The following is a 143,257-nucleotide window of genomic DNA, read 5'->3' on the forward strand; positions in this document are numbered from 1 at the left end:
CTTGTGTAGATCTTCGTTTTTATGGCTGTTGGACTCTCAGACAGACAGACAGAATGACAGGACTAATACAGGCACGAGTGCCTCATCCTTCTAAAAAAGCATGCCTATCAGGAAAAGAGGACTTAATAGTACTGTAGAAGACTAGTTAGTTAGTATTCATGCTTCTAAGACAATAGTCCTGACTTTTCACTGGCAAGTCTGTGGAGAGTTACTACCAAAGCAGTCTGTCAGTCTTTCCTGACAATCCATGCCTGGATCTCTCACAGAAATCTGGAAGCAGAGCTTCACCTTTATCCCTTCTGTTCCAATTGACATTAGACCTTTCAATGATGATGCTTCTTTCCTGCAAAGACCTGGTGCAGCTGCTGCTGCAGAGATCTCTCTTGCACATGCATTTTGTACTGGGGGTACCTTTATTTCCTCTTAGATCTAACCTGTAATTCCTGGGGACTGGTGCAGAAGAGCTTGAGCCTTGAAGGTGTGGGTCTTCCTATTCTCTTTGACCCAGCTTCTTTCACCTTGTCAGTCTATTCCCCACTGTTCATAAAACTGCCTTGGCAGTCAGTTACTTTTCCATAAATGGGACTGTGTCATCTGAGGTTTTCATATTTTTTTTTCAATGCTCAGTCCTCACTTTCTACAGAATAAACCAAGTGGACTTGCACTGACAGCTCTACTGTTTCAGACAAAGAGCCCATTCTGCCCAAGGCAGTGGCCTGTGCAGGTTCCTAGACAAAAGTGTAGAACAGGGCAAGCATGGAATGAATATGCTTCAGATGCCAACAACTTACAGGTAAGGGTTTTCCTAAATTAGAGGCTGTGTCAATCCATGCACCAGTAGCTAAACCCTCTGTTTCTGGGGCGTCGTGCAGCACTGGACTTGGTGAATTTCTCATCCCTTCTGGGATGCAGGTTCCACTGAAGCAGTTCAGGGTGGCTGTTGTCAGAGCCCTTTGTACACAGCTCAGTTTCTCCCACTTTCTTTAACCCTCCTTCAGTTGGCTAGGAAGCTAAAGTACTTGGGGCTTCTTAGAAAAGATGTTTTTTTTCCTCCAGGCCTGTTTCAGTGAACTTCCCACTGAAGCTGTTCTAGGTGCCTCTATGGGTGATAGATCTTGTAACGTTCTAGGGGGGTTCTGAGGCTGCAGGAAGAGAGTACCAGCAAAACCAGCTCATGCAGGGCAGCAGTCTGCCACAGAAAGAGCTGCTTGGCTATTTTTCAGGATGTGTTCTAGGTCCAAGCTTCCCAATGAACCTGCATGACAGATAGGGTGCAGTTTTCCAGCAAAACCAGAAAAATGAGTGGCTTGAATTTTCAAGTGCCGTAGGGCAGAGGAACGGTGCTCTTATACACAGTGTCTGCTCTGCAGCAGCCAAGCATTTAAGTATAATGAGGTATGGTCACAGAAAACTGGTTGTCTCAGAAACTTAGTCCTGCAAATTAAGACAGCACCACACAGGGATGGGGACAAGGTTGGGATGGGACTTTTCCAGTAATCTTTGATAAGCTTTATCCTCAGTTTGGTTTGCAAGTCAGTGTGAGTGTTAGCACTGATTCAGCATCAGAGCCTTCCTGTGGCGGGATGATAAAACCCTGGCAGCAGTTCAGCATCTAGGAGGCAGAGCTGGCTTTGTGCTGCACCTTTAACAGCTGCATAGAGAAGAGAAGCTTAAACAGAAAATAGAGTTTCCTTCTTTACCCATTAGGGAAGATAGGCTTCCAGAGAAAAGCACATCAAATCCCTGACTTGTTGAGAATCAGTCAGGTTCAGTGGCATCTCCATCTCTGAATGGTTTGAAAGATGAGCAATGTTAGGTGCCTTCAGAGCTTCCGTAACTATGGGCTTACAAACGCTATCCTGTTGGGGCAGCTGCTGTTAAATGGCTTCCATTGCTCAAAGGTGTTACAGAACTTTTGTTCTACCTTGAAGATTTTAAGTCTTTAGTAAAACCATTTTCTTCCCACTTAGCCATTGAGAATAGTATCAAAAGCAAGTTAGCACTGGGAAGATGTGCAGAGTTCATGATCTTAAACACTAAGATTTATATAGGTTTCCAACTTCAGCAAGTTGGGAAAAATCTAACATTGGCAACCAGTTTCATACCTGCTCTTGTATTAACATCTTCATTTAGCTTAGATGGGTCTTTTTTTGGTTTTACCCTTGTTCGTGTACTTTCATAGAATATAATTTCTTCCTATTATTAGTGTTTTAGTAGGCTAGATGAATCAAACTTATAAAATCTCCTTCCTTAAGAGTTTTCAGTTATTCTGATGGCTCTAGAAGCTAGTTTGAACAGGGACACAATTTGTAAGCCCATTTTTTCTTGAACTCTAAGTGACTAGAACCTAGACATCTCAGATGTCTACAAGTACCTGTGTGATCACTTGCTTACCTGTCTATTGTCATTGGATACATCCAAACAGTCCTCATAGTTTCAGCTCCCTCCCGGGCACCCTTTTGGGGTTGTTTACTATTCTGGGTGAATTGCTTCTGTTTCTCCTACATCATATCTAACCTGTGAGCTTATGCATAACAATTTTTTGTTCTTTGTCTCTGACATAACCTTGCACTTGTGGTGAAATTTAGGCAGACCTATTAATGAAACCATCTTCAAAACATCACTGGTTCTGCTTTGCTGTGCTGCCCCTCCATTTGCTAGAAAACATAGCTGGGACATTTCCTCATTTTGGTACAAATGCTAAGAGCTGATCCTAAAATTTAAATTTAATCTTTCTATTTCCTGATGGCTGATTCATCATCTTTCTTACTGTTCCTGTTGTCATCCCCATTTTTTTCCTACCTTCCTGATTTCTTGTCCCTCTAGTCTGCTCTTGTGAGATCCCACCTGGAGTACTGTGTCCAGCTCTGGGAGCCCCAGTACAGGAGAGACATGGAGTTGTTGGAGCGAGTCCAGAGGAGGCCACGAAACTGATCAGAGGGCTGGAACACCTCTCCTATGAGGACAGGCTGAGAGAGTTGGGACTGTTCAGCCTGGAGAAAAGGCGGCTCTGGGGAGATCTAATTGTGACCTTCCAGTACCTGAAGGGGCCTACAGGAAAGATGGGGAGGGCCTGTTTATCAGGGAGTGTAGTGACAGGACAAGGGGTAATGGGTTTAAGCTGAAGGAGGGTGGATTTAGATTAGATGTTCGAAAGAAATTCTTTCCTGTTAGAGTGGTGAGGCACTGGCACAGGTTGCCCAGAGAGGTTGTGGAGGCCCCACCCCTGGAAGTGTTTAAGGCCAGGTTGGATGAGGCTTTGGGGCAACGTGGTCTAGCGGAGGGTGTCCCTGCCCGTGGCAGGGGGGTTTAAGTCCCTTCCAACCCAAACCATTCTGATTTCTGGGGATACTACACCAACTGATGCATTACTCTAGTGCTTTTGCCCAGAAGAAAAAAAAAAGTGTTAAGTCATAGGTTAACGTGGCATGATTATAGAATACACTGCAATTGAGGCAAATGAAAGATCAGTAAACCCAAATGTTTAAAAACTCTTTCCTTCAGAATTTAACAGCCATTGCCCATCACTAACAGTGAGGCTGAAAGACCCTGCAGTTGCTTGGGTAACTCGCCTCCTCCTGCTTTGCACAAGTGCCAGCGCCTCACTCTTTTGTTGGTGCAGAAATCTCTCTGACAGCAGTATGAGGAAAGCCAAGTATATAGAAGGAGCCTGTGTGCTGTCTTGGGTTGGTTGGTGTCTGAGGCTGTTCCTGGGGTGCTGGGCTCTGCCCAGTGTCACACAAGTGTGTGTATGAGGAGGTGCCACATCCAGTGGAACAATTATCTCTTGAAGTTTTCCAGTGAGTTAGATATCCACTGTAAGAACTGGTGCGGAGGTGGAGACCTGTGTGCAAGGCACAAATAGCTTGGGCAAAGAATCTTGTTTGTAGAGGAGATGAGTGTAATGACTGGGTGATACAGCTGGGCTGGAGGTGGGAAGTTAAAGAGGTGATAAACTTAAATGAGCAGCAATAACTGGGCAAGAAAGATAAAGAGCGATAAGGAGGCCAGGAAACTGTGAAAGCAATACAGGATAAGAACAAGGAGGATCGCATTGTCCTGCGGACGACTTAAGGTATCAACTTACTTTGCATAAGATGTTGCTTTGGAACAAAAGCATAAAGTCCAATGTGTCCCAGAACTGATTTTAAATCTACTCTGTCATGATTGTCCCTTGCTGTGTGTGGAAGGAGATGGAGATGGTAGTTGCTAGTCTTCATTTCTCCTTTTGCAACACTCGTTTTACAAGCCTCTCGTGTCCCTCTTGTTCTGCGCGTAGGCATTGTTTGAACTCTCTTCATAGAGAACCCATTTCATGCTTCTGGTTGCCTTCATATGCTATCTTTAGTCTAACTAGTCTTTTGAGAGAGATATGTTGATGCCTCACAAATGTCATGCAGTGACACAGGTTTTTTTTAAAAGTATTTTTCCAGTAATGTGTCATATTCTAAACTTGACTCCAGCAGCTGCCAATTATGAGAGTGTTACTTAGGAAATCCTCACAGCTCTCACTGTATAACTAAAATTTGGGTTATTTTTCCCTTTGAGAGGTAACATCAGGGGAGAAGGCTAAGAGCTTTCGGGGTGGAGGCTGACTGCACCGGTGCTCGGGCGGGGCTGGGCTGGCTGACGGCACCAGGACACCGCCAGCAGCGATGCCGGGCACCGCTTTCACAGCCGGCTCCGGTCTATTCCCCGGCAGCCGGGGCTGTCGGTGCAGCCCCTGCCGCCCGGCAGCCGCCGACCCTCCCTGGACGGGGCCTGCTTGGGCCTGACGGGTCCAGCCCGAGGGCGGCGGCCGGCGGCTCCCTGCGCTCCGGCCCGGGCACTCCGGCGCTGCCCGACCCGAGGGTGGCCGGGCGGGGCCGGGGCGGGCGCGGGGCAGGGCGGGAGCGGACTCCCTTTCCCAGGGACGCTCGCGGGGGGGCGGTGCGGCCCCAGGAGCCGACCGGGCCCGGGCGGGAGCGGCGGGACCCGAGCGCGGCGGCCAGGCCCAAGGGGCGGCGCGGAGCCGGGGCGCAGCCGGACGGCGGAACCGGAGCCTCCCCTCGGCCCGCGGCGGCCCTGCTGCAGCGCCCGCCCCCCCGCACATCCGGGCCCTCCCTCGGGCAGGCCCCTTCCCGGCGCGGCGACTCCTGCCCGGGCCCGCCCCTGCGCGCCCGGAGCCGATCGCGGCCGAGCCCCGGCGCGGCCCGACGCGATGCTGCGGTGCATGCCGCCGCTCTGGCGCTGCAACCGGCACGTGGAGGCGCTGGACCGGCGGCACTGCTCGCTGCAGGCCGTGCCCGAGGAGATCTACCGCTACAGCCGTTCGTTGGAGGAGCTGCTGCTGGACGCCAACCAGCTACGGGAGTTGCCCAAGGTGAGGCCGCGGCCCGCCGCGGCCCTCTCGCACCCGGCCGCTGGTCCGGCCCAGCCCGGCCTCGGTCCGCTGCGGTCCGGAGAGTGCGGCCGCCGCCCGGCCCCGCGGTCTCGGCCCGGCCTGGTGGGGCTGGAGGCCGGTGGGGCCCGGCCCGGCCCGGCCTGGCGGGAGGCCGCCCCTTTCCGCCGTCCTCCCGGGGCCGCCTGAGGCCGCCGGCGCCTTCTCCCCTCAGCTGCCTCTCGGTGGCCCGTGAGCGGAGCAGAGGAGCGCTGCCCCGGCCTACTCGGTCCTGGGAGCAGCCTCCTCCCGGCTGCGCCGCTTTCCTTCCCCCGTGTCCTCGGTGGGTAGCGCGGCTTCGGTCTGTCCGAGCCCCGGCCGACTTCTCCGTGCTGCTCGCCGAATCCGGGGCCGGGCAGCGGAGCAGTGGGGCTGCCGGAACCGGCGGGGCCGAGCGCCTCAGCTGTGGGAGCGGGAGTCGCGGGTGGGTTTCCTGCTCCCCACGGGGAGCCGGCGGCCGTAGACGCCCGGCTGGCTCGTCGCAGCTTGCCACGGGAAGGGGAGCCCCTCGCTTCGGGAGCGCCCGCTGCCTGGCCGGTCGGTGGGTGCCGTGAGGCTGAGCTCCTCTGCCCGATACAGGGGTCTCCTGCTCGTGAAGGAGAAATGCTTCACCTAAATCAGTAGTCCTGTGAGCCACACTTATTGCTAAGGAAAGTACAATGTGAATTTAAAAACTCTGGTTTAATCCATAAACCACAAAAGCTATCAAATACGTTTATTAAAAGTGATAGAGGTGCTTTATACTTATTATCTGGGACTTCAGCCTGCACTTGCAGCTTCTTCCACAATTCTGTTTAGCCACAGAGCTCTCTGCACAGATAACACTGGTGATAAATCCTTAGCGTGCTGCCCCACACCATGCCAACATGATTTCTGTGTAGAAGTAGAGGACTGGAGATCTGCTCAGCAGACAGCTGCTGGCTTGATCCAGACATCTCTGACTCCCAAAGGGTTTGTTTTCACAAGGCAGGAGTCTTGGGTACGGGCCGAGCTGTTGTGTTTGGGCCCTAAAGTACCATTCAGCAGGAACTGAAACGATGGTGTTCCTGTTCTGCTGGGTAATCTGGATTAGGATTGGGAGGAGGATTGCATAGGACGCTGCAAACAAGAACTGGAATTTGAACCTGCCTCTTGGGAAGGAGAAGGCCTTAAGACATTACTGGATATAGGATATTCTGGAGGAAGTTTTACTGCATCCCCTGTGGAAGTTGTACTATTTTTAAAAGGTTAAGTATTACTTGTGCCAGAGAAAGAAAGTATTTGACTCTAGCTTGTTTGGATAGATGCTTGTCAGTGAATGTAGACTAAGTCACCTTTTTATTAAAAAAATTGAGAAATAGGTCATTATTTTTTGTTTTAAAGTTTCTCATTGAATTACTGACATGTTATGAAATTTGCCATGAAATCTGGAACAAAACCAAAACATGCAGACCAAAACCTTGGTTTTGATTCGGGCCGAAATAATTTGGTTCAGTTTTGTTAAACTGTACAATTTATGCATTCCTACCTAAACAGATTCTCTTGTATAGAAACAGCAGATTCTTGATCTCCTGATGTGTCTAATATTTTTGCATTCTCTCTTTCCTGCTTGTCTGCCTTTGAATTACTGTGAGCCAGGCTGCTTGTGGGCTTCAGTTGTGAGGGCACATCATTCAGGTATGGAGACACTAGTGTGATACTTTATCAGCTCTCTTCTGTCGTGTCACTTGGGATCTTGTTATACCTTAGGCGGGGATATTTCTCAAACTACTGGAAAATGTGTGTTATAGGCAGGTTAGGACTCAAGAATGAGTGTAAGTCTTTTTCTGCAGAGGAGGCTAATTGCGATATATCTGCAGTGAACTTGCCTATCCTTGCGCAGCTCAACTCCTTTGTATCCTGCTGAATAGTCACAGTCCTACCTTGTGTTTACATAGAAGCCGTTTGGACTGAAATACTACTGGGTTTTGGTTAGCTTTTGAAGAGCATCTTTTTGATTATGAATGCAAATTTTATACTGACATTTTATTTAGTTTGTGATCGGATAGATACAATCCTGCCTGTGATAGCAGATACTCTGCATCTGTCCTAAGCACTGTGTCTCCTTCCTGTTGTCACCTGAAGAGTTTGTATTAGTGAACATTGTTGTTTAACTCCAGGTGTTATATCTGTTCAGCTTGGGAGCATCAGAGCTCTTGCCATGACCTGTCCTGGGAGCACAGGTTCCTCTCTGGTATTTGAGATTCCCCAGATGTTTAGACTTTTCTGGCTAGGAATTATCAGAAAAACAATAGAGACCAGACAGATCAGGTTCTGGTCCTCTAGTCTCAAAAGAGATGTAGTAAAGTCAAAAGAGGTGCAGAGAATGGGGAGCAGGAAATGGCGTGATCAGACCCAATATGCAACAGCTTTTGCACAAGGAAAATAAATGTTTACAAGATCTCTTCAGTCTGAAAAAGATAGTGCCATTCCTCCGTCAGATGGCAGAGTTCTGGACTATCACAAATGGCCTAGAGGGAGTGAACAGGGAGCAACTGACCACTGTTTCTTCCTGCACAAGCACTGGGGGGCATTAAATGAAAATGAAAAGGGTTTAGGTCAGAATAAATAAAGTAATTTTTCATGCAAAGTGTAGTTAAACTGAAGTGTGGAACTACTTGCTGTATGATGTGATGGATGCTGAAAGTTTACATGAGTTTGGGAAAGAAGTGGACCAGTTCACGGAAGAGAAAAAAACCAAAAATTATTATATAGAAAGACACCATCTTGCTTTTTGCTGCATATCCCAGGAGACACTTAGAGGAAGTATCATTTTGGACTTGCTGTACTCGCACTCTTCTGTATCAAGTACTATCTGCGGCTGCTATGGGCTTTCTCCAATTGTGCTGAGTATCAGCCCATCCCCAGCAAAACCTAAATGTCCTCTCCCTCACAAGCAAGGTGAGCATCAAATATGTGCAGCTGGGGAACAGGAGGGGAAACAGGCAGAGCACCCCTGAGTGCCACCTGCTCCTGAAAAAAGCCAAGAGGCTGGTGGATGCTGCCTAGAGATGCTCTGCCCTGGAGACACGTCAGGAAGAGTAAGCAGGAATAGGCCCCACAGTCTTTCCCCTTTCCAGGCCCCCTACCCAGTTTCCTCCAGCTGTTTTGACCTAGTATGTGCCCTAATGTTTTATGCTAATAGAACTTACGTGAGCGGTGAAGAGGTGCACTTTTTAGTCCCAGGCACGCAAATCACGTGAAGGAAGGCATTATTAAAGGATATTACCATTGGGGGCCATGTAGGTAGGGACAGATACTTACTCCTGCATTAGGTATCTGCATGTTATACAAGGTGGATATGGGATGAAAATTGAAAATAAATTTGCCTTCCACCAGGGAAAGAGAGGACAGCAATACTCAATCTGGGCATGTATTTTCCCTGAGGGAGGGCAATGGGAGAGGTCTTTGGTTGGGGTAGGGAGGATGCTTTCCATTTGAGAAGCCCTTCATGGAAACGTGCCTTTTGTGTGTGAGAGAGAGAGAGAGACTGGGAGGAGGATTTGTGTGTAACATGAAGGAAGATGGGGAGGAAGGAAAGTGTGTTTCACAAAATAGAGCTGCGTGTACCCATTCCTTGGGAGAAGGGTTTAGAGGAGGACTGCTGAGATGAGCATGTAGGGGCAGGAGAGGAGAGCAGCAAATGGAGATCAGTGAATGAGAGAGTATATAGAGTCTTTGGCAGCAAGTTTGACCAGAGCAAGTTTGTTGTTAAGTGCTCAAGCAGGGGTTTTGGGGAAGGCTTCCATGTGGAGGTGATTTTTGAAGCAAAAGAATGGAAGGGCAGCTGGCTTTTAGAAAGGTCATCTTGTTTTACAGTTAGCAAGCAACTTCCTTTGAAAATGTTTGAATTTACCTGATTCGTCTTCTGTGGGTTTTCTTACCTAGTGCCTGCTACCAGGCCATGTCTATCTGACTTGCTTTTATTTGTCTTTATTCCACTTGTTCCAGAGTCCAGAAACAGTGGCAAACTCTTGCTCTTACTGTGGCACCATTTTCTTCTGTACTTCCCATGTCCCCTTCTGCTGCTGCTTTGCTCTTGATCTGATTAGGTGATCTGCCTGCCTCCTGGCGTTTCCGAACGACACCACTGCCCTTTTCTGAACACTGTCTTCCAAGGTGTAGAAGCGAGTGGTTGTTTCTCTCCTTCCTACAGTGCCAAACACTCTTCTGTCTGCTCTTGCTTTTTTTTATTTGTCCCATGTGGAATCTTGCCTGTTTTAAGTTCAGATGTCTCATTATGGTGGCTATACTCTGGTTGTTTGAAGTAATAGATTAAATCTGTGTTAGGAGCATCTGCTACCTTGTTACAGAGATTTGCTGCCAGGGTGATACAGCATGATTTTACGGAAAATGATGAATTCCATTTGAGAAGTTCCCTGTGCTCTTCATGAGGGTCTGAATTCCAGAGGAGGAAATGCCTTGCTCTGTGCTGACTTCTGCTCTACCTGGCTTGCATAAAGTGATTTCTGCAGGGCTGTGAGTGTGTAGCACACTACAGCAGCAGGGTAAATAGCAGGTTCTTCAGCTAGGGATATAGCCCTGCTAAATTATAGCTGCAAAAACCACCTGACTCATTTAGTCCACCCTCCATGAGCACGAGAGGTGCAGGTCTCACCGGAAAGGAATGAACTCAGTCTGGAATTTGGAGGAGGAATTTGGAGGTGGCAGACAGAGCTGGTCACAGCCCAGGAGTGGAGTGTGATCGACAGGGATCCAGAGGCTCTTGCTGGGTTTTCAGAGGAGTGCTCAGATTTGGCATATGGTAAGGCAAAAGGGAGAGGTCAGAAGAAACCTGGGTGGAGCAGAGATCGTAGGACCTGGTGTAGGAGGAGGAGAGGGTGGAGCTGAGTAAGGACTGAAAATTATGAACAAGTCGATGCGGAGGAGGGAGGAGACATCTCTTCTGTGTCAGCAGGATTATGCAGAGGAACAGGCTGCTGGAAGGATACCTGGGTTGGGGGGGGGCAGGCTGAGGGATCATGCAGAGAGGGGAAAAAGGAGGAACTTGAAGAGCTAGCTTTGATACCAAGTATTTGAATAGTGGTAGTGCTGAAGAGGCAAGCCTAGGGATGTCTAGTGCAGGGGGTTGCAGTTTCTCTGCTCTGCTTTTTCCTTACCAAAGCTCCCATGATAAATTTGGTCCAGTGCAGAAAACTTTTTTCCTGCTGCTCAGTGAGCTGTTACTAGCTTGCACTGAAAGTTATGAGAGGTGGACACCTGACTAGAACACCAGAGAGAGGAGGCCTGTTGGGTCCAGTGTAGATTCCTTCCTGTTCTGGCTTGTTGCTATTTGCATCTTGGCGAGGGCATTCCTGGGCTGGTAGAAGCAGTCTGGGTTTCAGTGGTTCCTCCTGTTTGGTTGCCCTTGGCCTGGGGCAAGAGCATCGGTGTCCTTTGTCCAGAGCCTGGGATCCTGCTGCACTGAGCAGGGTGAAACCTGAGCGGTGTTTGTCACTTTCCCAAGACAAGGTGGGGCCTTGCAAAGCTAATTAAGAGCAGCTTTTAATTTCCTAGCATCTGGGGCCTGCAAGGAGGATCTTGGGTTTTATTTACTTCCATGGAGGAGTAAAGCTGCTCCTTTTAATCTCTCTATGCTAATAGCCCTTCCCTGAGAAAGTCGGGGAACCACAAATCATTGGTGACTGGACTCCTTCGTGGTTCACCATGCCGTAAGAGACTGATCCAGCTTTGGTGCCCATTAAGGCTTGAGTGTGGGGTGGGCACCTTCTTGTTCTGTATGTGAAGTCACATCACAGACTTTGTCAAAACTGCAAGCTGCATGTGTTCAACAAAACCAGTCAAGAAACTGGTTTCACTTGATTGTTATGAGACCTGTGCACAGAGTTGGCATGCCTCTCTGTTCCTTCCAGGAGTTCAGGAGCTGTATGAGTTAATGTGTACAAATGGATGTTGTTTTGTTTCTCCAAAAGCCAGGTATTCTGGATGTGCTGCTGCCCAGAAGTTGAAATAAATGCAGGCCATTTCACTCTCATTCTTTACTCCCTGTGCAGTAACTGACTGTCTTATAAATCCTGGGTGGTGACTAGGGGGATTTAGGATTTGTGCTGGAGTGGTAGTAGCTGAATATAGGCCTAGTTATGGAAAAAAGAGCTAATAAAACTCTTGAACATACAAACAAGAGAACAGGAAAGAGGAGCATGGAAGTGATTTTATGCTTTAAGGTCTACAAAGAAGAATTGACTATTAATATTCCTCTGTGAGCTCCAAGGTCTGTGGTCAGCTTCGTTGTTGGACAGCGTATAGGTGTGCTGCCCTGTGTGGATCTCAGAAGGAGCTCAGGTCTTGGAGAAAGTTCAAATGAGTGTAACAGTGAGGTAAAAAGGCATACTAGTTCAGTGAAGCAAAGAGTTCGTAAAGATTTAGGTGACTGTGGCCTAAATGGTGGTGTCTGTCACCAAATCTTCCTTTGCACTGGCTTTGTATGACATAGGGAGGTCATCAGTGAAAGCACCTACTCAGTCTTTCCTCTGGGTTCAACTGACCCAGCTACTATAAACCTCTAGATATGTCTCTGTTGTGTGGTTAATAACATCATCCCTGTCTTTGGGTGTATTGGCTGCTACGTTGGCTGCTTGGAATGAGTTTTCACCTTTGGGATTCCTCCTATTCCTTGGTGACAATTACTGGCATAGGTTCACACCTTCTCTTGCTCATGTTCCAGGATGCTGTCTCTAAAACATAAACGTGATATCGCAATGGCCCTACAGAGCATTTGCGCATTTCCTGATCTGCTTGCACCTGTAAGATCTCTCCTTATTCCCTTTGGCTGTCGTCTGAGTATCTGCCAGGAATGGCTTAGGTGGTGTTTCATTGATGATCAGGGGTAAAGGCAGGACTAGGTTAACCTCTTTAGGTCTCCTCTGACCTGTTGCGTATGTTCCCTGAATATTCCTGCATTTCATAACCTTGTTTCACTGTCTCTGTGATAGAAACTCAGATGAGGCAGAGAACAGTGGTGAAAGTCCATGGTGGATGGTAAGAAGCACCGCGTGTTGAGGCAGAGGGGTGTGATGGCCTACAGAGCTCTTGCATTGCAAGGTTCTCAGCGGTTTCTGGCTACTCCTTTTTCCATTTCTAGTTCAGGGCATTTAATGGTGTATGTCTGAGCTGTTCCTCTGGGAGCTGCTTTGGCATCTTCCTATTCTTTGTACTTTTCCTGTTCAGAGGAGTTGTTTGTGTCTTTTGTGTCTGACAATCTCCTGCTGTCTCCTTCCACACAGGGACACTTAACTCTTAAGACTTGTCCAGTCCCCCAAATGTCCTTCCATGAACCCCGAGTGTAGTCTCTGCTGTAGTCTGAATACCCTTCTCTGTACCAATTAATAGACTCTCGTCTGCCTTGTCTCGGTTTCCCAGTTTCAGGTTTAGGGCTTATTTGTTGGGGTTTTTTTTTGTTTGTTTTATGGTGCCTCTCAGTGCCGGAGATGCATCTGTTGTATAAACTTATAGGGTGATATGATTTCCGCCTCAAGAAAACACAGTCCTATTTGAAACAATGGGAACAAGTTATTGTATAACTCTTGGCATTTTTCCCTGTTGCTAATATTTGTGGCATTACAGATAAGTAAATTACTTTTTTATAATTGCTAGTTGACCCTTCTTTGGTCAGAAGATGGTTTAGAAGAAGAGAACTAGATTGACGGGTCAGGTCCCTTGGTTATGCTGCAGGAGGCCATTCCTGCGGTGCTGGTGTGCCAGGAAGGGGGCTGGCTGGGGAGAGATAAATGGTAGGACAAAGGGGGAGAGGTCTTTGAGTAGTACTTGGGGTGTGTTACATTTTGCTGCTTCACCTGTAGCCAGAACACTGTCTCATGAAATGATCTCAACAGGTCTCTCCAGATTAATGCTTTTGACTATTTCAGTGGAAAATGCCACTGGATGCTCTGTGTCTGCCACAGGCATTGCTGATGTGTCGGTGGCACTCATCCTTTGGACTCCTCCCAGCCCACTGTACAGGACTGGGGTGGAGGTCGCTCGTGCTCTGCTTTCAGTAGAGGGCCCCTTTGGTTACGTAGTTGTAGGGTGCTGCTTTTGTGTTTAAGATGCAGTCTAAGACCATGAATTGCCGCGGTCAGTAAAACCCCCCAAACGGCTCTTTGCAAGAGTGAGGTGTTAATTATGGTGTCGTGATCTAATTGTGGCTTGGGGATTTCCTTTCTGTGGCCCTGAATAGGTTCGTCGTTTCATTTGGACCACAGGTTCCACTCTGCTCCTGCGTGCTGTCCTCCGGCAGTGCGCTGTCTGCAGGGGAACAGTTGCTGTGTCCGGCCCCAGAGGGGACTGCATTCCTCAGTCCCCTCTTAGATGCCTGGGAAGAAGCAGCTGGTGAACGTTTGCCTTGGAGACAGCTTGCTTTGTCTTAGCTGGAATGTGTTCCTGATGCTTAAGTACTTTTATATATTCGAAATACATTCCTCAGGGCCTGATATGTGGGGTTAAATAGTCGGAAATCCGTCCAGTCTGTGTTAGGGAGGGCTGTGTTGCTGTGTCAGGCAGCCAGGGAGCAGCCTGCATGTGTCTAGGGTCGGTCTCCTCCCCGGCTCTGAGCTCCGGTGTGTGGGGGGGCATGTGGAGCCGCTCAGTGTGTTCAGTGTGCTCAGCGCTGCTGCCCTGCCAGGAGCTGCCCTGCCTCGCCAGGCCCGTCCCGGCATCTCCTCCTTGTCATAGATCTGCCTGAGGTGGGCAGCCGAGGACTGTCCCCTCCTCCTGTGCTGTGGGGGCAGACAGGGAGGAGACCCCCCCTTTACTGTCCCTGCTGAAGCACAGGGAAGGTGGCCTGCCATGGCAGTCTGGCTGCAAATGTGAGCTTGTCCAAAGGCTGCTGTGCCTGGTGTCTGGCTGCTGCAGAGTATCAGCTGTTTCTCTTTGGGACTCTGTGGAGTTGCTGCCTTTCAGGTGTTTGTGATTATGTGCTTGGGGCCAGAAGAGGCTAAAGCCAGTTTAGTATCTGTGGCAAATGTTGTGAGGAGTGGAGAAAGAAACACGGCTGTAGTTTGAGTCAGTTATTTGGGAACATCCCTTGTTTGGGATGGTAAATGGGTCTGTATCCACTGCCTGTGGTTGTGTCCTACACCTGCTGAGGTGGGTCAGACTGAACTTCTGGGTAACTGGCATGGGGCTCTCTGAGGAACGCCCAGGTGTGAGGGTCTGCCTGGGTAGTGATAGTGGTGCCCTCCCTGTGGCACCTGGGCTTCCCCACGGGGGCTGAAGTGCGGCTTCTCCACCGGAGCTCCAAACTGATCTCTCATCTCTCAGCAGCTGCAATCACTTTTATGACCTCTGCTACTGTTAACCATGTTAGCCTCACTGGATTTCAGGTGGAGCGATTCTTCTTGAATCTAGCTATTTCGGGAATATACATTGCTTGGGTTGTTTCTCTCGATACAGGGAAAGGCATGTCTTGAGATCACTGCTCTGGTGATGCAACCTAGCGCTAACTGGAGGCGCCTGGCTCTGCTGGAAGTGGACTGATTCCTGCACTGCTACAGGAGCTGTACAGCCTCTGGGGCTGGTGTCCTGCCCGAGCTGCCCTGCTGTGGGATAGAAGTCTTCCTGGTTCTGTGGCGTCACCTGTGAGGTGTTTGGCTTTGAGCACAGTGACTTGGAAGGTCTGAGTTTAACCTTAGAGCTGATCAACTCCCAAGTGTTTTGCTTTGCAGTTTTTGCTTCCAGCTTCACTTGAATCTCTCTTGTACAGCTGGCTTTCCCCAAAGGCAATCCCACTGCCACAACCATCAAAGATCAGCTCTTTCTTTCGTCACAGATGTAAAAGGAGGGACCCCCGTTCTGTTCACGCTTCTCCTACCTGTAGGTCTCTGAGACTGGAAAGGCAGACATGCGTGCTCCTATGTGCTGACGGCTTTTCTGCGGAGCACACAGCAGAGTCTCTGCTTCCTCCGTGGGCAATTCTTAAGATGTCAAGCCCACATTTAACCAGGAAAACGTGAATGAAACACAGAGCTCAAATGCGTGATCTGGTTTTGCTGTGAGCATTTCGAGGAGCTGCCTGAGCTGCTGCATTTCACTCCTGACCGACATCTCCTGCCCATGGTGGCAGAGTCCTGTGCATTCGTTCTGGTTGGGGACAAACACAGAGCTCTGCTGTGTGCTGCTGTGAGCCCAGCCTGTGATGGCATGGGAAACCAGGCCCTCTTCTTGCTTGTGAATCACCGGGAGAATTGTAATTATTTTCCTGCTACACAGTCTGATCCTGCCTCTAATTAAACATGTGCTGTCCTGCTGAAGGCGGTGGGACTGTACCAGCAGGGTTTGACAGTTGGACTTGAAATTCTCTGAAGAGTAATGAGGTGTAAGGAGGACCTGACTTTATCACTGGCACTTCTAGGATCGGAAAGGTTAGCAGAACCTCTGCCTTGGATTCCCTTAGCCTGTGTTGGAGGAGAATTAACGCAGCAGGCATGGTTGGTGTGCTCAGTCCCTGCAGGAAAATCACCTGGTCTCTGGGCCTTTGTCTTGGAGGCAGCCTGGGTTGTCACAGGTTGTTTTTGAGGAAAAGGAGGTGTCTGAGAGCCACTGTTTGGCTAGCAGAGCTTGGGAACACCTTGATAGTTTTGGCTGCAGAAGCAAAAAGGTTTTGTGCAATTCCAGTGTGAAGGCTGTTTACACTGTAGACCAGTTCCTGGTCTCCAAATGTATAAATTGTCACCGCCTTATTTCAGAGACATTGGCCTATGTGTAAGATCGTTGTGGCTCTACAGTTGTGTAAGCTGGGTGTCTGACTCCTCTTCCTCTGGCACATGTCCTGCTCCCCTTCAGCAGTGCTGCAGCCATCTCACCTTGAGAAATGCCCCATCTATATGAGGTGTTTCATTGAAGCCTGCTCACAGCATGCTTGGTTGAGGGCAGAAATGTCCCTGATGGCACTTGACAGCTGCCCCCCTCCTCTCTGCTGTTTGTAGCAGGTCCTGGTGCCAAGGCAGTCCCTGTGAGCTGCTTGTGCTGCAGAACAGCGTGGCTCCTTCTCCGGAGAAAGTGGTAGAGGAGCCCAGGTCTCTGTTTGCCCTCCTCCCTCCCTCTTGGCCACCGTGGAGATGGCTCTCCTCCAGGTATAGACGGGCAGCCTGGGGGCTGGCCATGGGAGGAGAGTAGCAAGGTGATGCTGGGGAACAATGACTCCTGTGTCCTAGTCCCCTTCCACTGAGACTACGCACAGTGCCTTTGGCAGGGACTGAAGTCTGGGGTGTGAAACGGGACGGATGCCTCTATATTATATGCTTCACACGTATGTCAGTGTTGTGTGTCAGCATGGGGAGTGTGGAGGGGATCTCCTTGCTTAAGCAGCAGCAGGTGAGGGGAGAGGAGGAGTTTGCCTTGGGTAGGCCAGAAGCCCTTTGGCTGTAGCCTCAGGAAAACAAAGATTCAGAAAAGAGGCATGAAACTAAGCTGGGCCCTGGGGCTGTCCTGGAAGGGGAGAGCAGTCTGCATGTAGAAGTAGTCAGTGTTTTCCAGGTCCCAGGCTTCAGCACCTGAATGGCTTTCTCTGCTTGCTTGGCTGTGAAGATGCATCTTTCTGCATGTGTGGTGGGAGCTGTAGGACATACGGGCTTGTGTTGCCATTGTGTGAACCATGGATGTGTATAGAGCTCTGGCCTTGTTGCAGGGACTCTGTGGCCGTGATTGCTGCAGGCTGGATCCCAGCGTCATGGGCACCAGCAGTCTGCATGGGAAACTTGATGGTCTTGGTAGATCTGCGTCCCTGACCCTGCTGTACGTCATCAGACTGCTTGGGTCGTTCCGGGACTGAAGCCCTTTCCCTTCTTCCTGCCAGAGCAGTGGGGCCAGCTCCACCGTGCCTCTTCTGAAGAGCCAGTGGTGGCAACATGGGGGTGGCTGGGTTACCTGGCACTGTCTGCCCCACCAAGCCTGCCTGGCTCTTTGGCCATTAATCCTATTTGGGGAATGGTTGGCTTTCCAGGCCTGCCTTCGGGATTTTGTTGTTTCTGGGAAACGTCACAGTTGCGTGGTAGCTCAGAAGGTTTGTTCTGATCCTTTTATCCATTGTCCTTTCTCCTTTTTTAATTTTCCATGTCTTGATCTGACTGAATAAGTGAGCAGGGGGAGGAAGCAAGGCTCTGCTAAGCATTACTCTGCAGCAGAAAGGAAGCCCTTGGGGGTGGTGTCCAAATTCCCAGCATCACTATCCAAATACTGTGGTTCTCCAGGCTAACCTAATAGCTCCATTAACCTTTTTTTCATGTCCTGGGGCTTTGCTGCAGCCTCAGTACTGATGCTGGGAGCTTCACAGATAACGAACATCAACAGTCAAAGAGGCAGGATTGAGGTTTGGAGAAAGTATGTCATGTCAGCAAGCTGAAGAAACGCAGCTTAGTTGGAGGCATGCTGATCACAGAGAGGAGGACGGAACCTCCTCCAGACGTTTTCTGGGGCCCCTTCTGGACAAGAGACTGGGCTTGCAAGGGCCCTTTATGACTTTGCTGTGTATACATGCTGTGTGTGACTTTGCGTGTACTGGATTGTTGTGCTGCTGTTCAGAGGGACCTTGACAGGCTGGAAAAATGGGCCAATGGGAGTCTTATGGAGTTCAACGAAGGGAAATGCCAATTTCTACACCTGGCGGGAAATAACCTCATGCAGCAGTACAAGCAGGGGACCGACCACCTGAAAAGCAGCTTTGCAGAAACACTGGGGAGACCCGGTAGACCACAATTTGACCAGCAGTTAGGAAGAGCATTACCAGCAGGTCAAGGGCGGTGATTCTTCCCCTCTGTTCTGCTGTGGTGAAACCACATCTGGAGGACTGTGTCCGGTGCTGGGCTCCCCAGTGCAGGGAAGACGTGGACATACAGGAGTGTGTCCAATGAAGGGCCACAAAACTGATTAAGAGACTGGGGCATCTGTGATCTGTGGAGAGGCTGAGAGAATTGGGACCGTTCAGCCTTGAGAAGTGAAGGCTTAGGGGGATTTTACCAATGTGTATCTGATTTCAGGGAACAAAGGAGATGGAACCAGACTCTTCTCAGTAGTGTCCAATGGCAGGACAAGAGGTAACAGGCACAGAGTGAAAGAGAGGACTCTTACTTTTTTAATTATTATTTTAATGGAAGGGTAGTCAAACACTGGAATGTGTTGCCCAGTGAGGTTGCAGAATGTCCATCATTGGAGATATTCAAAACCCGAGTGGACAACCCGAGCCCTGGATAACCTGCTATACCTGACCCTGCTTTAAGCAGAGGTTGGACTAGCTGATCTTGAGAGCTGGACCTGCCTCCACGATGCAGACTGCCTTTTTGAGTGAACTGCTATATTTGGAAATCTACATCCCTCACTCACTGTGCTGCTGCATACTCCTTTGCAGTTTTGCAGCCATTGGCTTTCTAGACACTTAATTTAGCTGGAAGCTCTGTGCTAGTGTCCATAGGCAGTGAGATGCCTGCCTCATGCTGATCGAGGCTGTGTGTGAAGGCAGTGGCGGCTGGCTCCATTCTCTCTTGCAGAACTGGAGGCGGCTGATGCAACCAGTTTTGGAGTTGGACAGTCAGAGTTCCTCTCATAATGAATGAGGAAGGGTTACAGGGCACTCTCAGACTTCTGTCTCTACTCAGGAGTTAGGCATCTCCTTCTCTTAATTTTGACCAGCACCACCTCTAGTGCCACCCATCTGCATTACTGGGGAGCAGTCATGACATGTTGAGGATATGAGGCCAGAAGCTCATTTCTAAATGAGGTGGGTATTTCCTCCTTCCTGGGTTCACTCGACTTTCCCATGTAAGAATTCACCATTGACCAAAGCTGGAGCTGTGGGCTAACCTGGCTTATAAATTAAATGCAGACAAAACATTTCTGTATACTGAACTCCATGGGATCGGGGACTTTTGTGCTTTTGCATCTCACTGGGTGAGAAGCTCTGCCAAGTGGGTGTCAGGCATCCTTACATGATCAGTGTCCTAGATCAGCGGGTCTCAGCATCAGTAAGTGAGGCTTAGGACTTTCTCAATACACAGGTATTTCAGTTCCTCAGCAGAAGCCAAAGGTGAATCTGCCAAATGGAGCCTGTATTTGCTGCTACCAGTGTTTCTTGTTTTCATAAACTGGCTGAGCCTGTTATTGTTTCTCTGGATAACCTCAAATAAAACCACAGTGTGCTGTGTGGAAACATTCCTTGAGTAGGACTGACCTAACCATTGAAGATGAGAGCTATATGGTCAGGATGGCTCTCTGCTTGGCTGGTTGTAATAATACGGGTGCTCAGGGAGCTGGCAGATGTTATTGTTGTGCCACTCTCCATCATCATTGAAAGGTCATGGAGAACAGGAGAGGTGCCTGAGGACTGGAGGAAAGCCAGCATCACTCCAGTCTTCAAAAAGAGCAAGGAGGAGGACCCAGGAAACTACAGGCCAGTGAGCCTCACCTCCATCCCTGGAAAGATGATGGAACAGCTCATTCTGCGGGTTATCAATAAGCATGTGGAGGAGAAGGTGGTTATTGGGAGTGGTCAACATGAATTCACCAAGGGGAAATCATGCTTGACCAATCTGATAGCCTTCTATGATGGTATGACTAGCTGGGTGGATGAAGGGAGAGCAGTGGATGTTGTGTACCTTGACTTCAGCAAGGCTTTTGACACCGTCTCTCATAACATCCTCATTAGCAAGCTTAGGAAGCGTGGGTTGGATGAGTGGACAGTGAGGTGGGTTGAGAACTGGCTGAATGGCAGAGCCCAGAGGGTGGTGATAAGCTGTGCAGAGTCTAGTTGGAGGCCTGTAGCCAGCGGTGTGCCCCAAGGGTCAGTGCTTGGTCCGGTCTTATTCAACATATTCATCAATGACCTGGACAAGGGGACAGAGTGTACCCTCAGCAAATTCGCTCATGATACTAAGCTGGGAGGAGTGGCCGACACACCAGAAGGCTGTGCTGCCATTCAGCGAGACCTGAACAGGCTGGAGAGCTGCGCAAAGAGGAACCATATGAAATTCAGTAAGAGCAAGTGTAGGGTCCTGCACCTAGGGAAGAACAACCCCAGGTACCAGTACAGGTTAGGGGTTGACCTGCTGGGAAGTAACACTGCAGAGAAGGACCTGGGAGTCCTGGTTGACAACAAGCTCTTCATGAGCCAGCAGTGTGCCCTCGTGACCAAGAAGGCCAATGGTGTCCTGGGGTGCATTCAGAAGAGCGTGGCCAGCAGGTCGAGGGAGGTTCTCCTTCCCCTCTGCTCTGCCCTGGTGAGGCCACATCTGGAGTACTGTGTCCAGTTCTGGGCTCCCCAGTTCAAGAAAGACAGGGAACTACTGGAAGAGTCCAGTGGAGGGCTATGAGGATGATGAGGGGACTGGAGCATCTGTCGTATGAGGGAAGGCTGAGAGACCTGGGTGTGTTTAGTCTGGAGAAGAGAAGACTGAGAGGGGATCTGATCAATGCTTATAAATATCTACAGGGTGGATGGATGTCTAGAGGAAGGGGCCAGACTTTTCAGTGGTGCCCAGTGACAGGACAAGGGGCAGCGGGCACAAACTGGAACACAGGAAGTTCCATCCGAACATGAGGAAAAACTTCTTCCCTTTAAGGGTGACCGAGCACTGGAACAGGCTGCCCAGATAGGTTGCGGAGTCTCCTTCTCTGGAGAGATTCAAAACCCGCCTGGACGCCATCCTGTGCACCCTGCTCTAGGCAATCCTGCTTTAACAGAGGGGTTGGACTAGATGATCTCCAGAGGTCCCTTCCAACCCGTACCGCTCTGTGATTCTGTGATTTCAATTTGAAGCTGACACTTTTTTTCCTTTGCAATGATGATAGTTTTGACTGTTAAAGCAGTGATTCTGCTCTGTTAGCCTGATACTTTTCTGTTATAAAATTACTCCAGAGGCAGTGGTCTGAATCAAGAGGCTCATTAACAATTGCACTGGGATTTCATCCTTTCTTACTTCTGTATATATCATCATATTTCAGTATTGATGTGGGTCTTCCAAAGTTGCTGAGGCATCATTCGTTGTTAAGACAGAAGTAGTCTTTCCAGTTTAATTGTGATTAGCTCGGCCTAGCTGACAAGCAAGTGTCGTGTACTGTAACAGCTTGATTGTGAAAGGTTTGCCACAGTCAGGGGTCTGCTAAAGTTTTGATGGCTCTCTTCTGTTGTTTATATTGGTTGCACACTTCAATATTTGCCTGACAACAGCAAAAAGGGACATTTGAGGCTTTTTATTTGGTTATGCAAATAGGCCTGCGAGTTTGACTTCATGTTGTATGTACTATTGTTGGCAACGTTCTTTGTGTATTGTACATGGCCACCTCCTCTTCACTCTTCCTGTTGGGCATTGTGCTAAAGGTGCTTGACTTTCATCCTTGGTCCATGTATTCAGAGTTCAGCTCCTCGCAGGGTCTAGCACGGTGCCCTGGCATCATGGAGGGCCAGCAGCACCCTGGATGTACCAATAGGAGCACACCCAGAGACTGGGGGAGTGATTATTATTCCCCTCTACTCAGGACTCCATAGACCATGCCTCAATACTGCATCCATTGTGAGGCCCACAATGCAGGAATGGCTCTGCCGAACTGATGTGAGTTCAGGAGAGGGTCCGTAGGGTGGATGGGGGCTGAAGCACTTGCCTTGACAGGACAGACCACAGGAATGACACTTCTTCAGCGTGGAGAGCTGGAGCTTTGGAGGGACTTCATAGCAGCCTGCCAGTGTGTACAGGGAGGTTATCACAGAGACAGAGCCTGGCAGGGTATTGAGAGGAGAAGCAGCACAGGGCGTCATTGAATGAGGTGGTTCCGTCTGGGTACAAGGAAGCTTTTTTCACTGTCAGAATTAATTGGTGAACCCAGGGGCACAGAGGATTTTTGGATGATGGATGTTGACCATCGTTGGAGGTTTTGAAAGACTTGACTAGACAAAGACCTCAGCAACATGGTCTGACTTCATAGCTGAGCCTGCTTTGAGCAGAAGGTTAGATGAGATTTCCAACCTGAATTATTTCATGATTCTGTGATAAAGGTCTGTGATAGAGGAGATGAGCCAGGGGCTCCGGATGCAACAGGAACCAACAGGGTAACTATCATGATTCTATGATATACAAAGGATTAGAAGGATATTACTTCATTGTCCCTTTTGACTGAAAAATCCATGGATCTAGGTTACCTTTTTAAAGAGATTGGAGTAGAGTTTTGTTTCAGAAATTATAGAATCATAGAATCATAGAATGGTTTGGGTTGGAAGGGACCTCAAAGATCATCTAGTTCCAACCCCCCTGCCACGGGCAGGGACACCCTCCGCTAGACCACGTTGCCCCAAAGCCTCATCCAACCTGGCCTTGAACACTTCCAGGGGTGGGGCCTCCACAACCTCTCTGGGCAACCTGTGCCAGTGCCTCACCACTCTAACAGGAAAGAATTTCTTTCGAACATCTAATCTAAATCCACCCTCCTTCAGCTTAAACCCATTACCCCTTGTCCTGTCACTACACTCCCTGATAAACAGGCCCTCCCCATCTTTCCTGTAGGCCCCTTCGGGTACTGGAAGGTCGCAATTAGATCTCCCCAGAGCCGCCTTTTCTCCAGGCTGAAGAGTCCCAACTCTCTCAGCCTGTCCTCATAGGAGAGGTGTTCCAGCCCTCTGATCAGTTTCATGGCCTCCTCTGGACTCGCTCCAACAACTCCATGTCTCTCCTGTACTGGGGCCCCCAGAGCTGGACGCAGTACTCCAGGTGGGGTCTCACCAGAGCGGAGTAGAGGCGAAGGATCACCTCCCTCGACCTGCTGGTCACACCTCTTTTGATGCAGCCCAGGACACGACTGGCTTTCTGGGCTGCAAGCACACACTGCCGGCTCATGTTGAGCTTCTCATCAATCAATACCTCCAAGTCCTTCTCCTCAGGGCTGCTTTCAATCCATTCCTTGCCCAGCCTATAGTTGTGCTCGGGACTGCTCTGACCCACGTGCAGGACCTTGCACTTGGCCTTGTTGAACTTCATGTGATTCTCACAGGCCTACCTCTCAAGCCTGTCAAGGTCCCTCTGGATGGCATCTCTTCCCTCCAGTGTGTCGACCACACCACACAGCTTGGTGTCGTCAGCAAACTTGCTGAGGGTGCACTCGATCCCATTGTCCATGTCACCCACAAAGATGTTGAACAGTGCTGGTCCTAGTACTGACCCCTGAGGGACGCCACTCGTCATTGTTCTCCACTTGGACATTGAGTCATTGATCACAACTCTTTTGAGTGCGACCATCCAGCCAATTCCTTATCCACCGAGTGGTCCATCCGTCAAATCCTTGTCTCTCAATTTAGAGACAAAGATGTCATGTGGGACAGTGTCAGAGGCCTTGCACAAGTCCAGGTAGATGATGTCAGTTGCCCTTCCCTTACCCGCCAATGCTGTAACCCCATTGTAGAAGGTCACCAAGTTTGTCAGGCATGATTTGCCATTAGTGAAGCTGTGTTGGCTGTCACCAGTCACCTCCTTATTTTCCCTGTGCCTGAGCATAGTCTCCAGGAGGGTCTGCTCCATGATCAACTACAGACTGACTGGCCTGTAGTTCCCTGGGTCTTTTTTTTTTTCCCTTCTTAAAAATGGGGGTTATGTTTCCCCTTTTCCAGTCGGTGGTAACTTCGCTGGACTGCCAGAAGATGACTTCTAATATGTTTGCCTGCTTTTGCCTTTGGAGGGACTGCTGAATGAGGATGTTGCATCTGCAAACGTGCTGCAGAGCCAGTATTTCACATTTTTCTGTCTTTTTTTGCAATGTTATAATTTTGTGGAGTGTTTCTTATCTTTTGGCTTATAGTGCTTTACAGGCTCTTTATACCTTTCACTAATTTTCAGCCAATCAGTACATGAATGAGAATAATGACCTATGTATTTCCAATCTGTTATATTTCAGTTGCTCTGCTTTGGGTATTGTAAGAATTTATGCCCCCTGAATCTTATTTACAAGACAATTTTGTAGTAGTTTTCCATCTTACCCATCCCATAACCATTTGCATACTTCAGCAGTATTTTAATTTACAAAGGCTTTCCCCCCACTAGTTACCCAACTGTGGTGTTAATGTATTAGTACACCCCATAATCTTTGTCTTGGGCCTTTTTTTTAATATTTGTGATAACTTCCATCATACTACGAGCTGCCAGAATTCCTGTGCACTGGAGTCCTTTTCTACTAATCAGTGTTCATTCTGTGTGGTCCTTAGGCTTCTGGTATGCCAGGAAACAGTGAAAGATTGCTGCTTTTTTTTAATTCAAACTTCTGTTTTTGATCTTTTATCAGTCAAGTTTGGACACTGAAAGATCTAGGTCATGCAGATTTGGTGATTTTTTTTTTTTTGATATTCAGAAAATATTGAAGTTATGTGTGTTTCATCTTAATACAGACATTCAGTGTAGTGCTAAATTCGTGATTTTCACTCTTAGTTCCAGTAACAAACGTAAAATTAATTTATTCTCCATTTCCGGCATCACAAATGAATCTCTCTTGTGCAGTCTTGCTTTGTAAATTTGTCTGTTGGAGTTAGGAGTTGAAGTACCCAGTTCACAAAATATTGAACTGAAGATTATATGCATCATGTTAGATACAGTGTTTGCAGTCTTATCGGTTCTTGATTACATCATGTTGCTATATTTTACATAATATTAACTGTAGTCCTAGTAGAGATAAGACAAACTTGGACTGCTTGCTGTTTTTTTAAAAGCTTTGCTAGCATAAGCAGGAAGCACATCTGTTTTGCACTTTTAAGTGCTTATTTCTGAAGATGGTCCCATCTCCGAACAGCAGCTGAACAACCAGCATCTGTTTATTTGCTTCAGCAGTGCTGCTCTGCCTTTGCATTTCTATGATGCAACGGCAGTTAAGGCTACTAGACTGATTATGGAAACATTGGTATGCTCTGCTGGCAAAACTGTTTATGCCACTATAGTAAAGGCATTCATGAGCAAAGCAGTCCATCAAGGGAAAGTACAGACTTGTTGGTGTATCTGTGCTTCAGCTAGCAGTATTTCATTGACACAGTCCTGTTGGTAAGGGGTTAATGATGAGGAGTTAGTGGCTGGTACCTAACAATTAACAAGAAGGTTTTACTAGTCATGGTAGACAAGTGGCTTACTTGGATTCTGCTTAACTTTTTTTTTTTTTTTTTTTTGAAATATAAAATCTTAATTCTTGTGTGGAAACGCTGTAATTCTGCATTTGTTCTTTGTGACCTCCACTGATGACTTTTGACTAATTTGAATTCTTATCACATCAAAATATTTTGTTCAAGTCCAGTTTAAGCGAATCTTAAGAAGTGGGATGTATTATTGTTGTCTTGTTTGCTGAATGGAAGTTTGTGCACAGATCTGATAGTAGTCTGTCAGCTCTGTGAAGTTTGAAGTTTTTTGGTTACCTTTTTAGAAAAAAAAAAAAAAAAGCTGGGGGAAGAAAAATGCTGTTTGACTGATACCTTGCTTTGTAGGCTACTTTTCTGTATTTTGGAACATTGTATTTAGTAGATGTCTCCCTGAAGCAAAGTTAATTGGCTGGGAAGAATTGTAAGGTTGTCAGGATGGCATGATTCTGAGGCTTGGTCCACACTGTGTGCATGTAGGTTCTGATTATTTTCAGTAAGGTAGTTAGGCCAGTTACACAGTTTGTTCTGTTAGATTGCAATAAGCTGCATGGATACAACTGCTGTGCCAAAGAAGTGTTATGCTGTTTTGATTTTGATGGCCTAGCTAAGACAGTAAAACTTAGCTGTAGGCAAAACTGAAGTCAATGCTCACAGCTACCAGTTTTAGCTTACGCTAAAAAAAATTTTTTAAAAGTGTGCACATCTATTTTGAGACTGCCTAAAATCTGTAGACAGAAGTGCTAAAAGTTTGGACGATAGATGTTCTGTTCCCTTTGTTATTTTCCAACCTGTAGACTCTAGCAGGTCAACACAATGTCTTGCCTGGAATTTCCTTGCATTCTAAAATTAGGAGAAGGAGCTAGGAAACAATAGCAAATCAAGTCTCTAAACCTCCTGTTCTGGCTTGAACCTTTGTTGTCATTTAGACTTTCACCTACTTCCTTTCTTATTAAACTGATTTGCATCTGATAATTCAGATAAACTGAATTAAAAAGAACTTGTGCTGTTCAGTGTCAAGAGGACTGGTTTTTTCCTCTTCTTTTTTTACTTTTTATGGTCTCCTGTACTGCTTTAGGACATCAGGAGTATGAATTTCATATCACTGCTGTTCATCCCAAAGCACTTCTCCCTTTCAGCACGAGGAGTGATGTGGAAGTATGACAACCTTGGCGTAGCAAAGGCGATGACACATTTTGGAGTCCCTCAAACATGCACCCAGCAGCGTTTCCTGACTGAGACATCTCTGTGGGGAAACTGCAAAGGTTTTGATCTACAGCAGAGAAACTTCTCAAGTTACAGTATTAGACCTCATCATCATCCCTTCTAGTGGGGTGAGCAGCTCACTCTATGGTCTGTGTATCTTTTCATGGTTGTGTTGTGCATCATCTTTGCATTTGTTACCCCTCCCTCATATGGTCTGTATTACTGATCTTTGCAATGTTATGAGTGACAGTTGTGGGTGTCCCACCACCCCAAACCTGAACAAATTTCAATACCCCCACAACTATGCCTGGGGAGGTCTGTTTCAGCAGCCTTTTATGCAGATGGATTACTGGAAAGGCAACTGAGAGAGAAGGTTCAGACCTCAAATTCTTGTTTGATCCTTCTCAGTGTGGTCTGTGTAAGCAGCCATGACTCTCTGGATGTGTTTTCTGATCTGTAAGTAATCCTGCGATTACATCTGCTGCTGCTTACTCTAACGCCCTCTCTGCCTCTGCCATAGGCCAGACAGGATGATTACATGGATTAGAAGTGGCTTCTGTGTGTCCCTTGGTAGACCTGAGTTTGTTCCTAGCTTCATCGCTACTTTCTTTTGCATCACGGGTTGAGTTACTAGCTTCTTAGGGTTTGACCATCTAAAACTCATGAACTGTTAGAGGTGCCTTAGGGCACTTGTCTGTACCGTGGCAGAACCCAAACACATAATCAGACACAGCGTTACTATGTCTGTGTGCAGCACTCTCTGCCTTTTTCTGTTTGTGGGTTATGGGTAAACTTCTTAAAACTGTCTCATTTTCTGCAGTGGCCCAGTATTGTTTGTTTGTTATTCCCAGGCACTCTGAAACAATCTGGGAAATGCAGCAAACAGCGCAGCCTTGGTTTCCATCCTGTCCAGTATCCTATGTCTGACAATAGTTAGAAGCAGCTGCAAGATTTGTTCAGTTGATAATTATAGTATGTTGTGTTTAGTAAACTTACTGAGAGGCTGCTGATGTCTAGAAAGAGTATGATTGATGTAATTTAACATTTATAGCTAATATAATTGACTTCTGAGAACAAGGGTAGGTGTGAAGAAGTTGGATGTTGTTAGACTGAGACACCTCTAGAGGTCCCTTCCAGTCAATGTTTCTATGACTGGTGTTTCTAGAAAGGAATTTTCTTTCCTTCTCTAATTATTTGTTACTTTGGCCCTACAGTTAGTTTACCTGCTCCTTTTCTTTTCTGGTACAAGTGGCACAAACCCTTTCCCTGGGTGTAGGGACCTGTCACTGGCATCCTGACAAAATGTACTGTGCAGCATATGTGTATGACAGCAGGGACAGGACTTTAGTCTGGAAGTCCCCTTATATTTCTCCTTCATTGGCTTCTCTGGACCAGACTCAAAAACTGTAGTGTCTGCTGGCAAGCTGCTTTATAGTGACTTCCTCATGATGCTAGTATTTGAATGCCTAAGATGAACTAGGAACATCCATTTTGTATCCTACAAGGGAGGGAGAAGAACAGTGGGATAGTAGAGATGTTAAATCGTCAAGCTAAACTCATGAACTGCCTTTCTTCTTTCACCCTCATCTCTTGTAGACTTTAATCGGGGTTCTCATCTGTGCAGTGACTGCACTTTGAGGACCTCACCAGGACAGAGGTTATGAGAGAAGGCAGTTGTCTCCAGGGCGATGCTCTGATTTGCCCTGAGGTGAGAAGATAGGTTTCCCATGGAACTGCTGCTGACCCAGTTTTGTTCTCTCCTGTCATAGCCTTTCTTTAGGCTTCTGAACCTGCGCAAGCTGGGTCTGAGTGACAATGAAATCCAGAGACTTCCCCCTGAGGTTGCCAACTTCATGCAATTGGTGGAACTGGACATCTCCCGCAATGGTAAGGTGAAAGCTAAATGGGGAGTGGATGCCCCACAGCCCTGCTTTTCTCAGTGTAGTAGTACTACCCTGTGCACTCGTACTCTGGAAGAGGCAGTACCTTTCACAGTCCCGCAGAGTGATCTCTCGTGGGTCCTGAGCTATGAAAATATGGTTGTTTTACAGTGTCTTAGGCTGTCAACAGTACCTGGTCTCCTATTTTCCACATGATAGGCTCTTCTCAAGCCTCTTTTTTTTTTTTCTTTCACATATTTTTTTCCAGACATTCCAGAAATTCCCGAAAGCATCAAATTCTGCAAATCCTTGGAAATCGCAGACTTCAGTGGGAATCCTCTCTCCAGGTAGGAACGCATATGGAACCCTTTCATCCAGCTGAGAATGAGAGTTGAAATCCTCATTCTCCCTAGCTTTCTCTTGTCTTCATCTTGTAATTGTCTTCCCTTGAAGTCAAGGCTGGGATCACCCTGCATTTGCCAAGACCTGCAGATGCCTGCTGTCCTGACAGGTGGAACACTCAGCATAGGGAAGAGCTAGTGTGTGCTCCCTCTTCTGCAGGGCCTATGGCTTGGATTGATGAGCCTTTAGTCATACTGTTGCCACTGCTGTGAATGGCCAGGACTTTTGCCCTCTTGGAATAAGTTTGTTACTCCCTCCCCACCCCTTCACCCTGGTGCACAAACCAGAATGGATGTGGACTGTTTGTACTACAGAGAAGTAGAGAAAGGCCTCTGTTCTATCCTCTGCTCTCTGTCGGTCCTTTTTGCTCTGTGTCGTCTTATTTATAACTTAGGATGGCCATCCTTTGAACTCTGTGTTTGCATATTTTCCCTGATATCTCAGTGGCCAGAGCTATGTCCAAGAACGGGGCGCTCTGCCTTGTCTCTTCTGTCTCTACAGCTCTTAATCCATAATGTTTTGGGAATTTAAGTGTGGCTCCTCTGCCTTGGTGAACCATGCTTTCAGGCACTGGTGTCTTGGTGCATTGTCTGCCGGGGTCCCCGTAGATGCCAGTCTGACTCCACGTGCCTGCTGCCCTTTGTGCTCCTGGGCAAGCGCTGCCCAAGTCGCCCTTTAAATAGATTTAACTCTCTGCTTCCCTGTTGTCGAGCCAGATTCTGCCAGAATGGGACAAGATTTTCAGTTAGTGAGAATCCCTGTACCACAGGAACGACCAGCACTTCTACACTAGGAGTTATTTGTCAGAGTCTTTTTGTGGCCCAGAGTTGCAAGATGTGCGTCATGAGCAGTGGGGCAGGGAAGCTCCAGGAACTGGATCCAGCAAAGAATTTCTCCTTTTCATGGGTCTTTCCCTGTTCCATTGCACCTTGGAGCTGTTACGATGACACTACTTGGTCCTGGGGAATGCTGCAGTGTCATCTGCAGAAATATCCTTAGATGGGCATTTGGATTACTTGGTAGCCCTCTCTGCTTCCAAGTTTAAAAAGTCACATGGCATAATTTAGTCTGGGATTTGTGTTTAGAGTACGGCAGAGCCAAGTTTGCACACTTGGACGTGTAGTGACTTTGGTGCAAGGGTTTATTGTTGTCTTGGAAATTGGGCATATCCTGGATCAGGAGCCAGGGTCAGAGTTGGTTCCTGCTCTTTTCCTTTCCACGTGTTGATACCATTTGGGATAAGACTGGCTTTTAGGGGATTTAAGTGAGCAATTTAGGGCTTGTTTTGTGCACAGAATCAATGGTGTTTTGTTCCGTCCTGCTTTCACAGGCTTCCAGAGGGCTTCACACAGCTTCGGAGCCTGGGCCATTTGGCCTTGAATGATGTGTCCCTGCAGAGCCTCCCCAATGACATTGGGAAGTGAGTATACCCCTGTTCCTCATAATGGGGAGGAGGGTTGGAAGGGGGCCACCATGCTATTGGGGTGGTGACACTAGCAAGACTTGCAGGGGAAGAGCGTGCCATCCCAGTTACAGCTTGCCACTGTACTGAACATACTGTGTGAGCACCTCTCAGTATTATTCTTCTTAAAAGCCAACCTTTTTAAAAAGGTTCCTTTCCTGGTCTCAGCTGCTTCTCCTCCTTTGGGGGTCTGTGGCACCGGCAAGGAGTGCATCCAGGCTTCTCAAATCCTCTATCTTTCCTTATTTTATGAGTGCCCATTCACCTCTTTCCAAATAGGTGTGGTCTGTCCAATGATGTTGAAATTATTTATGCTGCTAGCAAATGGCCAAGACAAAGCCTGTGGGGCTTTGCCTCTGGGGTACAGTGCCCCTCCCATGGGATTTGGCTTTTGGTGTGTGACAAATTTTATCTTTTTGGGCAGACAGTCCTGTATGTGATACTATGTTTCCTTGTCCTGAGTTTGGGCACAGTGTTGGTTTTTTGCATGATTGTGCAATAAGCAGTCACCTTCACCAGAAGATCCTCTTTGGTTTTTGTTTCCCCTGTCATCTCCATTCATGTGTACGTACTCACGTATATGCATTTGTGCAGGCCATGAGGGGTGGTCCCAAGGGAAGGGATATGAGCATCTCCTTGTATCCCTGAAGCCCTATTCAGTCAATCTGGCTTTCTCGCTCCCTTTTCTCTTGCAGTTTGGCAAACCTGGTGACTTTGGAGCTACGTGAGAACCTGCTAAAGACTCTCCCCACGTGAGTGTCTGTCTGGTGGCTTCAGGAGTCTCCTGATTCCTCAGAGACTTGCTGTTTCTGTAGTACAGGCTCTAGCACTTTGCTTGGGAGGGCTCAAAGCTTTGCATAAATTATCTGCATCTTGCTGGATTTCTGTAAATTGTGGTGAGGAGGGAGAGAGATGGTACAGGGCTTAATAGCAAGGAAGGATGTTCAGAGTCTGTACTCATCCTCAGTGTCAGGATTGATTTGGAATAGACAGGGTTCCACAAGAAAGCTGCTTGAAATGGTGAGAACCATTTTTCCTGGAGAGGAGGAGCAGATGACGGAGTCTTTTGGAAAAAGAGGGAAAAATATATTCATGTGGGTAACGGAAGAACTCTGTATACTGTGCAGTTCATAATTTGAAGAGCAGCAGAATACGGCTGAAGATATATTTTGCTTCTGAAATCTCTGTTTTCTTGGGTATCCCTTCTGATTGTTCTGGTTGAGCAGTGTGTGGGAATGGGTGGGATAACAGGCTTTCCTGCAGCAGACAGAAAATAAGCCAGCAAGGGAGAAGAGGTAAGTCTTGTTAAATGTTTCAGAGACTTAAGGACAGAGATGAATTCCTGGTAGAGGATCTGTTTGGTACAGCTGATGCTATCAGGTAGATAGGTAGGTAGATAGGATGTGGAGAACTAACTACGCTAATCTCTGGTTTGGAGCCCATGAGAGTTGTTTGTTGAGTTTTCTAACCTACTTTAGCTCTCTCAGCTTGTTTTCTGCCTGCTTATCCATCCAACTGATGATTTTCCCCAGTCTTCCTGGTGGGAAGGTGGGCCCATGCAAACCACATGAAGTTCAACAAGGCCAAGTGCAAGGTCCTGCACGTGGGTCAGAGCAGTCCCGAGCACAACTATAGGCTGGGCAAGGAATGGATTGAAAGCAGCCCTGAGGAGAAGGACTTGGAGGTATTGATTGATGAGAAGCTCAACATGAGCCGGCAGTGTGTGCTTGCAGCCCAGAAAGCCAGTCGTGTCCTGGGCTGCATCAAAAGAGGTGTGACCAGCAGGTCGAGGGAGGTGATCCTTCGCCTCTACTCCGCTCTGGTGAGACCCCACCTGGAGTACTGCGTCCAGCTCTGGGGGCCCCAGTACAGGAGAGACATGGAGTTGTTGGAGCGAGTCCAGAGGAGGCCATGAAACTGATCAGAGGGCTGGAACACCTCTCCTATGAGGACAGGCTGAGAGAGTTGGGACTCTTCAGCCTGGAGAAAAGGCGGCTCTGGGGAGATCTAATTGCGACCTTCCAGTACCCGAAGGGGCCTACAGGAAAGATGGGGAGGGCCTGTTTATCAGGGAGTGTAGTGACAGGACAAGGGGTAATGGGTTTAAGCTGAAGGAGGGTGGATTTAGATTAGATGTTCGAAAGAAATTCTTTCCTGTTAGAGTGGTGAGGCACTGGCACAGGTTGCCCAGAGAGGTTGTGGAGGCCCCACCCCTGGAAGTGTTTAAGGCCAGGTTGGATGAGGCTTTGGGGCAACGTGGTCTAGCGGAGGGTGTCCCTGCCCGTGGCAGGGGGGTTGGAACTAGATGATCTTTGAGGTCCCTTCCAACCCAAACCATTCTATGATTCTATGATTCCTTGAATATATGTTGGAAGGGATTCTACCTGACTTCTTTTTGAATAGCAGTGTGTTTTGGGCCCACACAAAATCCTCAGTGAATGTGTGAAGCATGCAACTATTGTCACCTTTCCTCAGTGCCCTCTTAGTATTCATGGTAAGTGTTCAGTTTGGTTATCTGTGCTTCCCCCCTTGCTCCTCTGCTTTATTTAAAAAAAGGGGGCAAAGGAGGCATGTGATGATACAGTGTTCAAGCAAGGCTTTGAGACTCTAAGCAGTCAGGGATTTGTCTTGCTTCTTCTGTGATGGCCATGCCTCCCTTCACTGTGAGACGTTGCTTTGACTCGGGTGCATGCTCTTCCTGATGGTTATTTTCCTCTGGGACCTGCCAAGTACAGGTTTTATATGACATCAGTTATATCTGTTTGTAGAATTCATATGTCAGCTTTGACCCAGAGGACAAGACACTTCCAAAAAGGAACTGAAAGAGTCTGCACTGGTCAGCTCGCAGGCTTCACATCTGGTCATTACATGATGTAGAAGCATAGTTCAAATTAACACTGTCATCTTGTCTCTGATACCAAAGTCACTGGATCTTTTCTGCACAGAAGTTGTCAGCATTAGCGCTCTGTCACAGAAAGGCGATATTAAGAGACCAGCTGAGTTGGCCCCACATGGAATGTAGGCCACAAGGGAGAACGTGAGAGCCAAAGCTCCTTGTGCCAGGCTGAGAACAGGCAAGCAGGAGAAGTTTGGGTCCTGGTGCTGGGACCCACTGCTGTCTGTTCCATGTGTTCTTTGTGTTCATACAGACAGGGACCACAACTGTGATACACCATATAAACGAAGAGCTCCAATAGCTACATCCAAAGTGGGGCTTTCAAACTACAGTGAAGAATGGTCTCAACGGCTTTTCATCATCTAGGAACTGGCAAATATCTGGAGTTTGAGAATTCAGTCTGTGACCAAACCCATATGGTTTCTGGGGAGATCTCTCATGCCCAGTGCTCCCTTGTTTCCCTGTTAGATTTGTATGCCATCCAGCAAGATACTTGTAGCGTGCTATGAGTTTTGGGGGTTTTTTGTCTGAAAGATAAGTCCAGGCTTGATACTCTTTCTGCAGTGCAAGTCCAGCTTCTTTTCATCTTTCCCCAATTCCCCAAATTCTACTTTTGGATGATTTCCAAAGGTAGAAGAGGATCTTGAAGGCCAAGGCAATTTTTGTCAGATCTGTCAGTCAAATATGAGATTGAAATCAATGGCCAAAGCAATTTCAGTGGTCTACCCAGCTCTGAAGCTCTTCTACTAGTCTGGTAAAATTGTGCCCAGGAATGGCTCTAAACAAGTCCAAGTGATCTTGCCAAAGAGTAGAATGACTTACCAAAATGGATGATGCTTTCAGTTTTCAAGGTTACTGAGCCCAGCAGGTAGATGGGTTTCAATACTGTGAATTTGTGACTGCGTAATGCATCAGTATCCTTTTGATTTTTGTTGTTATTGAGCTCCTTAAAAGATCCAGCTGGCAATGACCTTTACTTGTCAAAATTTAATTTCATTGGTTAGTTTTCTATTGTCAACTGAGTTCTGAAACAGCAGTTTGTCTTGTACAGCTGATTACCACTCTCATCTGTCCCATGCAGATGGGACGCAGCTTACCAATAATTTGGGAAGGGTAACTCTCATTGATGTATTCTTATGGAATAGCGGAGGGTGATCTATACTGAGGCATTTTGCAAGACCTCGTGTAGCAACATGGATTCCCCAGCTCACTTGTCCCTATTTTGGGAATTCAAACTATGAAGGTGTGAAGGGACAGTCAAGGCTGCTTCACCCTTCAGAAAAGTCAAAGAGCAAATGTACAGTCATAATGAGAGACTTCTGTACAACAGTCCTTTTGATGATCCTGTTGATAAGCCTTTGCTTGAGTTAATACCTCAAAATCCACCACTGCATAAGATAAGAACTTGCTTTTCCTGTGTAGCTCAAATATTTTTATAGCCTGGCCCAGGCAAGACAGATCTCTTTTATTGTCTTCTCACAGATTTGCAGCCCCCAACTTCCTTAGTTTGAGTGGTGTTGAGATGTATAGCTCTTTTTCCAGAGAAATATAGTGATTTCTCCATTAGGACAATTCCTTATGAAGAAAATAAAAAGAACTGAAGACCCTCCCTGCTGGGGAAGTGGGCAGGGCTGAGATGGCAGTTCTGCCCTAGTGTGAAGTGAGAGACAGCAACTCATGTTTGGGGAGGTGGGAGGTGGAGTTGATGGGGTAGAACTGAGAGCTGAGGACACATGAACTCCCAAGCCATGTCAGAAGAACTCAGTCCTGGTTTTGTGGGATTGTGGGCTGCAGCCTTTCATATCACCAGATCGTAATGTGTTTGGGTACTCGGGGCACATCCCTGGACCACCAGTGTCAACAGGCTTTGGTTCCCATGCAGATTTCGTTCAGTATCTTGCCTAGTGAGCTTCTTGTCTGTACGTCTTGACCTCTTTTGAGACATTGTGCCAATGTTGTCTTTTCCTTTCTCATAAGCAGCATGGGCATCCCATTCGGGGAAACTGAGGCTGCTGCATTTGTCATTCCTGCCGCTCCCTGCAGCTGTGCTCCCCTTGCCCCCCAAATATGTATTGTGCTCTGCTGACACTCTCCTGTTATCTGTTAGTCTGTGCCCAGGTCCCCATCTTTGCTACAAAAATGGGCGGCAATGTTAAGGTGTGGCTTGTCATCTGTCATGTTTTTGCTCAAAGAGTATTTTATGGTGTGAGGGGGAGAAGGCAAATTGGTGACAGAGCGGAAACTGGCCACTTTGTGACTGCTGGTGCTACTGAACCCAATTCCCTGGTGCAGATGGTCTGGCTTGGGGAAGGGAACCAACTGCCCTAAACTGCTTGGCTCAGAGGGACTATGAAAAAGGTCAGGATTGCCCCACCTGTTTTAGGAGGTATTAAAAAAATTATATAATTTGAGAGATGTGTATCCCAGATGCTAACCTTCCGTTCGTTCGTTCTTTCTTTTTTTTTTTTTTTTCTTCTCTCTTCCCCTCTCTACTCCCTGTATCTTGCAGTTCACTCTCCTTCCTTGTCAAGTTAGAACAGTTGGATCTTGGTGGCAATGACCTGGAAGTACTGGTAGGTGCGGGATGGTGGGGAGGGAATATGGGTGGTTGGTAGGGGCAGAACCCTGTATCTCTGTGGAAGCAAGTGGTTTTTCATCTGAAATACAAAGAAATAGACCCTCAGGTTGTTTGGGAAGATTCTGATCTGCCCACCATGGCCTAGTCATTGTTCCAAGCATAACGTTCTCTTTGTGTGTTGGCCCTCGTGTCTTGCTTCTTACTGTCCTCATGCACAACTTACTCTGCTCTTTCCAAGCCCTTCTGCTCTGTTCATTCTCGCTATCTAGCTGCCTAAGGATCTTTCCTTTCCAATGAGACTCTCTGTTTGGTACTTCCTTTCTCTTCTGTGCTGCACTGCCCCCGGCTGTTGTTTTTCACATCTGCTAGGCCAACTTTCTGCCTTTCTCCTCTCTGATTTGATTACTCTACTAGTAAGTGCAGGACCATTCTGTGTTGTTCCCTGCAGTGAAGTCAGCCAAGCATGAGGGGTGTGCCCTCTGTACTGGGGTGCCTCCATGGAGGGCTCTGAGCATAAGCATGCTGACAGCCAGTGGACAGTCTCAGAATTCAGCTTGTCTTGACATTCAGGCACATTCAGTGATGTTCTTTAATTTTGCAGCTATGGATCAAGCTGTTACTGAATCCTGCTCTGAATGTTCTGGAATGCTTTTTGGCAGAAAGCCATCTAAATTGGGAGGCAAAGGAGCAGCTTGTGTAGCATGCTATGCACGAGGCTGCAGCCTGCTTGTGAGAACAGTTGTCTGACATTTGAACCGCACTTCAGTGGTGCATTAACTCCAAACCCAAATGCTAACCAAGTGTGTGGTGTTTGTTGATAGCAAATGGAGTGATGCTATGAACATATGTCTACCATTGCTGACGGTGCTGCTATGTCATATTGGGTTGGCCAGTGTTACCCAAATGTTTGTTTTCATGTCTGAGAGGAGGAGGAGGAGAAAGACTCATTTCTTCCATAAGGCCAGAACTTCTGAAGCCATCTTTAGTTCTTGTCTTGCCTGCTACCAGGCAGTCCTTGCTGTTGTCTTCCATTTTTCCTGTTGGGACCTTCTGCAGCTGGTATGCCATCTCAGACATTTGCAGACGTATGTGCCGCTATATTGTGGCACACCAACACGTTAGCTTCGTAAACCATTTGGTGAATGGTTCTAGGTTGTGTGAAAGCAATAACAATGTCTAGCTTTGCAGAGGTATGGTGTGATTTGTAGCATCCTAGAGCAGCTTCTCCCCTCTGGAAGGGACTGATGCTATTACTGTCCTGCTCTGTTACAGCCAGATACTCTGGGAGCGCTACCAAACCTGCGTGAGCTTTGGTTAGACCGGAATCAGCTCTCAGCCCTGCCTCCAGTGAGTACCTGTTCAGGCTCATTGATTCACCACTTTGCTCCCTTCCTCAGCTGCTCCCTCGAGCTGTAGTGTCTCCTTTCTGATCCTAGGAACTGGGCAATCTCCGCCGCTTGGTCTGCCTGGATGTGTCGGAGAACAAGCTGGAGCAGTTGCCCAATGAAGTCAGTGGGCTAGTAGCCCTGACAGACTTGCTCCTGTCACAGAACCTGCTGGAATGCATTCCGGATGGGATTGGTGAGTATTGCAGGATGGGGAGCAGTGCAGGACTTCACTGCCCCAGCAGTGGTCCTGGCGGGGGAGCTTCAGGCAAGAGTGTGTGTAACAAGGTATTAGGACTTGATGGACATAGTCACAGTGGTTGAGTGCAGAAGCAGTAGATGATACTGGTGAGCAGAACTCTGCAGGATGAGTTCAGGTTCTTGATCTGCATAATGCATGGGTGAAACCTGTGAACAGGCCTGGTGGGGAAGAAAGGTAGTGCCTGTATTGTTAGGTTACATAATCCCTGATGGGAGAGAAATCCCATTTTGGCCAGATGAACATGGAACAGCGTCATTACCTCTGTGGCATAGTTCACACCTAGCTTGTTGCCCTGGCCAGGTCAGCTGAAGCAGCTCTCCATCCTCAAGGTGGACCAGAATCGGCTGACAGAGGTGACAGAGTCAATTGGGGACTGTGAAAATCTGTCAGAACTCATCTTGACAGAGAACATGCTGACAGTAAGTACACCAGCAACCACCCTGCCTCTCCTGTGCTGTTCAGTTTAGCCACGTGTCAGGGATCTTTTCCCATCATCTGGCCTCTGAACCTGATTCCTGAGCATGCTCCAGCTGCTCTCCCTTCAGCTGCTTTGATGCATAGTTTCCCCTAGCTCACAGGCTCTTGAGAAGACCTGGTGGAAGCTGCTTTCTTAAACTGTTTTTTTTTTCCCCTCTGAAAAATTCTCTGGGATAGCTAGGATGCTGGCTCTAGGATACCCAGTCCTGAAGCCCATCCAATCTGATGGGAGCAGGACTATGTCAAAAGCTGCATTTGGCTAGTGGCCATGGAACAGTGTAATTTAAAATGGCCCTGCTCCAAACTACTCATGATTTGATTGCTAAAACACAAGTATTGGGCATGGACACGTGAATAGGAGAAAAACCTTGACCAGTGGTGTTCTGAGTGTGCTACACTGAGGTGAAGAATTGGCGTGTAACAGTTTGTGAACCTCAGGGAAAATCTGTCCCAAAGTTGTAGTGTGAACTTTATAAAAAATTAGTCTATTAGGACAGGAGACAGCTTTTTTTCCCCCAGGATAGAGGGCTTTATGCCTTTATTCCTTTATTCTGTTGCTCTTATCTTTTGCAACTACTGAATCATCTCCTTCCTAGGCCTTACCAAAGTCCCTCGGCAAGCTGGCCAAGCTGACAAACCTGAATGTGGATCGGAACAGGCTAACATCCCTTCCAGCTGAGATTGGAGGTTGTGCCAATCTGAATGTGCTGTCCTTGCGAGACAATCGCCTGGCCCTCTTGCCACCAGAGCTTGCCAACACCACTGAGCTTCACGTCCTGGATGTGGCCGGGAACAGGTCAGTAGCAGGAAGGGTAAACAGGCTTTTCTGAGGAGGCCACTGTGAAGGAACAGCATGGGCTGAGGAGGCTACTGTGAAGGAACAGCATGGGCTGGGCCTTAGTGTGTTTTGGGAGACACTGGATCTGTGCTCGTCCCAGGATCCATGGCTTGGAGAAGCCCAGACTGGCCACCTGGGGCTCTGGAAAGAGGGCGTGTATCTCTCAAGCTTTGCCTGTTAAGCCCTTCTCTTTGATACTTGAATACAGGGTAGAGCTAATGCAGAAGCATGGGGACATTTTGCCATGTGTGAAATAAAGATCAGGGGAAACCCCTGGTCCACTGTCTGTCTTCCTACAGATTTTGTAGTTTTATGTCATCAGTCCTCAGGTGATGGGTGCCAAAGCCTTTTGACGAGCTGAGCCTTTTGATGTGCTGAGACATCTCTCTGAATGCTGTCTGTGGAGGAATATAGTGTTTCTTTTCCCAGTCTAGTAGAAAAGCATCTCCTCCTCTCATCAGCACCCCCACCCAGCGTGCACACACGCACTCAGGCATACATCATAACATACAAGCCCTGGAGTGTCTTTTAGCTGTATCTGTTTTCTATGCCAAGACTGTTCAGCCTTTGGCCCCTAGTAGTGGCCTGAAGTGAGCACTGGGCTGGCTATCAGTTCTCTGCAAATACAAATGTACTTGTATTTGCTTGATTCCGAGTACCTGACAGCTACATGAGACACACCTGGTTCTTATTCCTCAGGTTTTCTCTCCAGCCAGTGCCAGCTCAGTTTCTCCATTGTTTTGCCAACGTGACTAGTGTGCCAGTGCTGTTTGGGTGTCTCACTGGGACTGTTGGCATATAGAGTAAAATTCAGTCCAGTTAGCAGGCCTGTACAAAGCGCAGCCTGAGCACCACTCAGGCTGCCACAGGTCTGCAGTTAATGCAGGGATAGAGACGCTTTTCTTTCCTGATTTGCATGCGATTCATTGGCTGTTTCTGTATCCTGACTATGGGAAGGTGAAATTTCTGCCAGGTGCCATGTTACATGCAGCAGTTTAACAATTTGGGGCTTTGCTATTTAGAAAGCCTGGAATTCAGAGACTAGAGGTAAACAGGTTAAAAACCTTTAGTTAAAAAAAAAAACAACCAAAAACCCACAGTGTCCAAATATCTGTGATCTGGTCTGAAAGATTCTGCAGATTTTAGCTGCAGTTCTGTTAGCTGAGGCTGGTATTTTTTGTACCAGTTGGAAGCTAACCAGAACTTCTGTTTGGAACACTGTATACTGGTCTATGGAAGCATCATTTTCTGTCTTCAAACCCCTCTTCAAAAGTTCACCATTTCCACATTGTTGATGGGAGTTGTTGTCTGCTAAAAAATGATGAGGGTGGGTCACTGGAGTCCAGTCTGTGGCTGTGGCAGAGCCATATGCAACATGAGCCAGCTGCTTCAGTGAGTATAGGAGTGAGGGACCCTGCGGTGGCTTGGCTCTGTCCTCCAATGCAGGTTGAGGCAGTCTGGAGCTGAGTTGAAGTTCCTTCATTACCAAGTAATTTTAATGAGCAGTTCTTATTTTCTTTTGCAGACTGCAGAACTTGCCATTTGCTTTGACAAACCTTAACCTGAAAGCCCTGTGGCTGGCAGAAAATCAGTCCCAGCCCATGCTGAAATTCCAAACAGAGGATGATGAAAAGACAGGGGAGAAAGTTCTCACTTGTTACCTGCTTCCCCAGCAGCCCTCTCCTAGCCTAGGTAAGAGACTGCATTATGAATGCTGCTGCAGTACCGAGTACTCTGGAGAGTGCTGTAGGGAAGAGACCATGAACCTTCCTCTCTGCTTGGTTGGACTGTTCTTCGCTACTGTGACACCTGTAGCAGACCTAGGCTTCTGAATGGCTGGTGGCAACTTTCCAAGGCAGAGATTGTTAAAACTGAGAAATTTCTTCTCTGCCAGGTGGTAAAGAAACTGCAACCTAGTCTTCAAGTCTTCTGCTTTGATCCTTTGACTGAGTAGTTCATTGTCTGTAAGGTTTGCATCCTGTCATGATGATATTCTTGTGTCAGTACTTCTGATTTGTGCCTTAATCCTACCCTTTTCCTTAGTTCTTGGGTAAGGAGTGCTAGAGCTGAACTATTCAGTACTTTTTGTAGAGCCTGCCGTGGATCTGGTGGGAGATGTACAAGAGGTGACAAGATCTGGAGGCCACATCCTTTATCCTCAAGGCTTCTGTGGTTTGATGCCATGGGTGGATCAAAAGAACTGCCCTAATGGGTTGAGAACTGTCTTTCATCCAAGGCTGCAACCCTGCTTGTTCAGAAATTACCTCCCACTGTGTTATCTTTCTCCCCAGAGAATCTTTTGCAGAACAGTGTGGATGAGAGCTGGACAGACACCAATTTAAATAGAGTCAGTGTGATTCAATTCCTGGATGAACCCAAAGTGGATGATGAAGATGAGTCTGGAGCTGAGAGACGGGTAAGAAGGAGAGTTTCTCGAGGCTTGTTAGCTCCCTATGGAAACATAGGCACAATCTAAACTTTTTTCCTAAGATGGGGAACCATTGTGGTGTTCATGTTTCACAGCCCCTGTGATACTCTACAGACATGTACTACATTTTTGCAGTCCAAAGGGCATTTGGTGCCCGGAGGAGACAAGCAGGTATACAAGAGAATTCCCTGAGAGCCTTTGTGCAGATTTACAGTTTGACGGCTGCCCCATGGGAGTTGAGCTGTGACTGCTAACCTGCCCATAGACCATTCGGGTAGTCCAGAGATCCTAATAGAGCACTGTCAGGACTTTTAGTTGACCCCCTCCATGGGGGAGAACTGCACAGCCAGACTCGAGCCAGGCAATCTCCAACCCTTCAAGCCTGGAGCCCGATGCAAGCCCATGCTGTGAAGTATCCTGTTACTGAAGTAGCTGAACACTGTAGAGAGACTTAACAACTATGGCAGATCATTTTGCTTTAATTGCAGATGCAAAGGGCAGGATAAAAGTTTCAGTTTTCAGGAAGTACTCTGTTGGTTTAAATCTCCTGAAGGATTTTTTTCCCTTTGTCTTGTGAAAAGAGATTTTCTTGAGATCTGAATCCTTCTAATAAATTATGTTTGCATCTGTCCTTGCAGCATGGGTGTGCTGCTGGTGTTGTGGGGGTTTTTTTGATTGTTTTTAACATTGTTATTAATTTTAGAATACTGTTTTTCTTGACTCTTAGCTGGGGTGGAACTAGCTAAGCATCACAAATTCTGCTAGCACACGGGCTTGTCAGACATTTAAGAAACATCAGAGGGATTAAGAAGATATTCCACCTGTGTGTTCCTTTAGGGGTTTCTGTGTTGACAGTTTCGCATTTACTAAGCCTGAAGCACAATTTAAAACTTCCCGTCTCTATAATTCCTCTCAATCCCTCTATCAAATGGAAAGCAGGATAATGTCTGAGGGAGAGCTCTGAGAAATGTTATCTGCCTCCATTTCTTTCCTTTTCCCAGCTCTAGGCTATAGTGATGGAGAGGCCCAGATCAGATCCTGCAACGCGACATTTAGGTCATGTCCAGCTGGGGTCTAGTGCTCTGATAAAACGTTATTTGAACTGGTTCAGTCTTGAGGCGTGACACACGCTGCTCTGACTGTTGAATCTCCTGCTCTGAGAGTTTTTCTTTGGTAGGGCTTACAGCGCAGGGCAACCCCTCATCCCAGTGAACTGAAGGTTATGAAGAAAGTGATTGAAGTTCGGCGCAACGAGGTATATGCTGCAAAGCCTGACATGGACCTGAATTCTCCGAACTCAGAAGTGAGTGCTGTTCACTAAGAAATGGCTAACCATAGAGAACATGTAGCGGGCTTGGGGAATGGGGAGGCAGGACGTGTAAGATGGGCAGAAAGAACATGCTTTTCGGAAAGTTGGAAGGGACTGAGCATGGATTGCCTGGATTCCAAGGGTTGGAATCTGCCTTGTGGTGTCAGCTGGGGCCGCTGAGATAGAGCAAGAGATGCAACCAGGAGACAGAGAACAGCGTAAGGGGAATTGTGTGTGTTGGTACCACTTTTGTCATAACACAGGGAGGGGAAAGGAAGGCTCTGATATTCCCAGTAAAGAATGATGGGAACAGAGTGCTTGGGGAGGCCTCTTGCTGCCCAGGTGTGATACTGAGAATAAATGTCTACATAGATGGTGGAACAGGGGTGGACCTGGGTGAGAGGCAGCAGACTTGGCAGGGAAAGCAGCGGGCAGCCTGAAGAAGCAGCTGGTTCTGTTGGTACTAGATCATACCCCACCTTGCACCATCACGCTACATTGCTTCACCTGCTGCTTTGGTTTCCATCTTGACTTTTACAATCATCTTCTCAGGAGAAGAGGCTGAGCGCCATGTCAAATCGCAGTGAGGACTCGCACCTTTCCAACAGCACTGCCTCTGCTGACTTTAGGGGAGAGGAGGAGGGAGAGAGGAGCTGGCCAAATGGACGGGTGCCTGAGATGCAGGAGCTGGAGAAGGAGGCAAAGCCCAGAGCTGAAGAGGAGCATAAGGAAGCTGCTGACCAAGAGGAAGAAGATGTGGAAGTGGAATACAATGAGGTAGGAGCCTAGGAGCTGCAGCAGGGTTATGATAAAAAGTGGAAGGACTTGAAAGTTTCAGAGAAAATGGTCAATGGATGTACTGAGTGTGATTTGGGTATCACTGGAGGCAACTACAGGCTGTGGAGGCCAAGTGCAAGTAGAGAGTCAGGCAGCTTGTGGGAGCTGGGTCCATGGGAGACTAGGAAGAACAGTGTGGGAGCCAGACAGGGACTATGGGAAAATCAGGGTTACAGGTTTGAGTGCCCTCAGTACCTGGAGCTGACAGATGATGTGTGGTGAAGGACTCAATATGGAAAAAGGCAAGTACGGTGAAATTTTAACATGTATTCCTGCTTCTTCTGTGGCACAAAAGCAGCAGCACTGGCTTTGCCGGCGTTGGTAGTGGGGGGACAGCAGGTTTTTGTGCTGTCTCCAGATATGGCTGTTACCTGAGGCTCACAAACTTTCTGGGGCTTTGCCATTGTAGCCCACTGTGCACTTTGCTGAGGACACACTAATACGGAGTGAGGATGAGGATGAAGATGAAGAGCGACCATTCCCAGTGGAGAAACAGAGGCTTATCCGCAAGGACACGCCCCATTATAAGAAACACTTTAAGATAACTAAACTGCCCAAGCCAGAGGCAGTGGTGGCACTCCTGCAGGGGCTGAACAGTGATGGAGTCCCCAAAGAGGAAGAGGAGTTAGGAGGCTGCAATAACAACACAGAGCCCGAGGATCAGGAGGAAGTGTGGGATGAGGATGACAGAAAAAATGGAGCTTTATCTGCTCAGCCGTCAGTGAAGGTAAGGTCTTGTGGGAAGGGGGGAACATCAGAGGGGTGCCAGACCTCCCTTGAACTACCAACCAAGTTGATGTGGTACCAATGAAAACATTGGCAAGAGGCTCCAGCACTTCAGGAGAGACATGCTGAGGGTGGGAGAGCTGAAGTTCTTTCTGGGTCTCATATGATTGTCCAAGAGCTGTGTCATGTTGCTTATGTCTGACTCCTTGTGCTATATCCGGATTCTTGCACCCTCCCCATTATGTGTGATGTTGTGTTCTGTGCTGCAAGAACAGTTCTTTTGTCCCACCACTGACAGGGATTCTTCCGTTCCTTTCAATTGCCTCCTCACTGGTTGTTGCACCTCATTTGCAACAGAATGAGCTTTGTCCCTGGATGGTTCTAATCTCAGGCTTATGTTCAGGCTGCTTACGCTTGTCTTTCTGCCACGGTGCTTGCTGGAGAGGAGTGGGTAGTGAGAGCAGACAGGAACATACCCTTCCCCTTGGTTCTACCCTGTGCCTGCCCCAGTGCAGATGCAGTCTGATGAAGTGTGTATTGGGATTTGGGGGAACTTGTGCTCTGGAGTTTTACCCATGGGGCCACGATGGGCTTTTCTGGTTATGCTGGGGGCCGATGAAATAGGAGGTCCTTGGCTCTACTCAGCTGAATCACCATGTTTGACTAGGGACACACAGAGATTCTTGCTTGAGGAAGATCCTCACCGTAGAATAGGAATATACTGATAAGGGGCACTGTATGAGGTCAGAGCAGTTCTTACTGAAGTTGGTGTGATGATTTTGTGAGGTGTATTTGGCAGGCGGGGATTAAGATGTGTCTGAATCTCCATGATAGTCTGACACCAACAAATCTCAGGGATGAGATGTAGGTCTCTGAACTAGTGGAAGGTGCTGGAGTAAAATCTGTTCTTGCTTACTGCACACACTCCAGACTGTTGGGATTGTTTCCACCCCATGCTGGAGCTCAGATTGCTCAGGGAATGTTCTTACACTCAAGTTTGCTTTGGAGCCTTTCTCTCAGTGGATGCCTGCCTTGCTGTGTCTGAGCTCATACAGGTCGTTCCTTGCTCCCTAGGGACAAGGCATGTAGTTTCCTTACTGTTTGTGAAGGTCTTCAGAATGAAAAGGAGTTGCTGCTGCTCGTAAGAATGTGTGAAGCCATCTTGAGTCCCCTTCATCCAAGAGCTGACATACTTGGGAAATGCCCTGACCCAAAAAACTTACTTTATATGGGAACTCAAAGCTGAGGATGCACTGACCCATTGGCAAAACCTGTGAAGACTACATAGGTGTTGAGACCATGGGTTTGGTGTATTGACCAGAAAGTTACCTTTGTTATCGGCTAAGCCTTCTGCCTGGAAATCACAGTTTTCCTTTTCTTGGGGGTGGGTTTGATACCTGCTCCATGAAGGCAGATTTATTAGCGTGCCTCCTGAGCTGTCTTCCAGAAGTGGGAATGTGGGGACCAGTGTCCCTGTGCAGTGGAGTTTCAAGTAAGAGGTACTGCATGCATGCATTGAAGAAGGAGGTAAGACAGGGTGTGCAGGAGGCTGAATCCTTAAACCGGAGGGTTTTTTGCAAAGACAGTTGGTTTTCAAGAGAAATTCTAAGGTTTCCTGTGTTTGGGAGCAGGATCCCTGGGTGTCTGACAGGATGCAGTGTTGCACTGAAGGCTCTTCCCTTTGCAGGAGGGACCAATGCAGTTTGATTTGGGATTGCTTCATTCCTGTGCAGCAGCTGGGTGGCACCAGAGGTCCCTATGTGCTTTTCTCCTGTGTTGTTTAATCCTTCCTTCTTCATTGAATGACTCGGTACAGAGGGGGTAAGATCAGTAGTGTTCAGCTTGTGAGCTTGCTGGTCACAGCCTCAGAGTGCCAACACAGACAAAATATGGCCTTTAAGATGCAGCTTCCAGTTATCTGGGCCGAAGAGCGCTGACACTCTGCATGCTGTGAGCCCCGGGAGCAGCCCTGTCGCTGGTACTCGCTGGTAGGTGGTAATCAGGAGTGGTGTGAGTGGGGTCTGCTCTGGTGTGCGTTTGTGTGTTGGGTGGTGGTGGTAGTGGTGGTGGGTTTGGTTTATGCTCCACTAATCCGCATGCCTCTTTGCTGGTTCCTGTCCTAACAGGGGGTGTCGTTTGATCAAGCCAATAATCTGCTGATTGAACCTGCTCGCATTGAGGAGGAAGAGGTCTGTACCACTCCTACTGTTCTCTCTCTGCCAAAAATCGTTCAGTCTGCTTGATTTGCTTCCCAGGCTCACCCATTGTTGTAGGGGAAACTCTGATCTCTCTGGGTCAAGTGGCTTCTGGAACTGACTGATCACAAACACACAATGATTGTTTCTTCCCCTGCTTTCACCTCCTTTCCCTACTTTTTCCATACCTGAGGTGAGAATGGCTGCTGCAGATCAGGAGTGAGATGGAAGAAATGTAAAAAACCAAAGAGGGCTGAGGTGGAAAGGTCACTTTCTATTTGCTGTGCACCGAGGAAAGAGAAGGTGGAAGAAAATAAATGCATACTTCTGGGAGTGGTGGGTAGCCCTGAAGGGGTAGACGCCTCAGGAATCTGCCAAGTGCTGTGCATGACCCTTTGGGAGAGGGGGGAGGATCTAACTCAGGACACTGTGCCATTGCATGAGAAAGGTGGACTGGAGCTAATGATTTTTTGCTTCTCATGCAGCCCCCCCCTACAGAATCCCCTCAAGTCTTGACATGCAGCACTTTGGGATGTCAGAAGGGGGCAGGTGGCACTAGAGGATCCATAAAGCCCCCGGCACGTGTATGGTGTTCTGCGCCAAAGTTTGAAGTCCTGTGTCTTGCTGCTTTAGCTCATCCTCTGACTACGATTAACTTCCTGAATTTGTTTCCAAGTTTTCAGTAAGCTTGCCTGATCCTTTGTGTCAGTGGGCTTTCTGCAGGCAGTGTTTCCAGGGAACTGTTGGGAGCAGAGTGCTGCTGCCACTGGCAAGAGGCAGAAACCATTGTCAGTACTAATGGCTTGCCTGAAGGTTTCTTCCTTTAGGACAGTACAATGGTACCAGACCCATGTATTACATGAGAGCGCTGGCCTAGTTGTCTGTGTGAACTTGGCTCTTTGCTGCTCCCTCAACTGTAAAATGGAGGCTTTTCTTTCTTGGTTTTGGAGTAAGACTTTCTGGGAGGGAGATGACAAATCCTTTCCACTTCAGGCAAAATATGAGCTGGCACAGATGTGGTTCACTGTTAGTGTGTCCTGAAGATTTGTCCATCTTAGCTGTTGATCACTGAAAAACCCATTAATATTTCTTGTGTTTCTCTTTTGCGTAGCTCTTCTGTCAGTCAGAGACAAAACTGAGTATAGCCAGGTACTTCCTGGTCCCTCATTTGGGAAATCACTGCTCTTGGTCCTTCTTTCCAGCTGTTAGACGTCATGTTCCAATTGCAGAGTTTTCTTGCTCCTCAAGGTGCAGTAGGCCAGGAAACCTCAGTCTTGTGTCAGGAAACAGTCTGCCTGGCTCTTCTTGGCTCCTGCCTGTGCTTCACCTGCATCTGATGGAAATGCGAAGAACTTTTCTGTGGTGGCTGGAGAGGATAGTGGGTTAGAGGCCCCAGGTTTGCTCTGGTGTCCCTGCAGCACAGTCTCCTCTGTGCAGATCTGTTCCCCCACTGTAAAGAGCACTGTGGTAGTGCAGCTCCCAAGGACAAGCATACTAGAGATCCACCAGATGAGTGGTGGTGGCTGAAATCTCCCCAGAGCAGACCAGCTTTGGGAAACAGTTGATTGTCCTACAGCTCTGAGGGAGTGATCAGCTCGGTGGCTGGTTGCTGACCTCTAGTCAGTGACACTCTGTCAGTTTAGTGAAATCATGCTGGGTACCTACCAAGACTGCAGCTCATGTGGAAGATTCAGTCTCCAGAAACATCAGTGAAAGCAAACTGTGGGACTCAGGCTGAGAGAGCTGGACTTGGGCACTGCACGGTTGGGATGCCTCGGTTATGCTGAGAAGGATGCCCTTGCCATCTTTGCTAGCACGTCAGCTGTGAAAAGCACATGCCTCTCAGTGAATAGATGGAGGACAACAGGAGAAATATTCAGGGTCTTAAAGACTACTTACCATCTGAGTAGCTTGGAAAGTAACTGATCCTAGAAATAGCATCTACCTGCTGTTTCCAGGGATGATTTCATCAGGTTTGGGTTGGAAGGGACCTTTAAAGGTCATCTAGTCCAACCCCCATGCAATGAGCAGGGACATCTTCAACTAGATCAGGTTGCTCAGAGCCTCATCCACCTGTGGATCTGCTGTGCAGCTGGAAGAAGATAGTGGAAAGAGCGTCCCAAATTCTGTTTAAGTGACCGATGCTTCTTTGTCTGCAGTAATGGCTGATGTCATCCTTCTGTGTTTCCCCAGGCTTAACCTGTGTCCTGCAGAGCATCTGAAAATATAGGAGTCATGAAGGGCTCTGCACTGGTGAAACTTGTGCTGACTAAGGAGCTTATAGGTTTTTACTTCTCCCATGATGCTTTCTTCCAGCTGCACAAGGTTATCTAGGGAAGATATGCTGCTAGTTCCCCTCCCTAGGACAAAGCTCGGCTGATCTTAGATGTTCAGAGCACCTTGACTTCCTTGATGGAGGGTGGAAAAGATCCTGTCAGCAGCTCCTGCTCAGGTGTCATATCCTGTCATTCTGGAGTCAGAAGTGAGTCAAGTCTTCTCCTTAGAGGAGTCTTGTCCTGTGGAAATTGCTCAGAAATATTACCATTTGTGTTTGAATGCAGACCTCATGCTTGGCACCACAACTTCTGTTTGCCAGAGGCAGACCATGACAGCACAGCTTGGTGCTGAAGCATCCAGTGTTAAGGGGGTTCAACTTCGAAAAGGTTGGCCCACTTACTGCATAGCATCAGGATGCCCTGCTGTTATGAGCAGTCCTGTTTATCTCAACAATGCTGCTGCAATACTGTCTTTACACTTGGACCTCTGCACCTTGGTCTGTTTCTGTTGTTTACTGAGTGAGACCATGTCCTCACCAGGACATTGTCAGGCTTAGAATTCAATGTAGGGAATTTGACTTTCCCGCAATGTGACCTATGCATTTTAAACCCTGAAAAGAGTAATAAACCTCTCTTCTATACTGCAGGACAGATCGTGTCACCTGTATTTGCTCAGCTGGTTGAACCTTCTGACAGAGCAGAATCCTCTCGAAGTTATGAAAAGACACAACACATTTATTTTTTTAAATGACTGAAGTTCCCATTGAGCAAGGAAGAATATGCCATATTTTCTCTTTGAAAAAAAAGAGAAAAAAAGGCTTTGAAAAAAGCCTTTTCTCTGGCTTTTAATTTATTGCCATAGGACTGTTTTTTATGACTTTCCTACTGGGTTGAAGGGCCCTTAGTATTCTTTCTTGTGCTGTGACCTTCCAACACTTTGGAGGTAGGGATTGTAATCTCTTGTAAATGTACAACTTTGCATTCAGGTCTATTAGGGCACAGTTTGAATATGATTCACCTATAAAGTGACAGAGATTACCTGTGTATTTACTGCTTATTCTTCATAATACATCACTCTGTGTGAACTGCAAATTTTATCTGATCTGGAGCTTTCTTAAGGACCAAGTAGTAAACTGTGGAATGATTTCTCACACAAATACAGAACCATCTGCAGAGTTTCCTCTTCCTGCTCTAAGAGCGTGGCGCAATCATCTGCTTTCTCAAATAGAGAGAACAGAAAGCAAGAGAGGAGTATTTTTATCAGAGAGAGAGAAGATACTGCGTTTAAACAAAACACTCCACTGTGAATCTGATTTTTGCTTTTGAAATAGGAAAATGCACTGTATATAATGAGGATTATACAAAAAATTTATATTAAATTTTATATATATATAAAAATTATATAATTAAAATAACCCCTGTAGAAATTAATGGGGCTTAAGCATTTGCATGCCTTTAAAAAGAGGTCCTTATTTGCAAGTTCAGTAGTGTTTTCTGACTGTGTCAATAGAAGAGAAAGGTAACTTCTAGAATAGTTTGGAGACCTTGCGATCCAATCTCCAGCTTGGATCCAGAAACTGAAATGAGGCAAGATTGGGATAGATTGCCATTTTTGGAAGATACACTTTAGCAAAAAAAAAAAAAAGTGCTGTGTGCAATTCAGTAGCAACAAGCTAAATTTACAATGAAGATAACATAGATTATTTGGAAGAAATCCTGAAGTCAAGTCTCCTACCACCACTGGCAACCAGATACTATACTCTATTTCATAAGTCAGTCAAACTTTTTATTACATATAGTTTCCTGTTACTTGATGCATGTGCACACACGCAGGTTCCTCCTGCTGGGAGAAACCAGAAACTTCTCCAGATTTCTACTTCTTGAATGATTAGAAGACTTTCAAGCTGAACTTGCATTTGTTAATTCATTGTTTTCATTACATTTTATCTTGAAAAATCTCTTTCCTGCTGTGTGACCCTTTGTCTGCATGTCCTTGGAATATTTTGATGGACATCAGTCACACCACCTTCTAGCCTTCGTTTTGCTAGATAAAAGAAACCAAATTCTTCTAGTGTTCTCTTGTAAGATAGATTTCCATTCCCTGTCTTTCTCACTACCTTTCCATTCACCTGTTCTACTTGAATTCAGGTTTGTTGACTGTGGCTAACATGACAGAGTCTATTCAGACTTTAGTTCACTAAATTGCATGGTTTTTCTTCCACTGCAAATGTGGTAGTTTCTGTTCATGGATGGGAATTCTCTTTAGCTACCCAGCTTTTGTTGCATTCAGCATCACAGTTCTTCGTGAGTTTTGTCCTCCGGCTTGTTGGTGTACGTAAACATATCTCTGCTTGTATGTTTTAAAATGAGTGATGCCAGGTTTAGTGCAAGAATTTTCTGTATATCTCATTGTCACCTTGGACAAACACTCTCCTACTGTGCTATCTGCCCTTAGCAGCACAAAGTGGAAATGAAGCACAATTTCTAATGTGAGGCTAGCTGTAGAGACAGATTTTAGAAGAGCTGTAAATTCTCCAGTCCTTTCAGCCCTTTAATTGTATATTAAATGATGGGCTAAAGCAGACCTTTAGAACAGTAAGGAATTACTGGGCTGAGAGGAGTTTCTAAGTGAAATTTTGTAGTCATGATGATGCAAAATTATGACTATACCAATTATTTTACCACAGAAAAAGAATCAGTAAGAATAGGAATAAAAATTCCTTACTGCTGAAGAGAAGAAGATATATAATGTGTTTCAGTGTCCCTCATTCCAGCTGAATCTGCAGGATTTCTGCATGTAGGTTTTTTTGTCCTATTTCCAGTTCTGGGAATGGTTCAAGGCTCGGTAGCTTTGTCCAATATTCACTTGGTTTCTCTTTATCTAAGAAGTTGAATGTTTTCATTTCCAGAGGGACTATGTCCAGTTGCATACCATGATTTAGCCAGCTCCGTTCCTTTCAGGATCCTCTCTTTTGCTGTTGGCATTTCCATGCCTGTGGCAAACCTGGATGCCTGTCATGATGAGGAGGAAGTACTAGATTCTGAAATCCCTATTTCTTGAACTCGTTAATGAAAGAGCTAATCATAGAATCATAGAACAGCCCAGGTTGGAAGGGACCTCGAAAGGTCCAACCTTTTGTGGGAAAGGGCGCCTAGATGAGATTACCTAGCACCCTGACCAATTGCGTCTTGAAAACCTCCAGTGATGGGGACTCGACTGCGTCCCTGGGGAGGTTGTTCCAGTGATTGATTGTTCTCACTGTAAAATTTTTTTCTTATTTCAAGATGAAATCATATCTCTATAGAGACATAGGTATATAGATACAAATATTCATATATATGATATAGAATCATAGAATCGTTTTGGTTGGAAAAGACCTCTAAGATCATCAAGTCCAACCGTTAACCTAGCATTGCCAAGTCCACCACTAAACCATGTCCCTAAGCGCCACATCTACATGTCTTTTAAATACCTCCAGGGACAGTGACTCCACCACTTCCCTGGGCAGCCTGTTCCAATGCTTGACAACCCTTTCGGTGAAGAAATTTTTCCTAATCTCCAATCTAAACTTCCCTGGCACAACTTGAGACCATTTCTTCTTGTCCTATCAGTTGTTACTTGGGAGAAGAGACCAACACCCACCTGGCTACACCCTCCTTTCAGGTAGTTGTAGACAGTGATCAAGTCTCCCCTCAGCCTCCTTTTCTCCAGACTAAAATATATATATCATGATATATGATTCATATCTATATGCTAGCTACAGATTCATATATATATTAATATCAAGATTAATTTATATCTATATGAACCTATTTTTTTAATTTATGGTTCAAAAGTCATCATATTTTAAAAAAATACATCCTTTCTTCATTCTCAGTTAATGAAATGTCTACAAGAGTACACCAGAGCATTGCAGGTCGCCTGTCCCGTCTGCTCTTAATGCTGCTGTCACTCACTGAGGCTTGCAAACTCTTCTTATTTGGCACGCTCTCTGGTTAGTGATAAAGTGAGTGGAGAGGTGTTTAGTAAGAAGGCAGTAAAGTGCTTAGTTTCTCTGATCTGTACAGTATCATCTCTGCCTTGCAAGTATCCATTCCTTTGGTAACTAAAAACCCATCTGAATGGAAGAAGAAATAAGATCAGAGCTAGAAAATCTGCGGCTCATACCCAGCACGCTGCTCCTCTGCCAGGGCAGGATCTTTCCTTCGTGTTCCTCTTGGCGTTATTTGTTTTTAATTTAGTTCTCAACAGCTCATGCTGTAATCTTCCACCTTCTATTTGGTCACTGATATTTTCAGCCTATCCCCTTGTCCTCACGAGTTACTGCTTACTGAAGCCAGACAGCTTTAGCTCTTCTAATCTTTCCTGATGAGTCAGTGCCTCTGGCTCCTGAACTCTTACATTTATGTCTTATGTAAGTACCCTCTCTTTTGTTGAGGTGTTCCTGGAAAAAGGACACACAGAATTGAATGTGATGCCTGTGTAAAGATGCCTCTAATGGTGGATGTGAGGGAATTTCTTCAGGGATGAGGAAGTGCAGACCTTAGCAAGACATGGTGATCCTTTCACTGGTATTTTCCCAGATCCTTGCAATCTGTAGTTCAGGATTTCTGGACTGTTTATACCATCGTACTAGACATGATGGAGCTGCTGTCTATGACATTGTCTGATCTCTCCAATCCCATTTATACATTTTTAGTTCCACAATATTTAGTGGTAATAAATTATGTAATTTAATCTGTGAAGTTCTGCCAAGTGAATCTGTTAAAAGATAGCTATATTAACATATGAAAAATAGGTTAAAATGGAATTAGTCCTTGTTTGAGTGTGTTCCCCAGAGACGTACAGGCAGAAACACAGGTGGGACCAAGGCGTTAGAGGAGAGGGGAGAGAGATGTAACTGCTTCCTTGGCTTGTGCTTTGGTGCCATTGATGATAAATGGGTTTCCCCAGGTCTCCAGTGGCAGTTCGAGTAGGTGACAACTCTAGGCTGAAGTGGCAGCTTTTTCAGTTTTCCCACTTTCTCCTTCCCAGTAGCACTTTTCTATGGAGGACATGGATGCTTGTCTGTTTGTGAGGAACTAGGAAGAAGCTCTGGATATGTTGCCCACTTAATGAAAGTTTGCCCTTTCTGCAAAGGAAGGAACCGGAGTCAGTTGAGCAGCATGTTTCTAGGTGGGGAGTATCACAGATCAGTTGTTATGTCTGAGATGAGCTATTGCTGAGCAGGAGGTGGATCCCTGCTTCTAGGAGAAAAAATGCAAGAAGAGAAAAATACCCAGAAAAGTCACTGGCGAGAGTGATCACAGGGGTGGAAGCTGTGCTGTCCCTGCTGTTATGGCAGCAATTTGCTGTATTTTCAGAGTATCAGTCTAGACATCACAGAAGTCAAGGCAGCTCTGAGGACAGATGTGCTTTTGGGAAGAAATAGCTTACTGGTTTAGTGCAAAAAGCAGTGTCTAGGCTGTAATGTGAAATATTGACTATAGAACTGAAAGGCCTTTATAGGCTACTGGATCCGGTTCCTTCTTTCTCAGGTTCATATTCATGTCAATTATTCTTTTCATAGGCTTCAAACATTCACCAATTCTGCTTCTTACCACATTGTTTTTAAGGGAGAACTAATTTGCTTTGGGAGTTTGACATTTGCTTTCCAGCCTAAATATACTTATGCCCAATTTGAGCCCATTTGCTGTTGTTCTAGCAGTGTCTTTAATTTGGTCTGGTTCCTCCCTGGTGGTTTGCTTTTGTAACGTATGTTGATAGACATAAGGTTCTTAACACTCAGTCCAGTTGACTTTTCTGGCAAATTTCCCCATATTTTCAGTCTGGTTTCTATGAATTTGTGAAATCCGTGGGTTTGTTGTTTATCTTTCAGTTAGTTTACACAATCAACTTACTGTGCAACTGAAAGTGACTTTCGGTAACCAGTGACATTGTATATTCCTCGTTCATTGTCAAAAACAGCAATCCTGTCCTATTGATTCAGGCACTGAGCAAAACCATCAGCTATCTTTAGAAATACCTGGATCCTGTTATTAGAATACACTCCAGTCCTGGTCTGGAGACCTAGTTTTTCATCATCTTTGGAAGTTTTCGTGTTGAATACAGATACAAGTCATCAGAGCATTACTAAAATCCAGTGAGACTGGAAGAAAAAAAAGTGGTATTTGTAGTTAGATCCTAATAGACTTCTTTGGGCAAGAAGTGTTAGTCTAATTTATAACTGGTTTTAAAGTGTGCTGTTGATGACGTGCAATGCTATCTCATGAGTACCACATTTCTCTGTCTCACCTGAATAATTCTTGTCTTTCAATACTTGCATTTTACTCAGTCTCTGCATCTTGCACCGGGGACGATGTACTTATGGTCTGTCTAGAATCAGGGATTTCTTGTGAAGATCCCCGCAGCTTTCTGCTACGTTGTTGTCTGGGCACCAAAGGAAATGGCAAGGGATCTCATATTATTTCTGCATTTCCTGTGGTGGTTTTTTTTGGTTTTGTTCTAAACTTAGAAGAATGTGAAGCCTCACAGGCTGTTGCTTCTGTCATGGTAGAAAGCAAAGAAGGATTTGAAGGGGGGGGGTTAAGGGAAAGCAAGTCTCCTGCTTGTTTTGCTGCCCACACTGTGGCCTGACGTAGACCAAGCGGACCTGATGTTGAAGCTAGACACCTCTGCAGCAGCCGCTCTCTGTTCTGGACTTTGTTTCCAGAGAAGTGACATCTGGAGGACAGCAAATTTGGTTCTCTCCAGGAATCTACATACACTTCTGTCACTCACCAGCTCCTTTGTCCTTGGCCCTGACAGATCCCTGAGAGTCCTATCTATCCCATTCCTTTTCCTGCATCCTACCACATACTCCCTGTCTTCCTTCTTGTGGCTGGGGCACTGTGAACAGTTTATGCTGGTGTCCTGAACAGAACCAATTCCAGGTCAAGTTTGACCAAAGGTTTTGCTGTTGGAAGTGGGCAGAATTTGGTATGTAGAGGTGGGAGATAGGAAGGAGAAGAGAGCTCTGGATTGCACAGCCACAATCCTGAGCCTGCATGTGCAGAGGGGAGAAGAGGAAGGAGCCAGCTGGACAAAGCAGATGGCTTTTCTGGAATCATGCATTTATTTCCATCAATAGACCAAAGCCAAGTATCTGTGCAGGGTATTCTGGAAGAGGTGCCATCCTTGTTTCTGCACACTACATTGGGGTAACCCTTAATGTCCCAGCAGTTGTATGGAATTACACCCGAAAGGGAGCCATGTTGGTAGAGCTGGGCTGTGTGTGAACACTATCCTTGTTTCTTTATCCAGTCCAACCCCACTGCTGCTCAGTTTACTTAGTGGTGGACATCTCGTTCCGATGTGTTCATTACAGGCAAACTGATTCTTGGTCTTGAGATATAGTTCAGAACTCAACTGTGAAAAAGCATTTATTTGTTTAAATGTATAGTGACTTTGGTGCCTTTGAGGCACGGATACCACAGCTTACACAAATATGTGAGCAGATGCATGCAGATAAAGTTTATACTCTTGTGCTTATTCTTTAAGTAGTCATCCCTTGCTCTTCAAGATGTTTTGGGTGTTCTCCTGGTCTGCACTGACCTGTAACCTGTGTCCATTCTGCTTCCAGTTGACATTGACTATCGTGCGGCAGACAGGGGGGCTGGGCATCAGCATCGCAGGGGGCAAGGGCTCCACCCCCTATAAGGGTGACGATGAGGTAAGACCCTGGACCATATCATCATTGAAGCACCCATTTTCAGGGACAGATTCTCTGTGGCTGGAGGTTGGACGTCTGTGTGTGTCAGCTCTGTGGCTGGGCTCTCAGAGCCACCCTGAAGCAGGAGGCTGGCAGGGCTGAGTAGGCTCTTGCCTCTGGAGCACAACTTGTACGTTTCTCCTGCCCACAGAGAGCAGCGATGAGAACAGCTGTTTCTTTCCCATCTCTGTCCTGATGTACAGGACTCACAAGGCAAAGAGTATGGGGTTGCTTTCCGCACATGGTGGCATCAGCTGTGCCATGTTCTCATCCCGCTGGAAAAGGATTAAAGTGTCGTTCCCTTTTCCCCTTTGTCACCTGTAGGGTAGCCCTGCAATGGGATTTCTTTCCCCTTTCTGCCAACTCCTGAATGGGATGATGTGTCTGTCCTGTCCCCACAGCCAGGGTTACGGGATTGGTGAGGGATTTCCCCTTTCTCTTAAGCTGAATGGGGTGGAGTGGTCTCTCTACACTTCAGAGGGTTGAGGAATGGGCTCCGCCTCTTCTAACAAGTAGTTTTGTTTCCAGGGCATCTTTATTTCCCGCGTGTCAGAAGAGGGTCCTGCAGCTCGTGCAGGAGTTCGTGTTGGGGACAAGCTCCTGGAGGTAAGAACCTAGCTATTGTGAACAAGTAAATGCTTCTAATAACTTGAGAGTGGAGGGAGAACTATGGTGTGGTATTTATTTGCATTGCACTAGTTTGTAGGCCAAATTAAGCATCAGGAGCTGTGCAAGAGCAAAAAAAAATTCCCCTGGCTCAAAGAGTTAGTTGTTTAATTAACATTACTGTTAATGTTTTGCTGCTTTATAAGGACGGAAATTGCTCCTGCGTTCACTCTGCCCCAACTCTGAAATGTTGTGTAACCCAGGTGGAAAGAAATACTCAGCAGTGTGTGCCCGTGTCCCCAACAGGCTGACCAGCTGGCCTTTACACATCTGTTTTCCTGTGTGGGCAAAAGTGGACCATGTAAGATAACTTCTTAACCAGGGAGTCAGCCACATGCCGTACTTGCCTGTCTTCACGTTATTTAAAAATGTGATTAATTATACAGGATTGAGATGTACTCAAGGAAGGATTGATTGCATTATGGAGGGAGTAGATGTCATTACAGTGCTGGACAGAGATGAGAGGGATAAGTGGTCTGTATTTGGGGCACTGGCCTGTGTTTGGGCAATCTGATGTGGTGTCTGTAGGTATCTTATGCACCCCTACTCACTGCAGCCTGCGTATTAGCAGCAGAGACCTGAGCTTTTGCCTGAGTAGATGTTCCAGTCTTTCTTATCACTTACCTGGTATTGACCATAGTAGAAGTCAAATAAAGTGCTATATGGTTCTGTAATTAGAAGTTTTTATATTGCTTCATGAGAAAAACTTGATTCTGGAGTTTCAGAAGTTACCTTGTTCACTTCTGCAGTTATCATAGAATTGTCTTGATAATTCCATGAAGTTTAAGTCCTAAGAGGCACATGCACTTGATCTGGCTGGATGCCTTGTATGTTTTAGGGCCTTAAGTGTCACCGAGCATCCTTGTGCTGCAGGTATCATACTGCATTTTGCTGTAGAATGACTTCAAAAGGGAATCAGATCTTGAAGATTTTGAGAGATGAATGATTATTCCTTTTCCCAACAGTTACATTCATGGCACCCTACTACTTTGTGTAAGGTAGATCCCTCTTCAGTTACAGCTTTGAGAAAAGACTTTTCCCCCCCTTCCCTCTACCCACCCCACTTCTGATTCACTTCCCATGATGCCCATTCATCTATGCCTCCTGCAAAAGTGGATATACCCTCACAACATAACTCAGAGATTTGTTGTATTCCTTCTAAAAGACTGTGTTATGTCCACAAGACAGACGTGGCTGAGGCGCATCTGACTTGAGTTCCATTCTCATTGGCTATGAATTGTAAGGAATACCTCTTTACCCCTGGAGTAGGGATACGCAGTGTTGCTCAGTAATGAAGGCCACGATGGGAAGAAACTCTGAATGCCATGAAGTGGAGGAAATAGATTTGAACATCTAGTTTTCAGGCTGAGCGCCAGATGATCTTTCCTGTAAGTCTGTGTTAATATAAAATGAGATAGCTGCTATGAAACTAAGATTCTTCAGCTTCATGGGCCCCCACTTTGCATTTCCTCAGTCTTCTAATGTGGTAGGTCCTTTTTTTCCGAAATCAGGGAAGCAAGAGTGGAGGGAATTAGGTTGCTTCCTTGAGAGCTGCAGAACCTGGTGTCCTCCCTGCAAGTACCTTACTAGTTTTGCATGGAGGGGAAGGAAATGGGTATTTTAGGGTATGAGGAAGTAGATGTTCTTCTTGAAGGTGGGCAAGAAGTTGTATCCACCTGAGTTGTACTGAGATTTGTTAGGGGAAATAGTTCTGGGTGAGTGGTTATCTGTCTGGGAGTTTCCTGCAGGGATGATACAGGTGATAGGGATGTTGGAGCTCCCTGTGCTGGGGGGGAAAATTCCTCTGGAAGGGCCTTTACTGTGCTTGGTGGGGGCTGTCCTGTGCTGGTGAGTGCAGGGAAGCTCCCACATGGGCAGCCGGTGAGGTCTGGGTACCCCTGTGGGAACAAGGTGTCAACCCAGCTCTGCAGGGGATGAGCTGTGCTTCCATTGGGCAGCCGTTGCTAAGGCTGGAGCTGTCCGTGCAGCTGTTGGAAGAATTCCCCACGAGGGTAAGGGTTGTGCCGGCTCTGTCTGTCCCCAGGTGAACGGCGTGTCCCTGCACTGTGCTGAGCATCACGTGGCGGTGGAAGCTCTGCGTGGATCAGGAAGCTCTGTCTCCATGACAGTTCTGCGGGAGCGGATGGTGGAGCCAGAGAATGCTATCACTGTCACACCGCTGCGCCCTGAAGATGACTACAGCCCTCGTGAGAGGCGAGGTGGTCTACGCTTCCCAGAGCGACCCGAGGGGGCACCTTCCACAGAGAGATACTCCACCTGCCTCATGCGCAATGAGAAGGGCCTGGGCTTCAGCATTGCTGGTGGCAAAGGCTCCACTCCCTATCGGGCTGGTGACACGGTCAGTAATGGTTGCCTGGGAAGGAAGGTACTTGATCCCTGGCTCATGGTGCTACTCGTGGGAGCAGCACAGAGTCTTCCTCACCCTCGGGCGCGCAGCAGCGTGGCATGGCCCCGGGCTGGTGGGCCGGGCAGGCTCTGAGAGCCAAAATCTACTGTTAAGTTGGGGAAGGAGAGAGGTTGAGAAGGAGGTGGGGCTGGGGCTCACAGTCCCTGCCAGTGACATTTAATCTTGCTGCTGTCCTCTTGACATATATTCTGGGCTCTCAGCCACATGAAGGCTTTGCTGCAGCTGCAGGCTTTGCAGGTGGCTCTAGAAGCAGAAGAAGGTTTGTGTGGAGTGAGGAACAAATGGGAAGTGCCAGAGCAAGGGAGGGAAGGGGAAAGGGCTGAGACCTGTGTGGTGTCCAGGAACAATTCTGGAAAGCCAAGCCCTAGTGAGGGGAAGCACAGGCTGCTCTGACCCTTCTGACTGTGTTTCAGGGGATCTTTATCTCACGGATTGCAGAGGGTGGTGCAGCCCATCGGGACGGGATCCTGCACGTAGGAGATCGGGTCATCTCGGTGAGTGTGGGTGTGCAGGGAAAGGGTCTGACTTGGCTCCCTGCCCTTCCTCATACAGGGACTGTTTTTCTATGATTGAAGCAGGATTTTGGGGATCCTTTTTTAGTTCCCAAGACTTCTGGGAGAGCATTTAATTTTGGTGGTTATACCCCTGCCAGTGACTGGTGGTGGGTGCAGTTCATGCCTCCCGTTTCCCTAAGCCCTGTGTGAGTGCTTCCACACAGGAACAGCATGTGGCAGTCCAGGCTGTACTGGAGAGAGATGATGTGACAACACTGCCCTAGCCTGGTGTCCCTCCAGAGCCTTGTAGGACAGCCTCGGGGGGCTCTGCCACAGCACGGCGTGTGGGGAGGGAGGCCCTTTGGGGCACAGCTGACTGGGTCCCTGCGGAGAGCGGGGTGGCAGGAGTCAGCGTAGGCTTGAAGCGGAGGGAAGCTGCCTGAGGGTGGTGTGGAGCTGGGCAGGCCATACTGCAGTGCTTCCCCCTGCTTTCATTTGAAACTCTGGCCCCAGTTTCCCTTCCTGTTTGTGCCAGTGGTATGGATCTCACTGCTGCCTCTAACCTCAAGTCTCTCTGCCTAATGTGCCACTTGCTCCCCCTCCTGCGGGGAGAGTCTGCTGAGTCTCCTGACCCTCTTCCCAAGCTCGCATGCTGCCTCCGAGTGAAAGCTCCTGCATCCTGGTGCTGGTGGTGGGTTTCTGATCCAGCTGTTGTGGTAAGAGCACGTGTTACCACAGAGCTGGCGTGAGTAAACACTGATACAGCCTTGTCAGTGCTGGCTTCTGTCTGCTCTATCCCTAGGCTGGGGGCTGTGTTGTATTTGTTCTGGCACAAAACTTTAGTGGAACTCTGGCCCGGGTCTGACATTCATATCTTGGCAGGAGACTTGAACTGGTACAGCATCTCTCCCTCCTTGCTAGTGCTCCCTCTTCCTCCAAGAATCAAGCCCTGACCCTGATTGTTGCCACATAACCTAAATTATTTTGGTTTTGCTCATCTTTTGATGTTCTGCTGGTACAGAGGCATGACTGAGAGGCGTAATTGCAGGCACACAGCCTATCATGCAGTGTTATTTGCACTACCTGTGGCAAGAAGGAAACACAAGATCTCAGAATAGAGTTAAAAGTCAAACCTGTATCCACCCCACATTAGCAGTTCTATTTATATCTGTGGGCAGCTTCATAGGAAAAGCAGATCTAATTCCCTAGTAATAGCTTACAGTGTCTTCAGACTGCAATATATGGGCTCGGGGCTTTCAGAACTCAGGACCTTTGTTTGATTTTAATGTGGATGAAGGCCTTGCTGTCATTAGTCCTGTGACACACCCCGCTGCAATGATGTTATTGCATAGGTGGAATATATGTCCATGCTTGAGAGCATGGTCCTCTGCTCTCAGAGATGTTACCTGTGCTGAAGTGTGTGTAGTCGTAAAAGGTTTGGTGCTGAGCATCAGCTGCAGCTCAAATCTTGTGCTCAGTTGTGATGAAAGCAGGAACAAGTTATTATCTTCCAGGAGAACGCTTACCTAGCCTGGACTGTTCACATCACTTGCTGGAAGGCACAGAAGTTTCTGACTGTCACTTCACCAGCAGCCATGCCTCCTGGCAGCAGCTGCCACTCTGCCTTCCCCTGCTCATGGGTTTCACTGCTAAGTATAATATCCACATAGTGGTAGTCTTACATCCTGAGGCCACTCATATCTCCTTGGTGATATTTGTCCTTGAGAATATCTGCTTGCCGTAAGAAACATGTGAGCAGCTGTGTGAGGTTCACCCTGTTTTTGGCGAAATCTGGTGCTAGGTTAGAGTTATGGGACTGCCCTGGCCCAGTGATACTGCGTATTGAGAGAGTGTCTGTTCTGTTCACTTCAAAGCAGTGCCTGGGTAGCATCGCATAAATTCCCTGTTTACCACAACTCTTTTGAAGCAATTGTTGCCCATTTTTATTGGAAAGCTTTTCAGGCTGTGATGATTCCTAAGATGTGTAGTGCAGGTTGCATGCGTTCCCCTGTATCTGCATGGGGAAAGCAGGAAGGGCCTCGTTAGGATAACGGGCTGTTTCATAGGTCCAGCAGGCAGAGGCCCATTTCCAAAGCCATAGTCTCCTAGTCATGCCTCAGTTCTCACTTTGCCAAAGAATTTTTGTTTTCTTAGGAAAAGAAATACAGCACAGCTTCATACTCTTCTCCTGTGCTCTAAATCATCCTGGCTTCTCTGGAGGGGAAGGACTGGGATAGCTCCATTTGTTTTCTTAAGGGAGCTTTGAGTACATGGATTGAAGAGCCCAGCCTAGATCTCTCTTCAGAGTAACACCCCACAAAACTCACTAGTGATCAACTACTAATTCTCCAGCTTTCCCCATATTCCAGTGTGTCTTGAGAGTCATCACAGGCATCTTGAGAGTGATTTTGGTAGTGGGAAGACATGGAGCCGGGAGCTGCAAGGGCGGGGGTATGTTGGAGAGTTTGAATCGTGAGATGGGAATCTAGCAGGGAGGGTGCAGGATTGGGAGCAGTGCCTAAGGGCAGCTAGTTTTTTGGGATAGGACTGGGAGTAGACTAAAGAAAACTGATTCTGGGGGAGACTAGGATAGTAGTAGCACCAGGCGACACATGGGGGTCCTAATGAGAGCAGTCTGGTCACTAAGAAATTTGCCAGACTAATATAACTCCCAGACACACATTAAAATGTGTGGAGCTGGGAAAGGACAGATGACACTCTTTCCCTTCTGCTAGGCACGTAGGTAGCCAAACTGCACTGGTTGGCCTTGTTCTGTTGCTAAGCAGAGATGGAACAATAAAGGCCACTGAAAACTAGCAGTCCAAAAGTTGGGAAGGCATCATGATTGCCAGGTAATGGAGAAATTAAAGGTCTTTTCCAACCTAAACAATTCTATGATTCTAAGTTAACGAGTAAAATGCCATCAAGGGCTGTTACTATGACTCAGGGAGTTCCTGTGTCCCTGTTCACTAGTCTGGGGAAGTACCACTGTATACTTTTGGTGTGACCAAATCTGACCATTCTTATGTTCTTGTCAGTGGCAGAAAAATGACAGAGGGGAATGCATAAAGTCAAGAGTGCATGCTGCTATGGCAGGTCTGTCTGTGGAGTATGTTAGGCCTTGATCTGGTGATAACAGCCCTAGGGCTAAGTCTCTTCTGCATGTCATCTTCATTAAAAATGGGTGTATCTGGCAGACAGGAGGACCCAAGGGGATCCTCGCTTCCCCGTCCACTGGACACAAGGCTGCTGCTTTTCCCCATTCCCAGGTCCAGCCATCAGGAAGGCTAAGTGCAGATTCCAAAGATGAAACACACTGCAGACATGGCTGGCCACGGATTTACAGACAAGAAGGGGGGCAGTACCTTTACAGGCACAGACATAAACACAAACAGTCCTCACAGGGTGTCAACAGCACAGACAACTTAGCCCTGTTCCTGCCCTTTGGGTTTAAGGTTTGCTAGTGGAACATGCACGTATACTCCCTCACTCACATAAATATTCATGTTTGCAGGTCTCTTCAGTCTCTGGTCCAAGTGTCAAGTTCTTGAAGGCTCTTTGGTCAGACCCTGAGCCTTCTATCCAGTTTTGGGGCAGCCGTTGGGTCTTCCCACATTTTGGATTCCTACTTGCTAGCTAGTTCAACTTGGATTTTACTACTAGATCTTGCACACATGCCCAGAATAGAGAGCAAACTCGCACAGTGAATACAAACAGAGTTTGATAAAAAGAGCAGAATGTGGTGATCAGGCACAGGGCTTCACCAGACAAGCATACTGACCAGCAGCCTGCTTGCGTGTGATCAGCCTCTTTTATTCTTCACCCTCTCCATTTTCTCATGTTAGTTCCTCCTTTCTCTTCCTTGGCCACTCCCCTTTCCCACCTGTGATCCTTGTGCTAAACATCCCATAATAAGTTTTGCACGTTCCCACAATCCCCATTAAAACTTCCTCTAGCAAGTTTGCTCTTTCTGAGAGAGCTGTTCTGATAATCCGTGATAATCTTGATTTCCTCTGCATATTGATTACCAAGTTTTTGGTTGCACTTCTTTAATGTTATCATTTGAGTGATTCCTTTAATGATCCATCCATGAGTGTCTTGAGCCTTGTCTCTGTTACCTGCATTTCATTAAGGTTTGTGCACCTGTGTGTTTAATTTATTATCTTTCCTGCTTATTGCCTTGTCTCTTATGCCTAGCAGCCGTTACCCAGGTACCTTTACATCCTTCCTCCTCCTGCATGCATGTGCAGGCTGGCATGCCTTCACATCTTTCTGTTCGTCCTTTCTGGTTGTTGCCAGAGGTGTCCCTTTGGGGACAATCCTCTGAGTAGAGAAGATGCTGTGGGGCTGAGAGCTTCCTGTGGATGGGATGGGCAGGTTGGTGGGGGTGGGGTGGGGGGGGTGGTTCTGGAGGTTCTGTACAAAGCCTTGTCAGACTGTGCAGTCAGCTTTGTGTAGAAACTGCTTTCTTGGAAGGGGCTGAGAAGTAACTGTAACATTTTTAGGACTCAGGAATTGTACTACAAAATCCAGTTGCTTTGGCTGTTACAAAGTTATTATTTCATAAGCTGATCAAAGTCCATCTTAACAGCTGTTATTTTCATATCCTCATTGTTCGTTTTGGAAACCTTTTAATTTTCAGCTTCAAGTTTTTCATGGCAAGTTTCATCCTTTTGGCAGTGTTCTTCTAGCTTAGCTCTCCTCTCAATGTTCTGTCCCTCATGCATTCATGGAGAACAGTCACATCCTTTGAGTTTCTAGGCAAGCTGTTTTAATTTTGTAGGAAAGGCTCTCTGTTCCCCTGCCTGTCATAGCAGCTTTTCTCTGCACATCCTGTTAACTTATGTTAGAAATTTTTTGTATGCATGAAGGATAAGAATAGCATACAGTTTCTCAGATGAGTTCTATTCAATGCTTTGTATGAATGACATTGCTGCTTCCCTGTATGCACTGGAAGTACCTCTGTCTGAAGCATTACATCTTTCACTGATACCACAAGACAACTCTAGTTGTATTCTTGAAATTATTTGGCATAACATATTGGATTATGTTTTCTTGTCCAAAAGAATTCTAGTTTTCCTTTTGTGTCACCCAGTCAGTCACTGTCGACTACCAGAGTCTCTTTCTCAGTGCTTCCAAGTATTTTCATACCTGGGATACACTTTTTATGGCTTAAAACTGACATCTTCCCCAGACTGCCATGACCTTGCCCAGCAAGGGCAGACAGCAGCCCAGTGGCCAGTGACAGGTCCTGTCACACATCAGATCATGCTCTTCAGTGCCTGTGTCTGGGCTTTGAGTGTGATTGATAAGGGCAAATGGCATAGTGCAAAGGCAGCTGATGCTGTGGCACATTAGTCTGCTGTGGCATCACTTCTGGGAATCACCATTTTGTTGTCTTCCCATATTGAGATCTTTGGACCTGTTCCTCTAATGCAGCCTATTGGGCTTCTTTTGTTGTGACCCAGTAGGAAAGCTGGAATGCAAAGCCAAGAAGGAGTGACAGGTACTCTCCTGGTAATGAGTGAGCCACAGCATAGTCCAGGCAATTGCTTGGTTTGTAGTCCTCCAGGAGATGGAGCATCGTACTTGGTCTTCGCGATCCCCTGGAGCATCACTGATGCAGTTAGGGCTTGGAGGTGTACAGAGAAGGTGGGAAAGGGGCTCGTAAGCTGTCTAGAAAGAGGATTGTGGTCAGGTGGGAGTGAGCAGGTGCCTATGTCCCTTTGCCAGGTAGGAAGTGGTGGGGTAAGTTTACAAATTGCTTTGGGGAACAGGCTTTTGAGAAGGGGCAGTGTTCCAGAGGAATGGGGTCCCTTAGCATGCTTGGCTAAGTGCTTAAAATGACAGGGTGTGCTCGGGTGATGGTCTGACACTGAGTTTGCGGGTTGTTCTAGATCAATGGGGTAGACATGACAGAAGCCAGGCATGATCAGGCAGTAGCGCTGCTTACCGCATCCTCCCCCACCATCGTGCTGCTGGTAGAGAGAGAGGGTGCAGAGCAGCTCAGCGAGGGAGACTCATCAGGCGTGCCACGAGTGCGCATGCACTCCCCACCACCCCCTCCCAGCCATGGGGAGAGCCCACCGGAGGAGACGCCTTCGCTGCAAAGGAACCATCTGTCTAAAGGCCTGGAGGACCAATATCCCATTGAGGTGAGTCTGTCTGTTGGAATATGGGATAGTGTAATCGTGGGTATTTTTCATTTGAAAAATTGGTAGTCTTATGAGGGCTGGCCCACGGTGTTATTGAGAAGTAATGGGGAACCCCCTCGTCCTGTGGGTGCTTACCTTGTGCTCACTTGTGCCAAACATCCCTGACTCCCTGTTTTTCAGTGTTTGTGATCCTTATGTGATACCCCTTATTTCCTTTGACTCTGCTTCTTGTTCCCTCAAGGAAATTCACCTTGTAAAAGCAGGTGGTCCCCTGGGACTCAGCATTGTAGGAGGCAGTGACCATTCAAGCCATCCATTTGGGATTCATGAACCAGGTGTCTTCATTTCAAAGGTAGAGTCCTGTGTAAGCAGCCTAGCAGTGGACATTTCTGAGCTGTTTAATTATTGAGCTTAAGATGAAGGATTTTGATGCAAAAGTCTGAGAAGTATAGTATAAATTTTTAAAAAAAAAAAAAAAAGGAATGGGGGAGGGATGCATGCATATGTGAAGAGTTAGCTTATACTGGGCATACTGCTGCTGTGTAGAAATCTAAATGACATGTAAAAGCCTGCAAACGTCTATAATTCATGCTGAACTGTTGGGGGAGAGTTAGCTTTTGAAACTCTGTATGTTAGCTTTTAATGTATCCTGGAAAGATGGAGGCATTCCAGAAAACCAGTCATTACTCAGAAAGTGTTAGTGGGATGAATGTGTAACTGCAAGGAAAAACAGAAGTGCTCTTTTGCATTTAGATTAGTGTCCTTCAACCCAACATTCTCTTTCCAGTGGTGGCATTAGCTGATGCTATTTAGAGACAGCACACTAGCCAGACACTTGCTGCGGCTCGTTCCTTTCGTAGTCCCACACATCCACACTCGTTGGATTAAGGATGTTAGAGAGGACATCCTGCCCAGCCCTTTCTGCATCTATACGTCTCTTGTCCCTTGGCCATGCTGAATCTGTCTCCTCTAACACCTGTGGCTGCAAGTCCCAGAGTGTCATTACCTATCACCTGAAGAAGCACTCTTTGATCTCCTCTAAACCCATGTCCCACTGGTTACACTGAGTACTCCTCCATTCTTGTATTGCCAGTTTGGTACACAAAAGTCCTATATTTGGCTTATTCACCACCTTCAGTGTTGTAAACCTCATTCTTTCTCCTTCCTCAGCTTTCTCTCCAAACTCAAAGAGTTGTGGCCTTCATTTCTCCTTGCAAGGTGCTGCTCCATCCCCTTGTTATTTTAGTTGCCTTTCTCTGGACCTTCTCTAACCCCACTATGTCCTTCTCAAAATGTGGCATCACAGGATCATTGAAGTTGGAAGGGACTGCAGAGGTGTTCTGACCTCACTGAAAGCACAAGGCCAGCCTAGATCAGCTTGCTGAAAGCCTCATCTAGTCAAGTTCTGAGTGTCACCAAAGATCTCACAGCCTCTCTGGGCACATCTTCCAATGTTTAACTACTATTATGGTGAATATTTTCTTCCTAATATCTAGTCAGAATTTTCCTCATTCCAACCTGGATCCCTTTTCTCACTCCCTGTACCACTGTGTACCTTTGACTAGAGCCTGGCCTCTGTTTTCTCTGTACCATTGCGTTAGTTGAAGACAGCAGCAACATCCCCTTTAGCTTTCTATTCTCAAGAATGAAAAACCCCAGGTCTCTCTGCCTCTCTTTGTACAATGTATTCTCTACACCCCTGCTCATCTTGGCCTTCTGCTGCACTCATCCCAGTTTATCAGTGTCTGTCTTGTGCTCCAGGTGCAGCTTGTGATGCACTGATGAGTGAGGAACGATCTCTTCCCTCAGCTCACCAGTTACAGCCTCCCCTGTGGCAAGGGCACGCTGCTGACTTAGCTGTTCACAGCATGCTGGATCCAAGCCTCTGGCTAGCAGCAGGCCTCCTGAAACAGCAAGTCTGTCTGACAGATGTGTGCCTCTGTCCCTTGCAGAAGTGGTTTCCAGTGGGTTTCACCTGATGCTTCCTGTTGGTGCTGACATTTGGTTCATTCTGAATGGCTCCAGTGCCTCCTTTTGTGCGGTTTGTTTCTCCTCATCTGCTAGAGGCACTAATACCTATTTTTAGATGCATGTTAGTCGAGAGAAGAACTCTTCCTTCTGTTGCCAGCAATCTCAAGCCTTCCCCAGCTTGGGACCCTCTGCTGTTTGTTTAAGCATGGCCCCTAACTGACCCTTCTTTGTACAACATGGGATTTGGACTCCTCTCTGAAGGGTTTCTGCAAAGAGCCTGTTGCTCTCCTGTTTGTTTTCACTGACGCTATACAGTATGCTCATCTCATCCTGTAGCTTCTTCACCTGCTAGCTTGGCACCTTGATCAGAGCACACCTTCCACTGGTGAGGCCACCACCAGCCTCAGGGAGAGGTCCCAGGCATTCCCTGTAGCCCAAGACCCTGAAAGCTGTATCCTTCCTCTAAAGCACCAGGGATACTCTGGCTGGTGCTGGGGACCTTACCCTGTGGGATATCACCATCATCCTCGCACAGCCCTTGGTGCAGTTTCTGTGTCCTCTTCTGCCCTGCCTTTTTGGGAGCAGAGAACTGAACAGTCCTGGAGATAGGGGTGATTCTGTCTGTCTTGGTTTCAGTATCCTTTATGATATGCCCAAAATTATGTTGGCTGTGGTTTTTTGTCTCTTCCTGCCGGTGGAGCCCATGATTTCAGAGAACATGCAACAATGTCTCTAGGAACTTTCCTGAGTTACAGTTTCTCAGTTCAGTGTTGTGTGCTTGGTTTAAGGTGTTTTCCACAGACTCGCTGTCTGTGCTGAAGCTCATGCCATCTCTTTTTGTCCAGTTTTCTTGAACCCTTTTGAAGTTCACCACCAGGGTGGTATTTGGCTGCTCAAAACAGCACAGTATAATCTGCAGACCTGGAGATTTCACTGTTCGCTACCTTCTTCAGGTCACAGATGGATGTGCTGTATAACACCAGTCCCACACCAATCCCTCAGGGACACCACCAGTGAATCTTTTGGGTCCTGAGCAGCAACTGTCCAGCTCTGCCCTTTGTTTCTTCTCCTTTAACCAGCTTTCAGTCCATTAAGATGGCCTTTCCTCCCATTCAGTGGACACATCTTCTCTAATAGCCTTTAGGTTCAGATCTTGTCAAGGGCTGTTTGGAAATCCAGAAGTTACATCTGCCAGATTTTTTCCTTCATGTGTTCATTGTTTCTCTCACAGTGCTTCAGCAGGTCAGTGAGGCAGGATTTGCTTTTACCAAAGCCAAACTAACTCTTTCCTAACAAACCCTGCTTATCCACGTGCTCACAGATCTTACTCTGCTAATTCGATTGTCTTACCAGGAATAGAAGTTACGTTTCTTGGTTAGTAACTCTGTAGCTCTCAAGATCCCCTCTAGAGCAGTTTTTGAGGACTGGAGTTGCACTGACGCTGTCAGTCTGGTATAGTGGCCGTTTGTAATGGTGGATGATGCACCTCCAACAACAGGCCTGCAGTTTAACATTTGAGTTCCTTCAGAGTTCTTGTGAGAAAGTTGTCTTCTGGTGACAGTCACAGGCAAAATAATGAAAAAGCTGACACAGGATTGGTTCAGATGAAAATGATAATATGAGAATGTAAGAACAAATCAAATAACACTTTAAAGCAAATCTTATTTCATTCTTTGCCAGTGTTCACAGATATGTTACCCCTTGAGAACTTTGGTTGCAGAGAGAGAAGTCAAAACAGGCCTCAGGATGTTGGAGGATAGCCTAGGGACACAATCAGTGTCTCTCCAAGGAGAGATGGAACTTCCTTCTTTAGTTATAATATTAATGATTCTTTGTAGGTCATTCCCCGTGGACTGGCATCTCGCAGTGGTCTCCGTGTAGGGGACAGGATCCTGGAGGTAAATAGTATTGACCTGCGCCATGCTACCCACCAGGAAGCAGTGAATGCCCTGCTCTCCAACACCCAGGAGCTGACCATGTTAGTAAGACGAGATCCACCACCACCTGGTATGCAGGTAGGTTGTGAGTAAGAGAAGTGGGGAGAATCGCACCCTTCTTTATAGAAGGATCACTTTTGAGGGCAATTTCTTATCTAGCTGGAAGTCTGGGACTAAGACACAACCAAACTTCCGGTTGAAATTTCCTTCTCTTGTGGCAGAATCCAGTCTCTTGTAAGTATGTATCCAGTTGAGGACTGTGTAGGGTCTCTTGCCATGCCCATGGTGATACTGTCATCAGAGAATGATCAGATTTCATGAAGACCAAACCTGAACAGGAGACAGAAATACAGAAAAGGGCAGAACCTCATCAGAAGGAATAAACTGTGCCAAATGAGTGAAAGGTCTAATTCAGGACCGTTTCAGGGTATTTAGAATATGGCCTGCTACTGGGAGTGTTTCCTCAACAATTCCAGTCAGAACTTGACCCAGAAACAAGGAGACCTTTTATGTGTTTACAGGAAATATGCATTGAAAAGGCGCCAGGAGAAAAACTGGGCATCAGCATCCGGGGTGGAGCAAAAGGTCATGCTGGAAATCCATTTGATCCCACTGATGAAGGCATCTTCATTTCTAAGGTACCAGACCACTAACTCTGCAACTTGGTTGCATGCAAGGACTGCTAGGGAGAAGGGTGATTGTTCGATATGCTCTCTCCACTTCTCACTGGGTACATCAGTTCGCCTGGAGTATTCTCCATCCACTGAAGGAGGCACGTCTGTTTCCTTTCATATTTCCTCCTCTACAACAGCTACAAAATTTCCTCTTTAATTTCCTATGTTTGCTTTTATTTTGCTTTGCGTTTCTTCTCTTGCTTTTTTTTTCTGTAACATGAACTGGTCCATCTTACCCTTTTCCCTCCATTCTGGTTGCTTACCCCAAGTGCTTGTGGCCTTCCTGCCCACTCAAACATGCATGCTCTTTCCTCCTTTCATCGAAAGCATTATGAATTGCTCACCTTTCCTCCTGTGCCATGTGCCATGTGTGTAATTTTGTTCCCTTTTTGTTGCAAATGACTGCTTGTATGCATACTTGTCATGTTGCTTTTTGCCAAGAAGTAACACATATTTTCTTTTGAACAATATACTGTGTATAAGCTTATGCTCCTCTCAACCCCTACCAAAAAGTATTGCCTCTTCTTGTTAGCAACAGAGCATAGTGATAAGTGGTGTAATTTTTGGTCTTGCTGCTGACCAAGTGGGGACTCCGGATGTTCACATTAGTGTCACTGGTTCCCTCTTTACAGGTATGGTAGAGTAGAAACTCCCTCTGCTCTTGTTCTAGAGGTCTGAATAATCCTTGCTAGATCGTGGACACCCCATAATTGCCAGTTAACCCTTTCTAATAATTGGCTACTTTGAAAGAAAGGGAATACTCAGCATTTGTTATTACTTGGATATAACTTCTTTATCTGAGTTTTAAAGTTAAAACCCAGTAAATTCACTCTACCAAAGTAATAGTTGCACACTCAACTGCAATATTTGTAATAGCAGTAAAAGAAAACCTAAGATTACTGTAACCTACTATTATTTTTAATGACCAGGTTTGGTTTTGTCTCCTTCAGTGTTACAGCATGTAGGAGTTTGGAAAACTTACAGTTTAGCCCCATTGCAGGGTTAGTTTACCCCCTCCCCCTCTTTTCTTTTTTTTTTTTTTTAAATAGTTGTTTTAGTCTGTGGAGAACCAAAGCACTGAACTTTTCTGCTCTCCCTTCAGCTCTTCAGCTATGTTACTTCAGCTTGATCTCTCTTATCTGTCCTAACCAGAGGTTTTTTCCTGCTTCTCTTTTTTGTCTGTATATAGCCAGTAACTGAGAGACAAAGTAGTGCTTTTTTCTTCTTCCTCCTCTTTGGATGTCTGATTACTACCTTCTTTCTCCCTAGTTTTTCTTAATTTGCATTTCCATCGAGTCCTTTAATTGTCTTTTTTTTTTTTTTTTTTTAAGTTGTAATCTGGTTCTTCCTTTTTAAAACCTTCTTGATGAAATGTTACAAGTGAATACCATAAGTACAAATTATATCTACAATTTGAAATTCATGATAAGTCTCAAAGGGAGTAGCTCAGTGTCCCTCAGTGGCATATCAATAATACAGATGACAGTTGGCATTAAGGACATTTTTCTACATTAATTTCACCTCCTCCCATTATTTCTGAGTGTTCTACTGTCACACTTATGCACTTGCTCTCCCTGGAAAAGAAATTGTGAGTATTCGGTCTTTTTCCATTCAGCTGCATGTGACCACTTTTGTGCATGCACACGCACTCACACACACACACGTAAATGTTTTCCTTTACAGCCCTGAAGAAATTATGTGTAGGCATGATGCATGGCTGCTTTCCCTTCCCCCAAACCTAAAAAAAAAAAAAAATTAAAAAATGCATGCAGTATTTCTTCTCCTCTTTTTACAGGTACTTTATTAAACTTGCATCTGTTGTTTTTTCTCCAAAATAGCTCTCATAAATCAATAAACACCTATGCCTTTGGTTTGTTTTGGGGTTTTTTGCCCCTCTGATCCCAGTAATGTGTGTGCAGTAGTCCCTTCTTTCTTTTCTTCCTCTGGTGTTACCTGTGCCTCCATCCTACCTTGACAACCAGTCATCCATGTCCTTGCATTTCCCCCACCCAGCAACCAACTTTGTGTGCCCTTGTGCTCTTCTTATTCTCTTGTCATAGATCTACAGGCTTTGCTTGAGATCCCTGACATTGACTTCTTTCTGTGAAGCCCTTGTGTTGCACTGGTCATAATTCTCTTTGTAAAGCTTAGTCATGTTGGTTCTTTGGCTTTGAGACCAGGACTTTAAATTGAAGCCATTCATTTTTCTCTGGTGTTCCCAGTGAGGTCTGTTGATATACCAAATGTACCGAGGTCTGCTTTGATCCAGCTTGACTGTGTGTACATCCTACTTTGTTGCAGGCTTTTTGGTTTCCCATTAGAAAAAGTAATGCCCATTTGGTGATTCTATTCCTTTCCCTAAGGCTTTAAGTTGTATCCTGTATTTCTGCTTGGTTGCTCATAGTAGCTTCTCCTATTCTCAGCATCCTGGCTTGTATCAGGAATAGTTTGGCCAGCAGAAGTAGGGAAGTGATTGTGCCCCTTTACTTGGCTCTGGTGAGGCCGCACCTCGAACATTGTGTTCAGTTTGGGGCCCCTGACAAGAAGGACATCGAGGTGCTGGAGCGTGTCCAGAGAAGGGCAACGAAGCTGGTGAAGGGTCTGGAGCACAAGTCTGATGAGGAGCCCCTGAGGGAACTGGGGTCGTTTAGCCTGGAGAAGAGGTGGCTGAGGGGAGACCTTATTGCTCTCTACAACTACCTGAAAGGAGGTTGTAGCCAGGTGGGTGTCAGTCTCTTCTCCCAAGTAACTAGTGTAAGGACAAGAAGAAATGGCCTCAAGTTATGTCGGGGGAGATTTAGATTAGATATTACGAAAAAATTCTTCACCAAAAGAGTGGTCAGGCATTGGAACAGGCTGCCCAGAGAGGTGGTGGAGTCACCATCCCTGGAGGTGTTCAAAAAACATGTAGACGTGGCACTTTCGGGACATGGTTTAGTAGACAGGGTGGTGTTGGGTGGACTCGATGATCTTAGAGGTCTTTTCCAACCTTAAGATTCTATGATTCTATTGTCATTGTTCCATTTTTTCTCACCTCCCCAGCTTGCATATTTCTCCTGAGCCTCGTCTTTGGGGTTTTGGGGGGGTTTTGTTGTTTGCTTTGTTGTGGGGTTTTTTTAGTTTTGGTTTTTTACTTTTCTTTCACTTTGTACCCACAACAAGTCCTGCAGTCTCTTTTCCCTGTTCTGAAGGGGGAAAAAATGAGTATAACTCCTTGCCTTTACTGCCTTTGTTCTGCCAGCAAAGCATGCACTTCATTCTCTCCTCAAACATGTATGGCTGCTTGCATTCTTTAAGACAAACTCTGGCTTTCATGTGCCTTATCAATATGCTGCACGTAGTTGCTTCCCCTGGTGACAGCTTGTGTACATGAGGCAAGTATGAGTTCTTGTGACTTGCTGAGGAAAGAAAATAGGAGTTACATGTTATTTCTCTGAAAGAGGATGGAAAATGGTGTACTTTGTTATGCCTGTCTCTAGCACAAAGACAGTGAAAAGTCTTCATGCCTCATTTATCTTTATCCACAAAAATTATCCCTATGCTTGCATTTTCTGTCTCTCCCAACAAAAAATTATTACACTTTCTGTGAAGATAAATCATAGATGCGAGAGCTTTTTCTCACCCACTTCATTGACAAAACAAAAGCAGTTTCTTTCCTTGGGACAACACATTTCAAATACAGGTTCTTTTTATCTCCCATAAGAGATTTCTTCCACACCTGTTTCCTCTACCAAACTGTACACATTCTTCCTTTTCTACCCTCTCTGTAAGTATATATAAGCATTTCCAGACACTTTCCCTGACATGTAGCCGCAGCCTTTTCTCCTGTTTCCTTTGTATGCCGAGCTCTCTCATTCCTTCCTGATGGTCCCTGTGCTCTCTGATCTTCTCTTACCTCTTTAGGTGACATCTTGATTCCCCCATTTGTTATAGGTGAGCTCCTCTGGGGCTGCAGCCCGGGATGGCCGTCTGAAGGTGGGAATGCGGATCCTGGAGGTGAATCATCAGAGTTTGCTGGGAATGACGCATACAGAGGCAGTACAGATACTCCGAAGTGTGGGTGACGCGCTCCTTGTGCTAGTCTGTGATGGCTTTGATCCCAAGGCTGCAGCTGCCATTGAGGTAAGAACTGGAGTGCAAGGTGCCCTCACAGTGACCGGTGCCACAAGGATCCCACCTCTTTCTTCATAGAAGATTGCTGGATTTTTCCAACCTTTTGCTGTAGATTTATTTATTTTTTTTTTTTTTTAGGTCCCAGATTTTAAAGTCTGGTCTCTTGCTGTATGAACTGGAGGTAGTTGCCAGTTCGTAAAAGCAATAGTCTCTAAAGACTCTGTCTCTTCTGCTGATTCCAAGATTGTGCTGATACTGTTTCACAATATCACTGCACCAGTTACAAATGTAGTTTTGTAGTTTTCAAGCTAATTTTCTCCAGGCTATTTGTGCCTGGTTTTTCTTGTGCCAATGTTATATTTAAAGTAATTGTCTGTTTGTTGGTGTTTGCCTTTCCACAGGGAAACACTTAACCATAGCAATCCTGTGCCTTCTCAGCTTTCTTTTGTCAAGGCTTAGCAAGCAAGCTTTTTTATTCTCCACTAGAACATGTACTCAGTCCCTGGTCACCTTACCCCCTTACTTTACCTGTTTCAATTTAAGTTCGTCTTTCTTAGACCTCAAGTTCCTTGACTAATTAACAGCTGAAATAAGGTTTCAGGTTGTGTAAGAGTTCCAACTTGCATAGGATCATTTTGGTATGCTGTATCTGGGAGCCCAGGATATGGAATTTTTTGTATGGCACACTGTGGGCTTCTACCATGTTTCATTGCCTTTTTGCTTTATAGATGTCCCCAGGAATTATTGCAAACCCTTTTGCTGCTGGTATTGGTCGCAAGAATAGCCTGGAAAGTATCTCTTCTATTGATCGGGATTTAAGTCCTGAAGAACTGGAGATCCTGCAGAAGGTGGGTATTCTGACTGCAGCTGGGAGAAAGTTATGGAGTAGAAAAAGTTTCTGAAATTCTCTAGTGTCTCTCTTGGTGCATGGAATCTGCAACATAAGGGGTAGTGGACTTCCTTTTTATGGGATCAGCAGGTCCCAGCACTTTCATCAGGAATGCGCTAGGATGGGACTCTCAAATCTTCATGAGGTTACAGGTGCTCCAAGTGGAGAGAGAGCACTGGGTGAAGTAGCTCTAACTTTGGTCTCTCCTAGGAGATGGAAATGGTGAGAGAAGCAACTCAGTGGGAGAGAGAAGAAATGGAGAAAGTGGTGAGAGATTTTTCATGTAGCAGAATCTGTTCTTGACAGTGGTTCTGCCAAGCCTGTGAGCCTTAAGGCAAACGCCACAGATTATCTCGACCCATTTGTTAATGTCATGGGGGGCTATGGGCCTTCTCTCTTCGTAGTGCACCGCTTGGTTACTCTAGCTGCTTTTTGGCTTTGCCATACCTTCCTATGTGTAATTCTTTGGTGGTACTCTTCTGTTACTTACAGAGTTCATCTGCTGGTACTTTCTGGCCAAGCTGCAACTTTGAGAAAAATGGCCTATTAGCTTAGAAGTCCCACATTTAATCAGTTCTCTCTATACAGCACTCCATGACCTGACAGAGCTTTTATGAGCAAATATGAGAACACACAGCTCAAGGTTGTCTTGAATTGAAGAGGTGGCACTGTTAATCATAAGTTTGTGCTCCTCAGTTTACATGATCATTTTTCTGATTCGTTATGAGAATTTTGTGTTTCTGCCCACTCTTTCAGCCTTTCACAGAAATAGATTAGCAGAGTCAAGCCCCTTGAGGACTTGGGTTTTCTAGTTGTCCCTCTTAAAACTGTAATTTATTCAGTCAAATTCTTTTGGAAGATGAGGGAAAATTGAATTCTTCAGTATTGTCAATTAGGAATCTGCTCTGCTGGAAGGTAAATACGTGTACATTTTGCAGGCATTTTTTCAGGTTTCCAATTTAACTATACCTAATATTTCTCTTTCTGTAGTTGTAATCATTCAGGTTTTTTTACATTTGCTACCCCATGAGAGTGTAGTTATGTTGGCAATTCTGGATGGAGGTGATTTTTATAACTTGAGATTTTACTTGTTTTGGAAAAAATGGTCAAGGTTTTGAGTAGACAGTGGCACAGACTGTAAGAGGACAGAGCAGCGAACAAGAAAATGGCCATATGACCTTTCAGGCATGCAGTATGTGTAATCATTAAATATATATAGCTAATATTTATATAATATATATTTCATATTTGTATAATCCTACTTTGCCTTCTGTTAGTGACTGCAATGGACTAAGGAGGGTACGATTTTACAAAAGACTGAGGTAGAGAGACAAAAGGGGTTCAGTGTGTTGCAGACTCCCTTTGGAAGCTTTGCTTTTATCTTTGCTGGCCTACAGCTTAGATTGATGTCAGCATGTGCAGGAATAAGACAAGGGATTTCTGTCTTAAGTATCTGCAAGGTGTTCTGGTGGTGTTTGAGATCTATACTTAGATGGGAATTCTTCCAATGGAATGACCTTACAGAACAATCTTCAACCTGATCTAGTTGATGATGTCCCTGCCCATGGCAGAGAGGTTGGACTAGACGACCTTTAAAGGTCCCTTCCAATCCAAAACCATTCTGTGATTCTGTGAATAATTTGGGTAGGAAGGGATCTCTACAGGTCACTTGGTTCAGTTCAGAGCAGAGCCAATTTAGATCAGATTTAGCTTTTTCCTATAAAATGTCTTGTTCCTTGCCTACGAAGGAACAGAGAGTGGTTTGTTGTGGTTTCAGAAAACCTGATTTCGTAGTGTTACTGCTATAGCAAAGGGTATTCCTACCAGATTTATGTTGGTAGCATATGGATTTGAATACTGTCTAGGAGACTTCAGGTACTATGAGTCATTATCAGCATTTCTAACACCTCTGGATAAACCAAGAGCAAGTCTGGCCCCAAAACCATGCTGCCCTGTCTGAGCAGGTTGCAGTAGTTCAGTCTTAGGTAGATAAAGGCTTTTCCAATTTTATGCTGCAATTACTTAAAAATACCCCAGAGACTTTGTCAAAAAAACTAGAAAAACCCTTATGATTGGTGATGTAGCCTTGGCCATATCTCATTTTAAAAAGTACTGATGGTATTATGATAGGTTTTTATGGAAAACTTGAAATTTTATTAAAATGGTTAATTTAAAAGAAAAAAACCCACTTATCAATAGCTAGTCATTCAGCCATCAGCAATATTTCAAAACAATGGTGGGCATCTTATAACAAATATCATTATTCTTCCTGGAGGCTGAACAATACACAGTAATCATGGTTCATTTTTCTTGGATGTTTTACTTTTGATAGATTTTAAAGCAATTTTCTGAGGTTGCAGTGACATGTATTTAAGGACTTCTAAGGTCTATATTCCCATATACTACCTTTTGTCTCACTATAGTGTGGCTTAGTATAACTACAATGTTGTCTGTCCCAACCTCTGAAGAGCTGAGAAGTATGCCTGTAGCCTGGTGATCAGCAGAGATCCAGAATTGCCTGTGTCTTTAAAAGATTTCATTTCTTTTGGTGCCCCTTCCATTAGGGTACTAGGAGGAGGTAGCAATGGATGCTCCAGACTCCTCTGACGTCTCGGGATCCATGGCCTGAGAGCCAAGAGCGAAAACACATTATTCTGCTGTTGCTTTTTAGTGTGATCTTGAAACTGGGCTTCTGTCTTTAATACTGCTTTTGATTATTAAATTTATTCCAGTGATGGAACCAGCACTGTATAATAGCCATTGTAATGCTGTAGTAAGTTCCCACCTCAGTGCCAGATCCTCAGTAATAATATTCATGTCACCATTTTTGGACCTTTCCTCTAATACTTCAGTGTTTCATGTTCAGTTTTGCACAGGAGTGATAGAGATCAAACATATCTCCTTACAGTAAGGTTGTGAACTGAAGAAATGGGAAGAATTTTGGCTTTGCTATACTCACCATTAGTCCTGTAGAGCTTTTCACATACCACTGTTGCACATACTGCATACATCCCTTAAGTTTAGTTCTTTGATAATTCAGTTTCTAACAGCAATATTAGTAACTCCAAATCTCCATGGACGGATTCATAGTGCATTTCTCTGTCCCAACTCTGTAGCTGTAGTTATTTTTCTAGTCTTAATCCAGAGCTTCCCCAGGCTCCCCAGATGTTGTCAGAGATGAAGTTTGAACATTCCACAGCTCCATCTGGGCTGGCTGGTACTCTTGTCTCTCTTCAGCTTAAGACCTCAGAGAAGGATCACATACAAGATTTCTGCCAGCTTGAACGCTCACCTTACAGATAACACTTGTCCAAAATAAGCATAACCAGATTCAGAATAGACTTTAACTTAAATATCCCTAAATATCCCTTTGGGTCTTATGACCCTCCAGAGCATTAGTGTCTTCTCATGTTGCTCATTATTGTCTGGAGATTGGGGGCATTATGGGGGACACTGATTATTTGCTAGTGGTGATGCACAGAAGCTTTTGAAGAGAAGGGCCTAGGTGCTTTCAGAATTTTCAGTTAGTTCCCTCTGTATTTCTCAGATGCCTTCCACCTCCCATCCTTCCAGCCTTGGGACTCCTGGACCATCTGGTTGCTGCTGTTTGGGAGGAGCAGTCAGGAGGGTTGCAATACGCAATAGAACGGAAGAATGATGCTGCATTTGTCCACAGCCCTCGCTCTGCAGCATAGGTGCTGGGCAAAATGTCACAAAAGTGTAAATGCACAGAAATCATTCGTTCAGACAAGTAACATATTATTATCTTCTTCTTGCAGCTTGGAAGCAAGCCCATAGCTGGGGCTTGTGAGATTAGTCACTGGTCACTCATGATATTCCTGTGCTGCATTGAATGACTGAGAGCTGACCAGCTGATTTTAAGCCCTGCCTTATGCTTATACAATTTCTGTCTCTATATATAGGCTTTTGGCTGTGATGCTATTAACAAGCATGTGATTTTTTTAGGTCTTTTTCCATAGTGATAACTAGGCCTGTGCTCTGTAGATTTGTTTTTCCATTCCCTTCCAGCCTCTCCAGTCTGTGCTCTGTCAAGATGTGTCTTCTGGCAATAAGCAATCTTCTCCTTTCTCTTGGTGATGGTGTAGCTTGTGCTTGGGGGGGGGGGGGGGGGGGGGGGCGGGGGGGTGAGTATTAGCTCCCTTTGCTTTTCCCCAGGGTTGACCCTGCTGAGGATCTTAGAGGCATCTGCTCTCTTCCCCTCATCTGGTGACATCCTGGCTTGTGTTGTATAGGGTGTCTGTTCTCCTCTGTTTTGCTGGTGATAACCAACCTCATGCAGAGTTCCAGTTCCTCTTTCCCTGGGCCCAGCGTAGGTGCTGGGTTTCTGCTCGTCCTCTCCTGGAACCAGTGCTGTTCATGCTCCTCTGTCCCCTCTCTGAGTTACTGCCCAGCATGGTGCTGACTTCTTTCCCTCTCTCTTTGCTTGTGCTGCTTGGATGCTGCTCTGACTCTGTCCTGTCTCATGGAAGGAGTGGATGCGTAGGGAGCGGGAGGCAGCCACACAGCAACTTGAGGAGGAGGCAGAGGTGAGGAGCATGGTGGGAGGGTTGTAGAGTCGCAGAAAAGGGCCGCAACTGGACTTGAAGGCTGAAGAAACCTTTAAAAGCACTCGTTCCCTGTAACTTCTGTTCTCCACTCCCTCCCCCATCCCTCCCCCCCAAAAAAAGACTTGACTTTTGTATATAAGAGAAGCTATCAGAAATTAAGAAATCTGTAATGTGAGTGAGGAAGGAATGATGAAAAACAATGGCTAGAAGTAGAAAGGCAGACAAATGCAAATGGGAACTGAAATCAAACAAAATTATACAATGAGTGTGAGTTAAGGTTGAGAAAAGATACCATAGGGGAATTGTGGATTTGTATTCTCAAACGTCCCCAAATCCAGACTGGAAGCCTTTCTGGATGCTGTTTGGAGAAAACCGGTATGTATGTCACGTTGTCCTCTCTGCCTGTAAGGGAGTGGACGTGTGCACGTGGGGGCAGGAGGAATGCGGGTGATCTGTGCATCAGTGGGGGACCGAGGGCCCCTCTCTGCAGTACTTCTCAAGCCTGGCCTCTGTCATGGGTCCCCATGGTTGCGTTTGGAATGATTCCAGGTTCATTTCCGGGCAATGGGAAATTTCTGCAGTTTGGAGATAAGGTCTTGGTTATTACAAGGGATGGTTTCCTTTTAATTGCTCTTTTTAGTTGATTTAGTTGACTTCTGGACTGATTTCTTCCTGCTCTTGTGTTTTTTTGTTCCCCCCTTGCCCCACTCCAGAATATCACCAGTGAACCTTTGAGACTGGATTATCGGACCCTGGCTGCTTTGCCCAGCAGTGGCTTACAGAGAGTCAATCGCACTGTAAGTGAGGGGCTGTTGAGATGTGGGTCCCTGCGTGGGGGAAACTGTGGTCATTCTGTTACCTCCCCTCTCCTTGTGCCCTGATGTGAGAGATGACAGTACTCTTCTGCAGAGGAAAACTGGGAAGCAGAACAGTGGTAGACTTTGACACTGTATGAAACAGGAGGTAGCCACAAAAGAAGGATTAGAATAAGCAAATTAGGAGAGTGGAGAGCCAGGTTGCTTTCCGTTTTGGGAAGGGAAGTGGCCTGTGTACTTGCCAAGATGCAAAAGGAAGTGTCTTCAGCAAGGCAGAGAGAACAGCCCATCAGGAGGGGAGCATACATGTGAATGGGAGAGCACAGGGGATTTATTATGGAAGGAAGCAACTACTGAAAGGTGCAGAGGAGGAAGGGGAAGATTCTTCCTGATGCAGAAGATGACAATGTTGTGTGCGCAGCTTAGTTGTAAATTCATTGTGGGATGGTATTTAGAAAGGAGGAGGGATGCAGGGTGCTGATACCAAAAGCATTAAAAGAAAGTCAAGATCTATCTAGGACTGCAGAAGGCAAAGTGGCAATGATTGCGTATCATGACTTGGCCCTGATACAGCCTTGGATACTCCTGCCCTTGTGACCTGCATTTCCGTCCCTGATATGTAGTGGCAGCTCAGCCAAGAGAAAATCCAGATTTCACAAACTTAACAGATTATAAAGTCATCTGTCACTCCTGTGTTGTTTAAAATCTCACCTCTCCATCTTTGCTTCCTTTGGTCATGTTTTATCTTCCCTGCATCATACCTATTCCGCTGGGTTTCTGCCTGTTCCTTCACACACGTTCTCAGTCTTCACCTCCATTCCTTTCCACCTATTGCAGCAAGACCACCCTTTGATGTCATTGTCAGACTCTGCACTCCCATTCCGTTGTTTCAGGATCACCTCTCTTGCCTTTACTGTCTCCCTCTTATTACATCCAGACAGGTCTCCTCTCCTATTCATCTATCTTCTCCTTGACTTCAGGCCCTCTTGCTTTTCTGCTTCCACACTGATTAGAGCCCTGCTTTGTCTCCAGCTTTGTCTCATTTTGTTCCCATACTCCCCAGCTTTTGGGTTTTCCTCTCCTGGCTGCTCACACAGAAAAGTATTATCAGGAAAAAGTTTAACTTATTTTTAGCATCTCTTAGTATAACTTAGTAGCGGGAAACAAGGGGAGAGCCAGCCCCACGCAAGCAGCTGCTTCTTTGCTGGATGGCCCTAGTGTCGTTCAGAGCAGAGCAGCATTTGGTAACTTGTGCCTTAGCAGTCCGTGTCAGCCCAGGAATGCCTGGCACTGGAATGTGGGGCTGACCATGCTGGAATGCCGGGGTGTATGGGCGGCATCTATAAATGTCCCATTTCAGGGGAAGGACCAATTGGTGCCCGTGTTTATCTTTTTCCAGCTGTCATTTGCCCAGCCCTGTCTTTGCTCCCTTTGAAAAAAATATGTCTGTCTAGATCGTGAGTACAGGGAGATGGGGGCTTCAAAGATGGCAAGGTTCTGGCGTTCCTTCAGGAGCTGCACCTAGCCTATTTGGTGGCTGCCTGGAAGATTCAGACAGGGATCAGTCTGGCCAGCAGAAAAGCACACAGTTCAATTAACAGGTTGTCTATCTCCAGACAGTCTGACTGGATTAAGATGACTAATGCTATTGTCCAGTTCCCACAGGATTTTTCTCTTTCTTCCTGTCTCTAGGCCAACTTTCTCACCACGTACATGCTCCTCTGAACAGTATCTACATATCTTTTGTTGCCGTATAGTTCCCTGCAAGAGAGTTGCTGGGCCTGCTCTTCTTCACACTGTTGAGGAGGAGGCACGGACCTCTGTCGTGACTGCTGTAGATTGCAAGTGGAATTTGTTGTGAGAATTCCCCAAGAATTGCCCCTAAAGAAGGGGGCAGATAGTTGTCTATCTTGGATTAATCTGTATTGCTGTGTATTGGTCCTTTTGTGACCAAGGTTTAACAAAGACTTACTGAGATGCAAGCCTATTTTGTTTGTATACTTTTAAAACTGCAACTGAAAAATTCCAGTTGAAAGCTGCATGAGAACGCTCATCTCAGTGATGCCCTCTGGCTGAGCCAGCTTCTCAGTAACTTGATGTCTGCAGAGTACCCAGTGCACTACAATGTCTGGATACTGCCATCACAGTAATAAAAGAGCTATTATAGTCTCTTCTGCATAGTGCAGGCTTGAAAACCATACCCATGAATGTCTGCATCTAGCCACAGCAAAACATTTAAAATCTGGTTTTGCTTTCTGGACTATAAGAAATGAAAAAGACTTGAGGTTGGACTAGATGAGCTCCAGAGGTCCCTTCCAACCCCTACCATTCTGTGATTCTGAGAGTTTACATCTCTCAGTAGCATGTCACTGTGGTTAGTTAATTAACAATCTGTACTTTCTAGTCTGAATCTATTTCTCTTCAATTTCTAGCCATTGATTCCTTCTCTGTATTTGTTCATTAGATTTAAAATTAGATTTGTTCCAGTGTCTGGGGCAAAGTGATGGATCAGAACTGCAAAGGCATTTGCTTCTGCATTTGCCTTGGAGGATGCAGGGTAAAACATGATTGTCCTGTCTGCTAGACTGCGAGTGACAGAGGCAAGGCTGGGAAAAGCACACTGCATTGCCAAAATCTTTGCTTACCCAAAATAGAAATTGTTGCTTGTCTGATAAAAATAGCCCACTGTGAAGTAGAGGGAGCAAGGCATCTGGAATACACTGCTGCAGCAGAAGTGCTGGAGATTAAAAGTGAGGGGTAGATAAAGCTCAGTTCCAGTCATGTCCATGAACAAAATAGGTATTGGGGCTCCCCATGGACTGTCGGACTTCATGCAGTCTTGGTGAGATGCCCATCTCCACAGTGCCCTGAAACAGTTGTTTACTTTTTCCCTTTGTGCAAAGCAAAGTAGGCCTTGGTGTTGGTGGGATTCACCTGGAACGTGGGTTGGTCAGTGTTTGTGCTCTTCTGCTTGGCAAGGGAAAGCAGCAGTGGTGTCAGAGGGGCCTGGCTGTAGGACCAACAAACCCACTTTGAGGTGGTGGATTGCTGGCAGTGTTTTCATTACAGCATCCCCAATGAACAAATAATGTTCCTGAAAGTACTTTTTGACTGGCATAACTTTATGTGCACTAGAGCTTTTGCTAGTGTAGTTTATGGCACTCTGGGAAAAGAAGGTTGGAATTTAGGGGGGGGTGGGGTGTTTGGGTTTTTTGGTAGGGTTTTTTTACATTGGGGAAAAAAGTCATATAGCTACAATAGCAAAATTTCTAAGGGTAGCACAGGCTTCACTCTCTGAAGAAATATGATACGAGCCAGGCTCTGCCAACCACTGCTTTAGGTTGGGTTGGGGTTGAGGGGTTAGGGGAGGGCCTCGGAAATTCCTGAGCCTCTCAGCTGCCATTGTAGTCACCAGCCCACCCAGCCCTTGAGAGCTATTTTTGTGAATGCTGCCATGACACAGGAGTTGGAGAATGTGCTCTGAACAGAAGGGGTCTTTTTGCTCCCTGCCAGGCACTTGGATAGAGGGAGACTTGATGATTGCTCTCTGATTATCTCTGCTTCCCTGAAGAAGGCTTTGGCTTGGGTAACAAACTCACTTTTATAGTATGAAAAGAGGAAAGGTCAGTGCTTCATCTTGGATGGGTACAGTTGAGCCTAGGTAGAACTGGAGCTCTGTTTCAGTCCTGCCTTTAGTAAGAGCGCTCAAAGGGATCTGTGCTCTCTTAGCTGTTATTTAGCTCTCTGTTGTCAGTGTGTATTTTGATGAAGTGGGATCATAAAAGCACGTTTGTCCATACAGGTGTGATAGAAATGCATGGGGTGGGTGATATGGTGATAACTGTGTAACTGTATGGAAATGCATTGGAGCGAGGTGAGAGGTGTTATTCTGTGTGACAGTGCTGGAACTACTTGAAAGTATGCTGGGGTGAGAGAGTTGATGTTTGGCCATGTGGTGGTGGAGTTGAACTGAGGATGTGCTGCAGTGAGACAGAGAGGATATGTGCTTATGCAGGTTTTGGCAATCAGTTGTGCTAGAAAGCAGCAATGTTCCTGGGTTAGCAGGCTGGAATGTGTGCGAGAGCTGGAAAAGTGTAGGGAGTGTGCTTGTGCCTGTCAGCTACTTGGTGTATGTATTGCATGCTGACAGCAAGGTCCTCTCTTGGAAGTAGCATTCAGAATCACAAGATTGGTGGTAGAGTAGAAGAGAGGGAAAGGATGGTCGTTGTGGGCATTAGTACTGGAATTCTTCTCTCCCCTGTCCTTCAGCATCATCAGCTGCTCTGTATTTTCTCCCTCTTCTCCTTGACTCTGTTCTCCTTATTCCTTTCTGATACTTTTGTTTTCCTCTCAGCTTGTTCAGTATAATAAGGCCAGCTCCAGAATGGAGGGCGACTGTGCTATACTGTCTCTGCCAGTGGCACAGGACAGCCAGGATTCGTACCCAGAAACAGCTGCAGGCCCGATCGTCGGAAGCGTGGCTGGCCTTCCTCAGGACCCGGCGTCACCTGACAAGTGCACAAGTGGGGCAGAAAAGCCCCAGCTAGTCAAGCAGGATCCTACGGGTTGCCCCTTGTCCCAGGACCAGATGCCAAAGACGCCAGAGCAAGAGTGTATGATCGACTCTCAGCCGATCCTCTTCAGTGAGAACCCCTTTGTGGTGGCTAACCGCAAGGGGAAAGCAGGAGGCAAGGCTTGCCTGGGGGGCCCGCCGCTGGGCTATGGCAGGGAGGGAGTGCTGAAGACCAACCTTTACTCCAAGGCAAGCAGTCCCACAGCATGCTGTGTGTGGCATGCAGTCACGCAGTTCAGGCCACCTGCATTCTACTAAACCCTTGCGCATGCCCTGGGCCCCGGGTGACAGGCAGCACGAGGCCTGTGCCAGGGCTGGCCCCACCTAACATGTGTGCTTCTCCGGCGTTGCGTGCAGGGGCTGTCAGTCGCTGACAGTCAGTGAATTGTCTTCTAGCCACTAATGTACCCCAGTTATTGCCCATTGTGCATGCTGCTGAGCCCCTCTTTGAGGGGAGGCAGTGATGTCAGGCGACTTCCCCGACATCTCTGGGTGGGCAAGAGCCAGGCTAGGAGCAGTGGTGTTCCCCGTCTGCTGAGATTGTGAGTGGGGAGTTGGCAGGGTTTGTAGAAGAATGATGGGTGGTGTCACACTTACGTATCTGGGCCTGAAAACACAGCCATTTTTAGACTTCTGAAAACTAAGAGGTGGTGCAGCTGACATAGTTAATCTACAGCCCAGGAGCATGCTGTTCCTTGAAGTGACACATTTCAATATATCTACACTTGTAGATCTCAAGGGACAACTTTGCTTTCTGCTCTGGGAAATCTGTTTGTATTTAACTTTCTCACTGTTGCACAGGAAACCTGTGGCAGAACAAGGACTAGACCCAAAGATATTCTGTTCCAGATTAGTACCACAGCACTCTCCCCCTCCTCCTTTTTCAGCCTTTTGGGAGATCTGAAAAGCAAGAGAAGCAAAACAACCACAAACAAAACAACTCTCAGATGTCTTTAGCCTAGTTCCTTGGTGAGAATTTGTTTTTCAGAGATGTGTAGGCAGATAAGCATAGAGCAAGGCATGTAGTTGAATCTCTGTAACCTCTCAGTATGTTAGAAGTCAAAAGGCTGTGGTTTGGACATTATGGACATCCAGCTTTAGAGTTCAAAAGATCAAAAAAGCAGCAGTCACAAAGCATTGACCCTTTTTGAAGGTAGACTTTATGCCAGATCAGCTATCGTCATTCTGGAGGTGGGTGTCACAGTTAGCTGGAGCTAATTTGATTCCATGTTGCTGTCAAAAGGGATCACTTCCCCTCATCTGCATGTCCTTGTCCTGTGTGCTGACACCAGAACTGGAGAAGTCGTGTCAGCTGGGTTAGGGAGCTGAAGTCCCTGAAAAACAGCATTGTAGAACAGCTCCTTCCTTGGGGATTGGTCAGCTGCATGTGCTGGCACACGGGAAGACTTGGATAGCAGTAGCCAGAAGCAGGGTGAGCAAGAACACTCTTTGCAGTGGAGACATGGAAGTAGATCAGTCGATACTGATGCATTCTCTGTCATTACAGTGCCGACAAGGATCAGATGCTTTCTGTGCTCCAATATATACTTCAGATCACATCTCCTGGCTTGGTCAGTAGAAATACTATTGCCCAAGGCTGACTTGAATCAAACTATTATGATTCAGTAGTGTGTGGGTATGATTGCGGAACCCTAGATTTGCTTAAACAGTTGTCTGAATCCCAGATGACCTGTTTCCATCTTTAGGCATCTAAAATACTCTTTAAATCATGCTCCTTAATCCTGTGGACAGGCTGCAGGTAATTAGTGGGACTCTGCTCTCTTCTTGTAGCTGTTGGGGCTGGCTCAGCCTGAGTGTTGGTGCTCATGGGTTCCTGTGGAAGGGTTGAGCACCCTGTCTTTACTATGCTCTGGGCTACTCGTAGCAGTCTTACCAGTAGGGCAACAGCAGTGGATGTGACTGGGGATGAATCTTGTCTTCTTTCAGTTGGGAGTGGCTTTTTTTGCTCGGTGCCTATACAACAGGAGGTTTGCCTAGACTGTGGCCGAGTCTGTTGAGGGCTAAAGAGAAGTTAGGGGGAGAGGATTCCCAGGGATGTCCTACCAGGCAGAAGGCTTTAACCTGATTCAGTTGGCATTGCAGGGTGTTCGATATGATCTTAGTTCCAGTGTTTAATGTCATTCTCTTGCTGTTTCTAGCGCTTTTTGCAAGTTTCTGCCATGTGACAGCTGCTGTTGGGCCCAGTGCTAACTCTGCTCTCTCGCATTGAGGTGGCCCATAGTTGGCCTCGGGCTGGATGTTGGTGGTCTCCCTTGCCTCCTGGTCTCACTGCTAAGGGAGTGGCATGGAAGTTGCTGCTGTACAATAACTTATCTAGCTTTGTCTTCTTCTCTCTTGCAGGCTCCTGCTGGTGAGTCTGGGACAGGAAATTCCAGGCGTGAAACCCCCTATTCTCCTAGTAATCAGCAGGTGAGACTACCCCCAGGACAGGCAATATGGGGAAAGGCAGGGAGGCGTGCTTCTAAGGCAAGATGGCACCGGGGCAGAAGGGCAGAGGAAGCTGAGTATGATTATCATCCTTGAGAGTGACACCTTTGAGGTGAAGAGGTATCCATCACAGGAGGCAACTAGAGAACTCTGCTCTTTCAAAATGTCTCAGAGACCCAGGAGTATAATTAGCTAGTCATAAACTCAGTGGAAAGTTATTGCTCTGAGGGGTAACTTAATTCACAGGGCGAATTGAGTGACTACAAAATGGTAGTTGTCTTTCTTTTTTGAGAATGGCCTCACCAATGCTTTATACAGAGACTGTTTAATTCTGGCAATTGGTATATCAGAAGAAAAGGAGAAGTCAGGATTTAGAGAATCGTCTCAGGTCTGTAAACCAGTGCTACTCGGTCTCCCAGAGAGATCCCTAGTTCTCTTTGTGATGCTGCTGGCAACTCGCATCACCTGTTTGGAAGAAAACTGAAGGATCCTGCAGCAGACAATTACAGGTTAGCCTACCCTTAGGGAATGATTTTCTAAAACTGTTTGGTTAGGGGTCAGCTTTCACTCTGAAATGAGAAGTTGGTTTATTTCTTGTAACTTTTGATTTTATTAGGGGTGTTTTGTTTGTTTGAAAGCTTTATCTATTCTCACTAGCTATTCTTATTTCTCATATCAACTCTGATCTTGTCTTTTAAATCTTGCTAAGTCTTTGATCTCATTTTTCATCCTGTGGCAGTAGGTTTCACAAGTTAGTTGAGTCTTTTGAAGTTAAATACTCTTATTTTTTTAATACTTATTTTTTTTAAATTTTCCCTTCACAGTCATTACAATACATGTTACTGGTTTTTATATTAGAGGGCTGGAATGAACTGAAACTTGTACTTTGTACTCTATCCTTAGTCATTTTGTGTCTGTTGTACTCCTTTTGGAGTGCAATTGGTCTCCAACTATTTGGTCCCACTAGCTCTGGCACTTACCTGATCTTCAGCCAAGTCATTTCAGTTCTGTAAACTGGACAAAAACTGTCTGCTTTTTTCTAGGTTAGTTCAGCTTAGTGAGATGAATGGCATCATCTTGGGGTGAGATGACAATTAACACTGACTCAGGAGAAGGGTCAGGACCATGCAGCTGGGAGCAGTGAATAGGACAGTGGAGCTGTAGTGAGCAACAGTTCTGTCCATCTTCTATTGCTTCCATGTCCTTTCTTGCATGTCCCTCAGTACTTACATCTTTTGAAATTGAGTGACCACCAGGGACACAGTAAGATTAGAAGATATATTCATTATAGTAATACTATTTCAATGCTTTCTGTTCCAGCTGCATATATTTACTTATTTGCTTTGCTGATAGCAGTTACATACTGACTGGAGGTTTCTTTTGGGCTGTATGTCTGTAAGTTTTCCTTTTGACACAAGTGCAAATTTTCTTTGAGTTCTTTCTATCTAGAAGGAATGGGGTCGGGGTGATACTCCTCCTCCTACAACAGAAAGAGATCTCGATATTAATTTGCTCCATCTTTAAAAATCCTCAGCTCTCAGTTGAAAAAGAAGCCTAAATCCCAAAGGGTGGCCATGTGGCTGCTCATAGAATGATTCAGGATGGAAGGTCTGGTCTAAGACCACACTCAGAGTAGGTCCAATTAGATCAGGTTACTAAAGGCCATGTCCAGTTAAATTTTTAACACTTCAAGAGATGGAAAGTCTACATCTTTCTAGATGCCAGCTCCAATATTTGACTACCTTCATTGTGATTTTTTTATTATTTTTTTTTAAGTAATGTCCCTTGTTCCAATTTGTCATAGACAACTTCCATAGTACCCCAGACAGTTTTGGTTATCAGTGTTTTGGCGTTGGAGGCTCAGTGCCAACGTTCTTGCCACTAGGAACCCTCTGGCTATAATGCCATCTGCTCTTCTAGCTAGGGATGGGCTTTGCTGAATGATAAATTGTTTGTCTTTAGAGTCTAATGGTTTGTCATTATCCAGTTCCTGTGGCAACAGTGACCACTTTGTCTTCACATAGCAGTCACTGCTCTGACAGTGGAAACTTTCCAGGTGAAACTGTTCACTCCCTCTTCCATGGGCTCTGAGAAGAATAAACAAGGACTTACTAATGAATTCTACAGAGTTAAGAGCACACCAGGAACATTTTTGCAGATGCAGGCATTTGCCTTTCCAATGTTACATTGGATGTCTTGAATTCACTGTTATGTAGCACTTGCTGTAATTTGTAGCCTTTTCTAACACTTCAGGGGGGTTGTATCATGAATTCTCTGTAGCTTGAGCAATATATTGAATACTCTGTACAGCTTTTTTCTTGTTTTTCTCATTTATCTCTCTGTTCAGAGATGTTTATGCTATGAGAGATAATCTATTAATTTCTTAAAGCCTTTACAGCCCATTTCATGTCTTTGTCCTTAATTTTAGCCTTTTAAGGTCTTCAGCAGGCTTGCTTACTGCTTTCACTTCTGAGATCTAGTCTGTGTATCATTTTGATAGCCTTTTTTCCTCATTTGATCTATGACTGTTATGATTTAGCAACTCTGGCAGTTGTTCTTGAAGATGCCTTGGTGTCGCAGTGCTGAGCCATTAGTCTTGCTTGTGGCATTCTCAACCCTGCATTCTGTACATGAGCCTTCTGTTGCGTTTACATGATTTAATACTTTTTGGATCAGAGCCTTCCGCGGCAGTCTCCTGCATGTCAGTTCAGGCTGTATCTGGTAGATCTAGTTCTCTCTGGACAATGAATGTTACACAAAATGGAACAGGTCCAACAGATAATACTGAAGGACGCAGGGCAATCACTAGCCTTGTGCCTTGTACATTTTCTGGGGATTCAGGAGATTTGACCTTCAGTTTGTTGCTCCGGAGTAGAAGTTCCAAGGAATTGCATCTTTAATCCTCTGCTGCCATCTATTTTTAATGTAAATGCTTTGGTTTTGACATCTTGTAGTCCAGCCAGAATTTATAGGTTTATTTTAGACCTCTCAGAGAATTACTGAGGGAAGTTGAATCTTTTGTCCTGAGGCTGGCATCATGATGGTCTTGTCTGGCCTTTAGTTCTGCAAGCTTCTGGTGGGGGAGGAAGGATGTGTTTGTGGTGGGTCTGCGTGTGCATGTCAAGGTGGGCAGAGGGGCTTTCTCTGTGGCAGGCAGCAAGGCGCTGTATGGGGACTCTGACAGCTCTGGGTAACTGCAGTCTCTGTTCTGGGAAAGGTGCTTGTCTCAGCCTCTCATGTGGAAAACCCAGTCTCTTCATTTTCTCTCCCATTCTCTCCCCTGACGATCCTCCCTGGTGTTGCCCCTCTCCAGACGCCTGCAGCCCCTCGGCCTGCTCACCTGTCAGGCAGGGAGACCCGCTTTGTAAGTGCCTGTTGGTGTGCAGTGTGCGCTGCTACTCCATGCTGCTCTCACCCGGCACCACTGCTCTTCGCTCCTTCCTCTGGCTCCGCATTCCCCAGCTCTTGGGCTTGATGTGCACCAAGGGCTCGCTGCGGAGAGCAGTGCCTGGGGCGGCAGGCCAAGGCACAAGTGTTCCGTGCTAGCCACTGCTAAGATGGCATCTGTGAACGCTTCCTGGCAGAGAAGCTGTGGTGCTGATGGCTTTGCTTAAGCTTAGTAGCAAGTGCAGGGGGCAGGGAATGTAAACAAGGGCCAGGACCACTGGAGCTGGAGTGGAGAGGAGAAAGATGAGGGTCAGTGCCTGGAGATGTGCAGAGAGAGTTGTGAGTGCCTTCTCACATAACAGAGGAACTGGGAGAAGCTCTTGTGGGTGGGCTCTGGGCTGCTCCCCACGTGGAGAAGAAGGTAGAGTAGTTGGGGGCTTTTCCCTGTATAGGGTGGGTGACGGGGCAGGGGAAGGCTTCGGAGTTTTGTATTTCTTTTTGTATGGAGCAAACTAAAGGCTTCCTGTATGGACTCCAAATTTACACCGGTATTTCTGTTTTCAGGCTTCCATTAACTTCATTACATCACAGGATGACAGTAAATCAGTAAGTACATCGTATTACGTACTACTTAGAGTAGTGTCCCTGTGCATTCTCCAGCACATAGAGTTTGCCTCTTCCTTCTGTGTGTGCTCACTTCCAGCCCTGCAAGTCTCACTGTTGGCTCCTATTCTGTTTTCTTCAGTCCTCCACTATATCTCAAGTTTGTATAAATGCACTGTCTTAAATATTGTCAATTCGAAAACTTAATGCAAGTGGTTTTGCAGCTTTTATTCTTGTTTAGCCTTGCAGCTTTCACTCATGTAGTTTTTGCTGGCTTACTCAATTCCTGCTTTTACTTCGTATTAGATGTTTTGTTGGCTTCCACACAACATCCAACAGTGATGACACCTAGGTCAAATCTCAGACTCTTGTCTCTGCTCTTCTGTCTGCATTTCTAACTGGAGCCCTAGCTGAGTCTCAGTTAATTTTCATCCCTAGCTTTTGACAATACCCCTTCCTGGCTGATGTTTCCCTACTGCATCTTCCATTCATGTTGCTTATGTACTTCAAGTTTTGACATACTCATGCCATACCCCTCTGACCCTTGCAGCTGCTACTTGTGTGGCAGATTTTTCATTATGTCCCAGACTTATCTGTAACCCATTGGTCCTCTTGTGACCCTGACTTGTCTGAATCTCTTTGCCTGTCTAAAATACTTGCACTAGAAGCATTGTTTAGTGTTTGCTTCAGTAGCTCTCCCTCCCAGTCTGGTACCTGGAGTCAGCAGCACAGCTGAGGAGTTGAGCTCAGATGCATGGATCTGTCTTATTCACTTGCATGGCAGAGACATCTTGCTGCCCTAACTGCTCACTTTTCTTCTCTTTCTCTCTCTCTCTCCCCCACCCCCCCCCTTCCCCATGTTGTGTGGCATTGACACAAGCAGACCAAGCCAGGCGTCATTCAGCCTCTTTCCCGAGTGCGACAAAATGCAGCCTCACATAATTCAGAGGACGGGGACAGCCCCAATCCCTTCCAGCAACCTGAGCTGTGCTTCAATATCCAGAACTCTGTAAGTGGCCTGCAGTTCCTTCATGCTAAGCTCTATCTGCCATAGGTTGCTATAGTGCCACTTTTTCTGGTGGGTAGGCTGAACACACCCTCCTAGTGGTGATTTTGTAGTTTAAAGATCACGTGCCTTAGCTGAGGCTGGTCTTGTTTATGCATCGGTCTGGATGTCCTGGGTAGGAACCCATACTCTTGACAAGCAGAGTCATGGTCAGTGCATCCTATTCAGTTTTCTAACATAGATGAGCCTCGCCAGCCTGCCATGTGTCTTCACTTACCCATTCAAGAAGTTAGCATTGTTGAAACTGTATTGTGGCTGAAATCTCCAGAGCAGTTACAGTTGTAGATCCTTATTTATGAAGTGTTGCCTTCTGTTGAGGCATCTTTCAGAATCTTTGTCTATCAATGTCTTGCATCTTGGAGCAAAAGCCAATACCATCTTGCTGATAACAAGTTTTATGATTTGCAAAATTATTGTTTTTGAAAGGTTCATATTCCCTGGCCTGTATGTTGATGGGAGAGAAAGATTTAGGTATTTTGGTCTTTGTCATGACGGAAGACTTGTATACCTGTAATATAGCTTTTCTCTTTTTATTGAAGCTTGTATGACATGATACCAAATTAGAGACTCGATTTGCAGACAAACAGCTATATATAATCCATGTAATTGGCCAAGATTCACATATTTTACAATCTCTTCTGATCTCGATGTGCTGTTATTTAGCCTATGCAGAAGGGAACATGATACAGCAACATAACTTAGCCTCAGTCCAGGACAAAGAAAAAACACAAACACCTGAAACTGAGTTAGTGCAGCTAGAGGGATTGAAAGAATGAAGCAACTAAAGGGAATTTGCTTTCTAGTAGAAAGGAAGGTGGTGGTGTCCTTTCCCCCCTACTCCCATTCATTTCTGTGATGCTTTGAGCAGGTCATCACAACCCTTCTTCCTCCTTGAATGGGATAGGAGAGGTCGGGAAGATAGATGAGGAAAAGACCAGTGACAAGCAGCAGGAGGGTCCTTTTGGACCTTATCAGATGTTTCTGAGTAAGTGGAATTCTGTGAAGGGAAAATTTGAGATCAAAGGCAATTCTTCTCCAGATTATAGATCCCTGAATGGGTTGCCACTTTGGATTAGGAGACTGTGACCATTAGCCTCGAAGTACATAGAAGTACACACTGGTCATAAACAGAAGTACAATAGCCACTGCAAAAACCAAATGAGACTAATAGATCCCTTCCCGTGAAGAAGACCCCTTTAGTCAGAAATGCCAGATAAGGCCAGAGCTTATCTTTAATTTTCTAATAAACTAAGTGTGGCTTGTTCAGCCCTAAGTTGGGGTCAGAGTCAACTGTACAGCTGTCCTATTCCAGCCCCAAAAGCCCACTGATTCAGGTAGGCACAGGCTAGTTGAATTGGGTGGAAATCCTTAAGGACTGCGACAGCAATATGGCCCCTTGGCCAAGAGATCGGTGACAAAATTCTGGTCAAGTCAGTGAGGATCTGTACCACCAGAAGTATCATTCCTCCACCATCCAAGAAATAAAATGAGGCTGTGATACATGTGCTGCTGTATATAGCATGTATACAATATGCTGCTCATGTTTCTGCCCAAGGCTGCAGGAACTGTCCCTTATATATTCCACTCTTCACACTTTGCAGGCTGAGAGTTGTGCTGTGTTTTCTCCCATATTTGGTTTTTTTGTAACACCTGTGGTTATCTTTACCTTCTTTCTGTGTCCCTGTAGCAAAAGCCACCTTCACCACCCTCTCCTGACGAGATCCCCATCAATGTCAAGCAAGCATACAAGACCTTTGCAGCAGTGCCCTTGTCACACCCTCTGCTCGAGACACAGGTAACTAGTGCTGGCTGGGGGGGGATGTTACACAAACAGTGGTACAAACAGAAGATTGAGCATTGCAGGTGAGCAAGGGAAGTGTGAGAATAGGAAGGAGGTAGTGATTTGTTTCCTCCAAAGAAAGCTGTCATGAATGAGGGACATCCCTTGGAACTTGGAGTTGCAGATAGTCACCCCGCAGAGTCCTGTCCATAAACAAACCAAGTCCTGAAAGCTCATGAATTTCACATCACTGTTATTCTCCCCGGACATTAGGATGCTGTTCTATATCTGTACTATTGTGATATAAAGAAACTCTCTGAACTTCCAGATTCCAGGGCCAGGCTAAACCTGTTCTGAAAAATTTTTTGTTAGAATTTGATCTTTAACATAATTGGAACTAATCCTTCTCCCCTCCATGTATTTGAATCACGGAACCATTCAGGCTAAATGAGGTTGTATGCCTTGATCCTCCATGCAAAACAGGGCAACCTGTGAAGTTGTATGAGGTTGCTCAGGCCCAGTTGACTTGAGTTCTGAATTTCCAAAAATGGGGATTCTGACATCACTGTGAAGAGGTGTTTTTTTTTTCTATATGTTTTATCAGAATTTCTTTTACCACAACTTGTGTCTGTTGCCTCTCATCCTTTTGCTGTGCATCTCTGAGAAGTCTGACCTTGTGCTCTGTAACCCCCCTCTGGGAAGTTGAGTATAGGAATGAGATCCCCCTCTTCTAAGCCTCCTCTTTTCCAGGCTGAACAAGCACAGTCTTCTGAGCCTGTTTTTAAATGTCATGTCCTGCAGCCCCCTAAATCATTTTGATGGTGTTCCAGTTGACATGCTGCAGTTTGTTAGTGGCATTCTTGTACTGGGGAGTCCCAAACTGGGCACACTGCTCTTGTAAGTGCTGAATAGAGAGAAAGGATTGCTTCCCCGGACCCTGCTGGCTGCTCTCCAGCGTATTGTTGAGGCATCACCCACACTGTCTTCCCTGCTTGTCCTTCCTGAAGAGCTCATATCAATGCATGGCAGTGCTCCAGTTATGCAAAGTCTCTGGAGCTGTTTATAGGCAATCATGCTATCACTTCAGTTACTAAACTAAAGAAGCACAACACTGTCCCCTTTGACACCTCGTGTTTCAAAAGACCTTCTGTTCTCTTAATCATCTTATTGCTTTCCTCTTTGCCTGTTCCCATCTGAATTCTTGCTGGCACATCTTTGATGCAAACAAGATACCCTATTTCACAGATTTCTTTCTATTGTGGTATTGGGGGTTTGTTTGTTTGTTTGTTTCTTTCTTTCTTTCTTTCTTTCTGAATCTTAATTGACACTACCTTTCCTTGTCAATAGATCACACTCACCTTTTTCATAATCATGCTATACTGGGAGCTATGGCTATTCTGCAGTGACTTGTGACAGCAACTTTGTGTTACATCTGAGCTAATCCTGTCCTCCCACTGTCTACCTTGTCCTGTGTTAGTGCTCATCTGGCCTTATATTGCTCTGGTTTGGTAAATTAATAAGGGTCACAAGTTTTTCTTTACTGTTTGTAGGGTTGATTTTTGGCCATTTTAGCTTTATATACTGATTTACTCAGAATTAGATGACTGTCGGTAGAAGCTCAGGGAAGTTGTTAGCTAAGTCCAGGATGAAGTGGAATTGTCTCTCTTGGCATCTGTGACACATTAGATGACCTAAGTCCATGAGTCAGATTGTATCTTGTACACAGATGATTTCTCCAGCTTCATAGTCTCTAGCTGATGTACTGTGGTTTAAGAAACAATGACTGATTCTGAAGTAGATCACCTTGTATTTTGCATTATTAAATTAAATTCTTTTCATCCTCCTCAAAACAACCTGTCATTCCAGGTTGATATTCCACACTGTTTTGAATTTTGACAATGTTTGTCCCCATTCAGTGGAGCGGGATGAATGAAATAGTTTGCAGAGGTCTCAGACAACTCTGCTTTTCTGTGAATCTGTATTCTGGTCTTTGCCATTCACAAATTTTATTGACACCTTCCTGGTTTCTGAGTCAAATTTGGCAATGAAAATGTTAAGCAAGATTAGTCACAAAACTGATCTTTGAATTCTCAGGCAAATCTATTCAGTTCCTTTGTTTCAAAATGTATTTATATTATCAAAGGAGAATATAGATTAATCTTCATTGCACCTGTTCCATGTTAATCTTTTTGATTTATTTTTGTTTTAATTATATTAATCCATGAATATTTGTCCTGTTGAAATTGAACAGACTGATAGCTCTGCTGCTCAAATTATTTTTGCCTGCTTCTTGATTTTTAAGAATATATTAGCTATTTTTAGACATGAACTGCCACCCAATTAAACAAGTCAATTAAAATTCCATGCATGTAAGACTTGCAGTTCCACAAATAATTTTATTCAGAATTGTTCAATAGTGATTATCTTGTCCCTGCAGGTGAGTGTACTGAGCGCTTAGGTTTTCTTCTGTGTTAGCAGCAATAATTTCTATTTCCATACGTTTGCTTCTTAGCTAGAAGCCTTTTTTTTCTTCTTCCTTTCTCTCTTATTGTGCTCATTACTTATATAAAATGAAAACTTTCTGTTAGTTTTTGGAGTGCATTTGAATAAAGTTGAGGGTAGTCTACTTGCTTTCTTCTTATGGTTCCTTTTCATTTGTATAATTAAAAAGCTTCCATATTTAAATAAGTTTTTGGCAGTTCTCATTTTACCCTTACTGATTTCTGGTTGACAGATGGATTTGGTGGATCGATTTATTTTTCTGCTCCTTGTAATTCTACTCATCCAATATTCAGTTATTTATTCTGGTAAATACAGATTTACTTCCTTTCTGATGGTGCTTCCACTTCTTAGAAGTAAATTTTTGATAGTTGCGTCTTTGATTTAAAGCCTCGTCCATCTTAAGCTAAGCCCTCTGCTCCTGTTCTTTACCTCTTTCCCCATGTTTTTCAGTTTCTGCCCCTTTAAAAGTTGTCACCATCTCTTTCTGTTTTGCCTTCAATTTAATGTAAATCCTTAGTACTCACAATTGCTAAGCCTAAAGTGACATTGTCTTTGTTAATTCTGGGACTGTGTTGTGAGCCAGTCCATCAGCTAGTGTCTGTGACTGCTGCTGTTTAGGTGGCATTGGTGACACTTGGCTGGAGGGCAGGAGTGGTGGTAGAAAACTTTCTTTTTAGAATGTGCCTACTTCTCTGTCTTCGTAGGAACTGCCTGGTCAGACCAGCACAGAGAATCCCAAAACTGCCCTGGAGGTGAGTTCTGGTGGCTGGAGCTGGAAGTAGGATGGGGACACGCAGAGGATTCAGGCTTTCAGGACTGTTGATGTGGAGACAGGATCACAGCATGGGCACGTGGGTGCTGGGGGGGAGGTAGGGAGGAGGAAGAGGGTGTTGGAGCACGTGGCTGGGGTGGGCAGGTGTGGGGCATGCATTGGGGAATGATGTGGGGAGGGAGGTTTGGCTTGGTCGCCCTGTGGGCAGTGCCGGTGTGGCTCTTGCAGGTGGCCACGCACAGCCCTAGTGGACTGCACAGCCCTGAGCAGAGATCCTTCCGCGAGAGGCAGAAGTATTTTGAAATTGAAGTGAAGCAACAGCAGATGGATAAGCCTCCCAAGCGTGTCTCACTGGTAGGAGAAGATGACCTGAAGAAAATGAAAGAAGAGGAAGGTATGTTGATACCTGTGTAAGGAAATTTGGCCTGTTAAGTGAATCCTTTCTCCATGGGAGGCATGAGAGAGCACACGCACCAGAAATCCAGCACTTGTAAAAACCCATGTGTGGTTCATAAGGCTTCAGTTTTATTACTTTGCAGTTATGGTAGACAGGTGAGAATAGAATAGTTCAGTTGGAAAGGACCTACAACAATTCCTCTAGTCTGACCATTTCCGGACTGACCAAACGTTAGAGAATGGTATTAAGGGCATTGTCCAAACACCTCTTAAACACTGACAGGCTTGGGGCATCGACCACCTCTCCAGGAAGCCTCTTCCAGTGTTTGATCACCCTCTCACTAAAGAGATGGGTCCAGTCTCAACCTCCCTGGCGCAGCTTTGAACCATTCCCAGACATCCTGTCCCTGGATCCCAGGGAGAAGAGCTCAGCACCTCCCTCTCCATGTCCCCTCCTCAGGAAGCTGCAGAGAGCGATGAGGTTGCCCCTCAGCCCCGTTTTCTCCAAACTAGACAAACCCAGAGTCCTCAGCTGCCTCTCACAGGACATGCCTTACAGCCCATCACCAGCTTTGTTGCCCTCCTCTGGACACATTCAAGGGCCTTCACTTCCTTCTTAAACGGTGGGGCCCAGCACCACATACGGTTTTCGAGGTGAGGCCATACCAACACTAAATACAGCAGGATAATTCCCTCTTGTGACCAGCTGGTTATACTGTTTGATGCACCCCAGGGTGCAGTTTGCCCTCTTGGGCACATTGCTGACTCCTGTTGAGCCTGCTGCCAGCCACCACCCCCAGATCCCTTTCTGCAGGGCTGGTCTCCAGCCACTCCTCTCCAAATTTATACTGTGTCCAGAGTTACTCTGTCCCAGGTGCACAATCTGGCGTTTATTCTTGTTAAATTTCATGCCATTGATGATTACCCAATCTCTCTCTAAGGCCTCATGTCCCTCGAGAGTCAGCAGCACCTCCCAGTTCGGTATTGTCAGAAAATTTGCTAATGGTGCATTCAACTCCTGCATCCAGATCGTTGATAAAAGTATTGAACAGAACTGGCCCTAGAATTGAGCCCTGAGGAACACCGCTGGTGACTGGTTGCCTGCAGAATACCTGCCTGCAGACAGCGGCCTGCTCTCTGGCCCCTTTTGTCCCTGATCCTCTTGTGACCTATATGTCTTCCTGCCTAATGGTTCCCCGGTCCACTGCCATGTGTTGGAGGCCTGTCACCAGCACTCCAGGCTTTGGTCCCTCCAGAGGCGAGTGGGAAGATCATTCTCAACATGTGTATGCAGATTCCTAGGGCAGTCCACTCTGGGGAGGGGGGCAGAGTGTGCACACAAGTTCCAGTTTGAGTATAAGTATGCTCAGCATGATGTACTGTTGGCAATCTGTTCTATAGAGAGTGCCCAGGAATGGAAGTTTAGTGAATAAGGAAAGAGGGACTGAGGGAATGGTGTAGAGTTTGTTGTATCTGAAGCATTAGCAGAGTGGAGAAGAGACAAAGGCATCCATGGAGAGGGTATGGACTTAAACCAGCACAAATTGCAGGGATGATGAGCATAAGGACCTGCCTGGAGGTTGCATCCTTGTGGGGGTTTAGCAAGTGCTTCGTGGTGTAAGATGAGTCTGTCTTATTTTGGCAGCTCGAAAACTGCAGCAGAAACGTACTCTTCTGTTGGAGGAAGAGGCAGAAGAGGATGAGATGGTAAAACAGGTGCCTGAGATGAGTGTGCAGTCCAGTGTCATCATTGAAGGAGTTGAGTACAAGATAGAGAGACTAAATGGAAGGAGCATCCAGGCCCCAGCAACTCGGTAAGACAAGACTGGTAGCTCAGTACCACCCACGTGTCAGAGGTGTCCCAGTAGCAATAATTTTCAGGGAAGAGGGCTGGGCAGTATTTCTTATTCAGCATAAAAAATGGGCAGATTTTTCTAGCTTTTTCTTTTCAGAAGAATAGCTCCTTCAGCTGTGCACTTGGGTATGTAGAGATGTTAATTTTTAGAGATAGCTAATCCAAGATAAGCCCTGATGCTGAACCTATGTTTGGAGGGGGTTTAGGCTTTTGTTTCCTGGTTCTCCTGGACTTGTCCTCCAGGTTGCCTTGATGTTGTTTTTCTAATTCTTGGGCATAGAACTGGGGAATCAGAAAAGGCTTCTCATAAGACTTCAGTTAAAAATAAGGTTGCGCTAGAATAAAGCTGAAGCTGTCCTTATCTGACTCTCTCTCCTGAGTCTTTGGTACAGACATTCTTCTCTTCACAAACACTTTTATTGTCAGTCTTACAGTGGCTGAGAACACTTATCCTGTCATTTTGAATCTCATTTCTCCCCATTGTTTCTGACCAGTCTCTGTTGAGGAACTTCTCACGTAACAAATGCATTGAGACCTTCCACCTCCTGTGCTGACAGGGCAGCTCTAAGGAGGGAAAGCAGCCAAATGCAAACCAGCTTTTTTGGTTTGATGTGAAGACCTACTTATTCCTACTGTTTTCATATTGAAATGTGGAAGGTTAGAGAACAGTAAGGCTGGATCCATCAGATGATTTTCAGTTGCTTATTGTTTAGACTTGAACAAAGGCAAGGCAGTGGAATAGGCTGAATTTGTGTTTCTTGAAATATTTCTTGTCATGCTAGAACAGAAACTGAAATTTAATCAAAATAAACTTGAGCAGTAAAAATAAAGGCTCAGAGTCAGGATAAACTTTCTCACTGCCAACTGAGCCACAGTAACTGTGCATGTTCTTAACCTGTGAAAGACAGGCTTGTGTGACCTCCTTTCATTACAGATCATTCTGAGTAGTATCTGCATGTGCACAACCTGAGTGCAGATGGTAACTACAGCTCAGCTGATCTGAAGTTTGCAATAATTTGGTTATGAGCATAAGGCCTCGGTGTGTCAAGCAGTTGCGCATAGAGTGGCGACATTGAGAATCACTGTTCTGAAATCACTCAGGATTCATCCCTAGCCCAGATGTGCACTCAACCCAGGAGGGTCATCCTTTGTTAACATTCAGGTATATCTGAGATCAGCAAAGGAAAAAGCTGGAAGCGGCCAGGCTGCCCGTCACATAGTGACAGCTGGAAAGAGCCAGGCTAGAATTGTGCGAGAGTTTGTCAGCAAACATGATGAATTACATTTGAAGAGTGTGTGTGTGTAAGTGGATGGTTGACCTCCAAATGAAGAAAATGAGTTCTGATGTTAGAGAGCATGAACATTTATGGAATCAACAAGGAAATGCTTGCAGCAATGGAGAAGGAGCTGTTAAGCAAAATCATTAAGAGCTGTGTCTTCAAACTGAACTTTCCTGGGTGTGCCAGCCCTGTGGTACTGTTAGCTGACATGCTTGTTTTGCTGTAGGCCCTCTGAGGTCAATGAGAACAGCAGCTCACAGAGGAATTCACTGGAAGAGGGAATCAAGCCTGACCAGAGAACCAACTCTATGTCTGGGTAAGTGGATCAGCAACATCCTTTGCCTAGGAGCTGCCAGATGAGGGAGCAGATGGCTCCTCTGTTTTAGCAGACATAGGGTGTAAAAGGAAGGATTTTGTGGAGAAAGGGTCAATGTGATTGGAACCAACTTCTTAAGAGAAACTCACCTCCATTATATGTCCTTCTGTCTCCCAAGGTGATGTCCTTAGGTATGGTACTAAACAGTTGATTGGGGGTGTCGGTCATCACCTTTTATCTTGAAAACAAGCAGATAAGAGTTGTGGTGGACCAGGCCAGCCTACCTCTCACTGTTTCTCTCTCTGCCCAGGTTGAGCCCATTATATCCAGGAGCAGGGGATCCAGTGGCACCTGTGCGGACAGCCAAAGCTGAACGACGGCACCAGGAGCGATTGCGAATGCAGAGTCCTGAGCTTCTAAGTGGTCAAGAGAAGGAGCTTTCTCCAGCAGAACGTCGTGCTCTGGAGGCAGAGAAACGAGCAATGTGGAGGGCAGCACGGTGAGACAAAGAACCTTCACTGTTCTGTTCACTAGGCTAGTTCAGGAAAAGGGGACCTGCTGCATGTCTTTTGGATTACATGGTATTAAAAACAGGGAATAAACAAGCCTTCCTACCTCAGATATTAGGGGAGGTTATATAGTATCTGTTCAAACAGTGCAAAGCATCCACCGCTTGGCTGAGCTCATGTGCTTCTGACAGCTACATGGGTGAGATGTCTCTTATATTTCAACAGTGCTTGCATAACCGTGAAGACAGTGGAGTCTTTATAAAAAACAGAACTTAAACACCTTTATGTGATGGTGAATATATTCCTTCCCTCTCAGCACACAGCTTCCCACCTCCTTTGTAACATGTGAAAAAGATTATATTTATTGAAGCTGCAAGATGACATATTGAAAATGAAAAACAGAAAGAGCATTTCGTATATCCAGTGTTGCTAAACTGGAAAACGTACTGAAGCCAACAAATGAGCAAGACGAGGGCATTCTTAGCCACACAAACTGTTTCATCAGCTCTGAAAGAGTGATTAAAAAATCTTTTGGAAGAAAGAGAACTTCCTTAGCTCAGAACTTAAAACTTGAAGCTAGTCTAGGTATTTACTGTGTCATATAATTCCTTTCAAAAATTAGTCAAGCTGCTACTGCAACTAATTACAGTTTTCTTCCCATAATGTTCCTGTAGGAGGCATTCAAAGGGCAATCTGAAACAGTCTCTTTTGGGCTTTGAATAAGAGCTTTTAGAGGAACAGGGCTGCTAGTGACTCATCCTTGCCAGCCTGCTAGATAAGATGCTGGAACGATTACCGTGAGTTGTGATACCACTTGGCAGTTCCAGTGTTTGTGCTTAGACATGGATGACAATGAAGCTGTCATCGTCTGGGGAAGCTCTGAGGATGAAGAAATGTATAGCGGAATCCTCAATGAGAGCTGGCTAATTATCTAGGGCTTTGAGGGTACAAAGCTTCCAATTGTTACTTGATCATGTAACAGATCTGCTTATGGTTTATTTAAAGCTGGACTAATGTTCCTAGTACCAGGGCTTTTGCCCTTCAAGACAAACTTTCTTGGTATGCTCCAACTCTTTGCCTTGGATGAGTCTTTCAGCTGGTCTGTCTCAGCTGGAATATTTTTTCTGATGCACTGCTTTAGTTTCACTGCACTGCCCTGTGATGTCAGAAAGCTGAACAGGTCACTGGAAAGGCAGTGTTTGTTATATGGGACCTTGATTTAGAAGAGATTGATTTCTGTCATCTTGTAGCACATTTCTTAGACCTTTGACGCTGGCCCTGCTTTGAGCAGTTTTTGGATCAGATGACCTCCAGAGGTCCCTTCCAATCTGAATAACTCTGTGAGTCTATACTTAGTAATCTCTCCTCCCCTGGCTCCCCACTAATGGGGCTACCTGCATACAGGCACAGTGATGAGTCAGGATGTCAACGGTGTGTGCTCTGGCAGGATTGTTTCCGCCCTCTGCTATTGTTTCATGCTCCAAATACTGTGGGATTCTGTCTGGCACTCTGATTCACTGAATGTTCTGCTGTATTTAGCATCTCACAACTGTTCTAGTTGGTGCTGTTCCCCATGGTTTCTGTGTCATAACTTTTCAGGTGTCATCATTTTCAAATGGAAGTTCTGTATTTTCACGTTAAGCCAGGAATGACCCTTTTACAAAAATACAAGTGGAAGAGAATTTATAAACAATGCCTGCCGAAACAGACACATTGCCCTTGTGTTATAGGGCTAGAAGCCGTGCAGGTGTTGTGGAGCCAAATGTGTGGTTACAAACCATCGCTCAGAAGAGGCTGACTGAGACTGAGATGACCAGATCCAGATTCTTGCTCTGGCATGTACTTCCTTAGGATGTTGGACCAGGTCACTAAGTCCCTCTGTGCTGCAGATGCACAGAGGGAGGGCTGTAATAGTACTTCTGTGTCTCACAGAAAGGCTATGAGCATCGAATACATTAAAAACTGTCAATATGATGCTGTGTAAGCACCACAGTGTCATCAGGAATAGACATCTTGCACATAGTTGCTGCTCAGTTTTTGCACCTAAAAACCAAAAAGCTGCACTGTTGTATTTGATCCAACAAAACAGAAGTTGTCCATCGGGCTTTTCCTTCTGAAAATCAGCATCACTGTGCTGGGAGAGGCAGTAGAGACTGATCTATCATCCCTTCCCAATTAGATACACAGGACTGTCTCTTGTGCCTCTAGTTCCCATGCATATTTCCTAATACGATGGAGCAGGCTTTATGAGGTAATGTCAGCTGTGATTCCTCCTAAGCATTAACATATCCAAGGAATACTGTAATAAAAGTTTTGTTTAAGATGGGTGTAGAAAGGAGAAACATGACATTGCCTGTGCAAACCTTTGAAAGCAAAGCCATTACAAGGACGTTGCTCTTGTCACAGAACGTACACCACTTTCCTCAGGACTCTGTGTTCTCCCATGAACTTGTTGCTGTTGCCAGCAGATAAATCTGAAAAATTCAGGGTGGGGGTGTCAGGATTTTTTTAGGTGATCACATGATTTGCTCCTAAACATTACTGTACAGCTGACTATGCTTTTGGGTTATCTAGGATTTTGTTGAAATTGCTTAGGGCACAGTAAAAGTTCTACATTACACTGTAGAAGGGTTAGTGAGCATTGAGTAGAGTGGTTTTGTCCACTATGGGCAGGAGAGAGATCCCTGCATTCCAAACCATCAGTCTCTTCTTTTCTAAGTCTGTTTTGTTCATGGAAAATGAACTAGTGAAGGGAGAGCCTTTTAGAGGTAAGAATACATGACAAGGAGAAGCTGCTTGCAGCTGTCTTGCTTTTCAGGTATCAGATCCAGTGTTACTGCTTTTAAGTTCTGTAGACCAGGTCCTCAGCTCCATTCTGCTCCTGATGCCAAGGTGTAGCTTTTTATTCAGTTCTTGGAGAAGTGTCTGGCTGATTCCCTGGGCAGGGTTAAGGCTTATTTTGGCATTGGCAGGAATCAGTCAGTCACCATAATGTGTTCCTTTTTGTAAGACAAGGATGGACTGTTCCCTGCTACCACAGATCTCCCAAGATGATCTGGTCTTCTTATGATCCCTCTTCTATAACTGCTAGAGGAGGCACAGTGACACAATGGCAGCCAGAGCTCAGATCTTACTTCCAGAGGCCCCCAGGCAGCACTGCCTGTGCTGTATGGGAGGGAGGACTGTATTGCCCTGCACATGGTGCTGCAGCCTCAATAACCTATATTTTCTTTAAGTGCATGCCACTGATTTTATTACTTTCTTTCTAATCTTCTATCTTCTGCTTCTTTCCAGTTCTCTGGTCTGTGTGCTGTCACTTGTGACCCCCATCAGTTTGCACCTTCTTGGGCGTTCCTTTTTCTCCCCGTGTCATCAGTGCTCTGCCAGGACATGTGATGCGTCCCTCTTCCCCCCCCCAGCACACACCCCTGTGCTCTGTTGGGACAAACACACTGGGACCCATGCTACATAAGTGTTCTGGGCACACACAATCACTGGCATTCGTGCCATAGTAAGCGTGTGATTAGGAAGGTACAGGCACATACCAAGGGGGCAGGTGTCCAGCAAGGGCTATGTGCATCTTGGCAGTTTTTCTGCCATGCACATGCTATTTTATGGATGCACTCCCCTCTTCAGTTGCATGTGTTCCAGGGCCTGTGGCAAATAGACCTTTCTGTAATGTGCTTGTCCATTTTGCTTCTCCCTTTCTCGTGGTCAAACAAAGGTGCATGCCAACAGGTGGTCAGATATATGTATGCAAACGTACACTAAGAGACTATCAAATGCGTGCACACACACTCACTCTGTGCTCCCTCAGTCTGCTTCACACATACACACTTCTTTGTAAGTACCTCGTGGGCCTTTCCCGTTGCTCTGCTGGGTGTTTCTAGTCCTCTCCGCCTAGCCTGTGAGGAGGGCAGTCTCTAGATGCTGAGGCTCTGAAGGCTAACGCTTGTGGGCACGTCATCCCAGATTGCCCTCTGGAAGGAGGTTCCTGCTTCCGCAGCAGTTGGTGTTGGACAGGATCAGATATAGGAGCTTGTTTTAATCAAGGCTACCCCTATATCAGACCCATATTTCTCCTTACCAGGGTATGTTCCTGTATCTGTTTCTTTCTTTCCCTGCGCTTGTCCGCTGCGATGTTCATCACCATCATCTCCTCTTCCTCTTCCTCCTCTTCCTCTTCCTCCTCCTCCTCCTCCTCCTCCTCAGATCTTCAGCTCTTGAAGACAGTATTAAACAGTACGAGCAGGATCTGGCCAGGAAGCTGTACCAGTCCCGACAGTGGGCACCTGCTCCCGGGGCCAGGCCAGCTCAGATGTCTAGTCCAATGCAGAGTCACGCCTCAAGAATCTCTGGGTCAGGAAGCCAATCCAGGTGTGCACAGCCCCCTCCCTGCCAGCTGCATGCTCAACAGTCCTGTCTGTATCCCTACATCCTAACGCAGTGCTCCCAGCTGTGGCCTGCTTAGGGGTAGGGAGGAAATTTCAGTGGTTGCTGGTGTTCATTTCCCTGAGGTCCCACAGACTACTGGCAGTTGTCTCAATGAGAACGAGGGGGGATGCTGGGTCTGTCTGGGAGAAGGGAGCAGACATTTCTGAGGGCTGAGCCCACTTTTTCTTAGCTATTTTGTAATTTCCTGATGGCTGAAGAGGGTTAAGATGCAACACACTGAGAGCGCAGAGGAGAGTAAAGTCCTGAGAAATGATCCTACTCATTTGAGCCCCTGCAGTTCCTTTCCCAGCTTGGGTTGTTCTCCCACCATATATGGCACCTCTGGAAAGGCCTGCAGCTTCTCAGTGCGTTGATGCTTAGCTCTAGGCTCTGTCTGTTCAACACATATGATGGCATGTGTGTTTCAGGATGACGGAAAACCAAGCTGTTCTCCTCTCCTGCTTTGAAAGTCTGTCTCCCTCAGGGAACCAAGGGTGCTTAATCTTGCCTTTCTGCACTCAGCCTGTTAACTGTGGTCTGACTGCTGGGCACAGAAGGTGGCATTATCTCTTACTGAGAAGGCAATGTCTGATGTCTTTTTCCCCCTCCCTCATTTCTGAGGCAGGATGAAATCACTTGAACAGGATGCTCTTAAAGCTCAAATGGTTATTGCCAAGTCCAAGGAGGGGAAGAAGCGCAGCACACTGGAGCAGCTGGCAGAGTCACCTTCACCTGTTCCTACCCCTTCACCAACACCACTGGAAGGTACTGTATAGCTATCTCTATCTCTAAGGAAAAAAGTTAATGCTTCTGTAGCTTAACTTGCTTGAAAGCAGACCTGTTGAAAGCAATTTCCTCCTTCAGCCTAGATTGGAAGGTCCTTTGGGGCATATGACATCTCTCAGCATAGGGAATGGGCCTGATCTATAGAAAACACGAGAGAATATCTGAGGTATGGTTCTAGGGAACCAGAGCAGAAATAAAACCAGCATCATGACTTTTTAAAAAAACAGGAAAGTGGCATTTGTTCTGAGAAGGCAACATCTTTCCTTAGCATAGCCTTTTATTAGCACACTTAAATGCTGCTAATTGGAAGGGGCAGATTTGAGGAGGTTACCCGATGTGGAGTACTGCGTCCAGCTCTGGGCCCCGCAACATAAGGACATGGAGCTGTTGGAGCGAGTCCAGAGGAGGCCACGAAGATGATCCGAGGGCTGGAGCACCTCTGCTATGAGGACAGGCTGAGAGAGTTGGGCTTGTTCAGCCTGGAGAAGAGAAGGCTGCGGGGAGACCTTAGAGCCCCTTCCAGTCCCTGCAGGGGCTCCAGGAAAGCTGGAGAGGGACTGGTGGCAAGGGCAGGGAGTGACAGGCCAAGGGGAATGGCCTGAAGCTGCAGGAGGGGAGATGGAGATGGGATGGGAGGCAGAAATCCTTCCCTGTGAGGGTGCTGAGGCCCTGGCACAGGGTGCCCAGAGAAGCTGTGGCTGCCCCTGGCTCCCTGGCAGTGTTCAAGGCCAGGTTGGATGGGGCTTTGGGCAACCTGGGCTAGTGGAGGGTGTCCCTGCCCATGGCAGGGGCGTTAGAACAAAATGATTTTGGGTCCCTTCCAACCCAAACCATTCAATGATTCTATGATTCTGTGATTCTGTAAGTGTTGCATATAATATAGCCACTCACTAAATAGTGCTTTTCTGTCATCTTTTGCAGATTGCAGTCCCAGAAACATCACTTCACCGGGAAGGCTGGTATGACATACTTCTGCTTGCTTTTGTTATCTCACCTATAATCCTGGGATGCCTCAGTTACTCAGCTTGGGTGTGGACTGTGCTTCTGGGCCATGGGATCCCTACTTAAATACTTAAGCAAGGTCTGGCACCATGTTATACAGAATCTGAAGAGGGTACAGTGGATGGAGCTCTACCATACCCATTGCATCCCCCCTTTTTTGCAACTACAATGTCACATCTGTTTTCTGCTGCCTTGTTTTGTTATTTCATCCTTTTCTTGGTTCTTCCTCTCCATGTTCAGAAAGCCTTTCCCTTTAGAGACTTTGGCTCATTGTCTCCTTAAAAGCATAAAACTGAGAATTTCAGTTGAAATCAGCATTTTCCATTTTCTAAGCACTGTATAGATGTTGTTGCAGAGAACTGTCAAAATTAGTAAGACAGACAAATGGAAGAGTGGGAGCAGCTGCACAGAGAGGGGACTGGGTTTTTCCCAAGGTCACACAATACAGCCAACTCTGGATTGAAATCCTGACTGTGCTACAGCCATCGGGAATCTTGCCATGAATTTTCTCACAAAAATAGGTTTCCTTCCTAACTTGGTGTGCATGTGCATTTTACTGGAGCACATAGTGTTTTCTCTGCAACTTGGAACCCCTGTCCTGACACCAGAACAGCTAAAAAGAATGTCCCAGAGATGCCTCATTTTCAGAGGCTGTATCCAGGCACTCTTGGCACTGAGAATGATGCTCTGCTTCTGCTTTTTTCTCTGCATAGATTGCTCAGCTTGCTGCTGGTTTTCCATCCATTTCTCTCCCCTTACTCTCTCTTCTCTGTTTCTTCTCTTTTGCTGTCCCTTCTAGTCCATGTCTGAAAAGAAGTTTGACTACCGGGAATTTGCTGCTATTCCTTCCTCCAAACCTGTTTACGAAATCCAGGTATAAACTGCATGCTGAACCATCTATTAGGTTGGGTAGGGCTTGATTTGATGGAAGTGCTTGCACGTGAAGTGATTACCTTCAGAGCAGAGGTTGAATGATTTGAGGAAGTCCTCTTCAAAGGCCATCTCTATGTGGGAGGCAATGACAACCAGCCGTGCTGTGTAACTGAGGGTTTATTGGAGACTTCAATCAAGTGGAATTGTGAAAAAGTTGGTCCAGATGGTTTTAAAATTAATGACATAAACTTTGCAAATATAAAGCAGCTACATCTTCACCTTAATTGATCCTGGAATATTTTTAAGTGAAAGATGAGAACTAAAAGGGAAGAAAAAACCATAGAAATGATTGCCAACAAATTGCAAATTGGAGTTAATGTTAACTTCAAACTGGAATGTATCCAGCATCCTGCCCAAGAAGCAGCTGTGGTGAAAATTCCACACATTGTAACTCTGCTGTAGATGAACTGTGAAGTAATCATGTGGTAAGAGAACACCAAGTTTCAAGGGTGAGCGCCATGGTGAGGTTCTCCTTTCTAAAAGAACCTCATTTCATTTAAGCTCCTTTGTCATGGAATCACAGAACGGTTGAGGTTGGAAGGGACCTCTGGAGGTCATCTTGTCCGACTGCCCTGCTCAAGCAGAGCCACCTAGAACCATTTTCCCAGGACTGTGAACTGCCTTTCTCTTATTGTCTGGGTTAGTCATTAGCTGATTGCATTTGTGACAGCTGATTTGAGCAGATACTGTATGTGTGTAATTTTTTTTTTTTAGTTTTATATAAAGACAATGAAGCAGATACCTGCAGTTATGTTTATGTTGTGTGTGGAGAGCTAGCAAGTACTGACATGTTAGGTTTTAACTTGCTGTCATGACACAAAGATCCTAGGTTCAAGTGTCATCCCCAAAGCCAGGCTGACTTTAGCAGAGTTGGAGTTTGAGGATTCTCAGGCAGTTATACATTATTTGATGCATATTCTTGGCTGACTCCTTTCACTGGTGGTATTGCTCAGCTCTTGGTAATCACTAATCTTTTTCTCTAAGAATCCCTTCCCTTTTGGGGTGTACACCTGTCCAGGATCTGTACAAAGTGAGTTTGAGCACTCAAGCCCCAGTGACAGCTCTGGACTACCTGAGTTTCCCCAGGCCTCTGCTGAGGCCACCATGCAGCACTGGGTCTTCATGCAGCTGAGAACGTGCCTCCAAAATAAGCTACACCTCCAAATCATCAGGCAGTTCCTCTGGACCCCTCTCAGCAGAGCAGTAATTCAGAGACTGTATTTCTTTCTGGCATAGTCACACAACTATGTCACTCGCTTAGGATCAGTGCAGTGCTATTTGGCTGGGCTGTGTTCCCCAGCAGTGCATGCCAAAGTTAACACAGCTCCCTGTGCTCTGCTCTCTGCCGTTCATGAAGAACATTTCTACCTTACATTTGCTTTGTTTCTAAAGCAGTAGATGGGCTGAGATCATCTCCCCCTCTTTCCTGCCTCCTCCACAGGGAGGCAAGTTTATATGGAAATGAGGGCTTGCACTCTCACAGCTGTGAAACTTCCCTGATGCTTTCCATATAAGTATATAGAGCCACCATCCTTTATCCTACAAGTAAAGAAAAATTAAGCTACTCCTGACTTGTGCTCTTGAGCTGAGCAAGACCCCTAAAACATTGATTTTGTTCAGTAGTGGCCAGAACTAGCAGGTGAGTTTGGCATTATTAAACTTGTTGAATACTGAGCTCTTCTGAAACCCTATCCTTACATTTGTATAGCTCAGAGAAGTGTTGAGCTCAGTGTAAGTACTGTGTACAAACCTAGAAAGAATAGTAGAAGTAACAAATGCAGCCACTTTTGAAGTAAACAGAAAACCTCAACAGAATACTTTTACCTTTCTTTCTTTGAAGCACTATATACAGTTAGATTAAATTCTCTATTTCAGCAAAATAAGTAGGATTCGGGACACTTATGCCTGTCCCCGGAGTAGTGCTGATTTTCAAGCCACCTCAAGTTCATGATCATAAACAAAGTTGTTTTCTCATGGTATTGTCACTCTGTTCTGATGAGCTACAGTCAGCTCTAGTTGTTGGAATGGTCTTCATATTGTGAAGGCTTTAAAATTAGCGGGAATGGGTAGAGTTTCATGATTATTACTTAGCCATTTCTCCAAAGCTGTCTCTGCCATCTGTTGGGATGTAACTGCTTCCTATCCCACATCAGTTCTCTATACACACCTGAATATAAAGAAGAAAGTTGATGTTGTCTAAGAAGCTAGGCATGGTTACAGTACAGAATTAGGATCCAGGACTCTCAAGGAAATGTAGCTCATGTCTTTGCTCTCCTCCCATGTTTCTACTGATTTTCTATTGTCTTTATGCTTTCTGCCTTTTGTGTCACTTCCTATCTTCTCTTCCCTACACACACAAAGTAAAAGGAGAGCTCTGATAGGCAAACGCACAACTCATCCTGCAATTCAGGCAATGAGCTGCTTGACTTTAGCACAAAGGATTAACGTTTCAATCATGTGCATTCACTGCCAGTCATGCCCTGGCTGCTGTATTACCAGTGCCTTGAGGGCAAAAGGTTCTCTGTAGTGTGTTGGAAGGCTGGAGGTGGGGAATTACCTGGCGCAAGTGTTACAGAGGTGGATGCTTATGTCTTCTGTTCTCTTCCAGTCACCCGATGCAGCTGATGATCTCAGATATATAGATGACAGAAATAACACAGGTAAGCTCATGGCCAAGGGAGTCTTTGTATTGCTTGCTTCTCACCACAGTTCTAAAGGGTTCCCCTTTACCTGCTTGTGGATTCAACCCTGAGGACTTCAACTTCTTGCTGCTTGAAGCAATGTCCTATTTTGTCCATTCTAGAATGAAACCTCCAAAGTCGCCACATTCAGTTTTGGGTAGGATATTTGCATTGTGCTTTAGTGATGGCTAATTTGCTGAGAATGGTGTATAACAAGCATGCCTGGTTTTCTTTGGTTTTGTGTTCTGGAACAGAGTGGTAGTAGAACATGGGTGGGAAGTTTTGGCCTCCATCACCTGCTGTAAGTGGATAACATCCATTGTTCAGGATCTGCCTTGTGCCCCTTTTGCTAGAGCAAAGAATTTTGCTGCCTGCAGCAGCACATAAATTCATCTTGCTTGAAAACGAGAGCATTTGGGTACTTGAGTACCCAGGTGCCTCTCCAAGTCTGCGCTTGTGGATCTGTGTGCATGATCACCTAAATAAACAGTAATTAAAGCTTTGACTGCTGTATCTCTTCAGGCTGTTCTAGCTATGGCATGTCTTTCTGTCCCCAACTACAATAGACAGGCTCGGACTTTCTCCCACATCATTCTAGATGACTGTAGTAGAATTTTAAAAATCCTCCTTTTCAGCATCAGTTCTTGGCCTGCTTTTGTCTCTTTTCAGATATTCTTCTCAGAACACGTGGATAAAATATTTGGAATAAAATATTTCTCTCGGAAAATACTTGCATTTTTCTTTACCATATAAGGAAAAGGAAAGGAAAACAGTTACCAAACATCAAAGGAGTATATACTGAACTAGTTCAAAACAACACTATGTGTGTGCATTCTCCTCCTGCACCCCCCCCAGCTTCATTTGCAACTCCCAACATTTCAGGCATGAAAAATCCTATCAGGCCTTTCACTTCTGTGTGTATTTAATATAGCTTTAAAGAGATCTAATTGCTACATTTAGTGACACCTTTTCTCTGTACACCTCTACACACACTGGGATTTTAATCAGAATTATCCTTGATCATGAAATTACATCTTTTTGATCATATGGTGAACTCCTAAAGTTTATGCTAGAAAAGCATTATAACAGAAACTCCAAGGATATCTTACTGCTGACTGCAGGAAAGCATTAGCATATCTCTCTTCTGAATATCTTTGAAAGCATGCCATTTTCTTCCTGTCCATTGCAGATGGGCTCTGAGAAATAGTTGTTTCCATTCTCTGGTCTGACTTCATGGTCAACATCTTTTCATAGAATCATTTTGGTTGGAAAAGACCTTTAAGATCATCAAGTCCAACCGTTAACCTAGCATTGCCAAGTCCACCACTAAACCATGTCCCTAAGCACCACATCTACATGTCTTTTAAATACCTCCAGGGACAGTGACTCCACCACTTCCCTGGGCAGCCTGTTCCAATGCTTGACAACCCTTTCGGTGAAGAAATTTTTCCTAATCTCCAATCTAAACTTCCCTGGCACAACTTGAGACCATTTCTTCTTGTCCTATCAGTTGTTACTTGGGAGAAGAGACCAACACCCACCTGGCTACACCCTCCTTTCAGGTAGTTGTAGACAGTGATCAAGTCTCCCCTCAGCCTCCTTTTCTCCAGACTAAACAACCACAGTTCCCTCAGCCACTCCTCATAAGACTTGTTCTCCAGACCCTTCACCAGCTTCATTGCCCTTCTCTGGACACGCTCCAGCACCTCAATCTCCTTCTTGTAGTGAGGGGCCCAAAACTGAACACAGTGTTCTCACCAGTCTGAGATCACTGCCCTAGTCCTGCTGGCCACACTGTTTCTGATACAAGCCAGGATGCCTTTGGCCACGTGGGTTCACTGCTGGCTCATATTCAGCTGGCTATCAACCCATACCCCCAGGTGCTTTTCCACCAATTTTTAAATGTGTTTAAAAACATTTATTCCGAAGTTTTCAAGAGGCCATGAAGTTATTGAACTACACAATAGCATTTTTAGGGTGGAATGATGCTATGCATTTGCTTTATGACATAACTTTTCCGCATCACTTAGAACCAGAGTCTTTTGCTTTCCAATCTTATAACCATCAGGTTTCAGAAATACACCCTTGATAACTTTGTAGTGCACTTATTACTGGATGCCTACTCATGGTATGTAAGAAACTACTTTCATCCTCATGGTCTTTGTCCACTTGGGATGTGTAACGTCTACAGCAACTTACACAGGAAAGGTATCTTTTTATCCTATACTGGACTAATCACTATTGTATTACTAGTTTTGTCTAGGACTCAGTTCATATACACATAGGAATGATAGATGGTCTCTCCACTTCTTGTATTGTTAATTTATCCCATCCAGCCTTTTTGGCCACATCTCTACTCCAAAGACTTGCATCCACCCTTTTGTTCTCCAGACTTCCGTTTTACAGATTCTTTCCCACTAAAAAGCAAAATTCCACAAAACCAGAATCTCTAGATTCATACTGGTTGCAATGCCTGTGCTCTCTTCCAGTATTTTCTGATTTCTCTCATAGGGTCAGAAGCATGTAAGGGAGACTTTTACTGGTTCAGAATATACCAGTATCCTGTTTGGGCGGAAATGAGTTCTTAGGGAAACACTATAAGAAAGAGAGAAAACGAGCTTGCATAGAGACATATTCTCAATTTTCTGTAATCACCTATTAAGCAGGGATGTCTTGAGCCAGGTATTGTGTCTAGATCATCAATGGAGTGATCATCTATATAATTGTCTAGATTTTTTTTTTTTAATCTTTCATGATGCTTTGTAGCTTTGAGTTCCATAATTAAGCATTTTGTTTACTTTAATTCTGTTTCTTGATAATTTAATTCTGTTTCTTGATAATTTCCTTGAGTCTTCTGGGATGCAGTGAATAACTGTCTCATTTACTCTTTCTATACCATTCATGTAGGCCAGTATTATATCCATTACCTTTCTTCCAGGCTGAAGAATCCTAGTAGTTCCTTGTGGGAATTGTTCCCATACCTCTCTGGACCTCTTTTATTTCATTTATGCCACTTTTAGGGTAGAGGAGGAGAACACGGCTGCATGTGGTATTGCAAATGTAGGTATATGATGACTTTATGCAGTAGCCAAAGGTGTTCTGTATGTTCTCCCATCTTTTCTGATATCTAATCCTCTAAAGTGAAATGGTATTGCTGAGAAGTGTGCAAGTGTTTTCAGAAAGCTCCCCCTAGTGACTACAGAATCTTTATAGCATTTTAAGGATGTTGCATTTTATATGCAATCAGGATTATATTAATTTTATTGAGCTTAAGCATCATCCAGTAGTGTAAAAATAAACTTACTAAGTCAGCACAAGGTTTGGGCTAGTCTGATACTTTGTCTGATGCGAGCCACTGGGAATACCAAGAAAAGTGCATAAAAGAAGAAAAGCATGAATTTATTCCTTCCAGAATACTACTCCAGGCACAACAATCTGTGTTTTAGCACTTTCTAAGCCAGAGGCCTTTAATTTTAGAGTTGTTTGTTTCTTTCTTGAATCTATTTGCATTTGCAGTAAATTTCCCCTTCCACATCATTGCCCATTCAACTCTGTAAAATCTTAATACTCTTTTTTGTAGCTGAGTTTCATGTGACTACCCTGATATATATAGCTTGATATCATCCGCACTTTCTCTCAATATAGTCTTCATCACTTCTACTGCTTCTCATTAGTTACCAAATGCTGACCCTACACAGATGGCTGCTCTATGTTGTGGTAGCAGGTAATACCTTCCTGCACTTTTCCTGTGTTTTGTTTATTTACCCACTACAAGTCGTGCCTTCTTATCTCATGGCAGCTTGTTTTTGTTAAGAGCTTTGGCTGAGGAACAGTCAAAAGTTTTTTTGTTTTTTTAAAAAGTTCAGTGTGCCATGCTGAGATCACTTAACTTGCATGTTTGATGGCTCCTTTGGGCAATTCTTGTCTAAAAGGGTCTAAAGGAATGACTTCCCTCTAAGCCGCATTGATTTCCTCCCCCCCGCCTCCCATCTGGATTTTCATCTGCATGTGCCCATGCCTTTCTTTTATACCCGTTGGCCTTGTTTGGAAGTCAGTCATCTGCTTACCAGTCCCAGTATCCTTTCAAGATGTCAGATTTGTCACCTACATTCATTTGGCTCTGTGGCCTTTTCAAACAACAGGTTAATGCTACAGTTAGTAGTTCAGGAAGGATTCTGAATTATTACAGCTACTCATAATTGGGTACTGTAACAAGGAGGATATTGCATCTTGGAGTCTGGCTGTAGAGCAGAGGGCAGGCCAATGGGTACAGCTCAGCAGTCTGTGCACCTTTGTTCTGATATATCTTCACAGGTTTCTGTATTTGAGGTTCTCTGCTATGTTCAAAGACTTTAGAGAAGCTTCCTGATTTGCACTTGGGAAAAATCTATGGGTTTGTGGAACTTTTTCCTTTTTACACAAGTAGTTGCTCAAGCCAAATTACCTCAAAGGGCAGATGTTCCAGGTGTATGTCAAAGCACGTCAGACAAGCTCTACCAGCTCCTTTCAGGAGGGTAAGGAGCCACTGTAACAGCAGTGCACTTTAGATGCAGAACACATTCTGCAAGGCCTGAGACCAAGTTAACTGAGAGTCTGCCCTGCCAGAGTATCTTTCCTGGTGAGTTCCTTTTGGTGAGGGACCCAAGTCACAGTCTAAATTTACAGAAAGGACTTAGTTGTGTAACTTCAACGTTAAGCAAGGCCAAAATATTCCCCTCTCTACAGCATCCCATACTGGCAGTCACACTGCTCTTTAGTTTCACTAGTTTCTACTCTGTTGAAACTAGTGAAATGCTTGGAGCACTAGCATACACCTGAGACCTTTCAGTACACTTTATTTTTCCTAAGGCTTGGCACTTCCAATGATTTTCAGTGAATGGTAGGTGTTAGGGTTAGGTATCTTCTCACACATGTGACTTCCTTCCCAGAATCCACAGTAGTCAGTACATGAGCTATAGATCACCTACAAGTTCTGGGCACAGGATTACTGTAAATCACTAAGACTTCAGTGCTGTCTCAAATTCAGCACCCAAGTATACCCTTAAGTCTACATTAACTGTATCAGCTATATACTTAACCTAGCACTTTCTCTTAAAACCTTAATTTTTCTTGTCTGCACAGTTCCCCAGGAGCAGGATGGGCAGCCAGAGGAGGAGGAGATGTTAGTAACACGTGATTCATCAACACCTACTTCATCAGCACTTGAAGAAATGGCCCTGTACAGCAGCAAACGCAAACTCCGACACAGCCGGCGCAGTTTGGAGGCTGCTGTCCCTACGTAGAAGATCTGATGCACCTGGGCAATGGAATAGCCCAGCACGGGGCTTTTGAGCTTCCTGTGCTCCAGGGACAGCACTGGACTGCCCACACTGCTGCCTCCTGGATTCTGGATGGGAACTGAGCACCCCAGGGCGCATTGTGGTCAACTAACTTCCTTTAAGGCTGTGAACCGCCCTCTTTTCTCACCCAATAATGCACTGGGGCATGTCCTACACAAAATGGGATGACACTAGACTTATTGACGGCAAATTGAGAGGAGGTGTGGATAGGACAATGGGCAGCTGCAGCTTGTTAGCCTGTAAATATTGTGGGGGGGAAGGGTAGGACAGGGAGAACATATGAGTGTGAGAGTGTGTTGGGCTCCAGCTGTTATTTCCTCAACTTGGATTTTTTTTTAGTGGTTAATATGGGAGCTTCTACTCCAGTATGAATTAGAAGGAAGGTCCAGCCTGCCTTTGCTCCTATTTAATTTCCAGTCTTTTGCCAAAAAGCATCTCCTTCCACCTCCCACACCGTATCACCTCACTGTCTTTTGGGAGTATGTGGAAATGGGTAGCTTGGAGGCAAAAAAGAAAAAAAAAAAAAAAGAAAAAAAAGGAATTTCAGTGAAGTGCCTCCCTCTGACACTGACACCTATGTGCTGAAGCAAAGACAACTGAGTAAGCAGGAGCCTATGCCAGCTCTGTGCCACTTGCCTCTGTGAGCGCAGCAATCTATCCCATGTAGGAACCTGCTCCTGCCAATATTATCTGCTATTCTGGGAGACAAGTACCTACCTAGATGCACACATAGTTGTGTGTATCTCGTGCATGCAGTGTGACCCACTCTGCAAGCACACCGTATTGAGTGTCAGAGGCGGCCAGGTATCTGTCTTGTGTCAGCACCGTGACTGAATTGGTGAACTGGGGCAGAAATGAGAAAGGAGCCGAACAGCTGTAGCAAGAATATAGCAGTGTGCATGTGTGACAGCAATAGAGAGCAGAATAGTTGGGGATTAGGATATGGTGGCAGAGATAGGAGGTGTAAACAGCAGATAAGATAGTGGGTTAGGATTCAGGAAATGGGGACTGGTAGGAAGTGGCGTTGCTGGGGTCAAGTTAGGAGTAACGGGGTCTCACAGGTGGGAGGATACTAGTGGGTGAGTCCACTATGTTGCCCTGCTAGCTGTGAAGTGAAATGTGACATTACAGGGCTGCCCAGTGTGGGGCTCTCAAGGAATGCCTGCCAGGCAGGGAGCACAATGAAGTAGGATGGGTCTGGCCTATGCCTTGCAATAACTACACAATTCTACTCTTTGCCAACTTTTTGGCTTCAGGCCCCTTTCCATGTAGAATAGGGAAAAGATATGCTTGCCCATGCAAGAGTTAAAAAACAAAAATGAAAAAAGGAGCAGGGGTGTGATACCTGGTTTCCATGAGTGGAACAAGGGCTGTGAACAGATTCTGTATCAAGTGAGCTCTGCAGATGTGGAGGAGGCTGATGCTGCTTATAGCTCTGAAATCAGTCTCTGCTGCTCCACTGCCCACTACTGAAGTAAAACATCCCTTTTTTTTTTTTTTTTTTTTTTTTTTTTAATGCCTCTAATAGGGAGAAAGGCATCTGAGCTTGGCAGTAATCTGATCTGTCTACCCTGATACATTGGTGCTCTCTGCTGAACCCCTCCAGCAGTAAGACTAGAGTTGGACCTTAAGCCTTTCAGTGACTCGGAAGTGGCTTGGGAGTGACAGGCACTTCTGCTTGTATATTTGCTGAATGAAAGAACTGGATGCAGTTTCTTTTATTTGAGAATCTCCCTTCATGCCAAAATCCAGTGGATCATTTTAACTGACTTCGTATGTTTTAATTTTACAGAGCTTTGAAGGGGGAACTCTGATAATCTTAATATGCAGCTGTGGCTGCTTCCATCATCAGCAATTTGAGCTTTTCCTTTTTAAATCTAATTTTAGCATTTGCTTTTTAACAACAGCAATTTTGGAAACAATCTTGGATTGGTTTTGGTGACTAACTTGTGATTCTTTTTTTTCTTTCCCTTTGCGGTACCTGGTGCCAGGCTCTGGGTTCTCTCCCATTCTCTCCTGAGAGACTCTGAGGGAAAATTAGCGCATCAAGACTGTAACTAGTGAAATTTGTACAACCAAAGAAATCTATTTTGTGGTTCAAGGATAATAAAGTTTACTTTACATTTTAGAACCTTTAGTTAATGTGGTTTGCCCTGTGTGAATTCTGCAATTTCTATATCAACACTTTGGTTCTTGCTAGTCATCCTATAACCTAGCAAACATACTAGGGATTTTCTTGCTTTTGTGTGCAGAAATTAATGATCACCTAAAGCAATGCCCACTTCAGGAGTATCAAGATGAGCACATGCTACTCATGTAATTTTGGTAGAAAACTGGCATCTATGCTGAAAGGGCAAGAAGAGAACCTAAACCAGTAACTATTAACTCCATCTTTATCTTGGAAGTAGCAGATTCACTTTTGCGGGGAGGGAGGGGAGTAGAGATTTCTGCTCCAGAAAAGCTGTAGTAGGGGGCGAGAGGAAATGGGGACAAACAGGTGAGATGACACACGTAGGATACAGTGGTTTAATGAACATATTCATCACTGACATCTATTTAAAAATAATCCTGCTTAATGGCATACAAGAGATGGAGGTAAATTCATGAATGAGAAAAAAAGCTGTAATGTGCTATTGGGTGTTACAACCTTTAAGACAGGTACTGATGCTAATTGCAGAGAGGCTAATTCCATCCATACAAGGGCCTGATTAGGCACCTATGTACTATGGTGCCCACGCATTTCGTGCCTAGGCCTCTGTCAGGAAAGGCTGCCTGACATGATGCTGCTGTCTGTGGCAGTGAGGACCGGTCCCTTCTGCCACTGCTGAGCTCTGTGGTGCCTGCTGCTCCGGCTCGCTCCCTCACGGGTGTGGGTGAGTTCGTGGACCACCAACCCTAAGGCTTTGGCTCCATCTGACCAACTGTCGGTGGGGTGTGGGGTGTGTGTGTATGAAGGAACACCTGGTCATGAGTCAGTAGGTGGCTGTTACAATAATAGCCTGGAAGTGATGCACAACCTGCGCCCTGCTCATCAGCTGATGTAATATGAAACACAGTGATATCAGCAAGATCTTAAGCCTCTTGGTTTTCTTTACTTGGCTCTGCTTAAAAAATAAATGGTATTTTGTTTACATGATTAAAGTTTTTAAAAATACAGTTTAACTGGTAAAAAACTAACACATTTCATGTAGCCCGAACAAGTTTTTCTTAAGTGTGGATCAATGGATGGCCACCAAGATGTGTCAGCACAAAGATGTGACTGCTGCTTGTCAGTATGTGATGCCTGGAAAGCTACTCCTACCTGTGCTTCTCTGCTGGTGTTTGGCTGTGTCTCTGTGTGTACACTGAGGATATGCTTTCAGCCTTGCTGCTCTCTGGACACAGGCCCAGAGGACCACAGAACAAGAACAAGCTAGTTCTAGCAGAATGAACCCTCAAGCCCACAGAATTCAGCTTCCCTTTAACAAATGGTCCTAGGAGTAGTACAGCTTTTATAACACATTAGAAACAGAATGCCTAATAGAAAGCTACTGAGACCAATAACTAATCTAAGTTTAAAAGGGACTCTTCTTAAAAAAAAAAAGTAATTATGGAAAATCTATGCAAAAATTCAAGCCCAGCAAGATCAAGATCAAATAGTATGGGAAAGAGCTACTGTCCTAAACCTGTCCAAACAAAGCAGGGCATTACTACTCTGGACTGATCTGATGAAATCTACACTATTATCTAATTCAATAGCCTGTGTTATAGAGACCTTCTATAGAAAGCTGGTAATGAATCAAAGACTGTAATGTCAACAGTAGTAAAGATGACAGTGCCCTTCTACAAAGGGTAGTCCCAGCAAGAGTAATTTATGGCATTTCCATACACTATATATTCAAACTCATTTTTCCCCAGAAATGGGGGAGGGGGAGGAGAGAGGAACGCACAATCCTATAATTATGCAAGATACAGTAATGAAATTTTAGCCATGAAGGGCCTAGCTCTAAAATCTAACTTTCAAAGAAGTATACGTGAGTAGAGATGGAGACAAGTAATTTGGAACTTTAAAGCCACTTGAAATTTTGGGTAACTGCAGATGCTGAATCCTCACCTCTAGTGAGCAGGGAAAAAAAAAAGGAAATTCTACACAAGGGGTAACTCAAGCAGATGGGAAGGAATCTTAATGCTAAGCATGGACTTAGACTGCATATCTTTTTATTCGTGAGATACTTTGTGTCCAATCTCTTATCCAAAAGCCTGGCCCTCTGGTCCTGCTAAATGCAAGTTTTCTTGGTTTCAGGATTAAGTCCGGGCTGGTATTGGTAAACAAGGTGAGGGATGACATTCTCATGCTCCTTCCCTGTATTTCCCTCCATATATAATGGTAGGCAGGTGATACCTATAAGATTCTCTTTATGTATTGTCTACTAATAGATACAAGGTGCTATCATGGAAGCTGCAAATCACAACAAATTTACTGAGAAACCTGCAACTTGGAAACGCTTAGGCTAACCAGAGGGTGGAGATGCTGTTTTTCAGTCTTGCCCACCTTGGCAGCTGCTTCTGGACCCAACATGCTGGATTAGATGAAGCTGTAGTTTTAACTCAGTACCACTTTTGCTGTTGCTACTTGTGTTTCAGTTGACTCTATGTTTACAGATTATATTAATGACATACATCATAGATGAAATAGTGAAAGCTCATAAAGACAGAGCACTATAGGACCTCCACTATGCTATAGCCAGCACTGCCACCCAGTGTAGTTCAGCTTGCGCATCTCAGGGCCCTAGGCAAAGCCACTTTACTGGCCTATGAGTCCATGCTGTTTGAATACATTGTGTTCTGGTAAATCATGTCGACACCACAGGAAAGCTGCACCTTGTCCAAATGGTTAATAATCAATTACATGTGAACAAAGAGTGGATACTGTCTTGCTAAGAAAAAATGAACCAGAAATAAGGTGTCCTGTACCAAAGTCCGTAACAGCCTTCCTGACTAATGGAGACCTGGCATCACAAAGATGCAGTGCTTTCTAGTAAGAGCAAGTAAATGTCCCCCTCTCTACCATAAAGGGCCAAATCCTTATTTTCTGCAGTTAGACGCCACCAGCCCCCACCCCAAGCTCATTCCCCTTGAGTTTTTCTCTACTTTTCTTTTTAGGCTGCATGGTAACCAAAGCACAAACTAATTTTGCACCTTGTACCAAAGCCAAGCAAGGATATAATAAGTGTATAATTAAAGCATTAGTTTAAATCAACCTATTTCACTTTGAACTGAAAGCAATCTATAAATAAGTGTTCATATAATTAGTACCTGTATCTTATCTGAGATAGCACTAGCAAAACATCAGACTGTAGTAACAGAGTGCTATAGGATGGAGCCTCTCAAACAGCCTATAGCTGTTTTTAACATGAACATGTAATCTTATCTCAGATTTCATACATATAAGAAATCAGTAATACAACAATTACTCTGATAGATTCCTCCCCCCCCTTCACCTATGGTACACAAAAAGTCTTCCTTATCAGAGTTGCTTGGAAAACAAGCTGTCAGATACTTTTTTTTTGTTTGGTTTGGGGTTTTTTTTGTCCATTCCAGAGGTCTCCTCTTCTCTATATTAGTAGTATTGTTGCAACCTTTCTGCTTGATCCAAGATTGACAGGAGTTCTCACCATATACAGATATAATGACTTCAAACTTGCTGTCCACTTGTGTTGGATTTGTGTGGCAAGGTTTTGGTAGCGGGGAGGGAGCTACAGGGGTGGCTTCTGTGAGAAGCTGCCAGAAGCTTCCCCTGTGTCTGACAGAGCCAATGCCAGCCGGCTCCAAGACTGACCCGCCGCTGGCCAAGGCCAAGCCAATCAGCGCCTCTGGGATAACATATTTAAGAAGGAAAAAAAACAGTTAGAGAGAGCTTTTGCAGCCGGAGGGAGGAGTGAGAAGATGTAAGAAACTCTGCAGACACCAAGGTCAGTGCAGAAGGAGGGGGAGGAGGTGCTCCAGGTGCCGGAGCAGAGATCCCCCTGCAGCCCGTGGTGGAAGACCATGGTGAGGCAGGCTGTCCCCCTGCAGCCCATGGAGGAAGGATGAGGGGGTGTAGAGATTCCACCTGCAGCCCGTGGAGGACCCCACGCCGGAGCAGGTGGAGGCACCTGAAGGAGGCTGTGGCCCCGTGGGAAGCCCGTGCTGGAGCAAGCTCCTGGCAGGACCTGTGGATCCGTGGAGAGAGGAGCCCACGCCAGAGCAGGTTTGCTGACAGGACTTGTGACCCCGTGGGGGACCCACGCTGGAGCAGTTTGCTCCTGAAGGTCTGCACCCCATGGGAGAGACTCATGTTGGAGAAGGTCGTGAAGGACTGTCTCCCGTGAGAGGGACCCCACGCTGGAGCAGGGGAACGATGAGAGGAGTCCTCCCCCTGAGGATGAAGAAGCGGCAGAAACAACGTGTGATGAACTGACCGTAACCCCCATTCCCCGTCCCCCTGTGCCGCTGATGGGGGGGCAGAGGTTGAAGCCGGGAGTGAAGTTGAGCCCGGGAAGATGGGAGGGGTGGGGGGAGGTGTTTTAAGATTTAGCTTTATTTCTCATTCCTCTACTCTGTTTTGCTTAGTAATAAATTAGATGAATTCCCTCTCTAAGTTTGGTCTGTTTTGCCCATGACGGTAATTAGTGAATGATCTCTCCCTGTCCTTATCTCGACCCATAAGCTTTTCGTTGTACTTTTTCTCCCCTGTCTAATGAAGGAGGGGAGTGATAGAGCGGCTCTGGTGGGCACCTGGCCCTCAGACAGGGTCAACCCACCACACCACTCAAATGGATTTTTGTCTTCAACATATTCAGTAGCACATCATCTAGCTCCTGATTACATCACTCCATGGAGAAACTAGAATTCTGTATTCCATACAAACAGTAACAATGAGGCCAAATTACAAACCATATTGCAACACCATATTGCACTCCTGCTCTTGCAGCTGCCCCTCTCTCCCCCTCTCCCCCTCACCACACCAGGATGTGGCAGAAGGCACATGTTAGTGCTGCCTTTTGTTTGGTCAGGTGAATTCTACGGGCAACAGAACTCTGGACTATCACTGAACATGAGTATGAAATAGCATGCTGGCAGACAGAATTTTACAAATATAAATGCAAGATAATGTTCACCAAAAGAACCAATTTAAGTTCTCGCTGGGTTTATTCAGAAAAAGTTAGGAAAAAAAAAAAAAGCAGAAAGAATTATGCTCAATGAAAACATCTGTTAAAGTCCAGCATTGGTAGATACCACTGGTATTTACAATACCAAACACTACACTTCAATGACGGGATAGTTCATTTTGGGATACTATTTCTACGATATTTCATCCTGGTGGGATTTCCTAAGGAAGTTAGGAAGATGTTAATGTCAACAGGCCTGGAATGGGCATGGACATGGTGGTGATACCAGAATGCTTGATCCCTCCATCCCAGGTGGTCCCTTGCTAGCCAAGTTATGCACTACCTGCTCTCCCCTAGTCCTCCTGATTGCAAAAGCAGGTTTCACACACTGTGGTCAGAAAAACAGGTTGGCTCTATTGTCCTGCTCCAGGCTCCATTGACCAAATGCAGGGCTGCCTGATGGATATCCCTGAATGGCCTTGATTACATTATTTGCGTATCTTATGGTCCTCTTTACCATTTCTTGACCATCCATCCCTTTCCTTGCCCATCCTTCCTTTTCTTCATTTTGGTCTCCCCCAGAAAAACAACCGGCCTCTAATTACTTCTTCCCCTTTGGTCCCAGTTTTGCTACATTCATACTGAAATCTGATATGGTTATCTACTTACCATACCTCTATATGGTGATACCGATATGGTGACCTAAGGACTTTTGGCCTAGCAAGATTCTACTCAAAAAGGTCCCCAGTATTCCAGTTATATCTGCAGCATTCCTCTGCTCTTCACATAATTTTCCCTTAACTACCTGTGAAATCCAGCCACTCCTTCCAGCACTATTTGTAACTTTTGACAGCTTCTCACATTGTTATTGTGCAGCAATTTCTCACATCACAACCAGGACTGTCTCATGCCCTGTTCAACTTAGCTTAGTCTCTGTCCAGTGACCTAGTCAGCTGTTTGCAGATCAAAAGCTTCCCAGCAGAGGCAGTTTAAATATGCTCTTGTTTTCTTCTAGTTTATTGCACCCCTATATGAGATAGAGGTTTGATAAATTACTGCATTTTCTTCTATGACACAGATACTTGTCTATATAATTTATCTCAATTTAGAATGAAATTTCTATTACCAGGTCTATGTTAAAGTGTTGGGGGTTTGTTTGTCTGTTTTTAAAGTAGAATGTGTCCTATGGTACTGTGCACATCTACAGTGCAAAAGGGACTGTGGCTGAAATGTGAACTTGCTGGTAAGCACAGAGTATATTTGAACTGCTTATGTGTCTTCCAGGAGACTGGTCTTTGCAGTACTTCAGCATACAGTGTCCCTGAAAATAGCACTGGCATCACAAAATAATGATGAATCCCAACAGAATACTAATAACTCACAAAAGTTATTATCATGAGAAATTCAGACATAGCACAAAGACTGGTGAACTGTGCAATGGCAACAGCCCTCAGTCATGTTTAATGTGAAAGCATGTAACCTAAGTTCAGTATACCCTAACAACAAATCATATTAAAAAAACGTAAGTTTAAAACCCAAATGAACTATCCCTGAAGATAGCCAGCCACATATGGAACTCTTTAACTAAAAAATGCTCTCAGAGAGCACAAAAAAACCTGAATTCCATGCATTAAGTTCCAGTATTACCTGACAAAAAAAAAAAAAAAACCAAAACCAATGAAAATTTCTAAGTACCTATTTCAAGACTAAGGTGAATGTTCAACAGTCAAGTATTTTCAAACCAATCAAGGACAGCTACAAAAATTAAAACCCCAAACCCCAATCTCTTTATAACAACATTTAGGGAGGAATGAGTAAGTCTTGATCAAGAGGCTGCAGATGCTTCTCCAAGCAGGTGAAAGAGGCATCAGAGGCTATGCTTTGCAACATGCGTTCAGAATGGAAGATACACAACTCCTAGAAACACATACCACCAAAAGCTTTTACTGCTCTGGAGAAGCAAGCTCTTGACTCTGAGATCGTGGAAAACCACCCTATTTTACTATTATGTGGCAACTTCAAATGTAAACCCCTAGTAGTTTAGCACTGAAGAAACTGGGGGTGTGGGGGGTGTGCATGCTGAAACATTTAACCTACTTATGTTACCTGGTCACTAGTGTTCAAGTAATAAGGCATGAGTAACATCCAGTATTTAAGAGGACTGGTTAGCGAATTGCTATAGCACTTATGACCTTGCTGATTCTCAGTGAAAGACAACCAGCTTACTTCTGTGATTTGCCTCTGAACATTTAAAAGTTGTGCTTACCACCAAATGCTACCACATTTTTAGAACCACTCAAGAGTGCTAATTTCAAAATGTTTTACTTATGACAAACACATTATTTTAAATAAATGGCAAATCAAACAAATCAGCAGTGTGTGAATTGTTGAAAAGTTGCAACATGCCTTGAAAAGTACTCTTGCTTCATGAAACTTACTAAGTAGCAAGACAATGATTCTTGGAAGGTGCTATGGAAAGACTATACTTAGGATTTTTTTAAAGATTTGAGAAATGAGAGGAGGATGTAGTTCAAATAGTAAATGTTTCACAAAATGATGAAAAAAGATATTAAAGAACTTCCAGAACTGAATGAAGAAGAGTTACAGGAAAATTAATTAGAGCAATTTGCTAAAGAGCAACAAATATAAAAATAGAAAAGTGAAAAGAGTAATGGAAACACATATGGCAGAAATAGGAAGTTTGGTGAAGGAAGCTGGAAAACATACTCGTTTTCTATTCAAACAGTTAGTTCTCAAATTTAATTTATGTGAATTTACAAACTTGCTTTAATGAGAAGGGTTAAATCATTATGAATGGAAATATTCAGAAGGTTTTTCTCTCCTGTTTTGTAGGCATAATGGTAATCTTTCCCGGGACTTGAAAAACAACTTTAAAAAATATGGCTCAGAATGACCTCTACTGACAGAAAGATGAACTGTCACATACAGTTCAATGGATGGAATTCAGCAGAGGCTGAGTTAAGGAAAACTATAGAGCTTTTCCAGATTTAAAAAATGGAATATCACCTACCTTCGCCAAGGCCTGCTTCAGCTGCCAAGATTTAGTTTAGCATAGAAATATAGTTTGGACAGACACAAAGTTTAGTCCAAACATTTCAGATGAAGGCTTATACAGGTTCAGAAAGGTTTTTACACAACACATACAAAACTTTGACTAGGAAAAAAGTTCTTTAGGGGAGACTCTTCTTTTATGAACACTTAAAACCCACACACCTGAGGAAAACAGAAACAGAAAAAAAGAGAAAGGTAATGGTGAGTTGTTTAGAATAATTTGTTGGATGTCTTAAAATGTATTAGAGAAAAAATACTGGATTAGTATCACACCAAATCAAAACAAAAATAAAACCTCCTTGAGAGAAGACATGGAAGAAATCACAAAAATCTCTCTGTATACCTATGTAAAATGATAGGCATTACTAACTAGCATCAGCAGAGGTGGGAAATGAATAACTGATATAGAGCAATAGTGAAAATTTACAAATCAGTAGTCTTCCAAGAAAAAAAAAAAAAAGCTGAAGCTAAAAAATCAGGAGCAGGCAGGTCTCAGCCTTCCCTCATATGTGATGTGCTCCAGTCCCTTCATCATCCTTGTGATCCTTCACTGTACTCTCTCCAGCATGTCCATGTCTGTCTCATACTGAGGAACCCCGAACTGGACACAGCACTCCAGGTGTGTCCCACCAGTGCTGAGGGGGAAGGATCACTTCCCTCAACCTGCTGGCAACACTCCTCCTAATGCACCCAAGGATACCATTGGCCACCTTTGCAGCAAGGGCACCTTGCTGCTTCATGTTCAACTTGGTGTCTACCAGTAGTCCTAGATCCTTTTCTGCAAAGCTGTTTTCCAGCTGGTTGTTCTCCAGCATGTACTGGTGCATGAGGTTATTCCTTCTGAGGTGCAGGACTTTACACTTCCCCTTGCTGAACTGCAAGAAGAGGTTCCTGTTGGCTCATTTCTCCAGTCTGTTGAGGTCCCTCTGGATGGCAGCATGACGCTCTGGTGTACTAGCCCCTCCTCTCAGTTCAGTGTTGTCTTCAAGCTTGCAGATCATTAATGAAGATGTTGAGCAGGACTGGGCCCAGTATTGACCCCTGTGGTACACCACTAGTTACTGGCCTCCAACTGGACTTTGTTCCACTGATCACCACCTTCTGGCCCTGGCCATTCAGCCAGTTTTTAATCTGCCTCACTGTATGTTCATCCAGCCTATACTTCACCAGCTTTTCTATGATGATCTTATAGGAGACAGTGTCAAAGGCCTTACTGAAGTCCAGGTAGACAATTAAATACAAATGTCCTAAGACAGTTAACTAAGTCATCGTATTTATTAAAGCAACTGGCTAAAGAAAAGCAAAAATGGAAGGCAAGTGTGCTAGGCTGTATTAACAGAAGTAATAGAAATCCGAGCATGATTCAGTTAAATATTATCACAGTGAAAATTGCTCTCTCATTCACTGATAGCAAATTGCTCATAGACTATAGTAAGAGACTCCCATCTCACATGGTGATACCTGAATTTGTGTGTCTTAAGCTGAAACCATTAATGCATCTTATAGCCTCAAGAAAAAAAAGATATGTAAATTCAAAAAGGAAGGCAGAAGGGTAGTACATTACCCAAAGTCAGTGGACATTGTAACAGCAACAATTACTACCAGTTACTGACTCAGGCACAGGGACACTCCCAGTGCCTCTGTCAGAAGCAATTTCTCAAGCTTTATTAACAAAGTGGTCTTTCACTATCACCACAATCAGTGGTAATCTAAATGGATTAGATACACAAACTCCTTTGAAATTGTAGCCAAATCTTTCCCGTTGAGGTTTCTTAGAGCAATGTGGTAATACAGCAACAGATCTACACTTTATTTAAAAAAAAACGAACTTGGTAACAAATTCTCTCCTTAGCACGCACACTAGAGCAACAGTTCTGGATCTTAAAGACTCTCAGCTGCTTTATCCCCTTAGTTCTTGCTTTATGAACAATTCTTGCTCTCCATGATATCCAGCTGAGAATGATTTATTCGTTGGTATAGCAAAAGTGATTTTCAGAGCCTCTGCCTGAGGCCAGTGCAAACAGATGTGGTCTGGCACAACTTTACATTCTTTTTTCATATTAACCATTTTTCCACTCTCTGAGAGGACAGGCAGAAGCAAGCAAACATGCCTCTAGCCATTTCCCAGAGAAGAAACAACATTTATGAGAGTCAAAGTTATTTAATTTTACTTGTTTTGGAAGAAAAAAACCACAACCAACCACAAACAAGAGTTTTAGAAGGTCTTTAGTGGATACCGATGTTCCCCGGGCACAAGCAAGTTAACCATTAGAATTTCCTACATAGATACTTGCTTATATTGGCTTCCTCATCTAAGCAAATCTCCAGTATTATGATTTCATCCACATCATAACCATGGGAAAGTAACATCTCATTAATTTGGCAGAAACTGAAGTAAATGACAGGGTAATTGTTATCTGGCCAAAGCAGTCCGAGAACTACAGAACCTTCTTTTGGGAGAAATAGGACAGGAGTGGGTGATAACATTCCTCCTTCTCTGCTCCTTCCAGTACCTCTCAGAGGGAGACTGTACAAGACAGTGTTCACAGAGACAGGCGTTAGGAAATTGCAGCAGGCTGTCATAAAGAAATAAGGAAACAAAGACAAAAAACAGATGTAAAAGCTCTAAGGGTTATTAATTTCATTCTTTCAGTCCACATTTCTTCTAACACTTTAATTTTGCTTTAAACATGCCTCAACAAATGATCAAATAAAGTGCCATGTTCTCTAGCAAAGCCTGCAAGCCTTTATCTGGGTTAGCTCCACTCTGATTTAGCAAATTTTTCTTTTTTAACTTCCAATGACACTAAATGAGAAACCACAGCAATAAACAAAGAGAAACAGGATAGAAAGAGGCGGGGGTGGGGGGATGGGGGGTAGAACGGATTTGCAACTCAACTTCGTGGAAAAAACAGTTTCCTTTCTCTGCTACATCTACCACTGTCACATAGACATTAAATTTTGAATATACACTGCAAGAATCTCAAGGACAAAGACGTGAGTTTGTCCCAATTTTGGGTGGGAAGCTACAAGTACAGTAATATTTTAAAGCTCCTTAATGTTTGAGTTAGCCTTTCTATTAATTTGGCTAATAAATGGTAAGACCTCTACCTACAAACCTACATAATTTCTTATATGAAAATTCTAGTTATTATAAATCAAATTACTCAAGATAAATTAAAGACTAAATAATATTATATAAAAAATAAATTTCTAAGGAAATTAGGCACTTTGAGTTCTTCAGTCCAGCTGACTTGAATATCAACGAAGATCTTCTTCAAAAATAGAAATGCTAAAACTACCACAAATCTGTACCCCAATCAAACAACAAAATTGTACAAAGTTAATTTCTAAATGTAACTGTATGAATATTTCTCAGGAAAGCTATTGGTAAATAGCAGAATTTACAAGAAATGACAAAAGAAACTGCTCAGGGCCAACCTATGGATACAGAAGGGTCAAAAAGAATCATAGAATCACAGAATGGTTTGGGTTGGAAGGGACCTCAAAGACCATCCAGTTCCAACCCCTGCCATGGGCAGGGACACCTTCCACTAGCCCAGGTTGCCAAAGCCCCATCCAACCTGGCCTTGAACACTGCCAGGGAGCCAGGGGCAGCCACATCTTCTATGGGCAACCTGTGCCAGGGCGCTCACCATCCTCATAGCAAAGACAGAGCAAACACAAAGTGAAAACCTTCCCCCAAAATTACAGTTACTATACATTGCAAAGTATAACTCAAGAAAGAAACTCTTTGCCTCAGCTTTTCAAAGGGGGGGGGGGGGGGGGGGGGGGGGGGGGAAGACAGCTAATGGAATGAGTAATAGGAAATGGAATTATCTTGCTGGAGGTATAGAAAAATTCAAGAATCCTATTATTCCCAAGAAGATTCTGCATAATTTCTACCCCAGAATTTGGAAGGCATGGCACACTAAATCACAAATCCAAATATAAAAAAAATATTTTAAGCAATCTTTCCAGTGGAGTGTAACAACATAGGATACTTAAAGCTGCTTGCTCATCACTAGTCCTCTTCCAAATATCATGTTTTTTCCCCTTACAGTTCTGGAATTTTATCACAGTACCCCTTGAGTGGCACAATAATCACTTGACCCTGGCCCCTGTTTAAGTCATATGGCCCCATTCCCCCACTCTGGAGAAGTCCCCTCTTCCCCAGAACAGTTTCCTGCTTTTCTTTCAAGGAACCAAATAAATTCATTCCTCCCCTTCACCATGTGTTATCACCCATCTGTATCTTGCTGCACTGTGCTACTCAACACCAGTCCTATCAGCTCCAACAAAGAAAGAGGCATTAGGCTGAGTGCCGAGCAGCCTGGCTTGTATTACTGGTTTTCACCATATTCCTTTGTGATTATCTCATCATCTCTTTATCCAACAGTTTTATCTGAAGCGCTGACTGCAGTATTTAATTACTGCAGAATGCTGATCTCATTTTACTCCTTTAATTCATCTTGCATACAAAGTTCAGTTAAAGTGAAGAAAAAGAAAGTACAAAATTGAGAGAAGAGAGGCGGCCTCATCCCCTGCCTTTCCTCCTCTAACTATAAGACACTCAATGCTTCATTTGCCAGTTAAACAGTTTTTCTTTTGACTGTTACTGCTCTCAGAAGGATGCTAAACAAGGCCATCTGACCTGGTTTATATCAAGAAAACAACTGTGCAGAAAACTGGCTGATGGAGCTGTACCAAAGTAGGAACAGAGTAACTAAAATTCCATACTAGCTCCTCTATCTGTTCTTCCTTCATTTAAATTTCTAATATTCCTTTTTATTCTCCATCACATGCTGGATTTTCTGTGCTAGAAAAAAAATTAAATAGAGCTTCTATTCAAAACACAATGCAGCTTCTAGGAGTTTTCCTGAGTACTAATTTAGCAGCCTGCTGACACACCCAGAAATGTCGCAGTTTTCAGAGACATGACTGTCTCCAAACTGAAAAAGAATAAAAGCCCAGAATTCTAATAGTATTTGAGGATTTCTATTCTATGCCTGATGTGTTCTGCCCCTCACATTATAGTCCAAGTCATACTTGTGTTCCCACAGAATCCAGTCAAAGTCTATGAAACTGTGAAAATGTAGTCTCACACTGTACTTCACTTCACCTTGTTAAATATACTTGGAACCAAACGACTTGCAAGCTTTTGTGTTCTCCAGATACAGCACCACCACATGCCTCAAGTGGAGAGTAAGACCCATGTGTTGTCAACCAAAGAGAATGTGGTGGGTTGACCCTGGCTGAGGGCCAGGTGCCCACCAGAGCCGCTCTATCACTCCCCTCTTTCATTAGACAGGGGAGAAAAAGTACAATGAAAAAAAAACTTACGGGTCGAGATAAGGACAGGGAGAGATCATTCTCTAATTATCATCACGAGCAAAACAGACCGAACTTAGAGAGGGAATTCATCTTATTTATTACTAAGCAAAACAGAGTAGAGGAATGAGAAATAAAAACCAAATCTTAAAAACACCTCCCCCCACCCCTCCCATCTTCCCGGGCTCAACTTCACTCCCGGCTTCAACCTCCGCCCCCCCCAGCGGCACAGGGGGACGGGGAGTGGGGGTTACGGTCAGTTCCTCACGCGGTGTTTCTGCCGCTTCTTCATCCTCAGGGGGAGGACTCATTGTTCCCCCGCTCCAGCGTGGGGTCCCTCTCACGGGAGACAGTCCTTCACGGCCTTCTCCAACGTGAGTCTCCTCCACGGGGTGCAGACCTTCAGGAGCAAACTGCTCCAGCGTGGGTCCCCCACGGGGTCACAAGTCCTGTCAGCAAACCTGCTCTGGCGTGGGCTCCTCTCTCCACGGATCCACAGGTCCTGCCAGGAGCTTGCTCCAGCACGGGCTTCCCACGGGGCCACAGCCTCCTTCAGGTGCCTCCACCTGCTCCGGCGTGGGGTCCTCCACGGGCTGCAGGTGGAATCTCTACACCCCCTCATCCTCCCTCCATGGGCTGCAGGGGGACAGCCTGCTTCACCATGGTCTTCACCACGGGCTGCAGGGGAATCTTGCTCCGGCGCCTGGAGCACCTCCTCCCCCTCCTTCTTCACTGACCTTGGTGTCTGCAGATGTTCTTACATCTTCTCCCTCCTCTCTCTGGCTGCAAAAGCGCTCTCTAACTGTTTTTGTCTTTCTTAAATATGTTATCACAGAGGCGCTGATTGGCTTGGCCTTGGCCAGCGGCGGGTCCGTCTAGGAGCCGGCTGGCATTGGCTCTGTCAGACACAGGGGAAGCTTCCAGCAGCTTCCCACAGAAGCCACCCCTGTAGCCCCCCCGCTACCAAAACCTTGCCACGCAAAACCAACACAGAGAATTAATTAGGTGAAATACATTCACAGAATCCTAGTGGAAAGCCATATCCTAGCCTAGAGATGAAAGTAAAAAGCTGCCAAGGTCCCCACTCTAAGAAAAACTCCTTTTAAGTCCCAAATCTAGTGATCGGTATAAGAGTGAGCATTTTAGCAAAATGTACTATCCAAGCCTCTGAGAACATGATGGGGTTAGAGTGTTGGTAGATAAAGGAAAAGTGACAGACATCATCTACCTGGACTTGTGAAAAGCATCTGACACTGTCCCGTGTGACATCCTTGTCTCTAAATTGGAGAGACATGGATTCAAGGGATGGACCACTCAATGGATAAAGAATTGGCTGGATGGTCACACTCAAAGAATTGCAGTCAACAGCTCCATGTGCAAGTGGAGATCAGTGACTAGTGGTGTTCCTCAGGGGTCAATACTGGGACATCTTTGTCAGCGACATGGACAGTGGGATCGAGTGCACCCTCAGCAAGTTTGCGGACAACACCAAACTGTGTGGTGCAGTCAACACGCTGTAGGGAAGGGATGCCATCCAGAGGGACCTTGACAGGCTTGAGAGGTGGGCCCGTGCAAACCTCCTGAAGTTCAACAGGGCCAAGTGCAAGGTCCTGCACATGGGTTGGAGCAATCCCAAGCACAACTACAGGCTGGGTGGAGAATGGATTGAGAGCAGCCCTGCAGAGAAGGACTTGCGGGTGTTGGGGGACAAGAAGCTCAACATGAGCTGGCAATGTGCGTTTGCAGCCCAGAAAGCCAACCATGTCCTGGGCTGCATCCAAAGCAGTGTGACCAGCAGGTCAAGGGAGGGGATTCTGCCCCTCTACTCCACTCTCATGAGACCTCACCTGCAGTACTGCGTCCAGCTCTGGGGTCCCCAGTGCAAGAATGACATGGGCCTGTTGGAGTGAGTTCAGAGAAGGGCCATGAAAGTGGTCAGAGGGCTGGAACACCTCTCCAGTGAGGACAGACTGAGACAGTTGGGGTTGTTCAGCCCGGAGAAGAGAGGCCTCCAGGGAGACCTAATTGTGGCCTTCGACTACCAAAAGGAGACCTACAAGAAAGCTGGAGAGGGACTGTTTACAAGGACATGGAGCGACAGGACAAGGGGGAATGGGTTTAAATTTAAAGAGGGTAGATTTAGATTAGATATTAGGAAAAAATTCTTTACTGTGCGGATGGTGAGGCACTGGAACAGGTTGCCCAGAGAAGCTGTGGATACCCCCTCCCTGGAAGTGTTTAAGGCCAGGTTAGATGGGGCTTTGGGCAACCTGGTCTAGTGGAGGGTGTCCCTGCCTATAGCAGGGGGGTTGGAACTAGATGATCTTTAATGTCCCTTCCAACACAAACTATTCTATGATTCTATTATATATAACCAATCTTTGAGGTATGGAAATGCAAAAGGAAAACAACTCATCGTGCATCAGGGAAAAAATGGTCTGAAAGACTTTCAATGGTTTAACTTAAATAAATTGGGTAAAAATTCATAGCTTTAATTTACCTGGTATACCACCTGAGCAGAGAGACAAGGCCTAAAAAAAAAAAAGCCCCTTCCCACTGTAAGTGGGACCTTGAGCATAGAGCCAAAAAGAAAGATTAGGGGACAAGAGGTCACTGTACAGACTGATGAGTCAGATGAAAATGGATAGCATACATATTTAATCATATTCATACATAATATACATTTTTAAGAAGTTGCAACATATTTGCATTCTTAGCATTGTCTCATCATATTAATGGAACATCACTTTATTTTCTCTAAGCAGTCTTCAGCTCAGAAGATGAGGTCATTTGCTGTTATTCTGCAGTACAGTGTTCCTACATTCCCCTCACAAAGGAATGCAGCCTAATACTACATGAAAACAGAGCCTGCAGTTTTACACTAGCCACACAGCTAATCATCTCTAGTAGTTTGGGTTTTGCTTCCTAAAACCCATAGGAATTTGAGATGAAAGAAGATTTATTCATAGGAATTTAAGAATGAAATAGAGTCATTTAGAGTTCTACTTCAGCGTTCTTGGGGATGGAAGAATAGTTAAAGTAAAGGCCTATAACTTAGGAAGCTTGTGTTCAAGTTTTTGCTCCATTACAGATTTACTGGGCAAAACTTCAGACAAATCAATTGTCATTAGCAAGTTTTATGAGACATGGGAAAACCCCCTTTTTTTAGAGAGATGTTCTGGGAGAATTCTATTCTATTACAAAGTACTCAGTTATGCTGTTAATACTGCCCTATTAAATTCACTGAACATCCTTTTGACTACGTAGTCATTGACAATTCCTGTTTACCTTCACAGAAAGCCGAAAAGTCTGTTTTGTATGTCTTACTAATACACAAATTAATGTTTTCAAGTACTTTGTCTGCAATTACCTCACTGAATAGTACAAAAGGATTCAGTACTTCCATGATGCTTAGTACATCTTAGTTCTCTTTTCCGTTAGGCACAAATGACTTTTCAGCTTCTACTGTTACTTGTCAGCACCAATATCCTTGTGGCATTTGTTCCAATGATTTTAAAACTGTTTTTCCAAACATTTTTCATTATTCCTGAAGATAACCAGCATTAGCATTCAGAACACAAATCTCCAAGACAGCTGCAAAATTGCACATACAAATTCTTTCTCTTTAAGGAAAAAAAAAAAGGAAACAACTGGTATGTACCGCCAAAAGGGAACATGACTGGCTACTGACCTTATCTGCTGTAGCACCACTGCTGAAGAAAGGACATCCCATTCTCCACCATACTCCCAAAGCAGGCCTAGATGTAGAAGCAAGTCATTGAAAAACATTCTCTGCAAACACATCTTCCAGCTATCCCACTTCAGCAATTTTTCAGCTGGGTTGGTTTTTTTATCTCAGATTTTTTTTTCTTCCCATTATTAAAGCTAGTTTTCAGCTTTATGAGTAGCTGCTTTTCTGATGCTTTCCTGAAAGTACAGGTCAACAGCTTTATTATTGGTTGACAACATACTCTGTAAGGCACATGTAACACCTGCCTTAAAGACCTCATGGTCCACTGGCACAGCTCTGCAGATGTGTGCAGTCACAGTGAGGACAGCAACTGTATTCATGTACGCTGCTCAATAAGGTCTTAAATGAGCAATTCAAGTAAGACTACATCATCCAGAGCTAAGACTGAGAACAAAAACTAAAGACCAATTTAAAGGAACATCACAAAAAAGGAAAGAAGCATAGGTAAAATGTCACAACTTTTTAATTCAGCACTTAAAATCAAGTCCTAATCCATATAGGGGCATACAGTGAAGAATTTAACTTAAAAGTGCAGGAGCAGGCAATTCCAAAGTGTCGGAAGTGAAGAAAGTGGGACAGAAGGCCAGCTTGGCTCAGCAGGGATTTTCTTCTAGAACTAGGCAGAAAAGAAAAGTTTATGGACATTGGAAGCAAGGACAAGCCACATGGGAGGACTACAGAGATGCTCTTCACCACCACAGGGAGAAAATTCATGCGGCCAAAGCTCAACTAGTTTTCAAGCTGGCAAGTACTGTGAAGGACAACAAAAAGGGGTTTATCAAATACGTTAACAGCAAAAGGAGGATCAGAGATAACATTGGTCTGTTACTTCATGAGGTCAGTCACCTCACAAATAGGGAAGTAGACAAAGCGGAGATGTTCAATGCCTTCTTCACCTCTGTCTTCAACACCGAGGATGGGCCCTGGGACCCCTGGAGCCCTGTGCTGGAAGATTGTAACTGGAGAGGATAATAAACTCCCAGCCGACCCTGAACTTGTCTGAGACTTGCTGCTCCAGCTGGATGTGCATAAGTCTATATGAGGCCCAAAAAAATTCATCCCAGGGTACTGAAAGAGCTGGCTGTTGTTATTGCGGGACCTGTCTCCATTATTTTTCAACAGTCTTGGAAGTCTGCAGAGAAAATTGTCCCAATTTTCAAGAAGAGTAAGAAGGAAGACCCTGGTAATTACAGGCCTGTCACTCTCATTTCAGTGCCTGATAAAATTATGGAGAAGGCTATTCTGGGAGTTACTGAAAAACACTTGAGAGACAATGTAGTCATTGGTCACAGCCAACATGGGTTCATGAGGGGAAAGTTGTGTTTAATTAACTTAATTTCCTTTCATGACAGTCATCCATCTAGTTGACCAAGGGAAGCCAGTAGATGTGGGGTTTTTTTTGGATTTGAGTAAAACTTTTGATACTGTCTCTCACAGTATCCTTCTGGAGAACATGTCCAGTGTACAGCTAGACAAGTCCATAGTATGATGGGTGAATAATTGGTTGATAGGTTGGGCTCAAAGAGTTATGGTAAATGTGGGTGACAACAGGCTGGTGGACAGTCACCAGCGCGGTTCCCCACAGCTCAGTTTTATGGCCAGTGGTCTTTAACGTCCTTATGATCTGGACGCAGGAATCAAGTGTACATTAAATAATTTAGAAGGAGCTGTGGACTCCCATAAGGGTAGAGAGATCTGGATAGACTGAGAGCTTAGCAATCACCAACCATATGTAACTTAACAAGAGCAAGTGCCGGATTCTGCACCTAGGATGGGATAATCCTGGTTATATGTACAAACTGGGGGATGAGAGGCTGGAAAGTAGTTCCATGGAAAGAGATCCGTGTGCTTGGGTTGATGGCAAGTTGAATATGTGTCAACAGTGTGCCCTGGCAGTCAGAAGGGCCAACTGTGTCCTGGGGCGCATCAAGCAGAGCATCACTAGCCAGTCAAGGGACGCAACTGTCCCACTCTACACTGCACTGGTGCGGCCCCACCTCGAGTACTGTGTGCAGTTTTGGGTGCCTCAATATAGGAAGGACATCAAACTATTAGAGCATGTCCAGAGGAGGGTAACCAAGATGGTGAAAGGTCTCGAGCCCAAGACTTACGAGGAGTGGCTGAGGTCAGTTGGTTTGTTCAACTTAGGTAAGAGAAGGCTGAGGGGTGACCTCATCGCAGTCTACAACTTCCTCAAGGGGAGTAGCAGGGGGTTGGAAGGGTGCTGATCATCTCTTTCCGGTGACCAGTGATCAGACATGAGGAAACGGAATGAAGCTGCATCACGGTAAGTTCAGCTTGGACATTAGGAAAAGGTTCTTCACTGAGAGGGTGGTCAGTGACTGGAACAGGCTTACCAGGGAGGTGGTCAGAGCACCAAGTCAGTCAGAGTTCAGGGAGTGTCTGGATGATGCTCTTAGTCATATGGTTTAGTTTTAGGTAGCCCTCTGAAGAGCAGGGAGTTGGATGTGATGATCCTCAATGGGTCCCTTCCAACTTGATATTCTGTGATTCTGTGGACTGCCCTCCTGATACAGCGAGTACCATACTGCTGATTCAGCTTTTTCAAAAGATCCAAAGTCCTCGACTACAGAAGCACACGAAGCTATTCATATGCTTCATAAGTCATAAAGCCTTTCACTGGAGGAGTAAGCTGCCTGCACCCAACATCCCGCTTCTCACTGCCGGTCATCGGCTCCACACCACAAAGCCGCTCTCGGCCGCCACAGCCGGCCGGCGGACTCGGGACCGGGAAGGAGACGTCGGAGCTGGACCATGAACAGTCCCAACGGCGAGGGACGGGGTCGAGCCGCGGCAGCACGCTCCGACCACCCTCCCCCGCGCACGCTCTACCTCCGCGCTGCTACTCAACCAAAACCCGGAAGCCCCGCCGCGCAGGTAACGGCTGCGGCACGACGCCGTCAGGTGACGTGACGGGGACGCAAAGAGGACCGCCCCCGCCGCGTCCCCGCCCCGGGCGCTGAGCTGGGCCCCGCCCTTCGGCCGGCGGCCCCGGGAGCGGGAGCGGGCGGGTCTCGCCTGCGCTGCCCTCCCCGCCCGCGGGGCGGGAGTGCTTGCCGCGTAGGGGTAGTGCTTGCTTTCAGCGAATATAAAAGTGCCCCCAGCAGTTCCGAACGGGGCAAAACTGAGGGAGGAGGAAAGGCTGCGAGTGGGGCACGTTGGTGCTCAGCCGCCCGCGTCCCGATAGCGTGAGCGTGACAAAACAGAAGTGTTTCAGTAAACATAAATGGAAGTTATGTCTCTGTGAAGGAGAAAGGCACATCTGCCATAAATGTACAGTATCCCTTAAAGCTTTCTGAAAAATCTGGGGGGAGTGTTCACAGAAAAAAAAAGGGAGCTTGAGTGAATAAGATCACAGGAGATAGAACCAAGTATTTATATGCACCAACACTCCTAGTAACAGGTCTGCAACAGACCCGCTGAGGTAACGCAGTTGGAAGCTGAAGTTAGACAATTTCACACAATAAAAAGGTGTAGTTATTCAACTATAGAAACTATTTACTTGTGGTTTTGCTTAATTCTCAATTACTTATTTTAAACCAACATTATTCTAAAATGAGAACATCTAGGCAAACTCAATATTCACAAATCCATGGGCCCTGATAGGATGTACCCATGAGCACTCAGGGAGCTGGCAGGTGTTATTGCTAGGCTGCTCTCATTCATCTTTGAAAAGTCCTGGAAAACTGGAGAGGTGCCTAAGGACTGGAGGAAAGCCAGCATCACTCCAGTCTTCAAAAAGAGCAAGGAGGAGGACCCAGGAAACTACAGGCCAGTGAGCCTCACCTCCATCCCTGGAAAGATGATGGAACAGCTCATTCTGCGGGTTATCAATAAGCATGTGGAGGAGAAGGTGGTTATTGGGAGTGGTCAACATGAATTCACCAAGGGGAAATCATGCTTGACCAATCTGATAGCCTTCTATGATGGTATGACTAGCTGGGTGGATGAAGGGAGAGCAGTGGATGTTGTGTACCTTGACTTCAGCAAGGCTTTTGACACCGTCTCTCATAACATCCTCATTAGCAAGCTTAGGAAGCGTGGGTTGGATGAGTGGACAGTGAGGTGGGTTGAGAACTGGCTGAATGGCAGAGCCCAGAGGGTGGTGATAAGCTGTGCAGAGTCTAGTTGGAGGCCTGTAGCCAGCGGTGTGCCCCAAGGGTCAGTGCTTGGTCCGGTCTTATTCAACATATTCATCAATGACCTGGACAAGGGGACAGAGTGTACCCTCAGCAAATTCGCTCATGATACTAAGCTGGGAGGAGTGGCCGACACACCAGAAGGCTGTGCTGCCATTCAGCGAGACCTGAACAGGCTGGAGAGCTGCGCAAAGAGGAACCATATGAAATTCAGTAAGAGCAAGTGTAGGGTCCTGCACCTAGGGAAGAACAACCCCAGGTACCAGTACAGGTTAGAGGTTGACCTGCTGGGAAGTAACACTGCAGAGAAGGACCTGGGAGTCCTGGTTGACAACAAGCTCTTCATGAGCCAGCAGTGTGCCCTCGTGACCAAGAAGGCCAATGGTGTCCTGGGGTGCATTCAGAAGAGCGTGGCCAGCAGGTCGAGGGAGGTTCTCCTTCCCCTCTGCTCTGCCCTGGTGAGGCCACATCTGGAGTACTGTGTCCAGTTCTGGGCTCCCCAGTTCAAGAAAGACAGGGAACTACTGGAAGAGTCCAGTGGAGGGCTATGAGGATGATGAGGGGACTGGAGCATCTGTCGTATGAGGGAAGGCTGAGAGAGCTGGGTGTGTTTAGTCTGGAGAAGAGAAGACTGAGAGGGGATCTCTTATAAATAGACTTATAAATATTTAAAGGATGTCATGAGAAAAAAGCTTCTTTGAGGGTGACAGAGCACTGGAACAGGTTGCCCAGAGAGGTTGCGGAGTCTCCTTCTCTGAAGATAGTCAAAACTCGCCTGGATGAAATCCTGTGCAACATACCCTAGGTGATTGTGCTTTAGCAGGGGGGTTGGACTAGATGATCTCCAGAGGTCCCTTCCAATCCCTGCCAATCTGTGAATCTGTAACATACATATCCACTGCTAAGTGATGCTTTCATCTTTTCAGGGAGGACAGAAGAGACATGCCGTACATCTTCTGACTTAAAAAGATATCTGTTTGTCTTCTCTAGATGCTGTAATACTGGTTTGTATAAATAAAGTCTAGATTAGAAATTAAAATGCGACTTTTCTAACTGAAGATTCTTTTGTTCCCCACCTAGCCCACTAATTTAAGGCATTTTTCATTTAAAAAACCAAACAACTTATAAGGATAACAGTGAAACTATGCAAGACTACATTCATGTTCCCACTCCCATAACTCTGTTCAGATCAGTCCCGCTCATTATAATAATATTGGATTTCTCCACAGTCACAGCTGGGAAAAAAAAAGTTCTTTACAATAAGTAATTACTATGAAGAACTGGGAGGGGAATGAAACAGACAAGCTTCTGAAGAGACTTCTTCAATATCTGTCAGCAAAGCAAGGTTGAGAAATCAAAGAAGGGAGACCTATGAATTTTTCAGTGACACACAGAGCATGTGTTCATAGCATAAAAAATAAGTTAAATGCTGAATGCCAGTTAGTACCTGTGACTTCTTGCTACTGAGTTGGAAAAAAAACAGGAAGATCTTGTTAAACAACTTCAGACTAGATAGATAGAAGGGAGAAAGCGAAGCTGCATTTAACCCAGATAATCTAATATATACAAATAAAGTGCCTGGAACAGATCAAAACCAGAAGCAGCAGACATGATTACTCACAGATGTTAAGTCAAAAGGAGCATTCACCATCTTCTCTTCCATTGTAACAGAGTCCAGGGGATCTACAATGCTAAAGTAAGCAACTCAAAGAACAAGATGAGTTACTATTCTCCAGGTCTCAGGTCACCTTGGTTTGTCTCTGTTTATGGTGTCTTTGGGCCAGATAATGTATCTGTTCCTTGTATACTGTCAGTGATCATAGAGGGCCAACTGCCCTTTAATGGATGGAGAGCCAGGGGGCAAGTATGATAATATGATCTCACCAGCCAGGGTAGAGGTGTCACCTAGCCAGGGCTCAGTTCCACAGTCACAGAATGGTAAGGGTTGGAAGGGACCTCTGGAGATCATCTAGTCCAACTCCCCTACTAAAGCAGGAT

General features: G+C 45.5%; 1 protein-coding gene across 40 annotated transcripts; it reads left to right on the forward strand.

Moving 5' to 3' along the window:
- Positions 1–4,926: 4,926 nt before the first annotated feature.
- SCRIB (scribble planar cell polarity protein) lies at positions 4,927–118,352 on the forward strand. Of its 40 annotated transcripts, none has more exons than XM_075743103.1 (46): positions 5,082–5,362; positions 28,511–28,628; positions 28,890–28,968; positions 30,354–30,443; positions 31,181–31,237; positions 35,891–35,954; positions 37,232–37,306; positions 37,396–37,540; positions 37,907–38,025; positions 38,680–38,879; positions 40,447–40,613; positions 41,213–41,337; positions 42,527–42,652; positions 43,211–43,435; positions 43,905–44,222; positions 46,348–46,410; positions 56,315–56,404; positions 56,972–57,049; positions 59,154–59,468; positions 59,951–60,031; positions 65,929–66,186; positions 66,428–66,538; positions 69,996–70,172; positions 70,616–70,732; positions 74,702–74,890; positions 75,610–75,729; positions 75,981–76,037; positions 80,261–80,317; positions 81,052–81,135; positions 88,088–88,156; positions 91,488–91,538; positions 92,126–92,167; positions 93,048–93,173; positions 94,918–95,025; positions 98,217–98,264; positions 98,513–98,678; positions 100,326–100,494; positions 102,042–102,131; positions 102,442–102,630; positions 106,853–107,017; positions 107,700–107,839; positions 108,782–108,819; positions 109,662–109,736; positions 112,404–112,455; positions 112,599–112,633; positions 117,598–118,352. In XM_075743103.1, the coding sequence occupies exons 1-45, from the start codon at positions 5,201–5,203 to the stop codon at positions 112,601–112,603; spliced, it is 5,400 nt and encodes a 1,799-aa protein (XP_075599218.1). In that variant the 5' UTR covers positions 5,082–5,200; the 3' UTR covers positions 112,604–112,633; positions 117,598–118,352. The 40 variants fall into 40 exon arrangements, with proteins under 40 accessions (XP_075599233.1, XP_075599218.1, XP_075599245.1 ...); XM_075743130.1 differs by lacking the exon at positions 112,599–112,633 and adding an exon at positions 85,508–85,915 and having other exon boundaries at positions 117,598–118,348; XM_075743102.1 differs by having other exon boundaries at positions 93,045–93,173; positions 117,598–117,711.
- The last annotated feature ends 24,905 nt before the right edge of the window (positions 118,353–143,257 follow it).

The sequence above is a fragment of the Balearica regulorum genome, chromosome 2 (assembly GCF_011004875.1).
Source record: "Balearica regulorum gibbericeps isolate bBalReg1 chromosome 2, bBalReg1.pri, whole genome shotgun sequence".
In the NCBI taxonomy this organism is placed as follows: domain Eukaryota; kingdom Metazoa; phylum Chordata; class Aves; order Gruiformes; family Gruidae; genus Balearica; species Balearica regulorum.

Coding starts and splice junctions, on each gene's coding strand:
- SCRIB (XM_075743130.1), top strand. CDS start 5,201: ATGCTGCGGTGCATGCCGCCGCTCTGGCGCTGCAACCGGCACGTGGAG. Junction 28,629..28,889: donor ACTGGACATCTCCCGCAATG/GTAAGGTGAAAG, acceptor ATTTTTTTCCAG/ACATTCCAGAAATTCCCGAA. Junction 43,436..43,904: donor TGGAAGTGGAATACAATGAG/GTAGGAGCCTAG, acceptor TTGCCATTGTAG/CCCACTGTGCACTTTGCTGA.